The sequence below is a fragment of the Budorcas taxicolor genome, chromosome Y (assembly GCF_023091745.1).
Source record: "Budorcas taxicolor isolate Tak-1 chromosome Y, Takin1.1, whole genome shotgun sequence".
In the NCBI taxonomy this organism is placed as follows: domain Eukaryota; kingdom Metazoa; phylum Chordata; class Mammalia; order Artiodactyla; family Bovidae; genus Budorcas; species Budorcas taxicolor.
In genome coordinates this window covers 774,615-918,793 of record NC_068936.1, presented here as the reverse complement: position 1 = coordinate 918,793, position 144,179 = coordinate 774,615, and the positions used below count along the sequence as shown (strand labels likewise).

Here is a 144,179-nt window from a genome sequence, read left to right as displayed (position 1 = left end):
TCCTGGCCCCAATCCCTTCCAGCATCAGAATCTTTTCCAATGAGTCAACTCTTGGCATGAGGTGGCCAAAGTATTGGTGTTTCAGCTTCAACAGCAGTCCTTCCAATGAACACCCAGGACCGATCTGCTTTAGAATGGACTGGTTGGATCTCCTTGCAGTCCAAAGGGCTCTCAAGAGTCTTCTCCAACACCATAGTTCAAAAGCATCAATCCTTCAACGCTCAGCTTTCTTTAGAGTCCAACTCTCACTTCCATCCATGACCACTGGAAAAACCACAGCCTTGACTAGACACACCTTTGTTGACAAAGTGATGTCTCTGCTTTTTAATATGCTGTCTATCCTGCTTTCTTCCTTAATATGCTTTCTTCCAAGGAGCAAGAGTCTTTTAATTTCATCGGGGAGGGGAATGGGCTAAAGTAAGTTCCCGAGGATTGATCAGGTACTAGGCAGGATTAGGCGGAGAAAGCAATGGCACCCCACTCCAGTACTCTTGCCTGGAAAATCCCATGGATGGAGGAGCCTGATGGGCTGCAGTCCATGGGGTCGTGAAGAGTCGGGCACGACTGAGCGACTTCCCTTTCACTTTTCACTTTCATGCATTGGAGAAGGAAATGGCAACCCATTCCAGTGTTCTTGCTTGGAGAATCCCGGAGACTGTGGAACCTGGTGGGCTGCCGTCTATGGGGTAGCACAGAGTCGGACACGACTGAAGCGATTTAGCAGCAGCAGCAGGCAGGATTAGGAGGCGGAGTCGAGAGGGGGGACTTCGCGGGGGCGGAGCGGAGCGGCGCTGCGTCATATTGGAGGCTCCGACTGGCGCTGAGGCTGGTGGGAGTTTGCGCCGTCTCGGTTGCCGGTGGTTCGGCCGTTTTTTTTTTGGCTTGCTGAATCCGCCATATTGAAGAGAGCCGGGGCAAGCGATTTCTGGAACTCCAGCGGCCTCGTATCCCGCCCTTCAGGGGTTTTGTGGAGCCCAGCCCCTTCAAGCGTCACTCAGCTTCCAGGCCTTTCAGGAGCTTGACTGCTTGTGTTGCCTTCTCCTTTACGGGAGACTGCCGCGTTAGCGGCTCATTTTAGTGTTGGCGTTGGCAGCTAGGACTGAGTCGGAGTGAAGAGACCAGGCCCTAAAAGGTGAAACCGCAGCTGCGGGAGCACTAAGCGGACGTTAAACAGGAGAAACGGTCCACCTGGAGCCCATCTAAGGACAGAGAAACGCCACCGCGAGGAAGAAAAGAGGTAAGAGGGCCGCAACGTGTGGAGTAGGGAGCAGGGCCTTTTCCCCTCAGGCTACAGGCCGGAGCTCGGCAGTGGCAGTTTTTTTCCGGTACTAGGGGTTGAGCTTTGTATTTCCTTTCGCTGTCGCGTAGTTTGTTTTTGAGGTAAAAGGCCCTACATTAAACAGTGAGGAGCCACCCCTCTGCACCTCCTCAGGGATTCAGCGGCTGGAGCTTGTTAAGTATATCTTCCTCCTTTTGTTGGGGTGGGGGCTGTTAGGCCCTCTTTTCTCCACCACCACCCGGGTGGAGTGTCTCTAACCACGCTAATGGGTGCGGATCCGGCGCTCTAGAAAAGTGCCTGTGTTTTGAACTCTAAAGGAAAATGGCTCTTGTCTCTGTCTCCCCGCCCCCCCCCCTTTTTTTTTCCTCCCCCCCCTTCGGGTAAGCTTTTTTTTTTTCCTGTGCCGGGAGGCTAACCGCCCCACCTTCGGGAATTGTGGCACAATCCTCAGAGGAGATTGGTCTCCTCGTTGCACTTAACGGCAAACGCCGTCACTGAGACAGAGCGATTTGAAGTGGAGTTGGGCTCCAGCTCCGCATGTCTGTCAGATTTTGACGTTTGTGCACTTCCCGAATAATACACCAAAGTGATTATGGCTGAGGGTTAATGGAAGGTGTGGTGGTGAAGATATTTATTCCACATTTGCTTTTACCTTTTTCTTTTTTTGCTACAGAAATAGTAGCTTCACTCAGTTTCTTAAGTAATACAATTTCATTTTTGTTGTGTGATCCATTACGTTTCAAATATTTAAAATTTTTCGTTATTGTAAAATATTACAGTTCTGTAGCACATACTTACGAAATTCTGCTAAAATGTTACTTGAATATGCCACTGTGCACATTCTCCTACAGGTGTTTTAAGTAATGTAAGAGCTTTTTAAACCTTATTGAGCTTTAGCTTTTAGATGCGGATTAAATTTGCATTCTGTATTTTTTAAATGATATATGCCCTGTAACATTTTCTTACCAGGGAACGTAGGCATTCGTTCGTTAAAGCTGCATGACATTTGTGTACATAAAAAACAGTTTGGTATGCTCTTAGTAAAGTGTTTTTTTTTTCCTAGTCTTATTAAAGATTATATCCTATAAGTAAGATTATATTCTGACAATAACTTTCGGTGCCTTTCCTAGTCTTATTAAAGATTATATCCTATAAGTAAGATTATATTCTGACAATAAATTTTCGTTCTGCTCATTAGGAAATTAAAGCATGTAGCTTAAGTGTCTTAATATTTAGGAGCTATTTGCCATAAGTATTTCAAAGGACGCCTTTTTTATGTTATATTTCATAAATTTCAAGATACATTACGTAGATTGTAACTATTTTTCTTAGATTTTTCCCATATATAAAAGTTTAAGCTATATCATCTTGATATTTTAAATGTTATTCCTTTTTTTGGTTGGACTTAATCATATTGAATGTTTCTTATGAATTTAGAGAGAATTTCGGTGGCGACTGCATAACAGCAAAACATTAATTACATTTAACATTAAGTTCTTAAGTAATTTTTTTAAGAGTAGATTTTACTGTAAATCATATTAGTGGGTAGAAGTGGGTCTTTTTTCTGGTTACCTTGAAATGCATTTTCAATATTAAAGTAAGATAAAGCAGTTTTCATGGATAATTTTTCTTTGATGCAGCTTACTATGTTTGAAATTGGATATTTTTCAAGCGTTGGTGTGGGAACAATATGGTTTTGGGTTGGCTAATACCTAGGAGCAGAATTACTGGATTGTATTTAAATTTAAGATTAATTTAAACTGTACAATCTTGTTCCCCACAAGATTGCCCCATTTTACATTCTTACCAACAGTTTATGAGATTTCCAGTCCGTTTTGACTAATTTTGATTTTCTGGTTATACTGATTCTAGTGGACTTGTAGTGGTATCTTACTGTGGTTAATTTGCATTTCCTACTGACTAGTCATATTGAGCATAATCTTATCTACTTGTTGGCTGTTTGTATATCTTTACTTGGAGAAATATCTATTTAAACTCTCATTAAAAAATTTTTTTTTCTGTTTATATTGTGTCTTTTTCCTGGTATGTGACTTGCAGTATTACTCTTAATCTGTGTTCTTTATGGTGTTTTTAGAAATGCAGTAGTTTCTAATTGTCATTAAGTTCAGTTTATTAGTGTTTTTCTTTTTATCACTTTTCATGTCTAGCCACAAAATCTTTGCTTAGCTGAAGGTCATAAAGATTCATATTTCTTATGGATTTTACAAAGTATTTATGTTTGTTCTGCTGTTGTTGTTAACTTTTGTGTATTGTGTGATTAAGGGATCCAAATTCATCTTTTGCATGTGGATATCCAGTTGATTCGTGGAAGGTTGTTCAAATATTTTTCTTTCACCCTCCAGTAGTCTTGGCACCTTTGTTGAAAATCATTTGACATATTAAAGAAGGTTTTATAAATAAGGGCTTATTTCTGAACTACACTTGATATGTTGATGTTCTTGTGTATTCTCACAGTAGCATTGCATAAGTTATATTCTAATGACAGTGACAGTTAAGTTGTTAAAAATTGTGGTGGTGATGGTGGTTTAGTTGCTAAGTCATGTCATAAGAGTCATAAAACTCTTTTGTGACCACATGGACTGTATCCCACCAGGTTCTTCTGTCTGTGGGATTCCGCAGGTTTCCTTCTCCAGGGGCTCTTCCCAGTGCAGGAATTGAAGCTGCATTTCCTGCTTGACAGGCAGATTTTTACTCCTGGGCCATCTGAAAATCTCCAGTGGTATTAAGTACAGTTGTTGGGCAGCCATTGTGAGAGTGACACTTTTATATTGCCTTTGCATTTTACTTCTACCTTATGTTTCCTGAATCTTGATGTATTTCCTTGTTTCAGTACTCAAGAAATAAAACTTTAGCTTCCATTTTGCTCTGTTAGAAGTTGTTTCCTTAAAAACATTGATTATCAATGTAGAGTCTGACAGTATTTGGGAAAACTTTAACAAGGTTTTTTTGCTCTACCCTGATACCTTAAAAGCACTTGTGGAGCTTTTAAAATATCCTGGTAATTGTTTTTACACCCTGCTCCCAACTCCCTAGCAACAGCTCCCACTTAATTTGTCAACAGCTTGTTACTGTTTCTAAGCATGCAGTTTTTAATTTTTTAGTGGGTTAGTTACTCAGTGTCTGACTCTTTGCAATCCCATGGACTGTACCTGCCAGGTTCCTCTGTCCGCTGGATTTTCCAGTCAAGAATACTGGAGTGGGTTGCCATTTTCTTCTCTTCTGATCCAGGGATTGAACCTGGCTCTTGTGCATTGCAAGAAGATTCTTTACCATTTGAGGCACAAACCATCATTTTTAAAGTTGTGTTTTGCATTTTAGGGCTTTACTTGTGGCTCAGTTGAAAGAATCCATCTGCAGTACAGGAAACCTGGGTTCGATTCCTGGGTTAGGAACATCCCTTGGGGAAGGAAATGGGTACCCACTCCAGTATTTTGGCCTGGAGAATTCCATGGATTGTATATGGTCCATGGGATCGCAAAGAGTCAGACAGGACTGAGCGACTTTCACTTTTGCATTTTAATTATGTTAGTGCTATTTAGCACTTAGTATGCATCATTTTATTAAGATACTGTTCTTTCCACAGACCTGAAGATTAGTTCTGAGGTCAGCTAGTGGTGATTCCATCTTTTGTACAAATTATTGTCATAGTATTCTATAATCATTGGTTTGTATTTTTCATCTTTAAACATTGAAACGTGACAATCAGAATAGACTCAGGTTTGATTAAAGTTTTTTTGGTAATATTGTTTTAAAGATTATTAAATTATTTTGGTACTGAGAAGTAGCCACAGAGATGTGTATTCAACAGAGTTAAAGTTCTCTTTTCCTGTGGCTCCCAACACATACAGAATATTTTAATTGGTGAGTTTATTTTAAAAAATGTTTGGATAACTTTATTTGTGAAGTCGCTCAGTCGTGGCCAGCTGTTTGCAACCCCATGGATTGTGGCCTACCTGGCTCCTCTGTCAGTGGGATTTTTCAGGCATAATATTGGAGTGGGTTGCCATTTCCTTCTCCAGGAGATCTTCCCGACCCAGGGATTGAACCCAGGTCTCCTGCATTGTAGGCAGACACTTTACTGTCTGAGCCACCAGGGAAGTCCTAATTCATATATATATATATATTAGTATTTTATTTGTATGGCTGTGACAAGCCCTGGTTATGGCATGTGGGATCTAGTTCCCTGACCAGGGACCAAACCCAGGCTCCCTGTATTGAGAGCACAGTTTTAGCCACTGGATCACCAGGGAAGTCCAGAGTATGTTTTTTTATTTATTAATTATTATTTATTTATTTTTTATTTTTTTAAAATTTTTATTTTTTTACTTTACAATACTGTACTGGTTTTGCCATACATTGACATGAATCCACCACAGGTGTACATGAGTTCCCAACCCTGAACCCCCCTCCCACCACCCTCCCCATATCATCTCTCTGGGTCATCCCCGTGCACCAGCCCCAAGCATCCTGTATCCTGTATTGAACCTAGACTAGTGATTTGTTTCTTACACGATAGTATACATGTTTCAATGCCATTCTCCCAGTTCATCCCACCCTCTCTCTCTCCCATAGAGTCCAAAAGTCTGTTCTTTACATCTGTGTTTCTTTTGTTGTCTCGTATCATTACCATCTTTCTAAATTCCATATATATGTGTTAGTATACTGTATTGATGTTTTTCTTTCTGGCTTACTTCACTCTGTATAATTGGCTCCAGTTTCATCCACCTCATTAGAACTGATTCAAATGTATTCTTTTTAATGGCTGAGTAATACTCCATTGTGTATATGTACCACAGCTTCCTTACCCTTTCATCTGCTGATGGACAGATTATGTTTTTATTGTTCAGAAATTTTGTCGTTTTTGATGTAGTTTTTCAGGAACGTAAAATAGTAGTCCTTTGTGTTCCAGGAAATGTATAGGAAAATTTACTTGTAAAAATACATAGTTGTACGCTGTCCTTAGATTTTTAGATGACAGCTCAGTTGTAAAGACTCCGCGGAAGACCCTGGTTTGATTCCTGGGTTGGGAAGATCCTCTGGAGAATGGATAGGCTGCCCACTCCAGTGTTTTTGGTCTTTACTTCTGGCTTAGCTGGTAAAGAATCCCCTTGCAATGTGGAAAACCTGGGTTGGAAAGATACCCTGGAGAAGGGAAAGGCTACCCATTCCAGTATTCTGGCCTGGAGAATTCCACAGTCCATGGAGTCTCAAAGAACTGGACATGACTGAGTGACTCATTTTAGCCTAGAGTGGTACTCTTGAGATTCTGCATTTCTGATAAGTTCTCAGGTGGTGCTGAAGCTTCTGGTCTTAAAGGATACTCAGAGAGCCCTTGGCTTTGAGTATATTTCCAGTGTAGCCAACATTTTATTCTAAACACTTACGCACAATGTGTATATTTGTATCCTAAACACTTACGCACAATGTGTATATTTGGGGTGCATGTGTCTGTTAAATTTATGTTTATTGTTGATGATTGAAAAGTTTTGGACCCCATAAAAGAGACGTAGAAGACAAAACAGTTGTGTGCAAATATTTTATCTCTGATAGCACCATGTAGAAACAATCATATGATTAGGTATTGTTTTGTGTTCACTTTTTAAAAATAAGTGAAAATACTGTAGGTACAAGTTAGTACTTACTTTTCATTTAGAAAGTTATCTGTAAGTAGGATTATTCAGGCCTGTTAATACTCCATTTTATAAATGTTATTGTGATATAGTTAATCTTCCACTTGATGCCCTTTTTAGATTGTCTGCTGTTTTGGTTGCATACACTGTGATCATTTTTGTTTTGGTAAAGACTTGAATATTACCTTGAATCAAAATTTTTGTTAGTTGCTGTGTATTTCAGTTTAATAAAATTTTCCTGTTTTTTCTGTATTTCCTTAAGGTTTTAGTGTTTAGATATATACTGTCTGCTCATTCCACCTGGAAAATTCATAATCCTTGTCTCTATGTCAAATACTGCTGCTGCTTCCTCCCCCAGACTTCTCACTATACTGCTTAAAACACCCATGACGAAGTTAATTTTAACAGAACTTTCTGTTTCCAGCTCTTAAAAGCCTCACACATAACCAAAAAATTCTTTTGTATACTCCATTTATTTTAACTCAGGTGTTTCCTTGTAAACTGGAGGTTCACAATTTTATAACTTCATTCTGTTCTTTTGGGGAGGATTTTTCTTGTTCTTAGACTAGTTATTTTTCATCTTCTGTGGCTGAGGTTTGCGGAATGGTTCACATATAACTAAAATAGCCTTTGATTCTTTCTCTTTTTTTCAATATTCACTTATTTGAGTCTGTTTTTTGTTGCAGCATGCGGAATTTTCAGTTTTGGCATGCCAACTCTCAGTTGTAACATGTAGGATCTATTTCCCTGACTAGGAATCAAACCAAGGATGTGTACATTGGGACCAATGCATCTTAGCCTTTGAACCAGCATGGAAGTCCTCATCTCAGGTTTTTAAAAATATCTCTGTCTCTCCTTAATATTTTATTTCTCTGTCAGGGAGGTTTTCCCATTGTGAATTTAGTATCTGTTTCCACCTTTGATATGAGATTGATTAATTGTATTTGAATGTAGTTTCCTCTTTTTACTTGAGGTAGTTGCCCAGACCTTTCTGTAAATAATCATAATCTCCTATATGCGATTGATATGTTTGTTATCCATAGCATATATAAGAATTGATTGAAACAGGATAAAAATAACTGATTATCTGAATGCTTTATGTAATTTAGGACTTAGTGGCTCAGATGGTAAAGTGTCTGCCTATAATGAGGGAGACCCAGGTTCAACCCCTGGGTCAGGCCGATCTCCTGGAGAAGGAAATGGCAACCCACTCCGGTATTCTTGCCTGGACAATCCCATGGACGGAGAAGCCTGGTAGGCTACAGTCCGTGAGGTCGCAAGAGTCGGACAGGACTGAGCGGCTTCACTTTCACTTTTCACTTTCATATAATTTAGTACAGCAGTAGTTTTCACTTTGGGCTAAGATGTTGAGTAATGTCCAGAAATACTTTAAAAAAATTTTTATTTTATACTTTTTCACTGCCCTGAGTCTTTGTTGTATGTGGACATTCTCTGGTTGTGGTAAGCAGGGGACTACTCTGTAGTTGTGGTGCATGGGCTTTTCATTAAGGTGACTTCTCTTGTGGCGCTTGGGCTTAGTTGCTCAGCAGCTTGTGGGATCTTCCCAGACCAGGGATATAACTACTGTCCCCTGCATTACAAGGTGGATTCTTAACCACCAGGTTAAGACCCCACCTGGGTCACCAGGGAAGTCCTCATAGTACTTTTGACTATAATGATCTGGGTGGTGAGAGGAATTGGCTTGGACTGGTTGGCAAGTTCAGTGGTTAGAGAACAGAGATGTTGCTAAGCATCTTGCAATTCACAAAATATCTCCAACCCCGAGAATTATTTGGTGTTTATAGTACTGAGATGCCTTGGTCTGCAGAGTTGTTTGGAATCATAGTTCTGTTAAGTTTGCATCCCCTTAGCTTGAGGGCTATTGGTGGCTCAGATGGTAAAGCGTCTGCCTGCAATGCGGGAGATCCAGGTTCAGTCCCTGGGTCGGGAATATCCCCTGGAGAAGGAAATGGCAATCCACTCCAGTACTCTTATCTGGAAAATTCCATGGACAGAGGAGCCTTGTAGGCTACAGTTGCAAAGAGTCGGACACGACTGAGTGACTTCGCTCACTCATTCATCTTGTGAGCTGGAGGTAGAGGGGCTCAGTTAGACGAGACTAATGTAGTAGTGTCCACAGGTATATCCATTCCTTGTTAGGAGAGGGTGTTATCTGAGCTGTGGAAACTGCTTTAAATTGAATTGTTGTCGGTAAAGGATTAGTTTAGTAATCCTCAGTGCTGGCTTTGTGGAAATTACATTAGCAGAAAGAGAATCATGGGATGCTTTCCTGGCTTCCTTTCAGCTAATGGTGCTATAGATAGCACCATTCAGTAGAACCCTGTTTTATCTTCCTTCTCTCTCCTTTAACTCATCAAAGTAATATATTGACAGTTTACATTGCCAACAAGGCAAGTAATGGGTTATTGTGACCTCTTACAGAGTTGAGAAAGAAATATTATTTGCTACTAATTAGTTTACTGGTGCCAGGAATAAATTGCCTTTTCCCCCCTTTCTGGGTGTTCAGGCCATTCTGTGTCTTCTTAGGGAATCCAGTAAATGTGTGGTACAGATGCAGACTAGAGAGGAGGGAGGAGGTGGTGACTCATACAACACGGGGAGAATTTTGTGTTTAGAAATTTTCTTTGCTGCCTTTATCGTTCAGTTGCTAAGTTGTATACAATTCTTTGCAATCTTATGAACTGCAGCACACCAGGCTTCCTGTCTTTCACTATCTCCTGCAGTTTGCTTGAACTCATGTCTATTAAGTCAGTGATGCCACCCAGCCATCTCATCCTGTCACCCCCTTCTCCTCTGGCCCTTAATGTTTCCAGCATCGAAGTCTTTTCCAGTCAGTCAGCTGTTTGCATTACTTTTTGCAAAATATTCCAATACTTTGAATTTTAGCATCAGTCCTTCCAGTGGATATTCAGGGCTGATCCCCTTTAGAATTGACAGGTTTGATCTCCTTGCTGTCCTGCCTTAAAAGCAACTTTATTTCTTCAAATTTAAATCCATTTGTAGTAGCTCTTACTTGCTAAATATTATTGAATAACTGAATTTTTACTTAACATTTATACAGTGATTATTTAGACTCCCAGGGATTGTTGTTACATAATCTAAATTACTTTATCACATTGTTAATGAATTATCAATATATTATTGATTTAGTAAAAGTGAAGTCGCTCAGTCGTGTCTGACTCTTTGCGACCCCATGGACTGTAGCCTACCAGGCTCCTCTGTCGATGGGATTTTCCAGGCAGTAGTCCTGAAGTGGATTGCCATTTCCTTCTCCAGGGGATCTTCCCAACCCAGGGATCAAACCCGGGTCTCCCACCTTGTAGACAGATGCTTTACCATCTGAGCCACCAGGGAAGTCCATATTATTGATTTACTGGTTATTAAAGAATCTAAAGAAACAGTGCTATAGTTTATGCCATTCAGAAATTCTTCTGTAATGTCTCTTGAGTGAAGTTCTTGGTGGTCTGGAGTGAAGTTATGTATTTTGAGATCAGCATATGTGACAAGTGGAGGGGGAGTTCGGTAGTTAATACAAGTATCCTTCTGTTTGTTAAGATATCTTGGGTTGCAGTACTAGTGGTTCAACCAGTTTGAGTTATTTAACCTTAAAATTAGAGACTTAAGAGACTTCCCTAGTGGTCCAGTATTTAAGTCTCCGAGCTTCCACTGCAGGGAACATGGGTTTTCGGTTCCTTATCTGGAAACTAAGATCCCAAATGCTTCAAGGTACGGGCAAGTACAATAGACTCACTTTTTGCTATCTTGAAAGTGAAGTGACAGTCAGTCAGTTGTTTCTATCTTTTTGTGACCTCATGGACTGGAGTTCTCCAGGCCAGAATATTGGAATGGGATCTCCAGTAGATCTACCAGGAGATCTTCCCAACCCAGGGAAGTCCAGTAGATTTCCAGGAGATTTTCCCAACCCAAGGATTGAACCCAGGTCTCCTGCATTCCTGGCGATTCTGTACCAACTGAGCTATGACGGTTGCTATCTTATCTTACTATAACTCTCAAGTTGTATTTATTCCTTTAACACTATTGATAGTTCTGGTTCAGGCTATCTCTAGATATTGTACTCCGAGTGTCAGCAATGATAGCAGTCTTCTACCTGAAGGCTTGACAGTTGGACCAATGACTTACTCATAGGACTGACTGTCAGTAGGGGCCATCAAATTCTTGCCTTGAGGATCTCTCTAGTGCTACTTCCTGTTCTGGAGCAAATAAAATGTTGGCTGCCTTGCTGAGAATACCTTTGCTGAGTGTGAAGAATATTAATGGTGCTAAAAAGTAATCTGTTAAGAGAAATCTTAGTTTTTTCTCATTAAAAAGAGTAGAGACATACAGCAATTTGATCTTGTTGTAGATCAGTTCAGTTTAGTTCAGTTGCTCAGTCGTGTCCGACTCTTTGTGGATCATGAATTGCTGCACACCAGGCCTCCCAGTGCATCACCAACTCCCGGAGTTCACTCAGACTCACGTCCATTGAGTCAGTGATGCCATCCAGCCAACTCATCCTCTGTTGTCCCCTTCTCCTCCGGCCCCCAATCCCTCCCAGCATCAGAGTCTTTTCCAGTGAGTCACCTCTTCGCATGAGGTGGACAAAGTACTGGAGTTTCAGCTTTAGCATCAGTCCTTCCAAAGAACATCCAGGACTGATCTCCTTCAGAATGGACTGGTTGGATCTCTTTGCAGTCCAAGGGACTCTCAAGAGTCTTCTCCAACACCACAGTTCAAGTCTTCAGCGCTCAGCTTTCTTCACAGTCCAACTCTCACATCCATACATGACCACTGGAAAAACCATAGCCTTGACTAGACTTACCTTTGTTGGCAAATTAATGTCTCTGCTTTTGAATATGCTATCTAGATTGGTCATAACTTTCCTTCGAAGGAGTAAGTGTCTTTTAATTTCATGGCTGCAGAAACCATCTGCAGTGATTTTGGAGCCCCCAAAAATAAAGCCTGACACTTTGTGTGTAAAATAGTTGTGTGTAAAATTTTATGTTGATTCTTTGTTTTTTTTTTAATCACTAAAAGAGAATTAGCAGAAGCTGCTTATTTTGAATGTTGGATTTCTTAACAGGTTAGCAGTTAACACTTTTTTGGTTTCATGCCCTTAACATTGTAAAAGGTTTTGAGAATCTTAGGAAGTTTTAGTTTCTCTGTGTTATCTCCTAATATTTACCATGTTTTAAAATTTAAGTTGTAGATTAAAATATTTTCAGTGTTCCATTTGAAGCCCAGTTACATGTTGATGAATATTATTGTGAAAGTGGAAATATATTATTTTCAAAGTGGAAAAAATTTTAATAGCTATTTTGTAAGGGAGTATTACCTAGAGCCAGACATCCTGGAATGTGAAGTCAAGTGGGCCTTAGAAAGCATCACTATGAACAAAGCTAGTGGAGGTGATGGAATTCCAGTTGAGCTATTTCAGATCATTAAAGATGATGCTACGAAAATGCTGCACTCAGTATGCCAGCAAATTTGGAAAACTCAGCAGTGGCCACAGGACTGGAAAAGGTCAGTTTACATTCCAATCCCAAAGAAAGGCAATGCCAAAGAATGCTCAAACTACCGGACAATTGTAGTCATCTCACATGCTAATGAAGTAACGCTCAAAATTCTCCAAGCCAGGCTTCAGCAATATGTGAACCGTGAACTTCCAGATGTTCAAGCTGGTTTTAGAAAAGGCAGAGGAACCAGAGATCAAACTGCCAACATCCGCTGGATCATCGAAAAAGCAAGAGAGTTCCAGAAAAACACCCATTTCTGGTTTATTGACCATACCAAAGCCTCTGACTGTGTGGATTGCAATAAACTGGAAAATTCTGAAAGAGATGGAAATACCAGACCACCTGATCTGCCTCTTGAGTAACCTATGTGCAGGTCAGGAAGCAACAGTTAGAACTGTACGTGGAACAACAGACTGGTTCCAAATAAGAAAAGGAGTATGTCAAGGCTGTATATTGTCACCCTTTTTATTTAACTTACATGCAGAATACATCATGAGAAATGCTGGGCCAGAAGAAGCACAGCTGAAATCAAGATTGCCGGGAGAAATATCAGTAACCTCAGATAGGCAGATGACACTGCCCTTATAGCAGAAAGTGAAGAGGAACTAAAAAGCCTCTTGAGGAAAGTGAAAGTGGAAAGCAAAAAAGTTAGCTTAAAGAAAACAAAGATCATGACATCTAGTCCCATCACTTCTTGGGAAATAGGTGGGGAAACAGTGGAAACAGTGTCAGACTTTATTTTGGGGGGGCTTCAAAAATCACTGCAGGTGGTGATTGCAGCCATGAAATTAAAAGACGCTTTACTCCTTCGAAGGAAAGTTATGACCAACCTAGATAGCATATTGAAAAGCAGAGACATTACTTTGCCAACAAAGATCTGTCTAGTCAAGGTTATGGTTTTTCTAGTGGTCATGTATAGACGTGAGAGTTGGACTGTGAAGAAAGCTGAGCGCTGAAGAATTGATGCTTTAGAACTGTGGTGTTGGAGAAGACTCTTGAGAGTCCGTTGGACTGCAAGGAGATCCAACCACTCCATTGTAAATGAGATCAGTCCTGGATGTTTTTTGGAAGGACTGATGCTGAAGCTGAAACTCCAGTACTTCGCCCACCTCATGCTACGAGTTGACTCATTGGAAAAGACTCTGATGCTGGGAAGGATTGTGGGGAGGAGGAGACGGGGACGACAGAGGATGAGATGGCTCGATGGCTTCAACTCGATGGATGTGAGTTTGAGTGAACTCTGGGAGATGGTATGGACAGGGAAGCCTGGCATGCTGCATTTCATGAGGTTGCAAAGAGTTGGACACGACTGAGCGACTGAACTGAACTGAAGGGATTTTTAGGTTTGCAGGAAAATTACCTAGAAAACAGTTCTTATTTGCCCTCTTCTGTTGTTTACAGCTTACTTTAGTATGTTTGTTGCAGTGCATAAATCTGTATTGATACATCATTAACAAGGGGCCATAGTTTATGTAGAGTTCATTCTATATTGTAGAGCTCTATGGGTTAGGACAAATATATCATCATTATATCATATGGGAATGTTCCAGTTCCTTAAAATGTGCTGTTCTCTACTCATTCATTTCTTCTTCCCTCTTGGTAAATACTTAGCAGCCGCTGTCAGTTTTGCTGTCTCTGTAGTATTGCATTTTCCAGAATGTTACTTAGAATGTTCCAGAATGTTGTCTCTTCAAACTGATTAAAGAAACCACTTAGAACAGCGTGGATTTGAGATTTTGCAATGTCTTTTTGTTGGTTAGTGTGCCATTTATCTATGAATAATATTCTACTGTTTTTTGTTGCCTCAGTCGTTAACTTTTTGAAGGACATTTTGGTTGCTTCCAGTTTTTGGCAAATGTGAGTAGAGCTGCTCAAAATGTTTATGTGCAAGTTTTTGTTAGGAGGTAAGTTTTTGTTTGGCTGAATAACCAAGAGTATGATTGCTGGGTTGTATGGCAAACCTGTTTTTACTTTAGTAAGAAACTGTAAAATTGTCTTTTAAAATGAAGGACTATCATTTTTTCATTCTCCCCAGCAGTGTGGGATAAGTACTTCAGTAAGGAGAATAAAGCTATCATTTTGGTATTCTGTGTATGGGGACTAAATAAGGGTAATTGATTTAATGTTCTAGTTTGGTGCCCATTACAGATCCCAAAGTTTCTAGATTTTGAGGGAAGAAATGAGTGAAAAATGAGTCAGAGATTGTTTTTAATTTATATATGAGAATAAGATTCTGGATTTGTGGTGAGAAATTTCTTAGCATCAATTAGTGCATACAGTTGCAAAAGATATACAAAGATTGGGAGTCAGTGATTTTCAGCGTTTCTTTGTGAAATTTTGATAGTGGTTGCTAGATTGGTGGAACATTTGACATAGCTTATAGGCTTCTTGGGGTTCACGCTGAACAAAATAAAGCCACTGTCATCGTTACGTAGTTTGTCCTATCATTTTACAGAGGGATAGTCATATAGATGCTCAAAACAGGAAATGCAGCACAACAGGCTTTGAGAGCTGAATATAACGGGATTTGATGACACTTGTGAAGGATACCTCTCGCAAAGCAACCATTTGAGTTCAAAGGTGGAGAAAGAGAATGAGATGAATTGAGAGAGTAGCATTGCAATATATACACTGTCATTTGTAAAATAGATAAGTGGTGGGAAGCTGCTGTAAACAGGGAGCTCAAGCAGTTGCACTGTGGTGACCTAGAGGAATAGTATGGTGGGAGGGGAGGAAGATTCATGAGGGAGGGGATATATGTATAAAATCACTGACTCAGTGGATATGAATTTAAGCAAACTCCAGAGATAGTGAAGGACAAGGAAGCCTGGCATGCTGTAGTTCATGAGGTTCCAGAGAGTCAGGCATGACTTAGTGGCTGAGCAGCAACATGGCTGATTCACACTGTTGTAACCAGCACAATATTGTAAAAAATAAGTTAAATAAAAGGAGTAAAAAGAATGAGTACAGATTAAAAGTCTCAGAAATAACATCGGGAGTAAAACTTAAACATGATGGGAAAAATGTTACTTAAAAGTTATATTCAAATTCTTTCTACTGAAAATAGGATTCTCATTCATATTTTTGTTTTTATGAGAGGAGGAAAAACTCTTTAAGTTCACTTCTAGGTGGTTAATTAATTGTCCACTGTTACCAGCTAGGCTTATAACCATCTTGAGAAACCATTCATTTGTATGTAATGTTCAATATAAACTTTTTGTAAAGGTTTGCATTTTAGCATTGCATCTTTATGATTATAGACATATGTTAGTAAGCCTGTACATTGTATATGAGGCTTATCATACATGGCAGGAGGAAAAAAACAGTTAACGAATTGCTGCTTTTGTTGACGATCTTCTTCCAGACTATAAGTCTTACAGATAAGCCTTAATCTTATTGAATGTGCTGTAGCAATTCATTTTAATTTTAAATACCCTTATTAAAATTAAATACTAATTTAGAAATAAGTATTTTTGTACTTTCTTTTAATTTGCATAGGGCTTACAATGCCACTGAATTATAATACAGAATAAATATTTTTTATATATGCTTAAACATTTAATTGACTTATGTTTTATATTAATTCAAAATAGTTTATATTAATGCTTACAGTTGCAAAATGTGTGCAAGAGGAGTAAGGTTTAGGTAGCATTATGAAGGATAAATATAGCTTGACCTTTTCTGTTTCATGCTGCTTGCATCTTCTAAGTCCAGATTATGTATCTGCTATTTAAATTAAAATAAAACATGCAGAAGAAAATTTTCCATTTTCCTGTTTCAGTTATGCAGTTTAGTAACATTATACCACAAAGCTACAGTAATCAAGACAGTATGGTACTGACACAAAACTAGAAATACAGATGAATGGTACAGGATGGAAAGCCCAGAGGTAAATCCTCGCACCTCTGCTTACCTAATCTATAACAAGGTGACAAGAATATACAGTGAAGACAAGATAGTCTCTTCAGTAAGTGGTGCTTAGGAAACTGGACAGCTACATGTAAAAGAATGAAATTAGAACGCTCCCCAGCCACACAAAAATAAACTGGATTAAAGACCTAAATGTAAAGTGAAGTTGCTCAGTCGTGTCCGACTCTTTGTGACCCCATGGACTGTAGCCTACCAGGCTCCTCCCTTCATGGGATTCTCCAGGCAAGAGTACTGGAGTGGGTTGCCATTGCCTTCTCCAGGGGACCTTCCTGACCCAGGGATCAAACCCGGGTCTCCTGCATTCCAGGCAGCGGTTTTAACCTGTGAGCCTCTTTGTGACCCCATGGACTGTAGCCTACAAGGCTCCTCCCTTCATGGGATTCTCCAGGCAAGAGTACTGGAGTGGGTTGCCATTGCCTTCTCCAGGGGACCTTCCTGACCCAGGGATCAAACCTGGGTCTCCTGCATTCCAGGCAGCGGTTTTAACCTGTGAGCCACCAGGGAAGCTCCTAAGGCAAACATAGGAAAAACACTCTTTGATACAAACCTCAGTCAGATCTTTTTTGACCCGCTTCCTAGAGTAATGAAGATAAAAACATAAACAAATGGGACCTAATTAAACTTAAAAGCTTCTACACAGAAAAGAAACCATAAACAATGTGAAAAGACAGCCCTCAGAATGAGAAAAAGATCCATTTACAAATACTTGAAAATATGTGCAAACAAAGCAACTGACAAAGGTTTCTTTCTAAAATACAAGCAGCTCATGCAGCTCAATATTAAAACAAACAACCCAATCAAAAAGTGGATGGAAGATCTAAATAGACATTTCTCCAGAGAAGACCTTCAGATAGCCAAGAGACACATGGAAAGATACTCAACATCACCAGTTTTTAGGGAAATGCAAATCTAAAGTACAATGAGGACAGAATAAGTCCATTTACATTGTTATACAACTAACACCATTCATTTCCAGAAGTTTATTCATCCTGTAAAACTGAAATGAAACTCATTAAACATTGCCCTTTTCTCCCAGCTGCTTGCAACTACTTTTCTACTTTCTATCTCTATGAATTTGATTACATAGTTCAAGTGGAATCCTACATTATTCATCCTTCTGTGATTGGCTTATTCCACTTGACATAGTGTCCTCAGGGCTTATCTGTGTTGCCACATATGCCAGAATTTACTTTTTCTTAGGCTGAATAGAATTCCATTGTGTGTAAATCAGTTCAGTTCCTCAGTGATGTTCAGCTCTTTGTGACCCTATGGACTGCAACATGCCAGGATTCCCTGCTTGCTCAAACTCGGGTCCATTGAGTTGGTGATACCATACAACCATCTTATCCTCTGTTGTCTGCCTCCTGCCTTCAGTCTTTCACAGCATTCAAGGTGTTTTCTTTTGAGTCAGTTCTTCCCATCAGGTGACCAAAGTTGGAGTTTCAGCTTCAGCATCTGTCTTTCCAATAAATATCCAGGACTGTTTTCCTTGAGGATTGACTGGTTTGATCTCCTTGCAGTCCAAGGGACTCTCAAGAGTCTTTTCCAACACCACAGTTCAAAAGCATCAATTCTTCCGTTCTCTGCTTTTCTGTAGTCCAGCTCTCACATCTGTGCATGACTACTGGAAAGACCATAGCTTTGTCTAGATGGACCTTTGTTGGCAAAGTAATGTCTCTGCTTTTTAAAATGCTGTCTAGGTTGGCCGTAGCTCTTCTTCTAAGAAGCAGGTGTCTTTTAACTTCATGGCTGCAGTCACCATCTGCATTGATTTTGGAGCCCAAGAAAATAAAGTCTCTCACTGTTTCCATCTGTTTGCCATGAAATGATGAAACCAGATGCCATGATTTTCTTTTTTTGAATATTGAGTTTTAACTCAACGTTTTCACTCTCCTCTTTCCCTTCCATCAAGAGGCTCTTTAGGTCTTCTTTGCTTTCTGCCATATGGGTGGTGTCATCTGCATATATGTTATTGACATTTCTCTTCTTAATTTAAGCTTGTGTTTCATCCACCCGTGCATTTCACATGATGTACTGTGCATGTAAGTTACATAAGCAGGATGAGAATACATGGCCTTGATGTACTCCTTTTCCAGTTAGAACCAGTCTGTTGTTCCATGTCTGGTTCTAACTGTTGCTTCTTACAGATTTCTCAGGAGGCAGGTAAGCTGGTTTGGTATTCCCATCTCTTTAAAAATGTTCCACAGTTTGTCTTGATCCACATAGTCAGAGGCTTTGGTATAGTCAATAAAGCAGAAGTAGGTGTTTTTCTGGAACTCTTGATTTTTGATGATCAGAGGATGTTGGCATTTTGATCTCTGATCCCTCTACCTTTTCTAAATCCCTCTTGAACATCTGGAAGTTCTTGGCTCACATACTGTTGAAGCCTGACTTGAAGAATTTGGAGCATTTCTTTGCTAGCATGAGAGATGAATGCAGTTGTGCGATAGTTTGAACATTCTTTGGCCTTGCTGTTCTTTGGGATTGGAACAAAAACTGACCTTTTCCAGTCCTGTGGCCCTGCTGAGTTTTCAAATTTGCTGGTATACTGAGTGCAGCACTTTTAACAGCATCATCTTTTAGGACCTAAAATAGCTCAACTGGAATTCCATCACCTCCGCTAGCTCTGTTTGTAGTGATGCTTCCTATGGCCCACTTGACTTCACATTCCAGGATGTCTGGCTCTAAGTGAGTGATCATACATACCATCATGGTTATCTGGGTTGTTAAGATATTTTTTGTATAGTTCTCCTGTGTATTTGTGTCATCTGTCTTTAATATCTTCTGCTTCTGTTTAGGTGCATGCTGTTTCTGTCCTTTATTGTTCCCATCTTTGCATGAAATGTTCCTTTGATATCTCTCAGTTTCTTGGAGAAGAAGTCTTTCCCATTCTCTTATTTTTGTCTTATTTCTTTGCACTGATCACTGAAGAAGGCTTTCTGATCTCTCTTTGCTCTGAATGCAGAGTCGGGACTCTGCATTCAGATGGGTATATCTTTCCTTTTCTTCTTTGGCTTTAGCTTCTCTTCTTTCAGCTATTCGTAATGCCTTCTCCGACAAGCATTTTGCATTGTTGCATTTCTTTCTCTTGGGGATAGTCTTGATCACTAACTCCTCTACAGTGTCACGAACCTCAGTCTGTAGTGCTTTGTACACCCTTGAGCTATCAGATCTAATCTGTTGAATCTATTTGTCACTTCCAGTGTATAATCGTAAGGAATTTGACTTAGGTAGGGCATACCTGATTGGTCTACTGAATTTGGTAGTAAGGAGTTCATGATCTGAGCCACAGTCAGCTCCTAGTCTTGTTTTTTCTGACTGTATACAGCATCTTCATCTTCTGCTGCAAAGAATATAATAAATATGATTTTGGTATTGACCATATCGTGATATCCATGTGTAGAGTTTTCTCTTGGTATGTTAGAAGAGGGTGTCAGTGAGTTCTCTTGGCTAACTCTGTTAACCTTTGCCCTGCTTCATTTTGTACTCCAAGGCTAAACATGCCTGTTACTCCAGCTATCTCTTGACTTCCTTTTGTGTTCCAGTCCCATGTGATGAAAAGGACATTTTTTGGGGGGTGTTAGTTCTAGAAGATCTTGGAGGTGTTCCTAGAACTGTTCAGCTTCTTCAGCATTAAGGCTTGGGGCATAGACTTGGATTACTGTGATATTGAATGTGAATTGAATTACATTTAATTTGGAAATGAATAGATATCATTGTTTCATTTTTGAGATTGCACCGTAGTACTGCATTTCAAACTCATTTGTTGGCTATGAAGACTTTTCCATTTCTTCTAAGGAATCCCTGCCCACATAATAGATGTAATGGTCATCTGAATTAAATTTTCCCATTCTGGTCCATTTTAGTTTACTGATTCCTAAATGAGAGGGTCTGGTGGTGTGAAAATCTGGGTCTTCCTCTTGTGGGAGGGCCTTGCTGACTAAAGCCTCAGTCCAGTTATCTACTGATGAGTGAGGTTGCACTCCCTCCCTGCTAGTTGTTTGGCCTGAGGTGACCCAGCCCTGGGTACTCTGGGCTCTGTGGTAGGGTTAATGATGAACTCCAGGTGGGTTTATGCCAAGGGGAAGGTTCCTTCCTCGCCGTCCCTGTGTGAGCCCCTGCTGATCATGCCTTCTCTGGAATTTTTGCAACACTAGCAGGTGGTTTTGGTTCAGTTTCCTGTGGAGTCATTGCTCCTTTTATCTGGGTCTTGGTGCACTCAAGATTTTGTTTGTATCCTCCAAGATTGAAGTTATCTGGTTGCCCCAGTCTTGTGGAAGTCTTTTAATCAAATCCCACCGGCATTAAAGGTCAGATTCCCTGGGAATTCCCAGTCCTTTTGTCAGGTCTCAGGGTGGGAAGCCTGATGTGAGTTCAGAACCTTCATAACAGTGGGAGAACTTTTTTGGTATTATTGCTCTCCAGTTTGTGGGTCACCCGCCTGGTGGGATGATACTTGAATTTACCATTAATGTGCCCTTCCTGCTATCTCACTGTGGGTTCTTTGTCTTTGGACAATTCCTGCTATCTCACTGTGGGTTCTTTGTCTTTGGACATTATCTTTTTGTGGTGGGTTCCAGTGTCCTTCTGTCCATGTTGATAAACAATTCATTGTGATTTTGTTGCTCTTGCAGGAGGAGATGTGTGCACTTGGCTTCTGCTCCACCATCTTGAACCATAAGCCCTGTAGTTTGTTTTGAATCAGGAAGTTTGACACCTTCAGCTTTGTTCTTTTTCAAAATTGTTTTAACTGAGTTGACTTGAGATTACATTTGAATTTTATGATGAATGTTTATGTACAAAAAAGCTATTGGTATATTGATTGGGATTTCATTGATTCTACAGATTGACATCTTCTAAATTTTTAAAACAATTTAAAGTTATTTATTTAGTTGGCTGCATTGGCTCTTAGATGCAGCATATTTTAGTTGTAGCTTGCAAACTCTTTAGTTGGGGCATGTGGGATCTAGCACCCTGACCAGGGAAGGAACCTGGGACCTTGTGTTGGGAACAGAGTCTTGCCACTGGTCCACCAAGGATGTCCCTAGATTGACATTGTTTTTCATTATTTATTTATTTTTGGCTGCGCCGAGTCTCTGTTGCTGCACGCAAGCTTTCTCTAGTTGACTCAGACAGGGCTGCTCTTCACTGTGGTTGTGAGCATCTCACTGTGGTGGCTTTTCTTGTTTTGGAGCATGGGCTGTGGGTGCACAGGCTTTAGTAGTTGCAGCACGAAGACTTTAAAGCACAGACTCAGAAGATATGCACAGGCTTAGTGGCTCCGTAGCTGACATGTGCAGTCTTCCTAGGCCAGGGATCAAACCCATGTCTTGTGCAGTGGGAGGCAGATTCTTATCTGCTGTACCTAGATTTGCTACTTTATTAATAAGTCCTGTAATCTGTAACATGGGTTATCTTTCCATTTATTAATAGTTTCTTTGATTGCTTTCAGAAATGTAGTTTATGGTATGTGTTAAGGTATGTGTAACCTTTTTTCTTTGTTTAAGTTTATTAAGTCTTTTATTCTCTTTTTAATGTTCAAATAGAATTCTTTTCTTAATTTCCTTTCTGGATTCTTTTTTTTATTTTTAGTGAACTGGTTTTTAGGGTGTTGACTTTTGTACCTGAAACTTTACTGAAACCATTAATTCTAATGGTTTTTATATTGTGGAAGCTTTAGTGTTATGCATATGGTTCAGCAGTAGCAACATTTATGTATGAGATTATGTAATTTCTGGCAGGCATAATTTATCTTCTTTTTTTGATTGTGATGCCTTGTGTTTTTTCTTTCCTAAATGCCCTGACTCAGAGTTACAAATCTGTATTAAATAGGAGTGGTGAAATAGCATTGCCTATTCCTAATCTTAGAAAGCTTTCAGTATTATGGTTTTTGCTGTGGATTTTTCGTATTTGGCTTCTTATGTTGGGTTTCCTTCTCTTTATTATTTATCATAAGAGGATGTTCAATTTTGTCTAATCCTTTTTCTCCATCAGTTGAGATGATCATTGGTATTTCTCCCTTTACTCTTATAGTGTAGAGTACTACATTGTTTGATTTGAAAATCCTCCTTGGTTGTAGTGTTTAAACCATAATGTGCTGTTGAATTTGATTTGATAGAGTATTTCGGTGAGGATTTTTGCATCAGTATTCATTAGGAATTTTTGCATCAATATTCTTGTTCCTTGTTGCTAAAATATATTTTAAAAAGATCTTAAATAACAGCCTTACTTGATGAGTTAAGGTACTAGGAAAAGAACTTACCCCACAGTTAGCAAGAAGAAGGAAATAATAAAGATTAGTACAGAGATAAAGAATAGAACTAAAACAGAGAACATCAGTGAAACCAAACTGCTCTTTGAAGAAGTCAGTAAAATTGACAAATGAGAGTGATAATAAACAGAAGACTGAAATTACTGAAACTAGAAATGAAACTGGAAATATAACACTTAAAACACATAGGCCAAAATATGTTGATTTCTAAGAAAATAGTCTACTATTATATACATCACCAAATTAAGTAAACTAGAAGATGCGGAGAAATAGCTAGAAACATTAAAACTGATCAGGATCAAATCATTGCATAGACATAAAACTGCTAAGAAGACTTCACCAGTAATCAGAAATCTTCCAACAAAGAAAAGCACTGAACCCAATGATATTACTTGTGAATTCTTTCAAACATTCAAGTTATATATATTTGAATGTTAAATATTTAAATAATATCTTTATAGCGACATTCTGAAATATTTACACAAATTGAAGAGGAGGAAATGTTTGTTGAGTCCAGCATTAGGCTGCTGCTTCAGCCAAAGACTGAAGAAACCTACAGACTAAAAGACACCTACAGACCAGTATCCCTTGTATACACTGATGCAAAGTAAACAACAAAATGCTAACAAACTGAGTTCAGCAACATATTAGAAGAATTATATACAGTGATTAAGTGAGAGTTATTCCTGGAGTATAGGTGTGGTTCAGTGTACAAAAATTAATCAATGTAAGCAAACTAATAGCAGAAGGAGAAAAAGTACATAATAATCTCAATTTTTGGAGATAAACATTTAATAAAATTCTTCTCAGCATTTTGAGTTACCATTATTCTTGTAGCCTGCAAATTTTTGCTAGGGGAATTTTTAATAATCATATATAGGTGCTAAGTCATGTGACAAGTCATTTTTCTCTTACTCCTTTTGAGATTCTCTTTTAGTCTGACTTCTGATTGTTAGGTATCTAGGCATGAGTGTCTAGTGTGCATTTTGGAGTTCTTTGTTGAAATTCTCTCTGTGTATTTTCTGGTTTTGTTTATCTGTGTTCTCTTTCAGGTCATTCTGCAGTTTTAAGACATTTGAAAAACATTCTACAGGGTTGGTTGTGTATTCCTTTCATAAGGCCTTATTTCCCTATTTTTTGGTATTCTTTATGATTTTTTGTTGTTGAGTTAGGGTTCATTGGTGAAAACAGCCAGAGTTTCAGACTTTACTGATTGCCTTTGTGTAGAGGGAAACCTTCACCAGTCAGGCTACCTAGATGGAGGAGCTCTCAGACCTTAGGCATTTACGTTATTGGCTTTGTGTGCTTTTCTCCTATGCCTCTGTCAGGGTACTTGGAAATCCCTCGGAAAGCCAGAAATCTGGACCTAAGTTCCACTTCATTACTTCTGTCCTGGGAGAGGCATCAGTTGGAGCCAAGAATTGGGTATTATTTCTCTCTTTCACTTTGAGCTACATTGGGTTGGGAAATGAACCAGTGTAAATAAAACTCAGTGTACTCTTAAGCTCCTCACAATTCTCTGTTCTATTAAATAACTCTCCTGAGTCTGGAAGCTCTATATTAACCAGTTTCTAGCTGTATCAGAATTGTGTTTTGATCCACATATTGCTGTTAACTTACTATTTATGTGGGAGAACCAGTGCCTGTAGCTGCCCTCTTGCTGATGTCGCTCTTCTAGTATGGACTTATAACTAAAGTGATACTTTTCTAGTCCTGAAAATATGTTGAAATACTGAAGTTTGAATATGAGGAAAAATGCTGTGATCTAAAGGAAATCTAACATTGCTGAATTCATTTTAAGTGATTTGAATAATTTCTAAATTGCTCTTTAGTATTTTAGGATATAGTGTCTTTGTAGTGCTGAATTGCTGCTTGGACAAAACACTGAGACTTTGCAAGAAATAATAGTTATGATCTGGGAGAAAGGTATTTTATTTGAGGGGAGGGAAATTGCATTGCCGCTTTGTTTCCCTTTGCACTGATTGATTACTCTTTTGTTATCAATGACTTATTGAATGACTTACTCCTTTTGCTAGGTTACTTAAGATGTGTCTCTAGATAGAAGGATATGGGCAGATATAAAATGACAGTAATACAGTTTTAAGATGCTTTAGTTCAAATAACCTCAAATGTCAAAGAAAATACAAAGCAAGGGAAAAGTGTGTGAAGAAAAAAATTTTTTAATTTATTTTTAAAATTTATTTTAATTGGAGGTTAATAATATTGTATTGGTTTTGCCATACATTAACATGAATCACCACAGGTATACATGTGTTCCCCATCCTGAACCCCTCTCCCTCCTCCCTTCCCGAACCATCCCTCTGGGTCATCCCAGTGCACTAGCCCCAAGCATCCAGTATCATGCATTGAACCTGGACTGGCGATTCTTTCATATATGATATTATACATGTTTCAGTGCCATTCTCCTAAATCATCCCACCCTTTCCCTCTCCCACAGAGTCCAAAAGCCTGTTCTATATATCTGTGTCTCTTTTGCTGTCTCGCATACAGGGTTATCATTACCATTTCTAAATGTAGGACCCCCTCCCCATGTCAGGAAATCGTATTGTTTTAAAGAGAAATAGGATTAATTCTAGGATTGTATATTTTATTACCTGTGTTTTACCTGTGCTCTGTTCTTTTCCACGAACTTCTTAGCTGTGCTTTGATTAAATTACTTAATTTCTTAGACCTTTGTGTTTCTTTGGTGTCACAAAGTCTGTGTAACCTGAAGAGTTATGGAAAGCTAAGTGGGGGCTTGGTTCTGGAACAGGTATCTCTATTGTCCTCCCCCAAACACTCACACATAAAATTTTGATTGCAGCTTTACACAAACTGGTTTCTTTTCAGAGCCAGCCACAACACTTCCTTAAGTGTGTAGCCTTAAAAATAATTTTCAACACAGACCACATGAAGAAAAACCAGAATCACACTACATCTTTTCAAGAATTTGTGCAAAAGGACAGATCTTTGTGATTTTCAGGAGGGGAGATTTAAGCATATTTTTGACCAAGAAAAATGGATCCAGAAAGAAATGGAGGAGCTGAATCTTAGATCAAGGCCCTTTTACATGTGGTGCATATTCAGTGGGATCAGAAGTCCACGTAAAGAAGGCTAGAAGAAAGAGAATGTTAGAATTAAACAGCTGTTTAAATGAGAATTCATTTTTTTTGAGATGTAAGAAAAAATTATTTAATTTTTGTTAGCAGTAGTTCTCAAAAGATGATATAATTTCTCCCAAGTTTAAAAAATGATCCATATAGTATAAAATTTGAATGAGAATGTCTGAGTATTGAAAGACATTAGGTGAAAGATTCTGATCTTCCAGTGACCTTGTGGAAATATGTATGTATATGTTTGTTTATGTAATCTCTATGAGTACTTCTGGTGTTTTTTAAATTAATTTTCTTGGTCTACTACCTTTACATTCTCTGTTAACTTGGCTTTTTATTTTATTTACTTAAGAGTAGTATACCTTTAAGTATATATATTTTTGCAGTATGTTTAAGGCAAAAACTGATCATTCTCTAGATTCTTTTGTAAGTAAAAAATATTAACTAAGAACTTTGCATTTTTTCTGGAATATTATATATAAAGCCTTTATATAAATTTATTGAATATTTATAAAAGTTTATGTTTTACTTCTGTCTCTCAATTTTACAGCCATCTGTTATTGATTGTAGAGGTTGGTGATGTTAACAATATATATGTTAAACTTAGAATAGTTCATTATTTATTTTTTAAATATTTTAAACAAATATACCCTTTGTTCCCTCTACTTTTAGGTAGTGAAATGGTCTCTGCAAGAATGGTCTGTCCTTGAATTGGAGATATTTAAGGCTGATATATCCTGGTGCTTCGTCTCCTATAAGTGAACTGTAATTTCTTCTCTTACAACAACTAAATAAACAGACAAAATAGCAAAAATCTTTTCTGTTTTGAGTATGACAGCCACTACTCGTGGCTCTCCGGTAGGAGGGAATGACAGCCAGGGCCAGGCTCCTGATGGACAGTCTCAGCCCCCCTTCCATAATCAGGTAGGACATGAAGGCTGTATTGTTTTGGGTGCTTCGAATTAGTAAACAATGACAGATATTCTGAGTAATTTGTTAAGTAATCATAAAAAACTATTTTCATTTTAAGTTATAGTTAAAGTAAGTCACTGAGGCTTTTAGTAACAGGAAACCTACATATGCTTGAGAATGTACCATTTTAACATAAGGCTTTGTATGATTGTGAGGGCAAAAGTGTAAAATCAGTCATTTCTCCTTTAGTTATCAACATTGACTCAAGTCAGCTGTTTATGTTCATGTCTCATCTTTGTACTCATGTTTACCTTATACCTCTGACTAAGTAATAGAATGTTTAATGTTCAGGTTCCATATTTTTAAAATAACCATAGATGAAATAATATTAGTAAAGAGTTTAATACAGATTTTAGTATCAGAGTTTTGTGCTGGCTGACAAAATCTTTTTTTCCCCTGTTTCTGGAAGAATTTGCATATGATGAATATATTAAAACATTCATTAACAGTAATTCTTTGATTCTGATAACTAATATTGGTAACTTGAATTTATTGTGTTAAGAGGGTAATGCATTTCATTGAAGTTTGCAAAAGAGTTTCGCAAAAGTATTGGCTTTCATTTTTCTCCTCCCATGTATCTGTTTTTAAATTTTCATAGTTATTCCTTTTGCTTTCTTACGGTTTAATTTGTTGTTCATTTTCTAGTTTAGGTAAGTGAACTTTCTAGTTTAGAAAAAGGTGATTGTTCCACTTTTATTTCAGTTTTTCTGTTTTCTAAGACATGTATTTTATCCTATAAATTTTTGCTACACCATATCCCATGACTTTTGATGTCTGTTTGCATTTACGTTATTTAGTTAATGTTTTAAAATTTGTGTGGTGATGTTTGTTTGTAAAGAATACTGCATAAACATGATGCTTCATTTGCAAGCAGTTAGAGATTTTCTGGGTAACTTCTTGTATTGGTTGTAAATTATTCCTTTGTGAGTAGAGAGTCTGTTCTCTGGTGTCTCATATGGAAATTTATTGAGGGTTGAAATGTTGCTAAAGATCCCCTTTAGTAAGAAATAGCACCCATTCCAGTATTCTTGCCTGGAAAATCCCATGGACAGAGGAGCCTGACAGGCTATGGTCTGTGAGGTCACAGAGAGACAGAACAGAGAGAGAGACAAATGAGAGTGAGAGGCACATCCCTGTGGGGCCCTCCACCCCAGCGTGGGCAATTTCAATTTCTGCCTCTTAAAATTCATTGTACATGTCAGTTAAATGCAATTTCCTCAGTATTCGTTTCATATATTCTGTTCAGTATATAATCTTATTTCTTTATATATATATGTAAAATTTTATTTTTGGCCATGTTGGATCTTCATTGGTATGTGGGCTTGTGGGCTTTTCTCAACTTGCAGCAAGTGAAAGCTACCATCTAGTTGTAGTGGGTGGGTTTCTTATTGGGGTGGCTTCTGTTGTTGCAGAGCACAGACTCTAGAGTGCTTCAGTAGTTGCAGCAGTTCAGCAGTTGCATATTCTGGGTCTAAAAAGCAAGGGCTCAGTAGCTGTGATACACAGGCTTAGTTGCTCTGACGCATGTTGGATCTTTCTGGATCAGGTATCAAACCTTGTCTCTTGCATTGACAGGACTCTTTACCACTGAGCCACCAGGAAAGCCCTAACCTTGTTTCATTTAGTTTTAAATCTGCTGGGTTTTTTTTTTTTTTTCACTAGTTGAGACCTCTTGTTTGTCTACCTGGGATTGTGATTTGATCATTCTCCTCTAATGTGTTATATCAGTTTTAGCTAGATGTATGTTGAACCAATAAGATGGATTCACATTGAAAATAGTGACTTGGGATGATAGGGGGTAATTGAGTCATTAATCTTTACATTTAGATCTCTTATGTGTGTAGAGATTTCCTTTTATCTCGAATAATTCTTCTATCTCTAGCTCTCACATATTAATATGGGTGTACCACTTTGCCAGGAGAAAGGAAGATTATTGTTAGGAAGGATATTATATCCTTTTTAAAATAGCAGTCATTGTTTTTGTTATTGTCTTTCATCATTCCCCTGAGTACTACTATTTAAAATTGTTCTCGATTATACTTTTTAATGGGCTTTTAGAGTCAGGGAAGACTTGAGCAGAAATATCTTCATTTATAAAGGTGGTACATTTATTGTAATCAGTGAAACTATATTGATGAATCATTATCACAAACTCTGTAGTTTACATTGTGGTTCACTTGGTCTTTTCTGTATTCTGTCAGTTTTGACAAAGATATCTTCAGTTCAGTCACTCAGTCATGTCCGACTCTTTGCAACCCCGTGAATCGCAGCACGCCAGGACTCCCTGTCCATCACCAACTCTTGGAGTTCACTCACACTCATGTCCATCAAGTCAGTGATGCCATCGAGCCATCTCATCCTCTGTCGTCCCCTTTTCCTCCTGCCCCCAATCCCTCCCAGCATCGGAGTCTTTCCCAGTGAGTCAGCTCTTCGCATGAGGTGGCCAAAGTACTGGAGTTTCAGCTTTAGCATCATTCCTTCCAAAGAACATCCAGGACTGGTCTGCTTTAGAATGGACTGGTTGGATCTCTTTACACTCCAAGGGACTCTCAAGAGTCTTCTCCAACACCACAGTTCAAAGCATCAATTTTTTGGTGCTTAGTTTTCTTCATAGTCCAACTCTCACATCCATACATGACCACAGGAAAAACCATAGCCTTGACTAGACAGACTTTTGTTGGCAAAGTAATGTCTTTGCTTTTTAATATGCTATCTAGCTTGGTCATAACTTTCCTTCCAAGGAGTAAGTGTCTTTTAATTTCATGGCTGTAGTCACCGTCTGCAGTGATTTTGAAGCCCAGAAAAATAAAGTCAGCCACTGTTTCCCCGTCTATTTGCCATGAAGTGATGGGACCGGATGCCATGATCTTCGTTTTCTGAATGTTGAGCTTTAAGCCAACTCTTTCACTGTCCTCTTTCTCTTTCATCAAGAGGTTTTTTAGTTTTCTTTACTTTCTACAGTAAGGGTTGTATTATCTGCATATGTGAGGTTATTGATATTTCTCTCGGCAGTCTTGATTCCAGCTTGTGTTTCTTCCAGCCCAGTGTTTCTCATGATGTACTCTGCATATAAGTGAAATAAGCAGGGTGACATTATACAGGCTTGATGTACTGCTTTTCCCATTTGGAACCAGTCTGTTGTTCATGTCCAGTTCTAACTGTTGCTTCCGGACCTGCATACAGGTTTCTCAAGAGGCAGGTCAGGTGGTCTGGTGTGCCCATCTCTTCAGAATCTTCCACAGTTATTGTAATCCACACAGTCAAAGGCTTTGGCATAGTCAATAAAGCAGAAATAGATGTTTTTCTGGAACTCTCTTGCTTTTCCGATGATCCAGCGGATGTTGGCAATTTGATCTGGTTCCTCTGCCTTTTCTAAAACTAGCTTGAACATCTGGAAGTTCATGGTTCAGGTATTGCTGAAGCCTGGCTTGGAGAATTTTGAGCATCACTTTAGTAGCGTGTGAGATGAGTGCAATTTTGTGGTAGTTTGAGCATGCTTTGGCATTGCTTTTCTATGGAATTGAAATGAAAGCTGACCTTTTCCAGTCCGGTGGCCACTGCTGAGTTTTCCAAAGATACTTAGTATAATATAATAAAACAGTGTCACTGCACTAAAATCTGCTTGGCCTTTTCATCCTTCCCTTCTCTGAATCCCTGGTGACTACTTGGTGTTTTGATGGTGTTTATTTAATTGCTAAGTTATGTCCAACTCTTTGTGATCCTGTGAACTGTAGCCCACCAGGTTCTCTGTCCATGGGATTTTCCAGGCAAGAATACAGGAATGGGTAGACATTCCCTCTCCAGGCAATCGTTCCAACCCAGGGACTGAACCCAAGTCTCCTTTATTGGCAGGAGAATTTTTTTTTTTTTTCTAAATCATTGATCCTCAGGGGAAGCCCACTTGGTCTTTTACTTGCCTCTATAGTTTTGCCCCTTACAGAATGTGATGTAGTTGGAATCATGCAGTGTGTAATCTTTTCAGATTAACTTCTTTCCCTTTAATATGCATTTAAAGTTCTTTATCTTCTCATAGCTTAGTAGCTCTTTTTAACTTTTAATCAGTGCGAAACATTCCATTTTCTGGATGTTCCACAGATTTTGTCTGTTCACTTACTGAGGGACAGCTTGGTTGCTTCCAAGTTTTGGCAGTTACAAATAAAATTATGACTAAACAACAGTGGGATTTTTGTATGGACATTCATTTTTCAGCTTGTTTGAATAAACACTAAGGAGTGTAATTGCTAGATTATATAATAAAAATATGCTAGTTTTGTAAAAAGTAAAACAGTATTTTATAAGAGGCTGTACTAGCATTTGGTTTTGTCACGATTGCAGATATTGGCTATTCAAATGTGTATGTTTTGGTATCTCATTGTTTTAGTGTATAATTCCTTAATGATTTGTGATGTTAAACATCTTTCCAGTGGGTAGTTATTACTTGTTAGTCCTCTTTGATGAGTTGTTTCTTCAGTCTTTTGCCAGTTTTTTGCCTTAAGTTTTTTTCTTACTGTTGAATTTGAGGAGTCCCTGGTGGCTCAGATGATAAAGCGTCTGCCTACAATATGGGACATATAATGTCAACCCACTCCATACTCTTTCCTGGAAAATCGCATGGACGGAGGAGCTGCCTGGTATGCTGTAGGCCGTGGGGCTGCAGAGTCGGACACGACCAAGCGACTTCACTTTCACTTTCTTTCACTTTTAAGCTTTGGATAGCTGTGCTTTATTTTGCAAATATTTTCTCCCAGTCCTGTCCTAGAAACTTGTCTTCTCATTCTCTTGACAGTTTCTTTCACGGAAAAAAATCATTAATTTTAGTGAAGTCTACCTTGTTTAACTGCCTTTGTTATTACATCTGAAGTTAGGATCAAACCCAAGGTCACCTAGATTTTCTGTTATTTTATCTTCTGAGAGGATTACAGTTTTGTGTTATATATTTAAGTCTGATCCATTTTTAGTTAATTGTGAGGGTTACAGTCTAGGCTCTGAATTCTTGTTTTCCCATGTGGCTGTTCATTTGCTACATTATATGTTGTAAGCCTTTCTTTTTACCATTGTTATTATCTTTGTGTCTTTGTCCCTTTGCCAAAGATCACTTGATTCTCTTGCTATGGGTCTGTTTCTGTGTCTTTCTTTTTTCCTTGAACTTTATGTTTGTCTTTGGCAAATGCAGCATAAAGTTGAATTTTCCTTTTAAAAATATTTATTTAGCTGCATTCAGTTCAGTTCAGTCACTCAGTTGTGTCTGATTCTTTGTGACCCCATGAATCGCAGCATGTCAGGCCTCCCTGTCCATCACCATCTCCCAGAGTTCACTCAAACTCACGTCCATTGAGTCGGTGATGCCATCCAGGCATCTCATCCTCTGTCGTCCCCTTCTCCTCCTGCCTCCAATCCCTCCCAGCATCAGAGCCTTTTCCAGTGAGTCAACTCTTCGCATGAGGTGGCCAAAGTACTGGAGTTTCAGCTTTAGCATCATTCCTTCCAAAGAAATCCCAGGGCTCATCTCCTTCAGAATGGACTGGCTGGATCTCCTTATAGTCCAAGGGACTCTCAAGAGTCTTCTCCAACACCACAGTTCAAAAGCATCAATTCTTCGGTGCTCAGCCTTCTTCACAGTCCAACTCTCACATCCATACATGACCACAGGAAAAACCATAGCCTTGACTAGACAGACCTTTGTTAGGTCTTAGTTACAGCACATGGATTGTTTGTTGCATTCTGTGGGATCTTTCTTTGCAGTGCACAGACTCAGTAGTTTTTAGCTCATAGGGTTAATTGCCCTGCAGCATGTGGGGTCTTCATTTCCTGACCAGACATTGAACTTGAGTTCTAGATTCTTAACCACTGGCCCAGCAGGGAAGTTCCTGAATTGCTTTTTGATCCACTCAATCTTTGCCCTTTATTTAGTGTATTTAGACCTTTGAGGTTTAATGTGATTATTGAAATAGTTGGATAAAAACCTTCCACATTTGTTATTATTTTCTATTATTTGCTCTTGTCCTTAGATTTGTGTTCCATGTTGCTTCTACCTGTTGTGGTTTTAATGATTCCCATTTCTCTCCTGTTTTAACATACCATTCATATCTTTTTTTTTGAGCTCTTTTTTTAACTTTTATAGTGGTTGCCTTAGTGTTTGCAGTATACATATGTAACTGACCTGTACATTCACTGTTATATGGGTAGTTTTAAGTTCCTTGTAATAAATTATTCATAACTCGTCTTTGTGGTCCTTTATATCATTGATACTGTTTTTTTCATTTCCCCAAATATCTAATTTTTAAATATGTTATTGCTTATATTGAACAAATTATGAGTTAGTGCAAGTAACAGCTAAGATAATTCTTCAGCACTCAAGCTTTCTTTATTGTCTCACATAATATGTAACTGCTGCTGCTGCTGCTGTTAAGTCGCTTCAGTCATGTCCAACTCTGTGCAACCCCATAGACAGCAGCCCACCAGGTTCTCCGTCCCTGGGATTCTCCAGGCAAGAACACTGGAGTGGGTTGCCATTTCGTTCTCCAGTGCATGAAAGTGAAAAGTGCAAGTGAAGTTACTCAGTTGAGTCCGACTCTTCATGACCCCATTGACTGTAGCCTCCCAGGCTCCTCCATCCATGGGATTTTCCAGGCAAGAGTACCGGAGTGGGTTGCCATTTCCTTTTCCACCATGTGTAACTACTAGAGAAAGTTAAGTTGATTCAGGGGATCTTCTTTCTGACATTGCAGGATGTTCTTTACCTTCTGAGCCACCAGGGAAGCCCAAGAATACTGAAGTTGGGTGTCCTTTCCCCTCTCCAGGGGATCGTCCCAACCCAAGATTAAAACCCAGGTCTCCTGGATTGCAGGTGGATTCTTTACCAGCTGAGCCACAAGGGAAGCCCAAGAATACGGGAGTGGGTAGCCTATCCCTTCTCCAGGGGATCTTCCCAACCTAGAAATTGTACCGAGATCTCCAGCGTTACAGCTGGATTCTTCGCCAGATGAGCTACCAGGGAAGCTGCAAGTTGGTTAGATTCTAATAAAAAAACTAGTAGGTTAGGCAATGGTTCCTGAGGATCAGCCCTATTAAGAATAGAATGCTTGAAGAACATATTTCAGAATGGCTACCTTGTCCATCCTAGTGGGAACACCAGGGAATTTTTTTCCAGTCTTCATTTTGAACACTTGATAAGACTTTCTGGAAGTAAAGCTTAGAAATGTACTGAGTCCCCTTAAGTTTTGACCCCTTGGAGTTTTCAACTCTCAGACCACCATATTGAGCTTCTAGCAATTAAATGATTACAATTTAGGTTTTCTTATCTCAATACAATAGTACCTCCCTCTGCCCCAGGCCACTTTATTCCCAATGAAAAGATTCCAGGACCCTTCAGTGAATGCTTGAAACTTGAAGGTAACATTTCTATGTACATTGATAACTATATTTTTTCTTAAACATTGACACCCGTGATCGAGTTTAGTTTATAAGTTAGACATTAAGAGATTAACAGTAAATGATAATAAAATAGAACTTTGCAGTAATAGTATAATAGTATAAGTAATAGTAATAGTATAAGTCATATGAATGTGCTCTCAAAATATCTTGCACAGTGTGATGCCTTTTCCATCTAAGTACTTATGTACTGTGGATTTAACTTTCAGTTTGAGGTGCAGCAGCAGACTTCCGTTGAACTTCTTTTTCCTTCTTCCCAATTTCACATAAATAGAAAATTTATTCATACCATAGGCCCTAGTAATCTCAGCATATGGTTTTTCTTTTCCTGTTAATTCAAGAACTTAAAACTTTTCACCTAAACCAAGTACTTTGCAGCATTCTTTGACATTTCTGAATTTTCCCAGAATCACTTACCTTGTGCTTGGTTGTCATAATTAAATAAAATAAGGGTTGCTTGAACAGAAGTACTGCATTATAAAAGCAATCTCATAATTGGGAGGGACTCATGATACTCTTGTTGAGGGCGCAGGCAGGTGGGGCAGGGTCAGCATGGTTTGAGATTTCATCTGTTTACTCAGAGTGGCTCACAGTCTAAAACTTCTGATTACTTATTTTTTGAATTTTTGATTTTATTGATTTAGTCTGCAGTTCGCTACAGCTAACTAAAACTTGGAAAATGAAACTGCAGCTAAGGCTATAACTGCTGGTTTGGTTTCCATGGAGGTTTATACTTGTGATTTTCTGCTCTGGCAGTTTTGATTTCCAGTGTTCCCCTAACTCTTTTCTCATTTTGTGTTTGATCATTTTCACTTTGACCTTTAATTCTTTGCTCAATCTGAGAACCGTTGTTGGTTTTCATTTTATTCAGCTCTTTTATTTTTTAAATATTTCCCACTTTTTTGAAGTATAGTAAATCTGCAATAGTGTGTTAGTTTCAAATGTATAGCAGTGTTCAGCTCTTTTAGTTTAAGAAGAAATAACAGCTTACAAACTCCTTACTAGTTGTATCGTAAAGCAAAAGTCTTTTCCTATAATTCTTTCTATTTGGGTTCTTGCTTTTAAGCATCTATATTTTATGTAGCCTTTTGGCTAAGTTCTGTCCTTTCTTTTTTTGTAATTTGGAATAACAAACACCCATTTTGTCATAGTTTTGGTGCATGAAGATTTTGGGAATGAATTAACTAAATGTTTCTGTCATATTATCTTGTGGTTTTGGTCAGTTTTTCACCTTGGATTACATTATTCTGAATATTTGACTGGGTTTGGGGACTTCCTTTCCACGTGGCTTTCTCAGATGTCTCTTGGCTGGAGGCCTCAGTTTCTTAACACAGTCCTTTGCACCTGTGCACAGTGTCTTCAAGATGTGTGATTAAGAGTCTTTAGGACCTGGTATGTAACTTTTAACTGAGAGATTGCTCTAAGAGAGGAGGAGGAGGAAGTCATGATGACGTCTGTCTTGTAGTCTCAGAAGTTTCTGTCTCTTTTCCAGTTTTGTATAAAGATTTGTAATTAAGAAGGCTCAGTGTGATTATACTGTTTGGCAGCAAATGTTACAGAACTTACGTTCTGTAATTCTCATCAAGATAATTCATGTAGTATTATATAGCCATTAATTCACTCTTATTATAAGATTATTAATTATATGGAAAAATTCTCATAGATTGACAGGAAAAGAAAAGCAATGTGATCTTCATTTTATCAAGTATTTACAGATATATATTGACAATTAAAACATATGTATTTTTCATCTAACCTGTGTTGGCATCTGAACTGCTAAATATTGTACACATACTATAAAAATTTTATCTATAATATTTCATTTTAAGACCTCATCACCTGATTCTTCCAATGAGAATTCCCCAGCAACTCCTCCAGATGAACAAGGTCAAGGTGATGCTCCACCTCAACATGAAGATGAGGAACCTGCATTTCCTCATGCTGACCTGGCAAAGTTGGATGACATGATCAACCGGTAAGGTCACTGTTTTGGGGGGGAGTTGCTTTTTGGTTTTTTTTGAGGGTTTTTTGTTTGTTTAGGTTTTTTAAAATTTATTTTATTGAGGCATAATTGATTTACATTGTTGTGTTAATTGCTTCTTTACTGCAAAACAAGTCCATTGTACATACATATTTTTCATCTTCTTTTCCATTATAGTTTTTCACAGGATATTGAATGCAGTTTGCTTGAAAATAGGATCTTCTTGAGACAATTCAAGCATGTTGCATTTATTGGGCAGTTCTATTATTACATTGGAATATATAATGAAATAATTATACAACTCACCATAATACAGTATCAGTGGGAACCCCGAGCTTGTTTTCCTGCAATTACACAGTCCCATCTGGGGATGATGGGAGACGGTGACACCTGAAGTGTCTTGCTTATGTCCAGTTTACTCCATATTTTGTTTGTTTTGGTTGCTCTCGCTGTAGAAAAAGAAAGGCTGTTGGAAATGGAGGCAGGCTTTTTGGTACTTTTGTGAAAATCTCAGTATATTCCACCTTGACTTTAATTCAGAATGTATGGAGATTTGAAGTTGTCTCAAAAATAATTTAAAGGCCGCTGTCATTTGTGATCTCAGGTTGTTGATCTGCCTCTAGCATGACAAAGTTGATTCACCTGGCTTCTTCACAGATGGGTGTTGGTCCATTCCTTCCCAGCTGTGAGTCTTTTGTGGTTGGAAAGTAATACTCAGACTCCTTTGAAAGCTGACGTCAGGCACTGCTGCTGCTGCTGCTGCTAAGTCGCGTCAGTCGTGTCCGACTGTGTGTGACTCCATAGACAGCAGCCCACTGGGCTCCCCCATCCCTGGGATTCTCCAGGCAAGAACACTGGAGTGGGTTGTCATTTCCTTCTCCAGTGCATGAAAGTGAAAAGCGAAAGTGAAATCTCTCTGTTGTGTCCGACTCTTAGCGACCCCTTGGACTGCAGCCTACCAGGCTCTTCCGTCAATGGGATTTTCCAGGCAAGAGTACTGGAGTGGGGTGCCATTGCCTTCTCCAGATCATGCGCTAGCTGGGATAAAGAAGTCCCTGTCTCAGTCTCTTTCAAAATGTCTGCTAATGTTAGAAGTGTGTCAAAACTTCCAGTGTTCACTCGTTGCCATGATTCTAGTCTGTTTTTAACGCAGCTACTTTATCTGCCAACTTGAGCACAGCTGAAGTGACAGAATGAGTTCATTGAGCAGATTCAACATGTCACAGAAGTGAACAGGTTTTATGACCCATTCTATGTCACAAAAATATGCTGCCAGGGGTGACAGTTTTCTAAAAAGAAATCACTGGAGTGGCGCTCATAACTGAAAAACACTGGCTAGTGACCTGCCTTTAGAAAGCAATGTCATGTCTCTGTATAAGACAGGAGATACGTGCTTTGCATTGATCTCCTAACATAGCTGTGTCAACAGGTTTGCGTTAGGGCATGTTCAGTGCAGTTGATTATTTTAATCACATCCTGTGTAACTTTATGTTCAGGTGACATTTTTCAGGTACCCAGCATTTCTCTACGATGACCCTGTGTAGACACAGTCAGAAGTGACCTCTTTGACACAAGTAGTGAAACCAGAAAGCAGACCAGTCATGGCAGCTGCTCTGTCTGTGCATATACCAATACAAAGTGACCCATTACATTTTCCTGATACATAGTCAAAAAAGCTGTACCGTTGGCCGGTAGCAAAAGTGTACACAACATATCCTATTGTCTTGTTGTCAACAAAGGAAGACTTGTCAACCTAGATTGTGTACCATAGTGACTCATTAATCCTATCTGTTGTACCTCAGTATCCTCTGCTATTTCATCAATTTTTCTAGTTATGGTGCTACCCAAGAGAGGAACTTTTGGCACATTTTGAACTGTGTCTTTAGCACCAGGCGGGATCAGCCGCTCACCAACAGTAAAGGGCTTCTAAGCTTTAGCAATGCAGTTAGCCAATAAGAATGATGCTCTCAGTGCAGACACATTCAGTGAAGTGGTGGCCTTCAGTAGTTGCTTTTGTTCTTTGTTCACCTTTTTTTACTTCTGAAAAATTCCAGCAGCTTGTCTTCTAATGCAGGTTGCTTGGTCTCCATCTAGTGAAGATCTCATTACTTTGATGGATAGCTTGTTGCCACATATTATACATAGTGGGCTTGGAGAATGTGAATCACCTGTTGCAATGAACATGTAATTTAAGAAGGACTCTTGCTATTTCCCCTGTGTTTCCCCAGTTTTCTGCTGTCTCATCATTGGGTCTTCACTCCTTTCAAAGAAGCTCTCCAGAGACATTTATTTTTTACTCACTGTGTCTAGGTTAGCTTGTGGTCTTATGAAAAGTGCAACCGAGACAGGTGCATGGTGCACAGGTGTCTCCCGAGAAAGAGGCAGGGCTGGAAGTGGTAGCTAAAATAATGGGAGGTCACATGTGGACTAAAACAAGTGTGGGATTCTAACTTAAAGCCTGCCACCCCATTGTCACTTGCCACTTGCTAATGGGGTTTTGATATGAGTCTGCAAGCAGTTGACGTATCATGGTCTCTGTGCAGTCAGATCTCTCAGCTAATAATTAGTATTTGCAGCCATTCCCCAGCCCACCTCAGCTCAGACTCAGATCATCAGGCATTAGGTTCTCCTAAAGAGCTTGCAACCTTGATCCTTTGAATGTGCAATTCACAGTAGAGTTCAAGTTCCTATGAGAATTTCCTGCCAGTGCTGATATAATAGGAAGTGGAGCTCAGGCAGCAATGTGACTTATAGAGGGGGCCTTAAGTATGAATGAAGCTTCATTCTCACCCACTGCTCACCTCTGTATGTAGCGGAGGGACCCCTGCTTTAGGAGTAGTGAGTTAGTAGTAGATACATTCCTGGATGACTGAGCTTTTTTGATAGTTGAGAAACCTAGCTGGATACGATGGTATTTGCATAATTGCTTTGATGTTGAAGTGTACTTACAGTGTGAAGTCTTGGAGAAGATAAAATTGACATAATCTTCAGGAAGGGTTGATAAATTTTCTGTTGATGTGAATTGAGAAACCAGCCATATTTCTTTCTCATTTCTTTTGCCTCGTTTCTTTTGTTGTGAAGAAGGCACAAAAGAAAAAGATTGTCAGACTGTTTCTTCTTACTAGTAAACCTGAACCACAAAGCAACCCTTTTTCTTATTTACTATAATAATGATTATATAATTAATTAATAAGTATTTTTAGTTTTTGTCATCTGTGAAAGTTATTAAATGAATTCTTTCTTAATGTTATGTCTGAATTTTGATAGTGCTTTAAAAAATTGTATTTGTAGCACTAAGCATGTAACTTGCCAAACTCTTTTAAATTGTATGGTGACTATATAATACAGTCAGAGTTTTAAAACTTTTTGCTAGTAAAGCAGTTGCAGCAGACAAATTAAACTTATTTGTGATTTTAAATATCATTAAAGTTCTTTATGATATTTTATTTGTGCTCAACAACTGGAGCATTTTAAAGTTCTGTATTAATTTTTAGACCTCGTTGGGTGGTTCCAGTTTTGCCGAAAGGGGAATTAGAAGTGCTTTTAGAAGCTGCTATTGATCTTAGTAAAAAAGGTGAGTTTGTATTTTATGGTATTTTTCATTATGCATGCTATTATACATATTTTCACATTGTTTTTGATGGCTTTGCTTTTCTCAGTTATAAAATTCTAGATTACACTAGACTAAACTTTCCAGTAGAACTTATAGCTATTAAAGTTACAGCAATCATTCATGGAAACATTTGGACAAGCTATAAGGACCTTAAGACCTTTAGAATTGAATGCAGAATTTTGTGATTATTCATATTTTTAAAGATAGGATCTTCCCCCCCCCCCCCCCCCCATATTTTTAAAGTGGTTGTCACTCGAAAGTCAGAAACATTTTCTAGCACGTGGGTTTGCTGAGTTGCTCAGTCATGTCCGACTGTTTGCAGCCCTATGGACTGTAGCCCTCCAGGCTCGTTTGTCCATGGGGATTCTCCAGGAAAGAATACTGGAGTGGATTGTATAGCCATGCTATCTTCCAGGGAATCTTCCCAACCCAGGTCTCCCACATTGCAGGTGGATTTTTTACCATCTGAGCCAGCAGGGAATCCCAAAAGTACTGGATTGAGTAGTCTATCCCTTCTCCAGGGGATTTTTCTGATCCAGGAATTGAAGCAGGGTCTCTTGCACTGCAGGCAGATTCTTTACGAGTTTAGCAACCAGGGAAGCCTGTGGAAGAGCATAATGTTATAGTATATTTTATAATTTAAAAGTACTATAAGGCCATGTGACTTCAGTTATTTTTGTGGACTTTGTTTTGTACCTAAGCCATTAATGTTTGAGAAATACATTAAATTTGCAAATAAATTCAGTAAAGTTTATTTTACTTTGCATTTTGAGTCATTTAGTAAAAAAGCCTGTGAAAGCAATGGAAATGCTAATGGTAACCCCATCTGTTATCTTTGTAATAAACTGTCAAGATAATATATTTGACTTTTGTTTAAACACAAAGGTTTTTTCTGAGAAAGAAAAAAGCTCTTGAGAAATAAAGATTGCCTAAGTGTGTATGTGTTTGTTTTAAAGCAATTGGCAAAATCTCTTAACCCAGATACAAAAATTTTCTGTTGCAATTCATTATTTTTCAATGACTTTGCTCAAAAACAATAACTGAGTTCTTGTAGCAGATGAGTTCTTATATATTTTACTTAGTTACAGCCTTTAAGGCTAAAACAAAATATAGTATCATTATGTTTTCTGGGTCATCCAATGAAGATTTGAAATCAACTATTCAGAGATATATTTACGAAGTATGTTTTTAGGCCTATTTTTAACATCTGTGGTACCTTGGGAAATCTTTCTGACTCCATGACAGAAGTGATAATTTTATCTTCACAGCAGCTATCCTAAACATTTAATACATGCTTTTTTGTTTTAAGATTGTACAAACATACTCTAATGTCTGTGAAAACATATTACCGTATAAAAAATGTTTCTCATTTTTTCTCAACAGTGTGGTTAGTTCGCACTGTATTTATTTATTGAAGGGCTTATTTGTTCTAGATCCTAGCAATATTAAATAAATAAAAACTGGAAATGCTATTTTGTTTAATAGCATTCATTTTTTTCTTCTCTTTTTTTCTGGGATCATAGTTACTGTGAAGTGAAGTCTACATTTTTGTGGGAAATCCTGGTTTAGCTGACATTAATTTATCAATAAGTAATCAAACTGCAGTATACTTTATTGTGTTAATTCAGTATTTCTGGGTTGTGAAAAATTACAAGTCTTATTTTGGTGATGGAAGCATGTAAGTTTGTTCTGTTAAATCACATGAAGATGCTTATTTTGGTGATAGAGGCTGTAAGTTTGTTCTGTTAAATCACGTGAAGATGCTTTTGATTTTAGAATGCAAAAGAACTAAATTAGAAGTACAAGACAGGATTCACCTTTTCAATTTGATTATAAACAGATAGTTTACAGCCAAATGAAAATTTTAAATTATTACTGTTTAAAAGTTCTGAGCTATATTTTCAGGAAGTGAATGGAGTGGTTTGTATACCTTATCTCCCTAGTAACTGTTCTTTGTTTTAACAAAGTATAGTATTGTATTTCAGAGCACTTTGATTAATTTGATGTAGTTTTACATTCATTAATTTGATGTAGTTTAATATAGCTCAGTGTTTCTGAAGTTTATTGAGTTTATTAATACTTTTTTTTTTCAGTTGCATGTTTTTAGTGTAAATAAGTTATCTTTTAACCTCTTTCAGTAATTCAGTATCTTATTTCAAAAGCTACAATACTGTTTTTCATTTGAAACTAAAATAGTTTGTAACAGTTTATTTTTAATGATGTATTGGCCGAGAAATTTTTACTTTGTGTCATGCTTAGTTTAATTTTTCACCTTTTCTTAGGTCTCGATGTTAAAAGTGAGGCATGTCAACGTTTTTTCCGAGATGGGCTAACAATATCTTTCACTAAAATTCTTATGGATGAAGCAGTGAGTGGCTGGAAGTTTGAAATTCATGTGAGTCTCATCCTTTACACTGGAGACTGAGGTCTTATTTACATGGTGGTCCTTGTGGGTTTTTCTCTGGAAAACATAACTGAATAATGTATCAGGTCTACTGATAAATTTAATACCCTTAAAGGTCTTTAAGAATGAGCTTGACATATTGAGTTATGAAAACTTGGTTTCGTGTGTTACCTGGAACCCCTGTGCCTGTGACTTTATGCAAGTACTGTATTTCATCAACTCTGTTGGTTGATTGGAAAAGAGTCCTTCAATTTATGTACTAGTAAGAATGAAAAATACTCCAGATGGGGAATATAATAAGAGACCCGCCAGTATACTTGGATAGCAAATGGTGTGTGAGATTTCATTGCATATGTAGCTGATAAACTATAGCAGAAGTGACAGTCATGGTGTCTTGCACAATTTGACCTTTGCACTTAGTAGAGAGAAAGAAAGTCTTCACTGGAAATTTGAATAACTAGTACCCTCTCCAGTATTCTTGCCTGGAGAATCCCAGGGACGGGGGAGCCTGCTGGGCTGCTGTCTGTGGGGTCACACAGAGTCGGACACGACTGAAGTGACTTAGCAGCAGCAGCAGTACTCCTGTAAGTTTGTGATTTGAATTCAAATTCACTTTTAATAAAACAATTCAAAAGAAATTCGAATTATTTTCAGATTGGTCATGTGTTGAAGTGACTGGCATCAGGAAACACAAATTCTTAAGGCAGTATCTTCAGTCTAGAACAAAAGTAATTCCTGCTACTGTTAATTTTAAAGAACTTACCTTTGTATTCCACAGATTTTGAAAGTGTTAAAGGTTTGCATCTTAGTAGAAGCATTGAAGCACTGTGATTATAATTAGTCCAAACCTCTGTGCATTTTTGAAATGGAATTAATCAAAAGTTGTGAAGTAAACATAATTTTTGTGAACTTCAATGTAGAAAGCAGAACTTCGACAATTTTGCAGAAATGATTGTGGCATAATTATAAATCCTTACATTTTCTGATTTGACATGTAAATTTTTAGTTATAGAAGTTACATTTTGGAAATGATCTCTGACTTTTTAATTGAGACTTAGATTACATGTCTTTATATCTGTTAATTTACATGACTTTAAATATTTGGATTTTGGAATTACTGACTATATATAGAGTATGAACTCCAAAAAAAGAAAAGTATAAATTGTTTCCTGTGCACATGCAGCAGAAATAGACAACCTCTGGGGCATTTGTAACCCTTCTGAAATAGCTTTTGAAATGGGTAAAATACAATTATGAAGTAAATAACTATGAATTTATTGTACTGATATGTTAGTTTGATCTCAGTATTTTTAAAATTAACTAAAATTCATATCATCTGTGTAGAAAATGTGAGATCATTAACAAGATTTTAATCTTTCTGATTGAAATTTCTGTTTTCTCTTTGTAAATCAATCCCTCCACACCCGATATAAACAGAGATGCATTATTAACAATACTCATCGCCTAGTGGAACTTTGTGTGGCCAAGTTGTCCCAAGACTGGTTTCCACTTCTAGAACTTCTCGCCATGGCCTTAAATCCTCATTGCAAATTTCATATCTACAACGGTACACGTCCTTGTGAATCAGTTTCCACAAGTGCTCAGTCACCTGAAGATGAATTATTTGCTCATTGCTCAGATCCTCGATCACCAAAAGTGTGTTGGTTTGTTAATTTCAAAATTAAATATTAAAATTTTTCTGTTTTATCTTAGAACTCCAGTGGCATTAATCTCCTCAGTTTTGTTTTATGTAGGTTTCTGATTAAAGACAAATTATTTAATGTGAATTACTGAGTTATTACTGTTGAACTCATGAGCATCGTACTAAATGTAATTTTATGCTTGAACAAAGCTTAATTTGTATTTATTTGTTGATGAAGATGCTCATAGGAATCTAATCTGTTTCCCCTCATAGCAGTGGTTCAGTGCTTTCTGCTTTAGAGAACATAAGTAACTACTATAAATAATGAACATTAACCATTACCTTGTTTGTACTTACTGTACATATTTTGTACCTAATATATTTAGCAATAGAAAAAATTCATGTAAAGACTGTTAACACTGATTTTCTGGGTTGTATTATTTTGCTTTCATACATTTTTTTTTAATGCATTCAGTTGCTTAGAAAATGTTGAGCATTGACTATGCAAAATATTGAGTAGGCTTGTTACCAGTTTTTGAGAGATGAAGAAACTAAATGTTCAAAAACTTTTGGAGCAATTTGTCATTGCTGTGTAGCCTTTTTGATTTATTTGTAAAATAATCTAAGGCAGATTGTAAATACAACATTTACTGCTCTTCAAAGATAGTTGAAAAGTGTTTTCTCTCTTGTATTTTTAGGAACATTTTCTGTATGTGAAAAAAGTAGATTTTCTGCTTTTATGTAATATAGTTTTTAATGAATTTACACTTTTAAGTCAAGTAAATAATTTTTTAATTTGTCCTTATTTTATAGGGAATATATCATTTCCTTTATATTAACCCAAATTATAACCAGTTTCAAGGAGACAGGGTGGGAAAAAACAGGAGTTAATTATATGTCAGTAGAGATAAGAAATGGAGAAGGCAATGGCAGCCCACTCCAGTACTCTTGCCTGGAAAATCCCATGGATGGAGGAGCCTGGTAGGCTGCAGTCCATGGGGTTGCAAAGTTGGGCAAGACTGAGTGACTTCATTTGCACTTTTCACTTTCATGCACTGGAGAAGGAAATGGCAGCCAGCTCCAGTGTTCTTGCCTGGAGATTCCCAGGGACGGGGGAGCCTGGTGGGCTGTGGTCTACGGGGTCTCACAGAGTCAGACACGACTGAAGCGACTTAGCAGCAGCAGCAGCAGAGATAAGAAAAACAGGCAAAAGCACAGAACCAGTAGACCTGGTGAGGGAAGTTGGCTCTTAGGGACTTTTATATATGTCTGTTCTCATGTCTTGGTGGCTAAAGCATTACCTTAATGGCCTTTCACTGTCTCAAAGGCTATTTGACTATATTTATTTTAATTAATGTTTAAATATATGGAAGACATTAGCATTAGAAACTGCAGGACATACCTTTAGTGTGCATATGTACACTGTCATGCTCATTAAAATAGAGTATCAAATTAATGCATAACGGTACAGAATCCCTATAAAATGACATGCAGTCTCTATGTAGAGTTAGTTTCACTGTTTTCTTAGTAACTTTGGATGTCCCTCATTTCTTTTTCTTGCTTAATGTCTATGGCTAGGACTTCAGTGATATGTTGAACAGATTAATGTAAACCAACATCCCTGTTCGTTCCTGAACTTGGAGGAAAAGCTTTCAGTATTTCACCATTGAGTTTCATCTTTACTCTGGGTTTTTATTTGGCCCTTGTTATGCTGAGGCAGTTTCCTTGTGTTTTTATTTTGTTGAGTGTTTTTGTCATGATGAGGTGTTGGATTTTGTCTAATTAACTTTCTGCATGATTGTGGATTTTTTGTTTGCATTGACCTGGTTTGTGTATGTCATACATTTAATATGATGATAAATTTGATTGCTAGTATATCATTGAGGGCAGTTTCCTTACAGTCTTTGCTTAGCTTTGGTGTCACACTAATGTTGGCCTCATACATTTAATATCCTTACTAATTGTAGATTTGATTCTGTTGAGCAAGCGTCTGATAACAGGATTTCTTAAAGTAGTGAGGATCTCTTGTGTGTGAAGAGTTATAGTTTTCTCTTTTCTATCTTCTTTTCTTTGGCTTCAGACAGTTTCATTAGTGTGTTTTGGCAGTCATAATTTCTCTTTATCAGACCTATAGGATGTGAACAAATATCAGCCATGAATTAGGAATTACTTTGTAAATTAAACCCGTGCTGCTTCTGGCTCAAGCTATACACAGAACAGATCTCTGAAATATATCTGTGACTGTTTCACAGAAATATTTCACAGAAATAGTTTGTGTTCTTTTAAAGTACAACTGTGTATTTATTTTATTGAAATGTCCTATTTATGACTTACTTCAAATAAAGCTATTTCTAATAGTAACTTTTAACATTTTTCTTAAATCATTTGTATTGCAGGGTTGGCTTGTGGATCTCATCAATAAATTTGGCATGTTAAATGGGTTCCAGATTTTGCATGATCGTTTTATTAATGGATCAGCATTAAATGTTCAGATAATTGCAGCTCTTATTAAGTAAGTTATTTTGAAAAATTAATATTCATTGTACTGTAGAAATGTAGTTTAGTACCTTGAAAATAATTGTTTCCAAATTCTACTCTGCTTTTTTCTTATTTTGAAATGTTAAAAAATTTAAGTGTTGAAATTAGTTCTGGATTTAAGTTTTTGTAAAAGTCTGTGATATTTCAGAAATAATGTTTTTTTTCTTATTTCAGACCATTTGGACAATGCTATGAGTTTCTCAATCAACATACAGTGAAAAAGTACTTTATTCCAATTATAGAAATAGTTCCACAATTTTTAGAAAATTTAACTGATGAAGAGCTGAAGAAAGAAGCAAAGAATGAAACTAAAAATGATGCCCTTTCAATGATTATTAAGTCTCTGAAGAATTTAGCTTCAAGGATTCCAGACCAAGAAGAAACTGTGAAAAATTTAGAAATTTTTAGGTTGAAAATGATACTCAGGTAAGATACCTTCCTCTGTAAATAATTACTTGCTTAGTTTTGTACAGTGATAGTCAATCCAAATTTTTCTTGTAGATTGTTGCAAATTTCTTCTTTTAATGGGAAGATGAATGCCTTGAATGAAATTAACAAGGTGATTTCTAGTGTATCATATTATACTCATCGGCATGGTAATCCTGAAGAGGAAGAATGGCTGACAGCTGAAAGAATGGCAGTAAGTCCCTTTGCTTCTTTTGTGAATAAGTATCTGCTTATGGAAAATTACCACCTGTTACTGTTAGAAGTAACAACAACAAAATTAACTCTGATATTAGGAGATTGACTTAAATATGGACTATTAAATACTAAAACTTGTTTATAGTAGTAATAGCAAATGATTCATTGTTAGGAGTGGTAGGCTAACTTATGATGCAAGTATATAGTTTGATGTGTTGGTTGAAATGACGTGAATAAAGGTGATCTTTAGAAGGGATTGGTAGATATGGAATCTAGATCTAGTAATGAATTGGTGTGGTGATAATTTGCCAGTTCAATTTAGAAGTTTTAAAAAGCAGATGATAATTAAAAGAATAAAATTTTGACAGGTAGCACGATTTTTATGAACTTTGTTTTTAAAATAGCTATTTCAGCATCATCTTGACATTGATACACCATAGATACTTTGATACGTTTTTGGGTTAAGTGAGTAGGATCTAGTAAGTTGTAATGATAAATTACTCAGTAATATTTTTTGAATGTGTATTCTGTGCCAGCATTGGATGTGTATATGTGTGAAGAATAACCTCTACCTTAACAGAATCTTCATTTTTCTTGTGGAAATAATTAAAATTTGCTAATAGGTAATTTGAAGGCATTTGGTTATATTGAGAAGCGTATATAACCTAGAGCCAGGTTCAAATTCAGTGTTGGGGGTCAGCATTCCTATATGCAATTTGCTTGCCTTGGGATGTTGAGCATTGACTACGCAAAATATTGAGTAGGCTTGTTACCAGTTTTTGAGAAATGAAGAAACTAAGTGTTCAAAAACTTTTGGAGCAATTTGTCATTGCTGTGTAGCCTTTTTGATTTATTTGTAAAATAATCTAAGGCAGATTGTAAATACAACATATATTGCTCTCCGAAGATAGTTGAAAAGTGTTTTCTCTCTTGTATTTTTAGGAACATTTTCTGTATGTGAAAAAAGTAGATATTCTGCTTTTATGTAATATAGTTTTTAATGAATTTATATTAAAATAACAATAAACACATTACATTAATGAGATATAATTGTATATTTAGCACATATCTGGGAATGCTTATGTTTAAAATTGGATCCTGTAGAGTTATTTTAATATTAAATTACTGCTGTCATTTAGTCACTAAGTCATGTCCGACTCTTTCAACCACATGGACTGCAGCACCCCAGGCTCCCCTGTCCTTCACTGTTTTCCTGAGTTTGCTCAAATTCATATCCATTGAGTTGGTGATGCCATCCAGCCATCTTATCCTCGGTTGTCCCCTTCCCTTTTTGCCTTCAATCCTTTCCAGCATCAGTGTCTTTTCTAGTGAGTCAGCTCTTTGCATCAGGTGGCCAGGGTATTGGAGCTTCAGGCTCAGCATCAGTCCTTCCAAAGAGTATTCAGGTTGATTTATTTTAGAATTGACTGGTTTGATCTCTTTGGTGTTCCTAGTGACTCAAATTCTCTTAACACCACAGTTTGAAATCATCAGTTCTTCAGCACTCAGGCTTCTGTATGGTCCCACTCTCATATCTGTACATGACTTGCTTGAAAAACCATAGCTTTGTATGGATCTTTGTTGGCAAAGTGATGTTTCTGCTTTTTCATATGTTGTGTAGGTTTGTCATAGCTTTTCTTCCAAGAAACAAGTGTCTTTTAATTTTGCTGCTGTGGTCTCCATCCACAGTGATTTTTGGAGCCTAAGAAAATAAAGTTGGTCACTGTTTCCATTTTTCCCCCATCTATTTGCTATGAAGTGGGACTGGATACTATGATTGTAGGTTTTTGAATGTTGTTTTAAGCCAGCTTTTCCCCTTTCTATTTCACCTTCATCAAGAGTTTCTTGAGTTACTCTTTACTTTTTGCCATTAGGGTGGTGTCATCTGTATCTGAGGTTGTTGATATTCCTCCCAGCAATCTTGATTTGAACTTGTGTTTCATCCAGCTTGGCATTTCTTATGATGTATTCTGCATATAAGTTAAATAAGCAGGGTGACAGTATACAGCCTTGACCTACTCCTTTACCACTTTTGAATCAATCTGTTGTTTCATGTCTGGTTGTAACTGTTACTTCTTGCCCTGCATACAGGTTTCTCAGGAGATATGCAGGGTGTTCTGGTATTCCCATCTCTAAGAATTTTCCAGTTGTTAGTGTTCCACACAAGCAAAAGATTTAATAAAGTCAGTGAAGCAAAAGTAGATATTTTCTTGGAATTCCCTTGTGTTTTCTGGGATTCAGTGGATGTTAGCAGTTTGATATGTGATTCTTCTTCCTTTTCGAAATCCAGCTTGTAAACCTCGAAGTTCTCAGTTCACATACTGGTGAAGTGTAGCTTGAAGGATTTTGCTCATTACGTTGGTGGTGTTGAATTGAGCGCATTTGTGTGGTAGTGTGTACATTCTTTGGCATTGCCTTTCTTTGGGATTGGCTACTGACCTTTTCCAGCCCTGTGATCACTGCTGAGTTTTCCAAATTTGCTGGTGTATTGTGTGCAGCCCTTTAACAGCATGATCTTACAGGGTTTGAAATAGCTCAGCTGATATTCCATCACTTCCACTAGCTTTGTTCATAGTAATTTCCTGAGGCCCACTTGACTTCACTCTAGGAAGTCTGACTCCAGGTGAATGACCACGTTATTGTGGTTATCTGGGTCATGACGATCTGTTTTGTATAGTTCTTCTGTGTATTCTTGCCACCTCTTTTATTTTTTTTAAAATGGATAACAACTTTATTTGTCTAATCCAGAATCAAGTTACTTAATAGAGAGACATAGGGTGGTGGGAGGCTGGCATACATAGCCCCATTTACACTGGCAGCTTCAGGGTGCAGAACATCACTCCTGTAAGGGTTACTGTACGTTTTCTTAATCTCTTCTGCTTCTGTTAGGTCCTTGCTGTTTCTGTCCTTTAATAATGAACACACTCTTCTGACACATGGCACTGTATGTAAGTTAACTGTATACTGTATAATGACTTTCTTAACATATTATCAAGTGGCTATAACAAATTTAGTTGGCATCCACTGTTGCTTAAAGAAAAGTTTTTTGTCCTTTTGATGAGACATATGATCTGATTTCTTAACTTTAAAGTAAACTCTACAGTGGTGTTAACTCTAGTCATCATCACTGTTGTCCATTATATCCCCAGTAGTTATTTATCTAACAACTGTAAGTTTATACCTTTTGATCACCTTTTCCAATTCTCTTTCCCTATTTCGCTTTTTAAAAAATGCTTCTTCCTGTGTTGAAATAAAATTTTGTATTATATTTAGGAATGGATACAGCAGAACAATATCTTATCCATAGTCTTGCGAGATAGTCTTCATCAACCTCAGTATGTAGAAAAGCTAGAGAAGATTCTTCGTTTTGTGATTAAAGAAAAAGCTCTTACGTTACAAGATCTTGATAATATCTGGGCAGCACAGGTAAGGAATTTAAGATGCTGTATCATTTTTTATAAGCAGAATACTAAAAATTAAGTATTTTGTGGTACTCATTATGTAATGGTATGTGAGTTTCTTGATATAAACAGAAATCTTGCCAAGAATATTTTTATTGAAAATTAAAAGAATTTTTTTAGCCAATAATATTTAAAAAGTAAATTTCTACCATTATGACACCCTCTCATAAAGGGTGTAATTGTACATTATATAACAATTATATATAATGTATAGATTTACAACAATTATATCTTCTGTGAGGTTTATAAGTTACAGATTTCACATTTTTCTCTGAATTATGTAAAGAAAAAAATGTTACAAGAGTAGTATTACTATGTTACTTATAAAAACATGATTATAATAGAACATTAAAACGTTTTCTTTTTTTTTTTTTGGCTGCACTGGGTCTTCTTTGCTGTGCAGACTTTCTCTAGTTTCTGAGATTGGAGGCTATTCTCTTGTTGCTGTGAGTGGGTTTCTCATTGCAGTGGCTTCTCTTCTTGTGGAGCACAGGCTCTAGGCACATGGGCTTCAGTAGTTGCAGCATGTGGTGCCAGTAATTGTGGCCCCACAGGCTTAATTGCCCCGTGGCATTGGGATCTTCCTGAATTAGGAATTGAATCTAAATTGATAAGTGGATTCTTAACCACTGAACCACCAGGAAATTCCTGGAACATTTAAACTTTCCATGAGGATAAATACATTTTTGGTTTCTGAATTATTTCCATGAGATAAATACATTTTTGGTTTCTGAATTATTAATGTATAATTCAGTTACCTCATGACAAGTGTTCTTGATTGGTCATGTGGTAAGTACTAGTAAGCTCTGGATTACAAAGTTTATTTTAAAGAGAACCCAACGAAATGTTCATTTGCAATTGTTGAGCACTTAAGTTTCAATTTTGAAAGACTCCCATTATTTTGCCTTATTTTTTCTTAATTTTATTTTGAAAAATTCTGTCATAAACTTGCCTATGAATTCTGGAGCTTATTACTACCTATATCAAGAAATTGAGTATAAAATTCGTTTATATAAATGGCATCTTTAAAGAGTATTTGGAATTTAATTTATATCTCTAGATTAAGCAGGTAGAAATATTTTACCAACTAATAGAGGTTGACGCAATAGAGGTTATTTCCTGTTTCTGTTCAGATTTGTGTGATATGAGTTTGATTTTATTTATATCATAAATAAATACTGTTATTTTGCTTTTTTCACCAGGCAGGGAAACATGAAGCCATTGTAAAGAATGTACATGACCTTCTGGCAAAGTTGGCTTGGGATTTTTCTCCTGAACAACTTGATCATCTTTTTGATTGCTTTAAGGTAGAGATTCAAATAGTAAAGTTGTACCATTTTCAAATTAGATTTAATTAGTTAGATGTCTTTTATGTTGACTAGTATACTTACTAACAAATTTTATTAAGGAATCTCTGAGAAAGAATTAGTTTGTTATGTGTTCCAGTCAGAATTTAACAGTTTTTATTATTATAACTTTCTTCACAAATACAGAAATAGCTATTTTTCTTTTAGGTTTAGTTTCCTCTGCCAATTATTGATTTTGCCTTTTTTCTTTCAAAAATTTTTAATCTTCATCCACTGTGGGTTTGTTTGTTTGATTGTTGGCTTCACTGAGTCTTTGTTGCTTTGCATGGACTTCTTATTGATGACTTCTCTTGTTGTGGAGCTTGGGCTCCAGGTCCGTAGCCTTCAGGCTTATGGATTCTAGTGTGTGTATTTGGGTAGTTACGGCTTTTGGGTGTGGGGAATCTTCCGACCAAGGATTGAACCCATGTTCCCTGTGTTGGCAGGTAGATTCCCATTCCCTGAGCCTCCACAAAGTCCTGATTTTATTCCAGGTTAATATAAATTACAGAAATGTAGGGAAATATTATCTGTTACAGTGCAAAGTGAAACATGAACCAAATGTGGAGACAAATAAGACACTAAAGCAGTTTTGTTCTGGGCTGATGTATATAGGGAAATAGGAATAAGATTTAGAAAGAAGTTTTAAGAGACTCCTATATCAGCACTGGTATATTTGGGCACTTGAAAATGATGTTTATTTATAGTTGTTAAAATTGAGGATTTATGGGATCAAGAGCTTAAAAATAAAATCATATTTTATCATTCTTGAATAAATATTCTAGTAACCATATCCCTTAGAATTATAGGATTTCTTACTGAAAATAACTGTTGCGTTTAGGTGACACCTTAAGTTGGTACAACATCTTGAGAAAACAATTTGGCATTATCTGTTAAAATGTAGGTTCTTGTGTCCTACAACAGGGCTTTTATATTCATGAATGTAGTCTCTGGAGAAACTAATCATACATATTCCACAATACGTGTTTAATAAGGTCTTTATTAGAATTATTTCTGTTTATTCCAAGTTGGAACTTTCACATGTTGTGAATAGTAAAAAGATAAATCAGATGTGGTCTAACCTAATCGTTGAATGCTACATGTCAGTGAAATTAATACATTCAGAGCTGTTAGTGGATGAATCCACTAATGTGAAGAAATCTTTTGTACATATTTTAAAAAAATCCATTGAAGTGATTCACCATTGAACATAAAATAAGCGTTGGGAAGTTGTAAATACTCTAAAACTTAATTTCAGAGAAAACTTCTGAAATATTTATGTCGGAAATACTAGTCATGATGACATAGAATGGAACGGCATCAGGTCTCCTTTGAATTCAAAGATTTTCAAGATGGTCTGACTATAATTGTAGTAATTCCGTTATGTAGTATTCCATTATTCCATTAATGCACAATTCCAAAGTGCATTGCTACTTTGGCTTTCCAGGTGTTCACTGAACATCTGTTACTAAGTAAGAAGCATTAGTTTTTGAGGGGTTGATAAATAAACTGATAATTCATATAGTGTTGCTTTGGGTTTTTTTTCTTTTTTAATATATTTATTTTAATTGGAGGGAAATTACTTTACAATATTGTATTGGTTTTGCCATACATTGACATGAATCTGCCACAGGTATACATATGTTCCTCATCCTGAGTCTCCCCTCCCACCTCCCTCCCCATCCTATCACTCAGGGTCATCCCAGTGCACCAGCCCCAAGCATCCGGTATCATGCATCAAACCTGGACTGGCGATTCATTTCATATATGATAATATACGTGTTTCAGTGCCATTCTCGCAAATCATCCCACCCTTGCCCTCTCCCACAAAGTCCAGAAGACTGTTCTATACATATTGTCTCTGCTGTCTCGCATACAGGGTCTTAAAGATGTTACTAAAAATGCCTTAAAGGAGGCACGGAGTATGGGTCTGTTAGCAGTTCTTTCAGTTGGTAACTAAATGATCCTGACATATCCTCAGTTAAAATAGTTACTCCTTACTGGAATTCTTAGTTTTTGTTTTCTGTGTGTTTGTACTGATTTACAATCCTGTGGTAACATAATTGGTACTTTTTCACAGTCTCGTAAGTTTGAAATTCTTTCTCATTGAAGCACTAGTCTTCATAATTTTTCTTAGTCAATAATAAGACTGAAGATATTTTTACATGACCTGTTTGCTTTTCCTGTTTGATTGTTTTCCTTTTTTTTTTTTGACTCCTAAGAATTTCTTTGTATATATGATACTTGATTCTTGTCAGTGTTTTAACAGTATTTCTCGGTTTTATTAGCATTTTTTTGCTAACTCAGTAGCCAAACATGTGGACTGTATGGTTACCTCGTATGTCTTTATTATCTTTACCATACTAGTGGAGGTAAGTAATATCCCAGTGGTTCTGATTTGCATGTTTCTTGATGTCTGATGTATTTATGTATTTAGTGGTCATTTTTATATCTTTAAGAAATTCCCTTTTAAATCATATATTTGTCTCTGATTTATGAGTTTCTTGTACATTGTATACAGAGTCCCTTATTATATTATGATTTGCAAATATTTTCTTTTTGATAGTTATTCACTTTCTTGATGTCATTTTTGTGACACAAAGTTACTTTTTTTTTTGTCCTAGTGAATTTTATATTAAATGAAGTGTTCTAAAGACCCATTATAAAGTGTATCATTCAGTGAGATTTTGTGCATTCATGGTGTTGTGCAATCACTGCCTTTGTCAGAATACAGAACATAGTCATCATTCCTATTATTTCTCTTTCTGCCCTTCCTCATCCTGGAGACCAGCAGTCTACTTTCTTTCTCTAAAGATTTACCCATTTATGATAAGAGTTATTAAATTTTGATGAAGTTCAGTTTGTTTATTTATTTATTGGAGGGAGGATTCAAAAAGTGCAAAGGGTCTGTAGTTTTGGTTTCATATTTAAGAAATTATTGTTTTATCTGCAGTCTCAATTTTTGAAAATGTTTTTAGCTTTTATCTTAAGCTTATAATAAGTTTTGAATAATATTTTGTGTGTAGTGTGAGGTGGAGTTCCAGGTTCATTCTTCTACATTATTTATTCTGTTTTCCCAGCATTTGTTTAAAAGGCTTTTTTTTTTTTTTTTAATGGCAGTATCCTGGTTTTTGTTTAAAATCATGTGATCATAGTTGTGAGGATTTATTTTGAGCTTTGTTTTATTTTTTGTGAATGCATATGTTATGCCACGTTGATTAGTGCAACTTTATAGGAAGTTTTTTTCAAACTTCAAAAAATTATAAAGTCATTTTGGCTATTCTCAGGTCTTTTGAAATGATTTAAAATTTAACATTAGTTTGTCAGCTTCCTAAAAGAAATTAGCTAGGATTATGTTAGGCAGTTGTAGTTCAGTTCAGTTCAGTTCATTCGCCTCAGTCGTGTCTGACTCTTAGCTACCCCATGAATTGCAGCACGCCAGGCCTCCCTGTCCATCACCAACTCCCAGAGTTTACCCAAACTCATGTCCATTGAATTGGTGGTGCCATCCAGCCATCTCATCCTCTGTTGTCCCCTTCTCCTCCTGCCCCCAATCCCTCCCAGCATCAGAGACTTCTCCAGTGAGTCAGCACTTCACATGAGATGGCCAGAGTACTGGAGTTTCAGCTTTAGCATGATTCTTTCCAAAGAACACTACAAACAAAGCTAGTAGAGGTGATGGAATTCCAGTTGAGCTATTTCAGATCCTTAAAGATGATGCTGTGAAAGTGCTGCACTCAATATGCCAGCAAATTTGGAAAACTCAGCAGGGGCTACAGGACTGGAAAAGGTCAGTTTACATTCCAATCCCAAAGAAAGGCAATGCCAAAGAATGCTCAAACTACTGAACAATTGCACTCATCTTACACACTAGTAAAGCGATGCTCAAAATTCTCCAAGCCAGGCTTCAGCAATACATGACCCATGAACTTCCAGATGTTCAAGCTGGTTTTAGAAAAGGGAGAGGAACCAGCGATCAAATTGCCAACATCTGCTGGATCATGGAAAAAGCAAGAGAGTTCCAGAAAAACATCTATTTCTGCCTTATTGACTATGCCAAAGCCTTTGAATGTGTGGATCACAATAAACTGGAAAATTCTGAAAGAGATGGAAATACCAGACCACCTGACCTGCCTCTTGAGAAACCTGTATCAGGTCTGGAAGGAACAATTAGAACTGGATATGGAACAACAGATTAGTTCCAAATAGGAAAAGGAGGACATCAATCCTGTATATTGTCACCCTGCTTATTTCACATATATGCAGAGAACATCATGAGAAACGCTGGACTGGAAGAAGCACAGCTGGAATCAAGACTGCCGGGAGAAATATCAATAACCTCAGGTATGCAGATAACACCACCCTTATGGCAGAAAGTGAAGAGGAACTGAAAAGCCTCTTGATGAAAGTGAAAGAGGAGAGTGAAAAAGTTGGCTTAAAGCTCAACATTCAGAAAACTAGGATCATGGCATCTGATCCCATCACTAGATGGGAAATAGATGCGGAAACAGTGAAAACAGTGTCAGACTGTTTTTTTTCTGGGCTCCAAGATCACTGCAGATGGTGAGTGCTGCCATGAAATTAAAAGATGCTTACTCTTTGAAAGGAAAGTTATGAACAACTTAGATAGCATATTCAAAAGCAGAGACATTACTTTGCCAACAAAGCTCCATCTAGCCAAGGCTATGGTTTTTCCTGTGGTCATGTATGGATGTGAGAGTTGCACTGTGAAGAAGGCTGAGTGCCGAAGAATTGGTGCTTTTGAACTGTGGTGTTGGAGAAGACTCTTGAGAGTCCCTTGGACTGCAAGGAGATCCAACCAGTCCATTCTGAAGGAGATCGGTCCTGGGTGTTCTTTGGAAGGAATGATGCTAAAGCTGAAGCTCCAGTCCTTTGGCCACCTCATGCGAAGAGTTGGAAGAGACTCTGATGCTGGAAGAGATGGGGGCAGGAGAAGAAGGGGATGACAGAGGATGAGATGGCTGGATGGCATCAGTGACTCGAGGGACGTGAGTTTGAGTGAACTCTGGAGTTAGTGATGGACAGGGAGGCCTTGGCGTGCTGCAAATCATGGGGTTGCAAAGAGTTGGACCCGACTGACTGACTGAACTGAACTGAACTGAGGATATTTTGATAGCAGAATTTGTTCTAATGAGGTTCGATTGATTTCTTTTTAATGGATCACACTTTCAGCACAGCCAGGTAGTTGTTTACTAGACATAAATCCCAAAGAATTTTTACTGCATTGTGTTTTGTGAAATTTCTGTAATTTTATAGTGAAGTCTAATTCATTTGCTCTAAATTCTGTGAGAGTTAGATGACAGGGATTTTGATTGTTGTGCAGATTCTTTTTGTGTGTTTGTTTTGGTTTTTGGTTCCCTATGTATGTTCAGCTCTTTTACCATACGAGAAAAGCTATCTTTCTTCTTGCCTGCGTTAGATTACTTTTGCATCTTTTGTCAAATATCAATTGGGTATATTTGTAGGGTACTGTTTCTAGGTTCTGTGTTTTGTGTCATTTTCTGTCCCTCTCAATATTACAGCTTTTCTTAGTGTTTACATATCAATTTTGCAGTCAGGGACAGAGATTCCTCTCATTATATTTGTCTTTATTCAAAATTATGTATTCTATTTCCTTTGTCTTTACATGTAAAATATTAGCACAGTTTTTGTCTGATACAGTGAAAATATTTCTGGGATTTGTCAAATATATTAAACCTGTGTATCAATTTAGGGAGACTTAATATTTTTGCTATCTTCAATCTTCTGTTCCATGAAAACCATATTGCTTTTCATTAGAACGCTGAGTTTCTTCTTCTGCTTCTGAACCCTGTAACAATGTTTTACACTTAAGAATATAAATATATTTTCTGAAGCAGTTACAGATGTTCCCAGTATTTCTGATATTCATAAATTGATCACCACTATATAGAAATAATCTGTTGTGTATACTTACATTCTGTGATCTTAAATACAGTAGTCTTTAAATTTTCTCCTCTGAACTTAAGATTTTTTTACATATAAAATCATATGATCTTCATGTTTTTTTCTTCTTTTTTCCTAAATGAATGTTTTATTCTTCCCTTATATCTAGAATTTCTTATCCAGCATTGTCTTCGACAGATGTTAAAGAGAAAAAACATTTGTGTTTCACTAATTATAATGATAACTGTGTTTTTTAAGATGTCTTTCATCAGAGTTGAGAAAGTTCTACTCCGTTTCTGTTTTCTCAGTATTTCTGTCATAATCAGATGTTAAATTTTGTCAGATTTTTTTTCTGTATTTATTAATATGATTGTTTTTCTTTCTTATTGTTAATGTAGTGGGTTACAGTAATTATTTTTCCTATATTGAATCAGCAATCCATCCCTCCCTTGCTGATGGTCATATCCTGTTACTCTATTGTTTCTGAATTCCAGTTTCTGGTATTATGTTGAGGAAATACAAATCTGTATTCATGAGGGGTTGGTCTGTAGTGTGGTGTGTGTGTACATCAAGGTATTCTTCTGTAAAATAAATGGGAAATTGTGTTCCCCTCTTTACTGGAAGAATTTATGTACAGTAAGTGATAAAAGGGCTAGGTAGAAATCTTCCATGAAACTGTCTTGGTCTATTGGTTTGTTTCTGGAAATTTGTAAATTATGAATTTAATTTTTCATTAATTCTGCTACAGTTATTGTATGTTGTATGAGTTGTAGTAATTTGTGGTTTTTCAGTCATGTAGTTCATATCATATAAATTGTCAAGTTTATGTTTGTTGTGTTGTTTCTTATTCCCTATTATCCTTTCTGCAGCCTGGATAGTGATATATTTGTTATATTTTTTATTTTAGTAATCTGTGTATTTTTCTTTTTGCCTTGTTGAAATACTGGAAGTATGTTAGATTCTTCGAGACTGCCAAGTTTTTATTTCACTGTCTTCTCTGTTGTTTTTCTGATATACTATACCCAGAGTAAACAAGAACCACCCATTCTGAGCTGGAAACGACCCTGCTAATTTCATATGTATGATTTTTACTGCTCTAGGTACCTAATCCAAGTGGAATCATATAATACTTGACTTTTAGTATCTGGTGTATTTCGCTGACTGTCATGTCCTCAAGATTCATGCATTTTGTAATACACATCAGTTTTTTTACATTTTAAGTGAATAATTTTTCATAGTATGGATATGCCACATTTGATTATGCATTCTTCCATAGATGGACACTTGGATTGTTTCCACATTTAGCTGTTGTGAATTAAAATGGTGTTGTGACTGTGGGTTTAGAAATGTCAGTTTGAGACCTTGCTTTCAGTTCTTTTGTATACATGCACAGAAGTGGAAGTGCTGGATCATGTGGTAGTTCTATTTTTAATTTTTTGAGAAACTAGTATACTGTTTTCTGTAGCAGCTATACCATTTTACATTTACACCAGCAATACACAAATGTTCCACATTCTTATTGATAGTTGTTATTTTGTATTTCTGAAAACAGCCATGCTTATACATATGAAGTAGTTCCCCATTGTAATTTTGATTTGCATTTCTCTAATCAGTGGTGTTGAGCATCTTTCGTGTGCTCGTGGTACATTTATATCTTCTTTGGAGAAATATCTCTTAAGTTCTTTGCCCATTTTTGAACTAGGGTGTTTTGTTGTTGAGTTTTAGAATCTCTTAATGTATTTTGTATCTTTTTCCTTAATGTATTAGGTATCTTTTTCCATCTTTTTATTATATAATTTAAAAGTCTGCAGTGGTAGAAGTCAAGTATAAACAGAGATTTTGCTGCTTCTGCTGTTTGATCTTTTTGAATACTGTTTCCTCAAATGGGAAGTAAATTGTGTTCTTGGTGTGTATAAATGGGTGTAGTGAATTGACCGTAATTTATTAGAGTCATGTATAAAGCTGTTATGACCTAATAATACATGTCTAAACTGATATTGATGTGATTTTTTTTTTTCCTAGGCAAGTTGGACAAATGCAAGTAAAAAGCAACGTGAAAAGCTGCTAGAGTTGATACGACGTCTTGCAGAAGATGATAAAGATGGTGTGATGGCACACAAAGTGTTGAACCTTCTTTGGAATCTGGCTCATAGTGACGATGTGCCTGTAGACATCATGGACCTAGCTCTCAGTGCCCACATAAAGATACTAGATTATAGTTGTTCCCAGGTATGTGAGTGCTTCTTCGCTCTTTTTTTCTGACTTTTCCCCACAAATAGGATATCTTTGTTACAGAATAATTCCATTATTCAATCGTTCCAAGAGTAATATTTAAGGATTGTCTTAACTTACATTGTCATATAAGTCGTTTCCTCCTCTAACATTTTTCCCAACAAATTCTTACATCATTCACTGAACGTTTTCGCACATTGTTAGAGGGTTTATACAGATGAAACTCATTATAATATTATTAACTCATAAAATAATATTGATGATGCTCAAATGAAATTGTGATTCACTAAAACCAATTATTACTTTGAAAGTAAGGATAATTAGATTTTTTGCTCAAAACAGGTTTTGCTTGTTTTTACAAGTTTGCTCAAAAACAGAGGTTTTTCTTGTTAGCAAGTCGTAACAGCTTCCCTGCATTTATCTTACGAATGTAAGTTTACTAAAGTCATAGATAAAAGGACTAACCCGTAAATTATACCAGATTTTTAGAAACAAACTTACCATACTACATTGTTCAACATTTAAAAGTTTCCTTTCTGTGAAAACACGTGAGTGTTTTCCATTCATGTAATTATTTTCCTCTTCCATTCTGTTTGTGTGTTGATTTCTTTTTATTCTTATGAAAAAGTGGTGTTTGTTGACCTTTTTAGAAAAAAGATACACCAACATTACACGCACATATAGTCATACTTGAGATCGTATGTTTTGCCTTTTATAATTAAGAACTTTATAAATCAGTTAAAATTCAGTGCTCACATATAAGTGTGTGTTTTAAAAGTCAGATTTTTTGTAAATGTTCATGGGCTTAGAATATACCGTATTGCAGATAAATCTGGATCCATGGAACACTGACTCCATAGTAGTTCTTTACAGTTTAGAATTCATGTGATAAGTTCAAATGAAAAACATAGTGAAAGTGTTTTATTTCATTAGATTATTAAAATTACATCATTTTTATGAGGCTTAGCTTAAAAGTTTTTCTGCTTTTTATTCTCAAAGTAATTTGGAGGTAGATTTATTTTGAACATTGGTCTTTAAACCATAATTTTGTGTGTGTATAAGGATCGAGACACACAGAAGATCCAGTGGATAGATCGCTTTATTGAAGAACTTCGCACAAATGACAAATGGGTAATTCCTGCGCTTAAACAAATAAGAGAAATTTGTAGTTTGTTTGGGGAAGCACCTCAGAATTTAAGGTAAGGCTTTTACTTCAGAAAATTATTTTATTTTTATTTACCTTATGTTGAAAACATATCAGTAATAACAGATTTTAACAAAAACAAGAGTGGGAAAACAGTAAGCTTAATGAAGTTAAGATTTCTTGATCGTATTTTCCTTTATATTTAGTGACAATTAATTTATCCAGTTTTATGTAGCAATTAAGTATGAATTAAGATATTGCCTTTGCACTTAGTTCAGAATTATCCCAGTTCCAGCAGATATTCCAGATATTATCATGGGCTGGGCTTTCTTTATCTCCCTTCTTATTTCATCTTACCCTTGTCTGCCAATTCCCCGTTCCTTGGCTTTATACACATTCTTAGTTCCATATGATTGTGTTTCATGCAGTCCTTACTATATTCTTAACTGGTCTACTCTGATATATTCTCAGTACTTTTTAAAAATAAATTTTAAATTTCATACTAGTGAATAGTATTTTCTAAATTGGTGTGGCAGGGTTTTACATTTTCTTGAATTTTTAATAGTTAATTCTCAAAGATAAAACTAAATGAGATATAAATTATAGAAGATGACCAGTCTTTATTTATTTTTTGATCAGTCTTTATTAAAAGATATTTTTTACTCTATTTTGGCTGGATTTTCTTAAATAGCTAATTTTTTGCATTTGTACTTGATGCTAAATTATTATATGATGCTAAGTTATCATATGTGAATATTGATATTAAGTTACTTGATGCAAAGTTATTATAATAATTTATCCTTTTATATTCTTGCAATGTATGTTGAGTTAATGAGAGGAGAGAAGAAGTAGCATGTAGAAAGCTCATTGCAGTGGCAGGAATACTCACAGTACAATCAGAACTCCTGTTAGTGAACTCCAGTGTTGATTGAGTTGTGTGATTACTCCAGCTGTGTGATCTAAGAATGCTTCTCCAACATTTAAAAATATTTTTCCTGTATTGTGATTGCCAAGATCCTTTATAACTGAAGACTTGTGATTATGTATATAAACAGGATTTCTGTTTAAAAGACTTATTTGATGCTGCTTTTATATTTTTCAAGTTGTATTTGTAATCTTTTTTGCCCCCCAATGGTGAAATAATTACATGAAATTAGGAAATTCTATGGAGATAAATAACTGTAGGAAATATTGAAATAGTGTAATAATACTTGTGAGGCTGTATCTTTATTATGTTTGATCTCACATTCATGCATACCTTTTGTCTTTTATCAGACATATCCTTTTTTATATTGCTTATATATGCAGTACTATACTCTGCTGACTTACCATTTGGTCAGTAGATGTATAACGATGTGACAGTTGGTTGATTTTGTTGAAAATGCAAAACCAGAAGGGAACTAGGTATCTTTCTGGTGGTATCCATAGGCAAGTCTGGCTACAAATACAGTGTACTAGAGTGAACCTCCATGGCTAATATCCTTGATAATGTAAATTTGCACCTAACTCCACAGTAGTTGTGCTTTGACATCAGTATCGTGTAAGATTAGTATCTTGGGTGAAATGGAGAATACTGATAGATAGTTTTCAAGTAAAAGCATTAGAATAAATATTTGTTTTGAGGCCATAGGTATTCTCAAATTCCTTAATGTTTTGTACTTATAAAGGAGACTGTTGACTAAGTTTATAACAACTTAGGTTAAATATAATTTAACTTCGATTAAATTATAAAATATTTTAACCTTTTAAAAGTAATAGAAATTAATATCTATAAACTTACAGCAGTGTTCATTTGCCTGATTATACTGTTAAGTTCTTCTCGTTTTAGTCAATCTCAGCGAAGTCCCCATGTATTTTATCGTCATGATTTAATCAGTCAGCTTCAGCACAATCATGCCTTAGTTACTTTGGTAGCAGAAAACCTTGCAACTTACATGGATAGCACACGACTGTATGCTAGAGGTATGTATTACGGACTGAAATTAGTTTTTGGGGTCAACATGGCCTTCTTTATGTTTTGTTTGTCCTCATGTTAATTCAATTAGATATGACAAATTTTTAAAAGGATGAAGAAATGGAAGTGAATAGGTTTACAAGCTTTACAGGGCTCTTTGACAGGTGCTTGTCTGTCTTCCTGCTCATTTTGTTAAATTGATTTCTTTCCTTTTGTACTTTGGAATTTTATCTTGTACTTATAGATAAAGTTGTTAATTTAATAAGTTGTTACCTATAAGTTGTTGTGGTTATTACATTCTGGGTGTACTCCTTTTAAACTTTTTCTTTCTTAACTGCTTTCACTTGTAACTGCTTTACAAGAAAAACTAATTTTCCTATTGCCCATTTTGTCCAAGCCGATTGTTTATATGTATGTTGTTTTTAGTTAAATTGATGTTTTCAGTTCTTTAAACATCTTGATTAAAATGTTACTAGATTAGTGATCTCTATGTTTCACTGGTTCTCATAATAATAACTTATTTAAATTTTCTGTGGATAAAATTTTCTGTGGTTTTCACAAAACTTTTCAGTGTTTGGTCTGTGTGAGGCTGCCTTTTTAATACTTTAGACACTAATTCCACTGTTAATTTGTTACTTCACAATTTATCAGAAACACTCTGCTGGAGCACAGAACACTCTGTTAACTTCTGCCTCTATAGTATAATACCAGATTTTTAGGATAAATAAAACCTCAGCCACATTGTAGATGCACTTTTTTATATTTGAGTATGAAGGAGAAAAACTTGCCCTTGTTCATTGTTGAAGATAGGATTAGCTTAGTGTTGAAATGAAAGTCCTGCTCAATTAACAAGATGCATTAGGGTGTGTAAAATTCAGTCACACATTTAGTTTTTCACACAAAAGTGTGGATATTTGTAATAACTCATCATTGGAGTAGAATGATAGACTGTGTATGTATCTAACTTTAATGCTTGTAGAGTGTAGTGTAGTTAAGTAATTCAGTGTTTGTAGACAAGTGTTGCTAATACATACTCATCCATATAAGGTACATAAACCTGTTGGAAAAATTCAGTCACTCTTGAAATAACCTGAATGATCACACTGAATTATATCATATTTTACTTATCTGTCCATTCTAGCCTTAGTGCTAGAAAAGCAATCAAAGCATCAGGTACTAAAATGGTCCCACTCAATGTATTTATTAGATACCGAACTTAATTATTAGCAGAATGTTAGGATGGGAAAGACGCTGTAGGCATAAAACTATATTGTTCATTTTCTCTAGCAAAAGTACCCCAAATCAGCAACATACATGAGAAATTTGCATGTAGTTCTCTTCACCTATTCTTCAGTTAGAGTCCTCCTACATGCTGCTACTGCTGCTGAGTCACTTCAGTCGTGTCCAACTCTGTGCGACCCTGTAGATGGCAGCCCACCAGGCTCCCTCGTCCCTGGGATTCTTCAGGCAAGAACATTGAAGTGGGTTGCCATTTCCTTCTCTAGTGCATGAAAGTGAAAAGTGAAAGTGAAGTCTCTCAGTTGTGTCCGACTCTTAGAGATCCCATGGACTGCAGCCTACCAGGCTCCTCCGTCCATGGGATTTTCCAGGCAAGAGTACTGGAGTGGGGTGCCATTGCCTTTTCCGATATGCTAGTTAAGACCTTTTCTAAAAGTCCAGTCAGCTATATATTTAACTGGAATTTTTATTCGTTTTTGTGAGAATTACTGTGTTATTTTAATGTCAGTGACATTAATTGAAGCCAGAATTGCTAGTACAGTGAGGTGGAGCAGGTGTGCATTTCAGCCTCACTTGTATTATATATCCTGTTTAGTCACATTACACTTGTGCTCTTGAGTTAACTCACTTTCATGATCTCAAGAATGTCAACATTCTTCTTTAAATCATATTTATATTGCCTCTTTACAAGTTTTATCAACTGACTAGATTTAGAACCTAACATCACTTCATAGCTGTATAACTTGTAAGTTAAGTGGTGAGGATTTATCATATCTGTAAAATGAGGATAACAATAGTTACAATTTAATGGCTATTCTAGAAGTAAGAGTTAATGCTTGTTATTAGATTGGTGCAAATGTAATTTCAGTTTCAGACCATGAATTTTAAGTCATAACTAGGCTCAAACACATCTTTATTAATCAGAATACCAGCCATTATAGTCAGCACATTTTGCCAACAAGAAATAAGTTTATTCCTTCAGCTTAAAAATCTGTACCTCAGGATTTGATACACACTTGAAAAGCATTTTCTACCTACTGTTGTTTGTGGAAGCATTTTCCCTTTAAAAAGTTGTCAAGATGCTTGAAGAATTGGTATTTGGTTGGCAGGGGGTCAGGTGAATATTGCAGATGAAGCAAAACTTTGTTGCCCACTATTGGATGCTGTGGAGAAGAATTGGGTGCTTTCTGTTGCCCATTACCAGCTGCAGCTTTTGCAGCTGTAGGTTCATCTCATCAGTTTGTTGAGCATACTTATCAGATATGATGGTTTTGCCATGATTCAGAAAGCTGAGCAGATCAGACTGACAATAGTAGACCACCAAACATTGACCTTGACCTTTTTTGTGTGTGTGTGCGCAAGTTTGGCTTTGGAAATTGCTCTGGAGCTTCTTGGGCCAACTGCTGAGCTGGTTGTCGTATAGAATCCACTTTTCATCTCATGTCACAGTCCAGTCGAGATATGGTTCTTTATTGTTGCCTGGAGAAAAGATGACACTTCAAAACTGATTTTTTGAATTTTTGGTCAGCTCAGAGACACATGCTTATGGAGCTTTTTCACCTTTCCAGTTTGCCTCAGATGCTGAATGACTATACAGTGGTTGATGTTGAGTTCTTTGGCACTTTGTTCTGTAGCTGTAAGAGGATCAGCTTTGATGATGACTGTCAGTTTGTCATTGTTAACTTCCAGTAGCTAGCCACTGCGTTGCTCATCCTCAAGGCTCTAGGGCCCTTTGCAAAACTTTTGAATCACCTCTGCACTGTATGTTTATTAGCAGTTCCTGGGCCAAATGTATTGTTGACATTACAAGTTTTCTCCACCGCTCTATGACCTATTTTGAACTCCAGTAAGAAAATCACTCATTTGCTTTTTTTTGTCTGACATCATTTCCATAGTCTAAAATAGATATAAAATGAATAGCAAGTAATGTCACTAGCAAAAAACTAAAAGAAGTATGCACTTAAAGAATGTATAACATCCTTTAAACTTGTCAGTGGATTCCAGTATCAAATGACAAAGTTCAGCAATTCAGAACTTTAGTTACTTTTGCACCAAACTATTAGAATTTTGGCTAGCACATAGCAAGCTCTTGAAACTTTGTTGTATTAATGAGTTTCTGTGAGTTAATTGATTATCATTTGCTTCTAACCTTTTCCATCTTAATATACTATTTGTGTTTCTTACTAGTGCTCTTTAGCAATTGATCTTTAACTGTAGGGACAAAATTATTTATTAAGTTCTATGATTATGATGTACAACTAAAAACGTGACAAACCTTTGTGATAGCTTCTGTCTAAGAAGCCTATTGCATGGATCTAAAGCATATGACAATGGTAAGCCACTCCAGTACTCTTGCCTAGAAAATCTCATGGATGGAGGAGCCTGATAGGCTACAGTCCATGGGGTTGCTACTAGTTGGACATGACTGAGCGATTTCACTTTCACGCATTGGAGAAGGAAATGGCAACCCACTCCAGTGTTCTTGCCTGGAAAATCCCAGGGACGGCAGAGCCTAGTGGGCTGCCATCTATGAGGTCGCAGAGTTGGACACGACTGAAGCGACTTAGCAGCAGCAGCAGCAGCAGCAAAGCATATGACAAGATATGCAACAGGATATTGTGAGATTCTTTGCAGTTCATGGATTTTTTTCTGAGTTTCATTCCAAGAGTGGTTTGCATTTGCCATAACTACCACATCTACTAGGGATTTTTGGTTTTGGAAAAATAATTTCTGTTAGGGCATGGTCTTATGACTTTTACATGTGAAAGGTAAAAATGAGCTCTTTTTTAGGTGAAATTATGTACCAGTACAGTTGAAGAAAAATTTCTAATGTTCATCAGCAATATATAATAAAATATCTCATGTAGTTCATTAGAAGAAATATCCTTTGTGTTGATTTGAACTTAATGAGAATTTTATGGGTCATTTTTCCCGTTTCTGAGCAAAGTTTATAGGATTTATACTTAATCATAAGACCAGTGGAATTCAGTTATGCTCTTGTTTTCTAAGGATTGTCTCTTTGCATTACCTCTTTTTTTTTTTTCTTGGTTTTTATCATGATTGGCTATTTTCAAGATCACCTACCAAAAAAAGCAGCCTCTTTATAAGTCATTTCATAACCATGCTTTGATAAAATGTATATTCTATGGTTTTTGATCATTAATGATTCTTACTCGTTTCTACCTCTGGGGCATTAAGTACTGTTAAATATTTGTATGTTCTTACGAAGTTATTTCTTTGGAGAAATAACTGTTTCTAGGACTACCACAGGAAAGAGTAGATATCTCTTCAACAGGATAAGTGTTTTTAGAGAATCATATTGCAGTGTTAAAAATGAGTCCCTTCTCAAATTAAAATAATGATATTGTGGATGATAGCCTGAATTTTCAATATATGAGTCCATTGGTTCACAGTGATATAAATAAATGTCAGATTATAAATGTAGGAAAACATTGTCAATAATTAAATAAGTGAAAGTTTACTGAGGATTAGAATACTGACACAGTATCAAACTATTCTCCCACAAATTATTCATTACAGAGAGAAAAGTTGTAAGTGTTTACTGGAGCAGCTTGGTAGAAACGCCTTAACTTTAAGTTAAATTAATATTATTAATGGTATAAATTGACATGTTGACTTATGTTTAAGGAGATACAGAAAAAGATACTGAACTGGGAAAAGGAAAACAATAAAGAATGTTACTGAGATAGTTAATGAAATTTTAATATATGCAATAGTTAGATAATAGTCTTTAATTATAATCTTAAAATCAGGTAAGTACTATGGCTATGTGCTTGTTATCAGGAAATAAACCTAATTTTAGGGAGTCCCTTTAGATGGTTCAAAAAGTGATTTAAAAGTATAAAAAAAGGAGGTCCTGATAAAACAAGTAGATTATGAACAAGTGGATTATGTGGGCAGAAAATAATTGTATTATTTGACACTTGGAATTATATTTTTAGAAACGCAAAGTTATACCATGCTTTCTACTCCTGTGTGTATTTGTGTGACCCCCTCTGCTTCCTCCTGCCCCAATCCTGCCAAGTAAGCACACACAAAGAAGTTTTCAGACAGAAGTCTCTAAAGGATGAAAAGCAGCTGAAGTGGTGGTATAGAGTTTAGTCACATACTTCAGGATCAGTGCTCTTTGAATACCAAAAAAAACTCATGTATATAATAGAGAATAATTTTTTGCAGTTTTGAAGGCTGGACCCTTGATGTCCCAGCAATTGATGAGTTGATGCGGCTACTAAGATTTTATAACCATTGATAGATGTTCATGTGTCTAGAAGTGCAAAGCAGTCTTTATATGTGGCCTTCTTTCCCAAATCTGGGCTTCCCTGATAGCTTAGTTGGTAAAGAGTACCCCTGCAATGCAGGAGACCCTGGTTCAATTCCTGGTAGGCAAGATCCACTGGAGAAGGGATAGGCTACCCACTCAAGTATTCTTGGGCTTCTCTGGTGGCTTAGCTGGTAAAGAATCCGCCTGCAATGTGGGAGACCTGGGTACGATCCCTGGGTTGTGAAGATCCCCTGGGGGAGAAAGGAAAGGCTACCCACTCCAGTGTTCTGGCCTGGAGAATTCCATGGACTGTGTAGTCCATGGGGTTGCAAAGAGTCAGACACAGCTGAGTGACTTTCACTTCAGTTCCCAAATCTAGTCCTAAATATACCTCTAAACATTCCCTTTGTTCTTCTATAACAAGTCACCATCGTACTTCTGAATCAGGTTTTTCTGATACGTAAAATGTTGATGTTTTGGTGATCTTGGTTGCCTTTTTCAATTCCAGAGTTAGCTCAAACAATTAGAGTTCTTTGCCTTTATTACTGACCATCAGACTTCCCTGGTCCAGTGGTTGAGCACGTGCCTGTCAGTGAGGAGACGCGGGTTTGATCCGTGGTGTGGAAGATCCCACATGCCATGGAGCAGCAAAGCTGGAATGCCACAACTACTGAAGCCTATGCACCCTTGAGTCCGAGGTCTGCAACAGGAGAAGACACCACAATGAGAAACCCACTCATGCAACTAGAGAGTAGCCCCCACTTACCACAACTAGAGAAAGCTTGCATACAGCAGTGAAGACCCAGTGTAGCCAAAAATAAATAAAATTTTTGAAGTGATAATAAGTTCCAAGAGATGCATAATTGAGAAATACCAGTATTTGCGAATTTTAAAATAAGTACCTTTGATTCCTGACTGGTTGACAGCACTGTCTGAGGCATTTATTATTTCCCCTGTCCTTGGTTCCATTCAGACCAGTTAGCTCATTTTCAGGCAGTGGGTTTATTCAGTCTTACTTCATTTGTGATTTTTATTTGGCTTAATACTGGGTTAAACAACCTGATGAGTAGTTCTTAAGACAGGCTTATAAAACTCATGGTTTAGTTGGGTTCTACATTTTTTTGAGGAAGCATCTTACACACAAAAACATTATAGTATTTTTAGAAAAGTGTGTGTTTTGGTTTTTTCCCTTTGATTTTTTATGGACAGATACTAAGAATTTTCCCCATAGTATGTAGTATAAGTACTTAACAGTTCTGTATTTAAGAAACCAAGAATTTTCAGCCTAAACCTTACCAACATACATATTTGTGGCCAGAATGAGAGACTAGATTTATTTTGATTTGTTTTATTTTATCTAATATTCTAGGCATTCATAGTCTGATGATTAAATAATTGTTAACCTTATCAGATGCAATTAACAACTGTTTCTTTGTTTGGTTAATGCTGTTATTGATGTTGTGTATGCTAAAATATGGAGAAGGAAATGGTAACCCACTCCAATACTCTTGCCTGGAAAATTCCATGGATGTGGGAGCCTGGTAGGCTACAGTCCATGGGGTTGCAAAGAATTGGACTCGACTGAGTGACTTCACTTTTTTTCTTTCTATAATTCTTTTGGAGAATGAGATGGCAACCCACTCTAGTGTTCTTGCCTGGAGAATCCCATAAACAGGGGTGCCTGGTAGGCTGCAGTCTGTGAGGTTCCAAAGAGTCAGATGTGAGCAACTAACACATAAACACACACATGATAATTACAGTTGTTATATAACAGAAGGGAAAGTTAAGGGGATAAAATCATTGAATTTTCTCACAGAATTGCTATGAAAAATAGAGGACTACTGTGCTGGAAAATTATTTTTGATATCACATTGAACAGATCACACTTTCCTTTTGGCTATGTAAAAAGCTGCAGTTTATTTTTGTGGGGAAAACAGATACTTTTAAATATATCTGAAACCTATTGCCTATTAACAAGTGATTACTGGATTCTAAACTCTTTTGATTAAAGTCAGCAGTGATACAGACATGCATGTATAATACAAAATTTTTGTTAATTTGCAGACCATGAAGACTATGACCCACAAACTGTGAGGCTTGGAAGTAGATACAGTCATGTTCAAGAAGTTCAAGAACGGCTTAACTTCCTTAGGTTAGTTTTATACGATTAGTGGTGTTTTCTTATAAGGCACATATGAGGAATGCAATGATAGTATTCTTCACAGCTGAGTCTTTTTTTTAGGTAGCTATTTCATTCTCTGAGTATTTTCCCACATAAGAATCATGGCCAGTAATAGGTAATGTAACATTTCCTATGTGTTCTTTACTAAATAACTGTTATTTATTGGCTTAGCTTTAACTTTATCCTTTTATTGGATTTTGAAGAAAATACATTTTAAATTTCAGAGTGGTGCTTATTTATGTTATTAATTAGATTTTATTCTTCATATATTATCGTACTTTAACGTATTGGACAGGAAAACAATCAGCCAGGGAATATTTTCATTAATGCTGTCATGGGTAGTAACAAGAACAGGGTGGTTGGTATATGTGTGTGCTTTATTTATACTAATAGTAACTGATAAAGGTGAAGTAAGCTTGTATATAATAAGATTATTCAAGATGGGAATAAGGAAAAATAGCCTGTTTTTTAAGCCAAGCTAATATTAAATTTGCTCAGTAATGTTTGGCTTTTAATACTATGTATACACAGGTTCTTGGTTTTTCATAAAAGGTTGTATTTTTTATTTTAATATATATTTACTCTTGGTAGTTTTCTCTTTAGATTTATAATGTTATATGCTATATTTCTTTTGCCAAGCCATGTAGTTATTTATGGGAAAATATTTCTATTTGCATACCTACTTTCCAGGTCAGTCTGTAGCTACTGCTGACTGAAAAATTAATCACAATCTGAAAGTAGTTACTTTATTTGGTGGGAAGGTTAAGGACTCTGTAGCTCAAAGTAGGCCTGAGAAAACTGCTCTGAGGAAGCCCATGGGATCAGGCTATATATATGTGTGGGCAGTCTGAACATCAGTGATTATTGCTAAGTAGTAAGGAAAACCAGATATCAATCTATGCAAACCTCTGAACTCATTAAATTCATTCCTTTCATACACACCTCAGCTATCTGGGGCCAAATCCTACTTCTTGTCACATTAAGGGGTGGCAGGTATGGCAGATGGCTGCTTTTGATATATTGTAGACATTATGTTTCCTTTTGGGAACCCTCATTCAAATTTGTTGTTCATTCACTCAGTCATGTCCAAATCTTTGCAACCTCATGGACTGCAGCACACTGGGCTTCCCTGGCCTTCACCGTCTGCCAGAGGTTGCTCAAATTCACGTCTGTTGGTGTTAGTGATGCCATCCAACCATCTCATCTTCTGTTGTCCCTTTTACATCCTGCCTTTACTCTTTCCCAGCATCAAGGTCTTTTCTAGGAAGTTGGCTCAAGGCATCAGGTAGCCAAAATATCGGTTTCAGCTTCAGTTGTCAGTTCTTCCAAGGAATACTAAGGGTTGATTCTCTTAGGATGGACTGGTTGGATCTCCTTGCAGTCCTAGGGACTCTCAAGAGTCTTCAGCACCGCAGTTCCAAAAGCATCAATTCTGCAGCCTCTTTTAGGGTCCAGCACTCAAATCCATGCATCACTGCTGGAAAAGCCATAACTTTGACTGTCTAGATTTCTATTGGCAAAGTGATGTCTCTGCTTTTTAATATGTTCAGTCTCTAGGTTTGTCATAGCTTTTCTTCCAAGGAGCAAGTGTCTTTTAATTTCATGGCTTCAGTTACCATTCACAGTGATTTTGGAGCCCAAGAAGATGAAGTCTTACCACTCTTTCCGGTTTTTTCTCACCTGTTTGCTATGAAGTGATAGGATCAGAGGCCATGGTCTTACTAGTTTTTTGAATGTTGAGTTTTAAGCCAGCCTCTTCATGTTCCTCTTTCACGTTCATCAAGAGTTTCTTTAGTTCCTCTTTGCTTTCTGCTATTACTATGGTGGTATCTGCATATATGAGGTTGTTGATGTTTCTGTCAGCAGTCTCGATTGCAACTTCTGCTTCAACCAGCCTGGCATTTCACATGATATACTCTGTATATAAGTTAATAAACAGGGTGATAAAATATATACTTTTCATACTCCTTTCCCAATTTTGAATTAATCCTTTGTTTCATATCTGGTTCTACCTGTTGCTTCTTAACCTGCATACAGGTTTCTCAGGATGCAGGTAAGGTGCTCTGGTATTCCCATCTCTTTAAGAATTCTCCACAGCTTGTTGTGATCCACAAAGTTAAAGGCTTTAGCGTAGTCACTGAAGCAGAAGTAGATGTTTTTCCGGAGTTCCTTTACTTTTCCTGTCATCCAGTAGATGTTGGTAATTTGATCTCTAGTTCCTCTGTCTTTTCTAAATCAATCTTGTCCATTTGGAAGTTCATGTACTGTTGAAGCCTGGCTTGAAGGATTTTGAGATATCCTTCAAGTTTTTTAATCTCTCATTACTGTTGTCTGAACTCTGAATTCAGTTGAGTATATCTTTTCCTTTTTCCTTTGCCTTTCAATTCTCTTCTTTTTTCAGCTATTTGTAAGGCCTCTTCAAACAACTACTTTGCCTTGTTGCATTTCTCTTTTGGGGGGGATGATATAATCACCAACTCCTATGTGATGTTATGAACCTCTGTCAGTAGTTCTTCAGGCTCTCTGTCTACCAGATCTAACCCCTTGAATCTATTTGTCACCCATACTGTATAATCATAAGAGATTTGATTTAGGTCATACCTGAATGGCCTAGTGGATTTCCCTGCTTTCTTCAGTGTTAGCCTGAATTTTGCAGTAAGGAGCTGATGATCTGAGCCATAGTCAGCTCCAGCTTTTGTTTTTGCTGATTGTGTAAAACTTCCCCATCTTTGACTGCGAAGAATATAATCAGTCTGATTTTGAAATTGACCTTCTGGTGGTGTCCGGTATTTACTATGAGCAGTGCATTCTCTTGAAAAAACTGTTAGCCTTTTCCCAGCTTCATTTTGTACTCAAAGGCCAAACTTGCTTGTTACCTCCAGGTGTCTCTTGACTTCCTGCTTTTGCATTCCAATCCAATATGATGAAAAGGACATCTTTTTTTTCCCTGTTAGTTCTAGGAAGTCGTGAACTTCAGCTTCATCAGCATTGGTAGTTGGGGCATAGACTTGGATTACTATGATGTTGAATGGTTTGCCTTGGAAACAAAGCAAAATCATTGTGGCAATTTTGAGATTGCACCCAAGTACTACATTTCAGACTCTTGATGACTATGAGGGCTATTCCATTCCTTCTAAGGGATTCTTGCCCACAGTAGTAAACCTATGGTTATCTGAACTAAATTCACCCATTCCCATTCATTTTATTTCACTGTTTCCTAAAATGTCAGTCTTCACTGTTGAAATCTCGTTTTTTCACCACATCAAATTCACCTTGATTCATGGAGCTAACAATCTAGGATCCTATACAATATTGTTTTTTACAGCATTGGACTTTACTTTCACCACCAGCTGCACCCACAAGTGAGTCTCATTTTTGCTTTGGTCCAGCCTCTTTCTGGAGCTGTTTCTCAACTCTTGTCCAGTAGCATATTGGAGACCTTTGTTCTTTCTGGAGCTGTTTTTGCACTCTTGTCCAATACCATATTGGAAACCTACCAACCTGGGGGAGTACTCATCTTCCCGTTTCATCTTTTTGCCTTTTCATACTGTTTTTTGGTTCTCAGGGAAAGCATACTGAAATGGTTTGCCATTGTCTTCTTCAGTGGATCACAGTTTTTCAGAACTCTCCATCATGACTCATCTGTCTTGAGTGGTTCTGAATTTGATGAGTCATAGTTAACATTAAGTTACACAAGACTTTTCTTGGTGGCCCAGCTGGTAGATCACTCACCTAGAGCCAGACATCCCATCTAGAATGCAAAGTGAAGTGGGGCAGAGGAAGCATAACTATGAACAAAGCTAATGGAGGTGATAAAATTCCAGTTGAGGTATTTCAAGTTCTAAAAGATGATGCTGTGAAACTTCTGGACTCAATATGCCAGCAAATTTGGAAAACTCAGCAGTGGCCACAGGACTAGAAAAGGTCAGTTTTCATTCCAATCCCAAAGACAGGCAATGCCAGAGAATGCTCAAACACAATTGCATTCATCTCACATGCTAGTAAAGTAATGCTCAGAATTTTCCAAGCCAGGCTTTACAAGTATGTGAACTATGAATTTTCAAATGTTCAAGCTGGTTTTAGAAAAGGCAGAGGAACCAGAGATCAAATTGCCAACATCCGCTGAGTCATCAAAAAAGAGAGAGAGTTCCAGAAAAACATCCGTTTCTGCTATATTGACTATGCCAAAGTCCTTTGACTGTTTGGATCACAGTAAACTGTAAAATTCTGAAAGAGATGGGCATACCAGACTACCTGACCTGCCTCTTGAGAAATCTGTATGCAGATCAGGAAGCAACAGTTAGAACTGGACATGGAACAACAGACTGGTTCCAAATAGGAAAAGGAGTGAGTCAAGGCTGTATATGGTCACCCTGCTTATTTAACTTATATGTAGCGTATATCATGAAAAACGCTGGGCTGGAGGAAGCACAAGCTGGAATCAAGATTGCTGGAAGAAATATCAATAACCTCAGATATGCAGATAACACCACCTTTATGGCAGAAAGTAAAGAAGAACTACAAAGCCTCTTGATGAAAGTGAAAGTGGAGAGTGAAACAGTTGGCTTAAAGCTCAACATTCAGAAAACAATGGGCATCCGGTCCCATCATTTCATGGCAAATAGATGGAGAAACAGTGTCCGACTTTATATTTGGGGGCTCCAAAATCACTGTAGATGGTTTTTGCACCCATTGAATTAAAAGATGCTTACTCCTTGGAAGGAAAGTTATGACCAACCTAGACAGCATATTAAAAAGCAGAGATATTACTTTGTCAACAGAGGTCCATCTTGTCAAGGCTATGGTTTTTCCTGTGGTCATGTATGGATGTGAGAGTTGAACTGTGAAGAAAGCTGAGTGCTGAAGAATTGATGCTTTTGAACTGTGGTGTTGGAGAAGACTCTTGAGAGTCTGTTGGACTGCAAGGAGATCCAACCAGTCCATGCTAAAGGAGGTCGATCCTGAGTGTTCATTGGAAGGACTGATTTCTGAAACTCCAGTACTTTGGCCACCGGATGCAGAGAGCTGACTCATTTGAAAAGACCCTGATGCTGGGGAGGATTGAAGGTGGAACCAGAAGGGGGCGACAGAGGATGACATAGTTGGATGGCATCACCAACTCTATGGATATGAGTTTGAATAAACTCTGGGAGTTGGTGATAGACAGGGGGGCCTGGCTGCCTGCAGTCCATGGGGTTGCAAAGAGTCAGACATAACTGTGACTCAACTGAACTGAACTGAACAGCTGGTAGAGAGACCGCTTGCAATGTGGGGGGGCTTCCACGGTGGCTCAGCTGGTAATGTGGGAGACCTCCTGGGTTGGGAAGATCTGGATCAGGCAAAGGCTACTCACTCCAGTATTCTGGCCTGGAGAATTACATGGACTATATAGTCCATGGAGTTGTAAAGAGTCAGGCATGACTGAGCAACACTCATTTTCTTTCACACAGGACTTTGATCTGTGTGATTCATTTGGTTAGCTTTCTGTTATTATGGTTTTCGTTCTGGAAATGGAGATTTTTATTCTTTATTCTTTTGTCTGTCTGCTGATACATAAGATAAAAAGCTTGTATAAGCTTCCTGATGGGAGGGACTGGTTGTAGCTCAGTAACCAGGAACTGAGTAGCTCAGTAAAAGGTAATCCAGTTTTCTGCTTATGGGTGGGGCTGTGCCGGAGTTTAGCCTGAGACAGTCCAGTCCTAGAGTTTGCAGCTATGGTAGTTGTAAAGGAGGCCTCCTCTCCAAGGACTTAGGCCTACATGCTGCATCTCTGAGGACTCTTGCCTGCTAGTGCCCCTGACCCTGCAGTAAACCACTGTTGAGCTCTGCTTCTGAAGGAGATTCCCTAATGCCGCAGGCAAGTCTGGCTCAGTCTCATGTGGGGGGTCACTGCTCCTTTACCCTGGAGCACAAAGTTTTGTTTGTGTCTTCCAAGAGTTTCTTTTCCCTCAATCCTAAGGAAGTTCTGCTGACCTTCATACTTGGAGACCAAAAATCACTGATGACTCTATATTTCTTGCCTCCCAATGTGGCTGCAAATACTTCATTTCACACTACCTTTAAGAATATTATATAATCTGTTGGATTGAGCTCATCTCCCCAGATGCGAGTGATTACATATTCCATCTTAGGAAAATTGTAGTCATCAGATCTGATAATATTTATTTAAAGTGATTCTCAATCCACTGTCACCCCCACCCCCTGGCAACATCCAAGGAAAAAAATTGCTACTTCATTGAGATTGTCTCCTGTATTGGGCTAAAATTATTGATGTTTGTGTACTGTATCCCTTAGGTTTACTGGAATAGAAAGGTGTTTTAAGAGGGATTAGGTAACATTAAAAATTTATGGAAACCTAGAATTACTGATATTTTGAAGACCTGATTAAGACACAAAAGAAGAAACACCTCAACATTAAAATGAATCACCATGTTGTGTTGAATATGAAGCCATTATAGCCATCATTTGTTAATTAAGAATGACATGTAAACTATTCAGATTAAATTCAGATTTGGTTTTCTTTAACTGTCATTTAGAGAAGTAAGACATAGTAATTAGAGAAGTTCTAAAAGAAACCAAGAGTCTCAAATGACAAGAGACGCTGTCTCTGAGAATTATCAATTTCATTGTCACTTATTGGAAACTAACAGTCACACAACTGAAAAGCATCAGAGGACATCTTGAATTGTCACAAACATGTTAATGATTACTGACCTAGAAGTAAGGTTGAATTATGTAGGTAGTTTTGTTTATTGTGGGCAGATATTGAGTATAATATTTTAAGAAATTAAAAAGCTTCGAGTTTTCTTTTTTATAACATTTAGGGGTCACTAAGAGTCGGACACAACTGAGTCACTTCACTTTCACTTTTCACTTTCATACATTGTAGAAGGAAATGGCAGCCCACTCCAGTGTTCTTGCCTGGAGAATCCCAGAGACAAGGCGCTTGGTGGGCTGCCGTCTATGGCATTGCATAGAGTTGGACACAACTGAGTCACTTCACTTTCACTTTTCACTTCCATGCATTGTAGAAGGCAATGGCAGCCCACTCCAGTGTTCTTGCCTGGAGAATCCCAGAGACAGGGAGCTTGGTGGGCTGCCGTCTGTGGGGTTGCACAGAGTTGGACATGACTGAAGAGGCTTAGCAACAGCAGTTGGGTTAAAGTCCTTATGTGTAATACCTCCTTTTGCACTGAAACCATATAAGAAGCTAAATTAGGATGTGGCTTCAAAGTCTGAGCTTCTTGATAACAAGGAATAAGCTTCTATACTTAGATGAAATCATATAGCGTAGTTCCTGGAGCTTTGTAGTTGGCCAATAAATAGATGTTTCTTAAATAATAACTGCCAGAGATGTGGTTAAAAAATAAGTGTTTTTGAAAAGATGCCTTTTAAAGCTGTAATTAAAATGTGATTATTCTAAATGGATTATTTAAAATATATTGCAATAAACTGTATTTGATTTCTTATATTTTTTCCAAGGTTTTTATTAAAGGATGGCCAGCTGTGGCTTTGTGCGCCTCAGGCAAAACAAATATGGAAATGCTTAGCAGAGAATGCAGTTTATGTTTGTGATCGTGAAGCCTGTTTTAAGTGGTATTCCAAGTTAATGGGCGATGAACCAGACTTAGATCCTGATATTAATAAGGAATTCTTTGAAAGTAATGTACTTCAACTTGATCCTTTCCTGTTAACTGAAAATGGAATGAAATGTTTCGAACGATTCTTCAAAGCTGTTAATTGTCGAGAAGGGAAACTAGTAACAAAAAGAAGAGCCTATATGATGGATGATTTGGAACTAATAGGATTAGACTACCTTTGGAGAGTAAGTAAAGGAGTAGGAAACCCTGTTTACAAACATTGTACATGAGGTGGCTGCTATAAAATATAATTAAGGAATCATAATTTTGCTTTTAATTTCTGTATATTTATCTTCTTTGGTGTTTGTGCTAGGAATTGAGGGGTAGTAGGGAGGTGCTGGGTGGGAGTTGTTCACCCTTAAGTTCTTGTTCTGTCATTTTTATTTGCCAGTATTTTTGAGTTCATATTCCTTCCCCCTTCCCTCTTACTCCCCCTCTCCGCTGTCACCACCAATGCATCTTTGGGTTTGGAATTATTTGAGATGTGTGCAAGTAGAGTAACCATTGCCTACCTGTACATCTTTCACATTCCCTTTGAAAAGGTCATTGGCTACGTTTCTTAATAGTAATATCTTGGGGCTTATTGTACATTTAATGCCAAAAGAAATAAAGGACAGAAAAGAGAACTATTAGTTGGAAGAAGTCATTAGTACCTTTATGATATTGTTTGATTTGTGATATAGTTAAATACTTAGGAGAAAATGCTATGTTGTGCTTAAGGTTTTTCCATTTTGATAATTAAATCTTAATTGCCATCTCAAAATCTAAGCTATTATACGTCAGCTTATATTGTGTTTTGTATGTGGGGTTTTTTTGTTTCGTTTCTCATCCCTGGGCAAAATAAGGTGTTTGGTCTTTCATTAATATTAGTGGTTTTTTTAGAGGGTTAGTCTCCCTTTATTCCTTGCCTTTTGCCTTTCTGAACCTCTCAAAGGGTCAGCCCTGAAACACCCAAATAACCAAAAATTAAACATGTTGTGAAAATCTCTAAGACAGTTAGATAAGTGACAAAGATGTTCAAAAGTTTCTTGAGTTGACAGAATTCTTTTTTGTGATATATGATTTGTCGTGGAAAATTTTTAGCTTCTTTGAATTGCCCCTTGAAAATCTCATAGCCTGGCTGTCAAATTGCAGAATTATATAATATTGATTAAAGTATATACTTTTCATTTTAAAGCAAATTACTTGAGAAAATTTGTTTATATTATTAATATTCTACTTAATTTTGTCACTTAATTTTATTTGGCTTGCATATCAAAAACAATTTAGTCTTAGATTATGCACTGTTACAAAATTATAGCATTTGAATTTAAGTACCAAATGAAAATATATCTTGAACGTTACTAATTGCTTCAATTTTTGGATCTAGGTCGTAATTCAGAGTAATGATGATATTGCCAGCAGAGCTATAGATCTCCTTAAAGAAATATATACAAATCTTGGCCCCAGATTACAGGTCAATCAGGTGAGGATTGAGATGCATAAAAACTTCCATTACAGTTAAATTGAAAAGTAACTTTGTGTTAAGTAGAGTCTTTTAAATGTAAGTACTTAATGCACATTTGTCCCTTACAAAATGCCAACTCTTGATAATTATCTTTAGGTGGCTAGGATAATTTTGACTATGATGATTTATTATTGTTTGCTGAGACAATCAAAATACTTGCTTTGATATTCAATCCACATTTTTTTATAGTTGGTTTATACTTGTTTATTATCTTATAGTTGGTTTATACTTGTTTATTATCAACTTCCTTTTGTGTTTTATTGCTGATTAATACATGATGTGATTAGGAATTACCTAAAGGCTGAAATTTTATTGTCTTTAATTGGATTAATGTCATTTGGTTTTAAATTTTGAAGCAGTTTAACATCTTTATTTGGCTCATTATTTGTAGGTGGTTATCCATGAAGACTTCATTCAGTCTTGCCTTGATCGTTTGAAAGCTTCATATGATACATTGTATGTTTTGGATGGTGACAAAGACAGCATTAACTGTGCAAGACAGGAAGCTGTTAGAATGGTTCGAGTATTGACTGTTTTAAGGGAATACATAAATGAATGTGATAGTGATTATCATGAGGAAAGAACAGTTCTACCTATGTCAAGGTTTGTAAATGGATCTTTTGGTGTTAATTTGAAGTTACGTATTCATTAGCCAGCTAATTGGGAAAGTTATGACACATAGATTAAAAAGACTATAAACAAAAATTTTATTTCTGTTGGTCAGTGTCCTGCCTTTTAAAAACATTATTTGGATCTTATAGACACTTTTTTTTTAAGTAGAAAATTGTAAGTTATATTTTGGAGAGGTGCTGTTTTCCAGGCTATTATCATCTGTTAAGTGTGGCCTTGGTTTTGGCCGCTGATGTTTTTATTTTGATATTATTTATTTATAGTGTTAATAATAAAGTTTTTTAGAGGCATCACTGGCAATCCAGTGGTTAAACCTCTACTTTCAGTGCACAGAGCTCTGTTTCATGCCCTTGTTGGTAAACTAAGATTCTATATTCTGCACAGCCAGACCAAAAAGAAAAATGTTTAAAGCTGCTTTAAATGTAATAAAGAATATTTTTAAATCATCTTTACCAAACTTTCCTAAATTTAGAAACTCATAAAATAATTCACTAAATCATTTCAGTATAATTATGAATAATATATTACAAATTGCAGGATATAAATGATATGTTATAAATTAAATAAACATACAAAATTATTTAATAATGTTTTAAATGGCATTTCTAGTTTTGGGGAAGTTTGTAGGATAAGTATCATTAGATTTTTTTTACAACTGTGAACATTTTTTGAATGAAAAATGTAAAATAGCTACTTTAATGTGATTTTTATTTTTTATCTTACCTGTGGGAAAAGAATGTACTAAAAAATATTTTGGGGGTGAATTTTTAACAATTATAATTTTTTTTAGTGGAAACCTCCATTTTAATGTTTTTGTTTACACTCTCAAGCTGAAGCGTATCTCTTCCACATTTAAAAATATTCCTGGTGAAGTGAGCTTTTATAGCCTAAAATTAACTGATATGTGATTTGTGTCTATATTACATTTTAAGTAGATATCTTCTTCTGCAGCCATAGAGACAAAGGTTAAATAGCAATGAAGGATAGTCACATTGTGCTCTCAAGATTAGTTACAGTGTTAATAATTAAAGAAACATAAAATTGTTGTTTTCTGTATTCTAAAAGCAAAATCAGTCTACCTTCCTCTTAGTAAGGAAATGTTAAATTCTCAAATTTTTGTCTTGACCATCTAAATATTACTGTGTTTTTTTTCCCACAGAGCATTCCGTGGTAAACATCTCTCTCTCATAGTTCGGTTTCCAAACCATGGCAGACAGGTTGATGATTTGGATATATGGTCTCATACAAATGATACTGTTGGTTCAGTACGACGATGTATTCTCAATCGTATTAAGGCAAATGTAGCCCATACAAAAATTGAACTCTTTGTGGGTGGTGAATTAATAGATTCTGAAGATGACAGAAAGCTAATTGGACAGCTAAACATAAAAGACAAATCAGTAAGTACATATAATTTTCAAATACTCTCCCAAAATTAAACATGGAGGCTGTTTTTCACTTGTTTGTAAATATTTATTTAGCATCAAATTGTTGTGTGTAGTCTTCTCTGTTAGGTGTTTGGGTTATAACCTTATGTAAGACGGATGTCTTGACAGTAGTGTTGTAGAGTAGGTAACTACTAAGTATCTATTTTAACTTTTTAATTGTCTAAAGTTGAAGCAGGCAGTATTTTTTAGCTTCATGATATATAGTTTATATTTTGTGCAAGTATTTTCTGTTTTCTTTTGTACTGATACATAAGGTCATTTTTCAGATAATTACGGCCAAACTTACACACGTAAGTTGCAATATGCCTTCCAGCCCTGACAGTTCCTCTGATTCCTCAACTGGATCTCCTGGGAACCATAGTAATCGTTACAGTGATGGCCCTAAACAAGAAGTGGAAGGTTGTTTGCCTGGGGTGGTGAGTAGATATTGTATGCAAAGCATTATATTCTTCTTTGATAATGCAGAGAAATATATAGAATGGCTGCTTTCTTAACATGTTTTTCTTAACATGTTTTTTAGATTGGGCAAATGTCTAATAAATATACAGTTAAATATTTACTTCATGTAGAATTTTTTGGCATTGGATTTTAAAATAAAATTTCCTCATGGATATAGAATTATATTTGGAAAGAATTAATTGATTATAGTTGTATAATACTAAACATATATTCTAGAAAATATTAGCCTTTCCTTTGAATAATTTTTACAGAAACATATAATCTGCTGTTATTTTCAGATTCTTAGTAATATTACATCTGAAGGAATAGCCCTTTCTCATTCTTTGTCTGCCCCTCTTTCATAAGAATTATTCCTAGGATAGCACCACTTCTGTGTAAGAGGAATTTGACTCCTTGCAACATTTAGATTAGGAATTTAGTCTATAGTAGTTACCCCTGAAGGGTGAAGTGTCTTTTCTATAAATAGCTTTGAGAACTGTATAGAATTCAGAGAAGCTTTGAAGACTTATTTAATAAATGACTGCTTTTTCATTATGAAGAATCAGTGGATTTGTAAAATTGAGAAGATAAGGAAGGCCAGCAGTTTCAGATAGTAAAGATGGCATTTGCAAAAGGTGATATTTACCCTAAGTAGAAAATTTATTTAGGAAAAGTTAATTTTAGGTTAATTTTGAATAACAACATTTTTTGACCTAATTTATAGGTATATACTTTTCATATTCTGTATTCCAGATAATGTCACAACATCCCAGGTACATCTCTTTCCTTTGGCAAGTTGCTGACTTAGGTAGCAATCTGAATATACCACCTCTTAGAGATGGAGCCAGAATACTTATGAAACTTATGCCAATGGGTAAGAAAAATGTCTCCCCACTTCTCTCCATACCCTGTTGCTAATGCTGACAAGTAATTAATAAACAATACTGTTCTTTTTCATATATATCTTGTGGTATAGTTCATAGTGTTGATCATGTATCAGTCATACCATTGCTGATGAGGAATTTTCTGTGAACCATTTAAAAATATTTAAGGGTATATAGTTAAAAAATATTTTTTTCAACTCACTCCCTATTTGCTTGATTTTCTCTGCTGTTTATTATTAGATTTATTAAATTTTCCACATTCCCTTCAGTAATTTTTTGAAACAATTTTCAACATGGTTAGATGTCTTGCTTCTTAGTTTTTCTTTTGCTCTAGTCTCTTTCTCTCTGGATATCATTGTTCTCAGACTTCTTTATACAACTTCTGTATAGTAGACCCTCTGGTACACACCTTTGTCTTCACACTTAGTTCTCATTTTGCTGAAGCATAACCTTCTGAAACAAATGAGCAAAAGGTATATGGGAAGCAAATTTTTTAACATAAAAAAATTATTTTTCTCAATTCAACTGAACTCTCGTATATTATAGTGTTTTTGTTTGTTTTACTTGTAATAGTTTGAGCATAGAATTAAAAGTTGAAACTTTGTTCCATAGTTAATTTCATGCAGTATTGACCATCGGGAATACTGAGGCAGTATTATGTCAGTTTTTTTCCTGTGAAGTTTTTATTTCTTTTGCCTTTTAGTTGAGATCTGATGGCTTGTCTTTATATGAATTTTAAAACATTCTGATATTTTATATATTTATATTCAGATTTTTTTATATTTTGATATTTTGTTATTCTCTGAAATGATATTGTGATTTATTTCAAATAAGGACAGTCTGTTGTCTAATAGAAAATTAAAAATGTAAAGCAGAAAATTAACAGCCAGGAAGAGTTGTTTTATTTTCATTGGTGGTGACTGCTTAGTGGACTTGGTCAGTCAGATGATTTAACTACTTACTTCACACATGAGAGATTTGGAAATTTTTAATATTTTTGGCATTGTTTTATTTGTGGTTTTGAAAATGTTTTCTGCATCAGAAGGTCCTGTGGGATTTACTGAATCCATTTTCATGTTTTGACTAATTACAGTTTTCTTTTGAAAGTTAAAGACTGGATAGCAAATATGCTAGGTTTTGTGGACCAAAGGAAAACAAATTATCACAAGTTTTTCTTAGCACAGTTCAAGCTAAAAATCATATAGTGCAGTTGTTATGATATGGGTCTACTAATGAGAGTCATAGAACTTTTTAGGGCATTATAATATTTTGTTGAAGTTCAAAGTCTGTGTTCCGTTTTATCCGATCAGTTGCAAATGTTCATTTGCTTGTCTCTGAAATACATGTGGTTTTATCTTTAGCATGGTTTTCATACAAACAGGTACTACTGGTCATTATTCCATGAGCATATATAAAAGACATTTATATTTCCTTAATTTTTATCTTAATATTCAATTTTTATTATGTCATTGCACTGCAGTTTAGTCATTCAAATTTTAGACTAGATTGGAAGCTTTTCAATTGCATTGTTTGTTGCAATTTGAAATAGTGGAGCTTCCTTTGCACTTATTTCAAGATTTGAAATGCAGCAGGAACTGTAATTTGAGTTGTAATTTAAATCATCTCTACCTTACTTATAATACCTAACAAGCTGTAAATCATTGTTATCTTGTTTTGTTTAGTGAATAATGACAAGAAAAGTTTGTGATTGTTCGTTACAGATAGTAGGTATAACTGCTTAGTAAACAGAGGCAGTAACATAACTAACTGTAAGGTGAGCACAGAGAAAAAGGGAGTGAGCTGGTCATTCAGGCAAAGAAAGATTTATTACAGAAAGAGAGAAACTGACTGGCTTTAGTGAGAAACCAGTGCTTACGCTACAGCCAGCTCTTCTTATACCGTGTGTGTGTGTGTGTGTCCCTGTGTGTGTCCCTTTACAGCCAACCCTTATACTCTGTGTGTGTCACCCTGTACAGCCAACCCTTCTTATACTCTTGTGTGTGTGTGTTTGTGTGTATGTGACCCTTTACAGCCAACCCTTCTTACAGCCAGCTCTTGTATTCTCTGTGTGTGTGTGTCCCTTTACAGCCAACTCTTATACTCTGTGTGTGTGTGTGTGTGTGTGTCTTCCATCGCTTCAGTTGTGTCCGACTCTTTGTGACTTTGTGTGTGTGTGTTTTCCGTTGCTTCAGTAGTGTCTGACCCTTTGTGACCCCATGAACTTTAGCCTGCCATGAGATTTTCCTGGAAGAATACTGGATTGGGTTTCTATTTCCTTCTCCATCCTATACCCTATCAGTGGGAAATTGTGCCCTGAAAGTAGTTTATCCTTCACCCGTTGGAAGTGTCTCATGGTTGGTCATGTAGTCTTGATAAACTGGCACCAGCAGAGAAAAACAGGCTATTGTTTAAGGGAAAAAACAAGGTGCCCACTAGGGCACTGTGGCCACTGTGACTTCATCCATTTTTTGTCAGGTTACCACAATCGGCCATTTTAAAATAATACACAGTGAGCCCCTTTTAGACCCTAGCAATAAACTTTCTTAAACTTATAAATTGCTATTAGTGAGCTAAAAGAAAACTAATTGAATAAAACAGTATTTAAAGCAAAAGTATAGAAAATTTAAGTATAAGAAAATTACAAACTTGTATCCACCATTATGATATAAACATATGCTATGTTAACATTCTCAAAAATTTTTTCTTTTTAAAATCTCTTGTAATGATAATGATGACAGTGTTCATGACAGTACATGCCTGCAGACCTGATGTTGTGGGGAGTAAGGTGTATGACACTGTAGTTAAGGGGTTCAACACCAGGGTAACTCCAAGCACTGATGTATATTAAAGGATCATATAGTGGAAGGACTGGATTCAGATTCTAGACTCTGAGATTTTGAAGAAGATCAGCTACACTATTGTCAGGATCAGCGATAGTTAAAGACTAAGAATCTTTAAGAGTAGAAGGTTGAGGCTTCATAACTATAGATGCTTTAGTTACAAACATTGGCATAAGAAGCTCTTTCTTTTCATCTTTATTTGGGTCATCAAACAAATTATCAGTAGTTGTAAGTCATATTGTTATACTCTGGGTGACACAGAGGCTTCCTTAACCTCTAGGGAAGGATTATATTTGAGGACTGTATTTTTTTAAACAGTTGGTGCCTGAGATTTCCCTTGTGGTCCAGTGCTTAAGACTTTGAACTGTGCAGTGAGTAAAATAAAGCAAGGTAGGATACTGTTGTTGCCTCCTGAAAACCTGCTGCATTTTTCAAGTGTCCAGATGGATATTTCTGTTTCTGCTAAATCTTATGCCTCATTATCATTATCATCTGTAGAAGACGTTAGCAGATTTTTGAGTTCCTTTTTGATAGAAACGAGAGATCTCCAATTAGAAAATTAGAGATACCAAGGGATATTTCATGCAGAGATGAGCACAATAAAGGAGAGTAATGATATGGACCTAATAGAAGCAGAAGATGTTAAGAAGAGGTGGCAAGAATATACAGAACTATAGAAAAAAGATTTTCATGACCCAGATAGTCACGAGGGTGTGATCACTCAGCTAGAACCAGATCATGGAATGCAAAGTCAAGTGAGCTTTAGGAAGCATCACCGTGCACAAAGCTAGTGGAGGTGGTGGAATTCCCTTTGTGCCTTTGAAATACTAAAAGATGACACTGTTAAAGGTGCTACACAGAATATGCTAGCAAATTTAGAAAACTCAGCAGTGGCCACAGGACTGGAAAAGGTTAGTTTTCATTCCAGTTCCAAAGAAAGGCAATGCCAAGGAATGTTCAAACTATTGCACAGTTGCCTTCATCTCACACATTAGCAAAGTAATGCTCAAAATTCTCCAAGCCAGGCTTCAGTAGTATGTGAACCAAGAACTTCCAGAGGTTCAAGCTAGATTCAGAAGACACTGAGAAACCAGAGATAAATTGCCAACATCCTCTGGATCTTCAAAAAAGAGAGTTCCAGAAAAACATCTACTTCTTTATTGATTATACCAAAGCCTTTGACTGTGATCACAACAATCTGTAGAAATAGAAATACCAGACCACCTTACCTGCCTTCTGAGAAATCTGTATGCAGGTCAAAAAGTGACAGCTAGAACCAGACATGGAACAATAGACTGGTTCCAAATTGGGAAAGGAGTACGTTAAGGCTGTGTATTGTCACAGTGCTTGTTTAACTTATATGCAGAGTACATCATGAGAAATGCTGGACTGGATGAAGCACAAGCTGGAATCAAGATTGCTGGGAGAAATATCAATAGCTTCAGATACATCCTTAAGGCAGAAAGCAAAGAGACTCTTGATGAAAGTGAAAGAGGAGAGTGAAAAAGTTGCCTTAAAACTCAGCATTCATACAGTGAAGATACTGGCATCCAGTCCAGTCACTTCATGGCAAGTAGATGGAGAAACAATGGAAACAGTGACAGACTTTTATTTTGGGGGGCTCCAAAATCACTGCAGATGGTGGCTGCAGCCATGAAATTAAGAGATTTTGGAAGAAAAGTTATGCCCAACCTAGATAGCATGTTAAAAAGCAGGGATATTACTTTGCCAACAAAGTTCATCTAGTCAAAGCTATGGTTTTTCTGGTAGTCATGTATGGATGTGAGAGACTTTAAAGAGAGCTGAGTGCTGAAGAATTTGATACTTTTGAGCTGGGGTGTTGGAGAAGACTTTTGAGAATCCCTTGGACTGCAAGACCAGTCCAGTCAATCTTAAAGGAAATCAATCCTAAATATTTATTGGAAGGACTGAAGCTGAAACTCAATACTTTGGACACCTGATGGGAAGAACCTTATTGGAAAAGCCCCTGATGCTGGCGGAGACTGAAGGCGGTATGAGATGTTTAAATGACCATCACTGACTTGATGGATGTGAGTTTGAGTAAGCTCCAAGAGCTGGTGATGGACAGAGAATCCTTCTGGTGTGCTGTAGTCCATGGGGTTGCAAGGAATTGGACAGGACTGAGCAGTTGGCTTATTGGTAGAAATTTGTCTGTGCTCTTTAATCTGTTCCCCAGAGTTATCCCGTGCCATCCTAGAAGAACCTCCCAACTTATTGATACATTGGAACATTCAAGGTATTCTTTATTATTATTGTTATTATTTTCCATTATTATTTATCACGGGATATTGAATAAAGGCCCTTGTGGTATATAGTAGGACTTTGTTGTTGCAAGAAGTTCTTGACTTCTGCATTACAAGTGAGGCAGCCCCTGAAATAATTGACTTTCTTCATCCCGTAATGATTTCTGAGGTCCACTGATTGTGTTGGGCTATAAAGCGTCAATAGCCTGCAACTTAGTAAGCACAGTTGCATCTGCATTTGAAGCTTTTAACATTCATGATGTTGCAGGGAAATTTAGCCTGAAGGGTGGTGTGAATCTCCTGAAGATGTAGTATAAATCGCCTTGATATATTTGATGAATTGCTTAATCTGTTGGTTGCAGCAGTGACATAGAGTTAGGAGTCAGGAACACCATTTTCACATGATGCAGAGAGATTAGATTAGGGGTGGTCGTAAACATTGTCTGTTAGGAGGACCATGAAGGATGGCTCCTCCTTACGATATATTTCTTCACCTTGGTAATGAAGCACTTGTGAAGTCATTTTGAAGACAAGATGGCTAAGCCCCAGGCCCTCTTTTTTTTTTAAACTTTAATTGGAAATGAATTACTTTATAATATTGTGATGGTTTTTGCCATACATTGACATGAATCAGTCAAGGGTGTATATGTGTTCCCCATCCTGAACCCCACTCCGGCCTCCCTCCCCATCCCATCCCTCAGAGTTGTCCCAATGCGCTGAACACCCTGTCACATGCATCAAACCTGGACTGGCGATCTATTTCACATATGGTAATATACATGTTTCAGTGCTGTTCTTCCAGGTCATCCCACCCTTGCCTTCTCCCACAGCGTCCAAGTCTTTTCTTTATATCTGTCTCTTTTGCTGTCTCGCATATAGAATCATTGTTAACCATCTTTCCAGAGTCCATATATATGCGTTAATATACTGTGTTGGTGTTTTTCTTTCTGACTTACTTGATTCTGTATAATAGGCTCTAGTTTCATCCACCTCGTTAGAACTGATTCAAATGCGTTCTTTTTAATAAATGAGTAATATTTCATTGTGTATATGTGTCTTATCCATTCTTCTGGTGATGGACATCTAGGTTGCTTCCATGTCCTAGCTATTGTAAACAGTGCTGCAATGAACATTGGGGTACATGTGTCTCTTTCAGTTCTGGTTTCCTCGGTGTGTATGCCCAGCAGTGGGATTGCTAGCCGTAGACATTCTTGAATTTGTTTTTGAGTGCTGGGTATTGTTTCCTCAAGCAAAGGAAGCTTGGCTTGATCATGTGACCCACTGCATTGCCACACACAAACAAGTAATGTGATCTTTCCAGGCCTTGAACTTTAGCTTGGTATTCTGAGGAACAGAAGTTCAGTTGAAGGTGTTTTTTTGAAACAAAGTTGTTTCATCACAAAAAAACTTGCTCTGAATGTAGCCATTTTCTTCCATGATTTCCTTAACCCTTTCTGCAAATGATGGTACTCTTGTCAGCATCAACCATGCCTGTTATCACATGATGTTTAAGTTCTTGAGGCTGTAGTGCCTTGCATAGATTACCTGATGTTCCTTACTAGCCTTGAACTCTTTCCTCTTGTTCCTCAGAACCTGCTTAGTTCTTCTGGAGTGCTAAATTCTTTTTTGTGTATAGTTTTCTTTGGTCAGGTCTAACATATCTAACCACATGCTTAATGTTTTGCCAGTGGTTGCAAGAAGATAACCATGAAATAGACCAGATTAGCCACTGTAGGTGGAGTGCTAACAGAGATTTCAGCCTCTTTCTGCTTTATTGTGTGAATGCTTAGTTTGTTTGTAACAACTTTATAGCCCTTAGATCAAAAGGGCTAAATTTTTGATTTTGTTGGCAGCACTTTGTGTTCTTAGCCTTTGACAGTTTTCTTGATAAGTTAATTACTTGAGAGCCATTTTTTCACAGAAACAAACTATGCCCAACACAAACAGCAAACAAAGATGTGAGGTGAGATTTGAGGCAGTGTTCAGACAATAGAGACTGAGAGTCTTTGAAGTAGTGGTAGACTATGGAAGACTATGTTTACACAGCACTTAATTTGCTTGGTTTTAGTGTAGTGCTCATTGCATGGTCAATTCACATTTTGCTTTTTGGAACCATATAGGAGAATCCCAGGGACGGGGGAGCCTCATGGGCTGCGGTCTGTGGGGTCACACAGAGTCGGACACGACTGAAGTGACTTAGCAGCAGCAGCAGCAGGGGTTTTTATTTTGCTTGCATTTTTAGCCATGCAGTGTCCATGTTGGATCTTATTAGCTCCTTGACTAGGTATCAACTATAGAAGCTTTAAGTCTTAACAGTGAAGTCTTAGGTTGTTTTTAATTTTGTTTTCTGTTTTTGTGTTGTTGAATCACATTTCTTGAAACACTTGAATGCTAAAACCTACAGGTGTGGAAGGTGAACACATAGTTGGTATCTTAATGACTTTACTGCAATATTTTTAGCAATGTTTTGTAATTGTAGGTTAAATTCATTCAGGTCTGCAGCATAAACTAAATTTCTAAACCAGTCTGTGGTTTTGTTTACAGTATTTGAGAATATTTGTTTGTTCAAAAAATTTTTATTTTTTACCCTGAGCTTTAACAAAATCACTTTACTAGTAAAACAGTAAAAACATTAATATTTTGCTTAAACACTGAACTGCTATATGGTAGGGCAAATTAGAATACCCATATTATGTTTCCAGTAAAAGTTTATAAAGATTGTTAGGCCCATGAAAGTAAATGAAGTTCATCATTGACACTACTGCTTAATTGATACATTCGTGTGTTTTCCACAAACTATTTGCTGACGAGGAATGCAGTGAATGAATGACCTAGGTTTTAAACGTCTTCCATTTTCGCAAGCTGTTTTATTCTTTCCACAAGCTTTTAAAGACTTTTCCTCCTAAATGTTATTCTGTGATTGTTTTATTAGATTTTATTCTGATTGTATTATTAACATATTTTTATTTATAATGCAAACAACCTAATAAGTAGTTTTTTTAATCACTGCAAACTTGACATGGCCTTTCCCTGAACTACTGAGCAGCATTGTTAATATCAACTCATTATATGCCTCCTCCCCAATCACTTATTCAAAATCATTTGCTTAGTTTTGTTTTGGTTTTCTTGTTGTAAAATATGTGATACATGTTCTATTCCCAGAATAAGGTATGAGGGTTCCAATTTGTCCACATTTTCACCAACATGTGAAGGTGGTGTCTTTATGTGAGTCTGATTCTGATTCTGATTTGATGCCTAATAATTTACTTACCAACAGTGGCGTATCTTTGGGGAAATGTCTGTTCACAACCTTTGCTTATTTTTATTTGGATTATTTGTCTTTTTATTATTGTTTCATAAGTGTTTTGATATATTCTGATAAAAGTCTTTATTAAATCATATAACTTAAAGTCTATATTCTTTTCACTGTCTAAATAGTGTCCTTTCATGTAGTCCAGTTTATCTGTTTTTTTCCTCTTGTTGCTTGTCCTAATCTAAGGTCATGCAGATTTGCTGCTAAGCTTTTTTCAAAGAGGGCACTGTCTTTTTAGTGTATCTTTCATTGTGTATATTGTTTTTAAGCTTCACGTCTCTATATATGACAAAAGAAAATGAATAGCTTTTCTTATTGCCGCTTGCATTAGAAAATAATTGTTTCTTTTGCCATTTTCTTTTCAATGTACACCTCCCCTTGAAGCTAAAAGTTTTTGTGTAATGTACTGAGACAAGTAATTTAGACCTTGGTGAGTGGAGCTTGCATTGTTTATATTTCAAGCAGAACTAATTCCTTTTCAGTGTTGTGGTTTTTTGGTTTTTTTTTTCTGTTTCCAATGGATGAAGGAGGAGATGTTCATTTGAGGTCTCTCAATAGCAGGTGTTCACATCATTTATTGAGGTGACAAAGAGCCCTGGTTGATCATTAACCAGTCCAGATCTGGTTATGTCTTGTAACATTTGAACTTACAGTTCAAGTTTGTTGAATTTATAGGTGTTTTAGTTTAATACTCCAGTATATTGAATATGAAATATTAACAGCATAATTATATTTTACTTTAGTCTATATCTGTTTTCTTTACAGATAGCACAACAGTAGAAAAACTAAGAGCTGTTTGTTTGGACCAGGGAAAATTTGGAGAAAATAACCTTGGACCATCTCTTGATTCACTTTTCTTTGGTCCTTCTGCTTCCCGAGTCCTGTATCTAACAGAGGTTGGTTTTATCCTTTTCAAAATTAGAATTTTTCATCATGTAGTGATACCATCATTTGTAATTTTTTGGAATGGTTATGAATTTCTTAGCAATAATAAGGGAAATAGAAATTACAGATTATTTAAAACATATTTAATACAGTTTCTGTCCCTCCCCACCCCTTCTTTTTTTCAGGTCATTTATGCCCTGTTAATGCCTGCTGATACACCTCTGGCAGATGATTCTTGTGACTTTCAGGTTCACTTCTTGAAAAGTGGTGGCTTATCCCTTGTGCTGAGTATGCTAACAAAAAATAACTTCCTGCCAAATACAGATATGGAAACACGAAGGGGCGCATACTTCAGTGGTCTTAAAATAGCCAAACTCTTGTTAACTGCAGTAGGCTATGGCCATGTTAGAGCTGTAGCAGAAGCTTGTCAGCCAATTGTAGATGGTGCAGATCCCGTAACACCGGTAATAATTTTTTGAAATGCTTTGTGTTTAGGATTTAATTTTTAAAATTAGACCCTTCAGTGAGTCTTAAGTACAGAATGCAAGTTCAGTTCAATCAATTGTTTTATTTATACTGAAATGTAAATTTTATTTTGGCTATGAGGTACAAGGTTTGTGATCTTAGTTCCTAGACCAGTGACCAAACCTGTGCCTCCTGCATTGGAGGCATATTTTCTGACCACTGGACTGCCAGGGAAGTCCCAAAATGTGAATGACATGTACCGATTACACCAAAGAGGATATTTCATTACTGTTAAGTATTGTTTTGACTTTTCCTTTGTCTCTTAAAAACTTCACTGATCTTTTGTTACCTTGTACCTGAAAGGCATATACAGACAAGTGGTTATAAAAGAAAAGATTTATTTTGCAAATTGCCCATCTCTCTTCCCACCAACCATCTTAACCACAATGACTGCCAAAGACTTTTAATGCTGGTACCATCCTTAAAGCCAATCAAGACATGAGATTTGATGCAGAGGGTGAAACTGTCAGCCTTTCTCTTGGGTTTATTCACATTACAAGTGATAACTTGATTAAATTGCTCAAGAAAAAGTGGCTTAGAGATAGATTTTTTTCTCTAGAAATGACTTAGTTCTTAACCAGGGAAATTTAAATAATCTCTAGATTTTTGATGTTGAAGTTGTTTTTTATTATTTAGGTGGGATATTAGTATTTTGGGTTTGTTTAAAAGAGGAGTTATTAGGAATTACCTTATTGTCCAGTGGTAAGGACTCAGCCCTTTCATTTCAGGGCTCAGGTTCAGCCCCAGGTTAGGTTTTTCAAACTGCACAGGGCAACTAAAAAAATAATAAGTAATTGAAATAAATGTGAGGTTTTTAAAAAATAGGCATCATATGCTGAGTCATTTCTTTTGAAATAGAATGTCTAGAATTTTCTCAGATAATTCTGGGGTGATGTGGGCAGCAATATTGGCTTTTTATTTATAATTATTGAAGCTGCATAGTTGGTACTTGAAAATTTTTTATATTCTTTGTTTTTATATAATTTTGAAAGTTTCATTTAAAAGGTTAAAATTTGTGTAAGTAAATTAAAAAAAAGTCACAGTGCCATGTTTTCACTGTAAGTTAGATTGCTTTATACTGTTGCTTTTGTATATATTTACATAAAAACTGATAGGTTTTGGTCATGATCCTACTGTGGGGCCTTACTGAAGTAGATAAAAGACATGTCTTGTCTTTTTCCCTAACACTTACTATTTAGAAAATGTTATAAAGATCCACAGGTACATGCGTGCTGCTAAGTCACTTAAGTCACGTCCGATGTTTTGTGGCCCCATGCACTGTAGCCCACCAGGCTCCTCTGTCCATGGCATGCTCCAGGCAGAAATACTGGAGTGGGTTGCCGTGCCCTTCTTCAGTGGATTTTTCTGACCCAGGAGATCTTCCTGACCCAGGGGATCCAGCCCATGTCTCTTATGTCTTCTGCATTGGTAGGCAGGTTCTTTACCACTAGTGCCACTTGGGAAGGTGCATTTCAAGTTTCCCACATTCAGTTAAGGAACTAAGTGAAAAATTAGCATTTAAAAAATGTTTATTATAGGACCACATATAATATAGAAGTGGGTTACAATTTGATGACTACTATAACTGATAAAACTAATTCCACATATTTTTTTCATGGATTTAAGAATTTATACTCTTAAGTAAAACTTCATAGTGTTTTTTTCACATTTATACTTTAAAAATTTTTTGTGTACCTTAATTCTTCAGTGAACAATTTGAGACCTTGTTTTTTTAAAGAGAATATTTAGTTCTGTCAATATGATAAGTGAAAGGAAATAGTTAAACTTGCTTAATCCACATCTCAATTTAATGAGTTGAACTAGAAATCAGCATATCAGTGATGATCTTAATTAACAAGAACAGTTTCAGTGTAAAAGTGTTGTAAGACTGACTTAAACCCTAATAATTAGTAAGATTGAATTAACAGTTTGAAAACATGGTTTTATTCAGTAAGTAAACAATTATGCCTCTGTTATATGTCTTATATAGCTTAAAGTACAGTATGATGAAAGTTAACAGAAGTTTACATGATTCATGTAGGAGTTCAGGCTAGTTTATTTGAAATTTGTAATCATCTAAATATATTGTCTCTTAATGTTAGTCATTATACTTCATCTTATTTAATCAGTATATTTGTTCAGTCTGTTTTCTCTTTTTTTAAATTATTTATTTATTTATTTGTTTTATTTTACTTTACAATACTGTATTGGTTTTGCCATACATTGGCATGAATCTGCCACGGGTGTACCCATGTTCCCCATCATGATGTTTCTGTCTTATTTTAAAGTGAAACAGTCTAAGCAGATAAAGTAGCTTGGCTCTAATATTCAAAATGACCCAAGAGTTTAACTGAAGATGCAGTGGATTCTGAAATTGTACTAAAACTCTGCTCCATGTGATTTTTATTTGAAATCTCATTTAGTAGCACCTAGCAAGTAGATCTTTAAATAATATGTGCATGATAATTATAATAATAATATAACAGTAAGTTAAACAGAAGGTTAAACTTCTTTGATTTGCAATTAATAGGGAAGAGCTGGAAGCTGTAAATTTTCATTGTCTACCTAGAGATTATGGCAACATCTCCACAAACTCTTGGATTTCTTAAATATCTATTTTTGGAAAGATTTGCTTACCAAAACTTAACTGTAGAAGGTTGATACGGAAAACAGGGAAGAAGTTGTGAGGACTTACTCGTGTTTCTTGGGTGATGAAGTTTAAAACACGGAGAGAGAAAATGCTTTTGAACAAAACATAAAAGAAAACATTTTAAAGACTGAAAGGAAAGGAAGTGAGAGAAATGAATTTAGAGTTTAGGTGGTAAAAAATCAAGTCTGTTTATCTGGTACCCTCACTTTTCTTAGTCATATCATTCATGGCAAGTATGGTCATTTGCTGAGTTGGAGGGCTAGCAAAGGATTTAACTGGAGGCAAGTAGATTTGTTCAGAACCCTGTCAGTATGTTATGCAAGTGAAAGAGAATGCAGTTGTAGAAACATTATTGCATTCATATGAAATTGGAGTTTGCAGAGGAAAGTTGTGACTTTAAAAGGCAGCCAACTATTGAAGTCTACTGGTTGACAGTCTGAAATACTTTTTGTACTGAAGACCTTACATTCTACTGTAGATAAGTGAAAGGGTGATAGAGATGATGGGTAAGGAGTGTATGGATGAATTTTTGTGTGTACAAATTTTTGGAGTTTAGTTATATAAAAAAGGGTAATTTTCTTTTTTTTTTTCAGATTAACCAGGTTACTCATGATCAAGCAGTGGTGCTACAAAATGCTCTTCAGAGCATTCCTAACCCATCCTCTGAGTGTATTCTTAGAAATGTATCAATACGTCTTGCTCAACAAATATCTGAAGAGGTTAGTATCAAACTTTGAAAGTTCTGGGATCTTGGATGGCTTACTTTTTTATTGTTCTTGACACAGTTTCTACTTAACTCAAAAATATTACCACAATTTGAGGTTGAATACTCTGAGATTTTTCACGTTAGATTCTCTTACGTTAGCTTAAATTTAGTAAAATTTAATATGTATTATATTAATACTTTAGAAAGTACTCTAAAAAAAACCCTTGAATAGGGTTTTTGAGCTATAATTTGTATTGAATAAACTAGATCAAAATAAAACATATACGGAGTTTTGACATAATGTTTAATTATGCAGTCAAGAAACAGAATATTTTCGTTAGTCCCAACAGTTCTTTCTTAAGAACCTAGACATTTATTGTTGCTTTTTGTCACTGTAAAATTGTCATGTTTTAAAAGTTTACATGAATCATATAATAATACTCTTGTGTCTGGCTTATTTTAATCAGCATGATTGTGAAATTATGTGTCAGTAGTGAATTCATTTTGAGTAAAACCACATTGTATTGTCATTCTATGTGTTCTGCTGATGAACGTTTGTGTTATTCCTAGTTTTCTTTACTATTGAAATGAATGTCACAAGTGCTTCTTGGGCATATGTTTTCTCTTTTCTGGGTAAACGTACAGGATTGGAATGGCTGGGTAATTTGGTTTCTGTATTTGTAAAAGTCTTGTGAACAGTGTTTCAGCTAGATTAGATCTTAACCTGAAGCCTGTATTGTTGCTATAGCTGAGAAGCATATTTTTGCTTCATCAACATGCATACTCAGACTTCATTTGAGGATATGGAAAAATGAGACCAAAACTTTTTTTTTATTTATTCATTTTTTAATTTCTTAAATGTCATTGAAGTATAGTTGATCTACAGTGTTGTGTTAATTTTTGCCATACAGCAAAATGATTCAGTTATGCATGTGTGTATGTGTTTGTGTATCCTTTTTCACATTTCTTTTCTATTATAGTTTATCACACGATATTAAACAATCCTTGTGAATGATTATTCATCTTATATGTAATAATTTGCATCTGCCAGACTTTATCTACTTTGGACCTTAAAGAAAACATAGACTATCAGAAGAAGGAGGCATAGTTACTTTATATAGAGCTTTTTATCCTACTACTTTCACAATAAAGAAATTTTTGTTTTCTGGAGACATATTTTTATTTTCTGATTATTTCACTCTACTGGTGTCAGCACTACCAATTATTTGTTTTCTTTCAGGCTTCAAGATACATGCCTGATATTTGTGTTATTAGAGCTATACAGAAAATCACCTGGGCATCAGGATGTGGGACATTAGAGCTAGTATTTAGCCCAAATGAAGAAATTAGTAAAATTTACGAGATGGTAAGAGTCATTACGGAAATGTATTCCTTTATGTGAATGTTAATTTTGCACATGACTAAATTTTCATCTTGTCTGCCCTCTTTGAAGACAAAGTCACTTGTGTATCTAATGGTTTAAAATAAAATTCTGTAGTTAGGATGAGAATATGAAAATTTTTACTTTGAAAATAAACTACTTATGGATCTCACTGTAAGGTTTCCTAACGTCGCATTGAGTTGAATATAGTTAAGCTGTAAAGAATTTGCTTTTTCCAATTTCGTATAATTATTGTGCTTTCTGTGACTTTGTGGAATCATAACATTCAGATATTTTACTTGATTATTTTATAGGATTCAGGTGTAGCAACAGTTTTTACTGTTTCAGTATTATCCCTCTTCCTCATTTGATAAAACAAATTATTTGCAAAAATGAGGCTGTTTTGCTCCTAGATTTTCTATTTACTTGTCTGAATTAGTCACTTGTATATAGTTCAGAGGAGAGAGTGGATATTAGAATTGTAAGGCTCCTCTTTTTGGATATTTAAATGACTGGTCCATTTTAGGCATATATTATATTGATTTTATTTTTTGATAAGTGGAAACATGTAAAATTATTAACTACAGGCAAATATGGAAAAGGCAATGGCACCCACTCCAGTACTCTTGCCTGGAAAATCCAATGGATGGAGGAGCCTGGTAGGCTGTAGTCCATGGGGTTGCCAAGTCGGGCACTACTGAGCGATTTCACTTTCACTTTTCACTTTCATGCATTGGAGGAGGAAATGGCAACCCACTCCAATATTCTTGCCTGGAGAATCCCAGGGACGGAGGAGTCTGGTGGGGTGTCGTCTATGGGGTCACACAGAGTTGGACATAACTGAAGTGACTTAGCAGCAACAGGCAAATACATTTTACATTAGGAAAGTTTTCTATAGTCTTCCTCAACATTTGTGTAAGCTAATTGCTTCTTTAATAAAATGGCATTGTAGATAAAGCTATAAAATACATCTAATCAACATTTCAAGTACAGTGCCAGAGTTACTCTTTAGAAAGACATCATAATAAGTGCAGAAGTACACCACTAATATCCAGAAGGACAAGGAAGCAGTACTTAGCTTTTATTAAACATGTTCCTTTAATCCATTTTGGGATATATTCTAAAGAGTCTCAAAAGCTACAGACAGGTAAAGAGACTAAAGACAAATGGTCTTTAGTGGGTATACAAATGGTCTTTAGTGGGTATAGTTTTAAATGCTAACTAGAAGAATTTGAAAGTTTTCTTCAGTGTGTCACCAGTAGTTTACTCCTCATCATTTTACAGACCAGCAGTCCAAGCCATAAGCCAGATGTGGAAGATGAACAGGTTTGCTGTGAAGCATTGGAAGTGATGACTTTATGTTTTGCTCTAGTTCCAACAGCCCTGGATGCACTTAATAAAGAAAAAGCTTGGCAGACATTTATCATTGACTTATTATTGCATTGTCCCAGCAAGTAAGTGATTGTTTTTGTTGATTTGAAAGAAGACTGACCTTATTCTTTAAGCACACATGAGTTACTTTGATCAAAATCTCAGAAGTCAAATAAGGAAGCATTTTTCTTGTCTTTGTAGCATTTTGATATTTTGGAAACTTTTTTTATGTATTTCATGTAAGCTGAATATGTTTTCATCTCTGGAAAATGCCCGTGTTGATTTTTTCTTTCATAGTTTTTCAGTTGCAGTCAAGTATTAACATATAGTTACATCTCTGGTAGCTCAGTGGTGAAGATTCTATGGGCAGTGTAGGAGATAAAGGAGATGCAGGTTTGATCCCTGGGTTGGGAAGATCCCGTGGAGGAGAAAATGGCTACCTATTTCAGTGTTCTTACCTGGGAAATCTCATGGACAGAAGAGCCTGGCAGGCTACAACCCATGGGCTTGCAAAGAATTGGACACTATTGAGCTACTGAATACAAACATATAGTTATTTATAACTAAAAATTAGAGATTTTAACAACCTCTATGTGAATAATAATAACATTAAGAGTATTTACAGTGTTGGGCAATTCCTGAATTTTTCACTATCCCAAACATTTTTTAAACAATACTTAACTCCCATTCCCGAATCTCTTTACCCCTGTTTATCTGTAATTTGCATTCTGTCTTTGTATTGACCTGTTGTCAGCACTTCATATAAATGGAATTACATATTATTGATCCTTTTGGGTTTTCACTTGTTTGACTTAGCATAATCTCAAGGTTCAAACATGTAGCATGTTAAGGAATTTTCTTTATTTTTAATGCTGAATAATATTTCATTCTATATATGTATTGTATTTTTGTTTTTGCATTCACCTTTTGGTGAACACTTCAGTTGTTTCTATTTTCGGCTGTTGTGAATAGTGCTGCTGTGACTGTTGTTGTGAAGTAGAAACTGGTTTGAGTTTCCATTTTCAGTTCTTTTCAGTTTGTAATTCGGAGTGGATCTCTTAGGTCATGTAGTAATCCTTTAGCTTCTTTAGGCTCCACCAGGAGTTACAGTGTAGGCTTACCAGGAATGTACAGAGTTTTCAATTTTTTCATGTCCTCTTCTGTACCTATTTTTTTAGTGAGCTTGAGCAGTGCATTGTGAAACACCTTTGAAAATTTGTTAAAAGTATTTAGTCACCTGTGCAGAAAATTGTGAAGAAATCTGTACATGTACAACATTTAAAGTACTATTTGGAAGTTTTTAAACTCCTGTTTCTGTTTTTTGTAAATCAAGGGGACTTTTAAAGGTTCAGAAATTGCCTCAGCTTATATTAAGGCAAGTTTATGTGAATTGAAGTCAGGCCAGTAACCTGACTTCAGATACACTTAATTTGAACCATTTGTTATTTTTCTTTCTCTTCCTCCTCCATTACTTGTTTATATTCCTGTGATAGTGTCAGTGAATGAAACATCATACAACTTTCTAGAGTAATGAAGAGAGGAAGAGGAGAACTGGAGTTTTGGCATTGCTTCTCCTAACACAGTAGTTTTCCAGAGACAAACCAGAGAGTGGTTTCTTCAGGATTATGGTCGGTGTTCGCAGAAGTTTTGCACTTAAATTGTTAAGTAGATTAGTGGGCAGTCCTCTTCCTTGGTGGCTCAGTGGTAAAGTACCCCCCCATCCTGTAGGAAATAAACATATTTCAGAGCTTTAGCAGCTAGCAATTACAGAAATATGGTATTTTTCCACATTATAATGTTCACTCACTAACATCCAACATGTGTTTGGCTCTGTTCTGATGTCAAGACTCGTCAACAAAGCTTGAAAGAACCTGCTTTGGTCAAAATTTAGAGAGATTGCTATTCTATGAAATAACAAAACATAATTGGGTTTATTATTTATGCTAGTAAGGGAAGGCTGTGCCATTTGAACACATTCTCAGAGCAAAACAGACTAGTTTTAAGCATTACCAGTTTTACACAACTGTCTGTGAATTGATGTTATTTGTAGATTTGGATTATTCAGGTAAGTTTGAGTTGTTAATACTTCTCAAATAGATTAATATTGATGTTATACAATATGATGTTTTAATGGTCTTCAAACTTCTATCAGAATCTTTGGGATTGGTATTTAAAGTGTAAATTACTGAGCCTCTTCCAGAATTTGTCATTTAGTAAGACATAGAGTGAAGGTGAAAGTCAGTCACTTGCATCTGACTCTTTGCTACCCCATGGACTATAGTCTGCTAGGCTTGTCTGTATATGGGATTCTCCAGGCAAAAATACTGGAGTGGTTAGCTGTTCCCTTCTCTAAGGGATCTTCCCAACTCCAGAATTGGACTCTGGTATCCTGCATTGCAGGTGGAGAAGCATGGGGTAGGTCCCCATGTTTGTTTCTCTCCACAGTTTGACAATGTTAGTAGTCTCACAATTACCAGGTTGTTTGCCTGAAAGCACTGTTCATTGAAAAGATGTCCATGGCGTCACACAGAGTCAGACATGACTTAGTGACTAAGCTACAGGGAGGGATTTGGGGCAGGAGGAGAAGGGGATGACAGGATGAGATGGCTGGATGGCATCACTGACTCGATGGACGTGAGTTTGAGTAAACTCTGGGAGTTGGTGATGGACAGGAAGACCTGGCGTGCTGCAGTGCATGGGGTCTCAAAGAGTTGGACACTACTGAGAGACTGAACTGAACTGAACATGGCATCTTGTATCTGTTAGGGTAAATGTGTTGTTCCAAGAGTGGTTTGAAAAATATCCTGTAAATTTAGATACATGTTGTTTCATCTATTTGTTCTTCACAAAGATTCTGAAAGTCACATATTAAGCGATATTAGTTATCCATTGTGCAGTACAGCAGAAACTAACAACATTGAAACCAACTGTAGTCTGATAAAAATTAATTTAAAATGTAAAACATGAGAATAATAAAAAATAGAAGTGAAAAAGATAAATTTTAACTCAATAATTTCTAGCCTATTTGGGTGTAATGTGAGGTTTTACTTCATGAAAAATAACTGTTTTTTTTTAGTGCTAATGATGAATTATCTTGTAATTTTACTATTATTTTCCTTGTTAAAGATAAACCAGTGTTGAAATAATTAGTGTCAATTTTATTCATGAGAGCAACACATTAAATAGACTTTTTATTTCAGAATTGTTCGTCAGTTGGCACAGGAACAGTTTTTTTTAATGTGCACCAGGTGTTGCATGGGACACAGACCTCTGCTTTTCCTCATTACTTTGCTCTTTACCATTTTGGGGGTAAGACATTTTTTAATAGACTTAATAGTATGATTTATTCTTTAAGGAACATTAAGGAAATTGTGGTTTTAGATTTTTTTAAAAATTGTGTTTAATAAATCAAATAATCTTCCTTGTTATTTCCTTTACTGGTTATACATTGGTTTTTATTTGCTTTTTATAAATACTTAAGGGGAAAATACTCGATCTTATTTGAAAAATAGAAATCAGAGATCTTTTTTATGCCATTAATACTAGATTTAACTTACAAGTTCTCTGGGCTTTTTAAAAAAGTTACAATTAATTTTGAGCATGGACTTGTTAATTCATGTTGTTTCAATTACTGTATTTCAGAGCACAGCAAGAGAGAGAGGTAAACATTCAGGTGACTATTTCACTCTTCTTCGGCACCTTCTAAATTATGCTTTCAACAATAATATTAATGTGCCCAATGCTGAAGTTCTTCTCAACAATGAAATTGACTGGCTCAAAAGAATTAGGGTAAGTTGTTCCGTTTACTGTTGTTGTTTAGTTGCTAAGTTGTGTCTGACTCTTGGGACCCCATGGACTGTGTAGCCCTCCAGGCTCCTCTGTCCTTGGGATTTCTCAGCCAGAATACTGGATTCAATTGCCATTTTTTCCTCCAGCGGATCTTCCCAACCCAGGGACTGAGTGCACAGCTCATCCATTGCAGGCAGATTCTTTACCACTGAGCCACCTGGGAAGCCTGTTCAGTTTATTACTTACTGTTAAATCTTTTTTCTTTTTAAAGAAGGGTTTATAGTTTTGAGTAATGTTAAGCCAAAAAAAGAGAAAAACCCTGCAAGGTAATAAAACAAAATATGTACTTTCATTGATAAACTAATAACTCATGACTGATAGAAGCAACATACAGATATATTTATATAAATGTTTTACTTCATAGTTGGGGCTTAGAGTGCTGATAATCACCTTCCTCCAATTTGTTATTAAAAATTTTTTTTTCTCCAAATTATCATCATAACTAATAAAAGTTGTTTAAAATTTTTTAAATAAAAAAGGTCTGATTAATACTTATATTTCATCATTTGCTACTTTTTTATCATAGTTAATAAAAGTTAAAAAATTTTAAATAAATGTTAATACTTACATTTCATCATTTCCTACTTTTTATATATACAGAGTTCTATGAGAATATATTTCTGAAATTTGTTAAGTGTTTTTCCTTTAGATTAGCTTTCTCTGAAAACTTTTCTAGCTTCTTCATCTTGGTACCATTAAAATTTTGGATGAAGTATTCTTGTTTTGAGGAGCTGTGTTATGTATTGTAATATAATAAGCAGTATTCCTGGGTTCTAATCAGTAGATAGTTTTTTAGTAATTTCCGTTTCATCCCAGAAAACCAGAAATATCTGAAGACCGTGTCTGTCCTGTTGGGGCAAAATTGCTTTCATTTACTGTTTAAGATACAGTTGTATGGAAGAAATAAATTACTTGAATGAACAGGTTTGGGAGCATTATTATCTGAGATACCACTCTCCTCCAATTCTCTTTTATACTTATCTTTTTTGTCCTTCTTTTATTTAAGTCAGATCTGTTATATTTTTCCTTTGACAGGATAATGTTAAAAGTAGAGGTGAAACAGGTGTTGAAGAGTCTATCTTGGAAGGCCACCTTGGGGTGACAAAAGAGTTATTGGCCTTTCAAACACCTGAGAAAAAGTATCATATTGGTTGTGAAAAAGGAGGTGCTAATCTTGTTAAAGTAAGTTCTAAATTTTAGTAGTAAGTAGTTATCTTGAACTTTTGAATGTTGTTAGCAGATCTGGTGATTTCTACACTGTTTCATCTCTAAGGTATCTTGACCTTTTTTGTTAATTATTTACTTTAGAAAAACTTTTATCTCTGTAAAGGTTATAGTAATTTTTAAGTGTTGAGTCAGCCAAAATATCCTTTTTTAAAAGTAAAAATAAGATGTATTTTTCATTTTCATGAAGAACTTTATCAAACCGTTCTGTTCCACTAACTTCTGCCATTTTTCAGGCACCTCCATAAATCCATCTTCCCCAAACTGTTTTATCTTTTTGAGCAAAGAACTCTTCCAGGGGCCTTTTCCAGTCTTCCAGGGAATTGAAATTTTCTCCATTAAGAGATTTGTAAAGATTGAAATAAATGGAAATCCAAAGATGCAGTATCTGGTGATTACAGTGGATGAATCAGAACTTCCCAGTCAAGCTGTGAAAGTTTTTGCCTGATGATCAAAGAAACATACAGTCTTATATTATTCTGATGAAAGATTATACATTTTCTGTTCACTAATTCAGGACACTTTTCATTGAGTGCTGCTTCCAGTTTGTCTGATTGTAAGCAGTACTTGTTGGAATTAATCATTTGATTTTTTTCTGAAAGGAGCTTATAATAGAAGACTCCTTTCCAATCCCATCATATACACAACATCACCTTTGGTTGAAGACCAGCCTTTGGTGTGATTGGTGGTAATTCATTTCACTTGCTCCACAATCTTTGGTTCCACATTATTGTACTGTATATCCCCTTTTCATCACTGTCACAATTTGTTTTAAAAACAAAATGTTTTTAAGAAACAAATGGAAATGGATCAAGAAGGGATTTTTTTTTTTCTTAACTTATGTGAAATTAAAACATCAAAGCAGTTAACATAACCATACTGGTGCAAATGATTTTCAGCTCTTGATTTGGACATTTTAAGTATGTCGGTTATCTGTTGGGTGATAGGATGTTGTTCCCAGTGTCTTGATTTGATCACTGTCAATTTCACCTGGTTTACCCGATGGTGGAGCATCATCCAGTGAGAAATCTCCACAAAATTTAAGCTCTTTTAACTTGTTTGATGAGTCACAGCATCTTCTCCATACACTGCATGAATCATTTTTTGCAGTTCAGTTGTGTTTTTACCTTTCTTGAAAGAATAAAGCATAATATGATGAAAATGTTTTCCTCCATCTTCAGCATTAATATGAGTACATTAAAAATCACTAATTTGATTTTTTTTTCAATACATGCTTATATGATAGCTGTCACAGTATAGTCTAACAGTTGTTTCAAATGAACTTAAGGACAGCTGAGAGCTATTAGAGCCAGGTTATGGGAAGCAGTGAACAAACTATTTGGTCAACCCAGTAATCTTGAGTTCAGAAAAAGCTCAGATAAAGTGTTTTAGAAAGTTAACAAGCAGTATTAATTGACTGCTATTTAGTAAATCTGAGTTTCCAACTTTGAAAGTGAAACCTTTTATTTTACAAGACTTTATTTTTTACGTCATATTTATTTCATGAATTTTTTCACTTATCCCTTACAATTTAAGGAAAAGAGTGTCATTTGATATATTTCATTTTTTTTCAAAGTGCTCTAATTTCAGTTCATATTTAATTAAAGTAGATTTATTTAGAGTATCTTTTTAATAATCAAGGTTTTTTAAAAAGCTTAATATAAAAAAAAGTGAGTTTATTACACTCTGTTTTTAAAATAGAATTTGATTTTATTTGAAACTCCAAAATTGTATTTGAGATGAGACATTGATTGTATCAAATAATTAGAAGACTCTTTTCCTTCCAGGGGACACTTTTTTATAAAGTAAATATTACAAACAATTTATAATCTGTTTTTTTCCAACCCTTTAGGAATTAATAGATGATTTCATCTTTCCTGCTTCCAAAGTTTACCTGCAGTGTATGAGAAATGGAGAACTACCAGCTGAACAGGCTATCCCGGTCTGTAGTTCACCAGCTACCATCAATGCTGGGTTTGAACTACTTGTAGCATTAGCTGTTGGCTGTGTAAAGAATCTCAAACAGATAGTAGACTGTTTGACTGAAATGTATTACATAGGAACAGCAATAACTAGTAAGTATTTTAACTTCAAAAACTGTTTTGGTTAGTAATATTTCCATGTTTAAAATACTGGGTTTTTTCTTTTAGGAAACATTTAACTTAGGTTTGTGTTTTTAGCGACTTTTAGATTGGTTTAGCTGTCATTTTAGTATAATGATTTCAATAATCATATACAGACCATTATGAGCACAGAGCCTTTATACAGAAAAGTTTCCAAATGTACTTTAGGTGTCTTCTGGTAATTGATCAGGTAACTTGAAAGAATGCTTTCTTTCATCATATATGAAATTAAATCCAAAGGCCAGACTAATAAGCCAGATTTGATGTCCCAGACTTGTACTTAAAACCTAAAATAAATTCATTGGAAAGATTTTTTTTTTAAGCTTCAGTTATTTTGATCTGAGTTTTAAGAAAGTTGCCAGAGGTAAGATTTTATTTTAGTGTATATTATTTTGTTCTCAGTTAATGTGGGTAAAGGAGGACATTTTCTTTAAACCTGTTAAGAACTGAAATTCAAAAAGTGGAGAGTAAGTTAAAATAACAGAAAATATGGTCATAAAATCTAATGTTAAGAAAATCAGTTCAGTTGAGCTGTGTCTGACTCTGTGACACCATGGACTGCAGCATGCCAGGCCTCCCAGTCCATTATCAACTCCCAGAGCCTGCTCAAACTCATACCCATCGAGTTGGTGATGCCATCCAACCATCTCATCTTCTGTCATCCTCGTCTCCTCCTGCCTTCAGTATTTCATAGCATCAGGGAGTCAGTTTGTTGGATCTGATGGCCAAAGTATTGGAGCTTCAGCTTTAACATCAGTCCTTCCAGTGAATTTTAAGGACTGATTTTCTTTAGGGTTGAGTAGTTTGAGCTCCTTTTGGTCCAAAGAACTCTCACTAGTCTTCTCCAACACCATAGTTCAAAATCATCAATTCTTCGGTGCTCAGCTTTCTTTATATTTCAACTCTCACATCCATAAAATGACCACTTGGAAAACCATAGCTTTGACTATATTGACCTTTGTCAGCAAAATAATGTCTCTGCTTTTTAATATGCTGTCTCAGTTGGTCATAACTTTTCTTCCAAGGAGCAAGCGTCTTTTAATTTCATGGCTGCAGTCACCATCTGCAGTGATTTTGGAGTCTAAGAAAATAAAGTCTCTCACTGTTTCCACTTATTCCCCATCTATTTGTCATGAAGTGATGGGACCAGATGCCATGATCTTGGTTTTCTGAATCTTGATTTTTAAGGCAGTGTTTTCACTTTCCTCTTTTCACTTTCATCAAAAGTTTCTTTGTTCTTGAATTAGAGAAAGTCAAGACATGGTGAAGTAATATACAGCATCTCTTAACTGCATCTGAAATTATTTTTCTTATACTTTCTTTCAGAATACAAATAAGTTTTCAGTCACATTTTGGGAGTTTCTTACTGAGCTTATTATGCTGTAGAATCTAAAGAGGTGCTTCTTGAAAACTTACTTAGCTTAAGAATTTAATGACTATATTATTCATTATATGCACTAAACATAAACTTTATACACAATCCTGCTTCAGACATTGTCTGTATATGTAGGTTGTAACTATGGATAGCCTTTTTGTTAATTTGTTTCATTTTGTCATAAAAGTCAATAAATATACTGTACACACATCCTTTGTTTTATTTAAATTTTGCACTTAGTATAATATGCCATATTAAAAGTATATGTAATTCAATTATTGGCCTTATTGTTTGCAGTTAAGTGTAAATTATGTTGAACTGAGAAAAAATGTAAATTGAAAGGCAAAGGAGAAAAGGAAAGATATACCTGTTCTAATGCAGGGTTCCAAAAAATAGCAACAAGGTAGTAAAGCCTATTTAAGTGAACAATGTGAAGTAATGAAGGAAAACAATAGACTGAGAAAGACTAGAGATTTTTTTTTAAGAAAATTAGGCAAACAGCAAAGAGGAACTCAAGAAACTCTTGATGGTGAAAGAGGAGGGTGGAAAAATTGGCTCAAAACTGAATATTCAAAAAACTAACATCATAGCATCTGGTCTCCCATCACTTTCTGGCAAATAGATGGGAGAAAAAAAAGTGACAGACTTTCGTTTTCTTGGGGTCTGAAATCACTGCACATGGTATGAAATTAAAAGACCCACCTGATAAAAAGAGCAGACTCATTTGGAAAAGACCCTGTTTCAGGGAAAGATTGAGGGCAGGAGGAGAAAGGTGCAGCAGAGGATGAGATGGTTAGGTAGCATCACCATATGACTTTGAGCAAACTTTGGGAGATAGTGAAGGATAGAGAAGCTTTGTGTGCTACAGTTCATGGAGTTGCAGAACTGGACACAACTGAGCAGCTGAACAACAACAACAGTACATAAATTACTGTAATCCATCTCCAGGTTACTGATTAATGGTTGTTTTTGGTTATATGAGAAGTGGCAAGGGTTATAAAGTATTTTACATTTCTCACAGACCTTTCAAGTATACTCTTGTTTACTTTTCAAAATAAAACTTGACCGTAGCCAAAGCAATTTTTGCTTCTCCTTCATCACTGTATAAGGAAGGAAACATTCACTTGAAGTTTAAAGTTTTTGTAATGTGGAACTATGACTTGAAATTCAGTTGATCTCAAGTCACTAACATGTAATTAATTTAATTATAAAATAGGGAATTAAAACTGAAAATTTATATATGTATAAAGTCACATGGTTTTTGTTGTTTTGAATGACTTTATTGGGATATAATTTCAATTGCATTGATTTTTTTCATTTATTTTTAGTGTTTTGCAACCATTACCTAATCTAATTTCATGACATTTTCCCATTATCCCCCAAAGAATTTTTATGACCTTCTGTAGTCATTCATCATCTTCAGCTTCTCTGTCCCTCCCACCACAGCCTTAGGTGGTACTAATTGTAATGTAATTGTGACGTGTAGATACTTTTAATCCAGTTTTTGGCTGTTATGAAGAATGCTGATATGAACATCCGTGTGCATATTTTATGTGGATAGGTATTTTCATTTCTTTTGAATAGACAGCTTGGAGTAAAATTACAGAATCATTTGTAACTCCATAGAGAGCTGCCAGACTTTTTGCATGGTGGCTTTCTCATTTTCATTTTAAAGTCCCACCAGGAGTGTTGAAAATTGTAGTACTTTTTATTGTACTATTGTACTATTTTTTTTTAATTTTTGTAATTACTATTCTTGGTATGAAATTGTAATATTTCTCAATTTAAGAACTTGAAGGCAACTCAGCACTGTATAGTGGCACATATTACTAAAATCATGTAGTCTCTTAATATACTTTTGTAACGATGGTAATAGAATTCTTGCTAATTTTAATTTGTAGTGCAACAAAGCTACCAGTGGACAGAATCATTATTGTCATATTATGAGCATCTTTTTTTTTTCTTTTAGCTTGTGAAGCACTTACTGAGTGGGAATATCTACCACCTGTTGGACCCCGCCCACCAAAAGGATTTGTGGGACTCAAAAATGCTGGTGCTACTTGTTATATGAATTCTGTGATCCAGCAGTTATACATGATTCCTTCCATCAGGAATAGTATTCTTGCAATTGAAGGCACAGGTAGTGATATAGATGATGATATGTTTGGTGATGAGAAGCAGGACAGTGAAGTAAGTTTTAATTACAGTTTTTTTCCTTTGTTGTTAACATCTTCATACTAGATACTGTTTTTCTCTCTTAGAATGTTATACCTAGGACTATTTCAAACTTCATTTGATAGAACAAGAATATCTGATCTACTGTCTTTGGCACATTATAGTGCTCATTTATGTAATAGACTTTAAGCTGCAGTTGATAATCTTTATTACACATTTTCTGTTTGTTTTTTTAAAGCAGCAGTTAATGTAATCATGTCTGTGGGCCTTGGTAAGTATAAATTGTAAAGTGATCAATATCTTCATTTAAAATAATGAGATTATGTTTTCATCCTATAACTTTTAAAATATATTATTTCATTTAGTTGATTTCACTTATTCTTAAGATAGTTTAAATATTTTTGTCAGAAAATGGCTTTTTCTCATAAAGAAACAAATTGGTCTGCTAGTTTAAATCAAGCTACGGGTTAGGTAACAGATAATAAGGCTACATATCAAGAGTATCCAGTACAGAATGAAGTAATAGAAAAGTTAGGTTTTAGTGGCTGATCAGAGTAAATGAAACTAAGATACAGCTCATAAGAACAGAAGTAAAGGAGTTTTGATGATATTTATGTAGAAACAGTGGGTTTTTTGTTTTTGTTTTTTAAGTCTTTCACTTTTTCCTTTAAATAAGTTTCTAGAAATAGAATATTCTAAATGTAGTTTAGTGAATGCTCTTTTCCTCATTCCCGTGTTTCTAGCCTTTTCTTGCCAAGAGTAGTTTGGCTCTCAAGTAGTGGTCCATCACATAGAGATATTCTGAAACATATAACTTACGTTACTCTTCTCAGATCTGGCTAATCATTAGGATCTGGTTAGGTTTACATTTCTTAGACTCACCATTTGGGGTGCACAGACCAATACTTGCTTAATAAGCACTCTTTGAAAGAAAATTGGAATTTTCAATATCTAGTTCTATAGCCCATGTTAACTGCTAGGATGCCAAGTTGAGCATAAGAGATAGCTAGTCATGTATCCAAGAAGAACATAAAGCAGAAAAAGCAGTAGAATCTCAAATGAGATATCTACCTTTGCTTCTTGATCCCTGTACTTAATGTGTCTCAGCCTTGCAGAATGGTTAGCTACCTGCTTACTAGTTTCTTTTCCTAGGCTGTGAGCTTTTCAAGGGCAGAAACTGGGTATTTACTTCTGTGTCATAAGCCTCAAACTTGGAGCAAAGAGTATAAAAAAATACTCAGCTCTGTAAAACAACTGAATTCTTTGTAGAATGATAAAGACCTTTAGAACTCCATCTCTGTTTTGGCCAAAGGTACTCTTAATTACTGTATTAAGTATTAATAATTCAAACCATATCACATAATTATCTCATATAATCTGTGAAGAACATAGTATCTCACAAGAAAAAACTGAATCTTAGAAAGACTAAGTAACACATATCCCCAAAGGTTTTTACATAAAGCACTCACAAAATCACCAGTCCAGTCTACTCAGATTTTTGTCTCTTATACTATCTCTGGTGGATATTATGGTTTTTAATGTGTGTTTTTTTTTTTAATGTTAGTCCATCTGTGAGTTTGGGGGGACAAGCACTAATATTACAAAATGAATGTTATGTGCTTTAGATACTCAGTATAAAATAATACAGATCATTACTCATTTATTTGTATTTGTCTCAACTTATTTCACTATACTTTTAAAGTTAAATTAGGTCATCAGTGATATTTTTTGACCTTCAGAGTAATGTTGATCCCCGAGATGATGTATTTGGATACCCTCATCAATTTGAAGACAAACCAGCATTAAATAAAACAGAAGATAGGAAAGAGTACAATATTGGTGTTCTGAGACACCTTCAGGTTATCTTTGGTCATTTAGCTGCTTCCCGGCTACAATACTATGTCCCCAGAGGATTTTGGAAACAGTTCAGGTAAATTATGGGTGAATGATGATTTTAGTTTTATTAAAATCTCAGTATACTAAGAGTAGGGGTGGGGGTTACTATGTGTTGTTTGTTTGTTTTTTTGTTTGTTTGCAGTTAAGAATAAAGAATCTAGGGACTTTGCCCAGTGTGAATTTTATTAATTGCATTTTGGTTCTGACTTTGGTTTGTTGTTTTCTTTTCTTTTTTTAGTTTGTTGTTTTCTTTTCTTTTTTTAGTTTGTTGTTTTCTTTTCTTTTTTTAGTTTTTTTTTTTTCTGCCCCTGTATTTTTTAGATTTCCAGGTCATAATGGTCTGTCACACCTACTCAACTCTACTGTTATAACAAGAAAGCAGCTGTAAACAATACCTAAATGAGTAAGGTGTGGCTCTGTTAAACTTTTTTATGGACACTGAAATCTCAAATTGATATTATTTTCAGTTATGAAATATTATTGATTTTTTTTCCCCAGCCATTTAGTATGTATAAAACCATTCTTCGTTCAGTGATGGTATGTAGGCAATTGAGTTGACTTCACTCATGAGCTATTCTTAACTAGGATTACAAGGCTTCAGCTGATTCAAGTATATTATTCCCTGTTTGTGAATGGACAGTCCTTCTTCAAACATGATTTTATATTCCTGGTGAAGATAGAGACTGTATATGTTTATGATAGGAAAGAATCACTCAGTATAAAGAAAAGTGTCCTTCATCAGTTAAATAACCTTAAAATAATACCTACATCAGAACTGGGACAGATAACAATTTCATTTTTTCTTACATTTATGTTTATAAAGTAATCATGTAGTTTCTTAGCATCCTACTCAAATGACCAATAAAATGTATTCTGCTGCTTTATTTTAAAAGCTCAATTACATTTTGATCTGGTTTCTTTTTCATTAATTTTATCAAGGCTTTGTATCATGCCCAGCTATGGCTGTAACTAAATAGCACTAATATCCAAATAGAGGAAGGCTATAGTCCTTTACAAGTGTTAAGAACTTATTTCAGCACAGGACCTCCTAAGTGGTTGGAGGTGGGTAAGCAGAGGACTCCTATAACTTCTGGGTCACCTTGTGTTTCAGTCAGGACAGTATTTTTTGTATAGGATATAGATTTTTTTTTAAAACTCATGAATTTGTAGTACCCCCATTATTTTTCAGTATAACTTCTATGTATTCTCCTCCAAAAGGAAATCCTCATGCCTATTAAAGAGTCAGATTAAGAGTGTATTCTCCAGATTAAAACTCTCAACCTAGGTCAGAAGAATTATTTGCCTTTGTAATATTTCCTACCAAGTAGGCACATTTCCTCTTTCGGTTCTCTCACCTGGCAAATGTATCTATCTTCTCTTTACATGTTACTGTACAAATTTTTATTAAAATCTTATTCTCTTTGTGATTGAAGATTTTATTAGTATTCTGGTTAACATTTCTGTTCTTATTCTTTTAGATTACTATATATGATGAGTTTTCATCTTAAAATGTTTCATTCCATTATTTGTATATGTGCAGGTATATGTAGTTATAGTTAGATAGCAAAACTGTATTACATGGATGTGTGTATCTGTGTATTTCTACCTATAGGTATAGCTAGATCCATAGATGTGTCAAGTTTTTTTCATTGTAATACAGAATTAAAATGTTTGTACTTTAATGTTCTAAATTGTAATGTGTGTTTAAATATGATGTTTCTGATTTTTGCCTTTACGGTTATTCCCACCATATAATGGTGGAAAGCTTACAATTTAAAAAGCACTTTGTACTACCTACAGTCTAGACACACTATGTTCTCAGTGTGTTTTTTCTTTTCTGGCAAAGTTGATTAACATAAAATTAACCTTCGTAACAACCATTTGAAAGTTCACTGGCACTTAACACATTGAAAATGTACTATCACTAGTGTTATTATTGAGCAGTCTTGTTCCACAATATTCTTATCAACCCAAAAGGAAATCCTCATGCCTGTTAAAGAAGCATTCCTCATTTCCCCTTCTTAAAACCCACCATTGTTTATATGAATTTGCCTGTTTTGAATATATATATTCAATCATAGTATGGCATTTGGGGACTAGTTTCTTTCTAAGCATATTTTAATGTATACCACTGTTTTAGCATGTATTGGAACTGCATTTCATAGCTAAATGATGATCCATTTTTATGAATAATCCATATTCTTTGTTATTCACTCATTAGTGGATGGATCTTTGGATGGTTTCTATCTATTCCCTGTTGTGGACAGTACTTCTGTGAACAGTCATATCCTATAACTTTTTGTATTTACATAAGTTTTTATTTCTTTTAGTATGTATCTAAGATATGTATTTGGTGAATCATGTGGTAATTCTCTGTTTACCCTTTCAAGGAACCATCGGACTCTTCCTCATCCTTTGTACCATTTTATTTTTCCACCATCAGACTGTGAGGAATACACATTTTCAATATTCATACCAATATATGTAGGGAGTTTGTGTTGTTTTGGTTTTCTTGTTTTTAATGATTGCTTCTCTGTGCATGTGAAGTGATATATCATTTATGTTTCACTTTGCATTTCTCTAATTAATAACATTGAGCATCTTAATATTTTTGACAGTTTTTTTTTTTCAGGGTACTTCATATTCTGGTACACACTTTTTGTTGTTCTTTTACAAGAGTTCTTTATATAGTCATCATACTAGGTTTTTAGATAAATTACCTATAAACATTTTCCCCCCCACATTGTCTTTTTCCTTTTTTTAGTAGTGTCTTTGGTGCACAAAAATTTTTAATTTTAATGAAATTCTTTTGACTCTGATTTACTGTTTATTGTGGTAAAATTTGTAAAACATTAATATTTACCATTTTAAATGTCTTCTAGTATATAGTTCAGTGACACCAGTTATATCCGTTCACATTTGTGTACCACTATCCTTTTTCACCTTCCTAAAGTTGAAATTCTATATACGTTAATGATAATTCTTCATACTGATTTTTAGGTAATCATTTTAAGGATTTTAAAACTACTTATGGCTATGTCAGATCTTAGTTACTGCATTTGAGGTCTTTCATTATGGTACACAGGCTTCAGTCTAGTTACGGCATCCAAGCTTCTGTAGTTGTAGCATGTGGACTTTGTTGCCCCATGGCGTGTGTGACCTTAGTTTTCCCACTAAGGTTTGAATTCTCATTGCAAGGTGGAATCTTAACCGCTGGACCACCCAGGAAGTCCCAGTGTTGGTTTCATAATGCTGCAACTTTGCTAAATTAACTTAATTCAACAGATTTTTGGATGAATCTTTTGAATTTTCCAGTCTGAATGTTTTATTTCTTATGCTTGGTTAATTGGTCTGACTAGAACTTCTAGTGCTGTGCATCACAACTGCAGATACTTAAGCACCCTAGAGCTTGGGCTTCAATGAGAGAAGCTGGCACTCTGCAGCTGGAGAGTATCCTCTGCTCTTGGCAACTCAAGAAAGCCTGTGTGCGGCAATGAAGACCCAGTACAGCAAGAGATAAATATTTCAAAATAAACAATGCTGTAAATTAAAAGTAAAGGGATGGGAAGGAATTCCCTGGCCATCTAATGGTTAGGATTTGAGCTCTACTGTTAAGGACCTGGGTTCAGTCCCTGGTTAAGGGACTGAAAACCCCCAAACTGCATGGCACAGCCAAGAAAAGTAAGAGGATGAAGGCATTCTTTGCTGGCTAGGATGCAGAGTCTGGGTTACCTGTTGCTGGTATGAATGTAAATTAGTCAAACAGATAATTCTCCAGTTATCTCAAAGTAAAATTAATTAAAAAACTTAAATGGTAGAAAAAGGTAAACCATAATCACTAATATGAAGAAAGTTAAAAGAAAAAATTCAGGTAACTTCAAAAAATAGTAACTTCATTGGATTCCTGTAAAGCTTTGAAAAGTTGATATCAAAGGAAAAAGAATCCAGAAGTGTGACTACTGACATAGTAGGATTGAGATATTTGGTGTGAGAATTGGTATGGTTTAGGAGATCCAACCAGTCTGTCCTAAAGGAGACCAGTCCTCGGTGTTCATTGGAAGGACTGATGCTGAGGCTGAAATTCCAATACTTTGGCCTCCTGATGCGAAGAGTTGACTCACTGGAAAAGAGTGTGATGCTGGGAGGGATTAGGGGCAGAAGGAGAGGGGGACAACAGAAGATGAGATGGCTGGATGGCATCACCAACTCAATGCACACGAGTTTGAGTGAACTCCGGGAGTTGGTGATGGACAGGGAGGCCTGGCGTGCTGTGATTCATGGGGTTGCACAGTCAGACACAACTGAGCGACTGAACTGACTGACTGAGTATCTTAGTGGTGGTATTAATAATTATGAAACCATTGCCTGTGTTTGGTAAAGATCATATAGTTTGCTCCTAAAAGATCGGATGTTACTGTATATAAATTTAAAATTATTTTAAAATTAGCAGCCAGTTTTTTAAATTCCAAAAGCACACCACACACATAAAATAAACCTACTTTACAGGTTTAATTTTTTGCCTTGTCTTTTGGTAAAAATAAGTATGTTTCTGTTCTTTTACATTTGTGTCAGTATGTGCTAGCTGGTAAAAATTAGTATGTTTCTCTTTTATGTGTGTGTGTGCATGCAAGCTAAGTCACTTTAGTCATGTCTAGCTCTTTGAGACCCTATGGACTATAGCTGACCAGGTTCCTCTGTGTATGTGACTTTTCCAGGCAAGAATATTGGGGTGGGTTGCCATGCCCTTCTCTAGGGGATCTTCCCAACCCAGGTATTGAACCTGCTTCTCTTTCTACTCCTGTGTTGGCAGGTAGGCCTTTACTACAAGCGCCACCTGAGAAGCCCTTTCTTTTATGTAGGTTATTCTTTAAATGTTAAATTAGATGTTTTAGGTTTTCCAGGATAGCTTGGCTTTTCATAACAGGAGTTCTCATTTTGTGTACACACAACTGTTACTTTGTTTTCTCTGAATTGGTTTGCTTAGGTTTTAAATCCATTCATCTTGCAGAAAATGCATTCACTGTAGAATAGAGCAAATCTTTGTCTTTTCATCTAGAACAGTCACTTTAGGAATAAATGGCTATGGACTTTGCAGTATAGCACCTAAAATTTAAGCAGTTTTAAATAACAAAGTAGTCATTACAAATTCCATATAACTTACATTCCACATAAATTCCATATAACATGAGACTTTTCCTTTTCATGTTAATGGTCTTTTGAATTGAGAGTGTATGATTATCCTGTTTCATAAAGCAGATACCATTCTAAGTGCTTGCTGCTGTAAAAATAGTTATAGTATGAGATTCTTTTACATTGCCACCTAATACATAATAATGTACTGGTTTATTCCTACTTCCTATATCAAGGGATGAACCCTCAACTCACATGTCTAATGTCATTGTTATTTTTGCTGTATAGAAAAAGAAAATAACATAGTTTGGAAATAGAGAATACCTTTTGTTTTATTCTATTTTTCTCTTAGACTTTGGGGTGAGCCTGTCAATCTTCGTGAACAACATGATGCCTTAGAGTTTTTTAATTCTTTGGTGGATAGTTTAGATGAAGCTTTAAAAGCTTTAGGACATCCAGCTATGCTAAGTCAAGTCCTGGGAGGGTCCTTTGCTGATCAGAAGATTTGCCAGGGCTGCCCACATAGGTAAGTACTAGTTAACATTTTTAACATGAACTTTATATTGGTCTTTCTTTTTTGAGTAGTATCAATATAAATAAAATTTCCGCCAGTGTTTATGTATAGAAGCAGAGAGTACCAACTAAAATGTTTATGGTATACCCAACTGTTGGGTGGGTACTTTGTTTTCAGGGTTACTCAGTATCATTACCTTTCTCTTAACATTATTTTGTCATATCTGAGGAAATGACATTTTTTCATAAATCTGTAGTTATTGTAAGGATACTTACGTGGTGGTTAATAGTGAAAATAATAATTGAAATACAGTAACTTTAGGCAATTCCCTGGTGGCCCAGTGTAGTGAAGACTTTGCTGCCACTACAGGGGGTTACAGGATGAGTCCCTGTCAGGGAGTTAAGATCCCTCAAGCCACATAGCACAGCAAAAAAAACTTTTAAAAACTGAATTTTTGCAAATGACACGTGGCATATAGTAAACACTCATTAACTATTAGTAGTTAATCTCCAGCATGCATCCCTGGCTGTTTGGAGTTTGTTTAGTTACCCAACAAAACTTTTTAAATAAGTAAGTAATTAAAAATACAGTAAATTTAGAGGTTAATGGTGGATCTAGAGTAGTAGTTCATGTAGCAATTTTAAATTTACTGTTGATTCTTACCATTCTTAAGATATGTTAGATACATTTGCACATCGCATCAGTAGCAGAAATTGACAAGGTATTTTTCCATGTTTTGTAGCAGTTTAGGAGAGATTAACTTACTACAGGTTCCTGATGAAAATAAATAAGTTAATGTTAATTATAATTCAGAAGGTTTAATGATGAACACTCATTTATGCCTGTTGTGGGAGTTTTATTACACATTCGCAAGATACAGATACACAAACAAAATGATAGTATTTCTAAAATTATTATTTTCTATAATTAGGTGTGAGTGAATAAAGCAGATATTTTTGAAACTAAGAAAATAAAGGTAAAATCACATAAATGAGAAATTTTTTTTACAGTGCTAGTCATTGGGAATATGGAGAGAGATTTATTCACCTACCATGGCCAATTTGGATTCTTAAGAAAGATACTTCACATCAGGGGACCAGTAAAAATCTAGCTGTTTGTCACCTATCAGTCCTCAATTTTTTTTTACACATTTTTCAGAATACTTGTAAATTCTTTTTCTCTGACACACGTATCGTGCAAAAGCAGTATACATTTCCGACAAGACTAGTTTTTATATTTTAGATGTTTTAAGAGTATGTAAGCATCCTGAATCTTTCTAGTATTATAGAACATGGGTTTTTTTGAGTGTACCAAACTGTAGATGAAGTCTGTTTATCCTCTAAGACCATTTTTCTCCTCCATGGACAGGTTTCTATCACACTATGAACATGTGTAATAAATACTTCTGTAGTGTACTTCCATTATTTTGTCTTTCTGTACCATAAGCTTCTAAATATGGACTGTCTAAATCATAGTATCCTCTATGCTTTACACACAGTGGGCTTTCTTTGTTTTTTTTTTGCCACACCCATGGCTGGTGGAGTCTATTTCCTGACCAGGGATTAAACCCAGGCCCTTGACAGTGAAAGCACAGGGTCTTAACCACTGGACCAATAGGGAATTCCCAGGCACTCTTGATAGATGCATTGGATCAGTTGATTTATTGGTTGAGAATCTATTTTCAGAATTTATTAGTATATCATCAGAAGTTTCTGAAAGCTGCTCCTTTACAGTGTGGGTTGCTGACTCTTACCACATTACTTAACCCACACTGTAAATTTTTTTTGCAGTTCTGTAGTTGTAAAAGTACGTTGGATAGTTTAACTTGTATCGTACCTTAGGCTGGAACTTGGCCTCTAAGTGCCTTAAACATTAGTTGCTGTTTTACATTACATACATAGAGGAACATTTAAAAATTCAGTTCATAAGTAGCCTTTTCTTCTAAATCTGATGAATATATACCTTTTCCTTTCTGTAAATCAGTACTACTTAACACAGGTAGCAGTATTAAAAAAATGGAAAGAGTGAGGTCAGAAAAACCTGGCTTTAAATCATATTCTACTTAGTAAATTGAACTATGTTCATCTCTTCAGTCTCCTGCTTCACCATCACTACCACCCCCCCACTTCTATATCTGTAAAATAGTGATAGATATGTCTTTAGCAGCTTTTTTCTGAAAGTAAGCAACAGAATAAATCCTTTTAATGTTTCTTAAATGATTTCTTCAGATATGAGTGTGAAGAATCTTTTACAACTCTGAATGTAGATATTAGAAATCACCAAAACCTTCTTGATTCTTTGGAACAGTATATCAAAGGTGATTTATTGGAAGGTGCAAATGCTTATCGTTGTGAAAAATGTGATAAAAAGGTATGTTTTCCTTATTTTTAAGTAAATATGATTACATTTAACATATGGGAGATGGGAAACATCAAAGCTATTTTTAACCTCAAAGTTTACCTATGCTGTGATGTAATAGTAGTCAACATGATAACTGGTTAAGAAAGATTTGTTAGGGAAATGATATTAAAAGAAAGCAATAATAAATTGAGAAAAGTCCTTTAAATTGGGTGAATAATTTTAGAAGTCATGACAAGTTAACATCACTGTTTCTTATAGATTACAAAAACAATTTTTTTCTTGTAGTTTACAAATGTCAGTAACTTTTCATTTCTTTCCTGAATCCCATAAGCATTGAATTCCTCAAACCTGAAGAGTTGCTAACAGAAAATATTTTTCCTCTTTCATACTCAGGCTTATTTTTCAACTTTAGAACAACTGTGTTAATTTTATTTGGTTATATCAGATTTTTAGAATAGCTTGCAGTTTTAAAGATCAGGCCTGATTGTAAAATCCCACCAACTAATTTTATTTGTGGCCACCTAAACAGCCTGTGGGATGGAATTATTACATGTTTTTGAAAATACATACTGTTTTAAAAATAGTTAATGTTTTTCTGGACCACTGTACCCTCTCATCTCCAAGTTACTTGCATTGTTTGAATTTTAGCAGCATTAAAATTGTGGCCTCTAAAGCCACCCCTATTATCTTTGATACGGTTTTTGCTAGGGCAGTTTCTTCTTCCACAAGCTGCTCTTAATCCATGTATTTTAAATAAAGGAATTTGGTAGCAGTTTTCCAGAAGATGATGTGAATTAAATGCAGCATGGTAGTATGTTATCTGGGACTGCACTCTGTATGTATTAGTATATTATTACTTATATTATTTCTCCTGTTTGCTCATAGCAGATTCTACTTATTAACATAAAAGTAAAGTTAAGAAGTGTAACATGATCAGATAGCAGTGACAGTGGGAACCAGGTAGTCATTAGTTTTGTCCGTCACTATTTTTTTTTTTTGGTATCACTTTGCAACAGATGAATGATTATATCTTTTGGTTTGCTGTAAATATTTTGAAAAAGTCAGTGATAGTGAATAATTATGTTTATTATCATCTGTAAATTTAGCTGATCATAAAGTTTTAAATTATACTATTATAAAGTCTTCTGTTTTATTTGTTTTGTAGAAGAACATTCAATTATATTTAAAATTTATTGTAGGTTGATACAGTAAAACGGTTGCTAATTAAAAAATTGCCTCCTGTTCTTGCTATTCAATTGAAACGTTTTGACTATGACTGGGAAAGAGAATGTGCAATTAAATTCAATGATTATTTTGAATTTCCACGAGAGCTGGACATGGAACCTTACACAGTACCAGGTGTTGCAAAGCTGGAAGGAGCTAATGTAAGCCCAGAGAGTCAGTTGATGGAACAGAATGAACAGTCTGGAAGTGACAGAACTGGAAACACGAAATACAGACTTGTGGGGGTGCTTGTACACAGTGGTCAAGCAAGTGGTGGACATTATTACTCCTACATAATTCAGAGGAATGGCAAAGATGGTGAGAGAAATCGCTGGTATAAATTTGATGATGGAGATGTAACAGAGTGTAAAATGGATGATGATGAAGAAATGAAAAATCAGTGTTTTGGTGGAGAGTACATGGGAGAAGTATTTGATCATATGATGAAACGCATGTCGTACAGAAGGCAGAAAAGATGGTGGAATGCTTATATTCTGTTTTATGAACGAATGGACACAATAGACCAAGAAGATGAAATGATAAGATATATATCAGAGCTAACTATCACAAAACCCCATCAGATTATGTCACCAGCCATTGAGAGAAGTGTGCGAAAACAAAATGTGCAATTCATGCATAACCGAATGCAGTACAGTTTAGAATATTTTCAGTTTGTGAAAAAATTGCTTACATGTAATGGTATTTACTTAAGCCCTGCTCCAGGTAAGTTTTTTTCGTAAAATTATTTACACTCATTTCAGTTTAAATGCGTCAGCATATTCAGTGCCAGTTATTTAAGTTACCCATACTTTTGAATAGTGGCAGTCAGTATCTGGAGACAGAAGAACTTGAACTTAGGAGAGTTTTGACTAAGCATTAGTTTGAAACGTAGATTGGTTAAGTGCCAAGATAAGTGCTGAGGATTACTTTTAGCTAGAAAAAGAGCATTTATTTAAGCACTTTTAGGCAAAAATTGTGTGTGATTGTTAATGTGCTTTTTATTGAAGGACAAGATCACTTATTGCCTGAAGCCGAAGAAATTACTATGATTAGCATTCAGCTTGCAGCTAGGTTTCTCTTCACCACTGGATTTCACACAAAGAAAATAGTCCGTGGCCCTGCCAGTGATTGGTACATAGCTTTCATTTTATTTACTTTGTGCTTAGAATTGGTAAAGTTTATGATAAGATTGCTTTATTTTCTGATCAGATTGCTTTATTTTCTCCTGACTATGGGAGTCATTTCAAATTTTAAATGTAAGATAAAAGTCTTGGTAGCAGTGTTGTGAGAAACTATGTATTTAAAATGCTTGTTAAGTCTTTGATATATGGATTCTGGCTTATGTTTAAATAGATAGAGGAGTTTTAAATGATTGTTTATATTTATAAAGGTATGGAAGACACTATAATACCTTGAGATGATAACTGTTCATAGCATCTCAGATTAGAAAATATAAAGGAGATATCACTAGGTCAAAAAGAGATTATCAAATAGATTTGTATTCCCCTGCATACACAGTTCTCATTAAATTCATTTTGTGACTGTGGGAGTAGAAAAGTCAGAGGGCTGGTATTTGTATTAAAACCTACTGTGACTGCGTATTCCTGGAGAGTCCAGTGATTAGGACTCTGTGTTTGCATTGCGAAGTGCCAGGATTCAGTGTCTAGTCAGAGAACTAAAGTCCCATAAGCTGCATGGCATGCCACCCTCTCTCTCCCCAGCCCCCAAAACCCCTAAGATTATTAATTATAGAGATCTTTCCTCTTTATTTGGTTCATAGAAAGCTGTTTATTCTAGTGGTCAGAATGGGGCCCCATGTTGAAAATTCATTTATTTTCCTTTTTCAGGTATGATGCATTGTGCATTCTACTCCGTCACAGCAAGAACGTACGTTTTTGGTTTGCTCATAATGTGCTTTTCAGTGTTTCAAATCGTTTCTCTGAATACCTTCTGGAGTGCCCTAGTGCTGAAGTGAGGGGTGTATTTGCAAAACTTATAGTATTTGTTGCACATTTTTCTTTGCAAGATGGGCCTTGTCCTTCATCTTTCACATCTCCAGGACCTTCTAGTCAGGTAATTGAAAGGTTTGCTTTAATTATGAAATACTTAAGTGTAAATTATATTTTCTTCCAGTTGAAATTAATAAACATGCATTGTTTGTGGTATGTACTGTATATGAAGGTTCATACACATTATTGGGTTTATTAAAATTGTTTCCCAGTAAGGTATGGCTATTGGGCAGTTTAAAATATAAGGAAAATTTCTTTTATTCAGTTATTTGAGGCTCTGTACTAAATTTTCATGTAATGTTAATTTTATAAAGGCTGAGTTTTTTGTTGACTACATTTTTAGCATAAAGCTACATATGGTTTTTATTTTATTATTCTCTAACACTTAAAACAACATATAAAACATCTGATATGAAATCTCTCCAGCTCTTCCTCTCTAAAAAAGCAAATGTATTTAATAAGTTTGTATGTGATACTTCTGTGAACATACCCTTTTAATGCAAATAGAAGTATACTGTTGTGTATCTTGTTGCTGATAAAACAGTAAATTATGCTTCACAGGCATGTGACAATTTAAGTTTGAGTGATCATCTACTAAGAGCAGTGTTAAATCTCCTGAGAAGGGAAGTGTCTGAACATGGTCGTCATTTACAGCAATATTTCAATCTGTTTGTCATGTATGCCAATTTAGGTAAGAATTTCATGATTCTTTTTAATGTGTTATTTTGTATTTACATAGTAAATGATGAAATTATTTATTTCAGTGTTGAGAACTAATCTTATCTAAAATACAAGCAGTATTCTTAAAATCCTTTGCAGATTTTTTTGTATAATTTTTTTCCTTAAGATTTGGTTCTATTTTTCGCTGTACTGGGTTTTCTTTGCTGCATGGCCTTTCTCTAGTTGCTGTGAGCAGAGGCTATTATCTAGTTGTGGTATGCAGGCTTCTCATTGTGGTGGCTTCTGTTGTTGTAGAACAGGGGATCTAGGGTGCACAGGCTTCAGTAGTTTCAGCATATGGGCTCAGTAGTTGTAGTTCCTGGGCTCTAAAGCACAGGTTCAATAGTTTTGGTGTATGGGCTTAGCTGCTCTGTGGAACGTGGGATTCTTCCAGAGCAGAAATTGAACCTGTGTCTCCTGCATTACGGGGAGGACTCTTTACCACTGAACAATCTGGGAAGCCCATGTATAACTTTTTAATGGTATTTCTCAGGTTGTGTTCTAAGGTAATTTATGCACTTATTATTTCACTAGTCTTTAAGGTCGTAGATTATGTTCATGTTTTATCTTAAATCTGGCTTTAAGAAAACTACTCACTCCCAAACCACATCTCATGCTATCTGAATCAGAATTCCTAGGACTAGGAAAAGAAATCTGTATTTTCTGAAGGATTGCAAGCAGTTGTACCTTTCAGGTTTAAGAATTATTTCCCAAAGAAATTGGCCTTTTGTGCATATGTTTTGGTTAAAAGAAATTGAAATCCATGACAGTGTATGTAGTTGTTTACTTAAAAGTTCTTCTGTTTAAATCAATACCAGTTAGTAACTGTCATTTTCAACATATCCTTTTTAGAGTAGCCTACTTTTTTCCTGAATGGTCTAGGGGTTTTCCCTACTTTCTTCAATTTAAGTCTGAATTTGGCAATGAGGAGTTCATGATCTGAGCCATAGTCAGCTCCCAGTCTTGTTTTTGCTGACTGTATAGAGCTTCTTCATCTTTGGCTGCAAAGAATATAATCAATCTGATTTCTGTGTTGACTATCTGGTGCTGTCCATGTGTAGAATCTTCTCGTGTGTTGTTGGAAGAGGGTGTTTGCTATGACGAGTGCGTTCTCTTGGCAGAACTCTTTTAGCCTTTGCCCTGCTTCATTCTGTACTCCCCAATGCCAAACTTGCCTGTTACTCCAGGTGTTTCTTGACTTCCTACTTTTCCATTCCAGTCCCCTATAATGAAAAGGACATCTTTTTGAAAAGGACATCTTTTTGGGGTGTTAATTCTAGAAGGTCTTGTAGGTCTTCATAGAACCGTTCAGCTTCAGCTTCTTCAGCATTACTGGTCAAGGCATAGACTTTGAAAACAGTGGTATTGAATGGTTTGCCTTGGAAATGAACAAAGATCATTCTGTCATTTTTGAGACTTCATCCAAGTGCTGCATTTCGGACTCTTGTTGACTGTGATGGCTACTCCATTTCTTCTAAGGGATTTTTGCCCACAGTAGTAGATACAATGGTCACCTGAGTTAAATTCACCCATTCCAGCCTGTCTTTAGTTTGCTGATTCCTAAAATCTCAACGTTCACTCTTGCCGTCTCCTGTTTGATCTCTTCCAATTTGCCTGGATTCATGGACCTAACATTCCAGGTTCCTATGCAGTATTTCTCTTTACAGCATTGAACCTTGCTTCTGTCACCAGTCACATCCACACCTATGTGTTGTGGCCAAAGTACTGCAGTATTCTTGCCTTGAGAATCCTATGAGTAGTATGAAAATGGCAAAAAGATAGGTCACTGAAAGATGAACTTTTCGAAGATTCATTTGAAAAGACCCTGGTGCTGGGAAAGATAGAATTGAGGGGAGAAGGAAATGACAGAAGATGAGATGGTTGGATGGCATCACTGACTCAGTGGACATGAGTTTGACTAAAACTGTGGGAGCTGGTGATGGACAGTGAGGCCTGGCATGCTGCAGTCCATGGGGTCACAAAGAATCAGGCACTACTGAGCGACTGAACTGAACTGAACTTTTTCCCTAACACTGATTCACTTATTTTCGGTGGTTACAGCATGCTTACCTAAAGAGTGTGGGAGGGAGAGGATATAGATATACATAACAGCTGATTCACATTATTCACAGCAGAAGTTAACAGAACGTTATAATCTATTATATTCCAATAGATTTTCTTATCTGGCTGCCTAGGAGACTGGAAAACTCTTTTGATGGGGACTTTGCCTGGAGAAGGAAATGGCAACCCACTCCAGTATTCTTGTGTGGAGAACCCCATGGAGAGAGGAGCCTGGTAGTCTGCAGTCAAAGGGGTTGCAAAGAGTCGGACAGGACTGAGCTACTTCACTTTCACTTTCACTTTGCATGGCAGCAGTGAATCAGTTTTGAGGATATGTTGAGCCAAGAATACATAAATGTTTTTTGTGACGTTTTCATTATTATTTTAGGTTGTTGTTTATTAGGAAAGAGAACCAATTTTTATTAAAGTATAATTGAGTATAAGTTACAGGCGAGTTACAAGGAGAGTAATCCACTTCTTTTTTTTTTTTTTTACTTTACAATATTAAATTGATTTTTCCATACATTGACATGAATCCACCATGGGTTCCCCATCCTGAAACCCCCTCCTGCCTCCCATCCCATCCCATCCCTCTGGGTTATCCCAGTGTACCACCCTTGAGCACCCTGTATCATACATTGAACCTGGACTGGCAGTCTGTTTCACATATGATAATATACATGTTTCAGTGACATTCTCCTATATCATCCCACTCTCGCCCTCTCCCGCAGAGTCCAAGAGACTGTTCGATACATCTGTGTCTGTTTCGCTGTCTTGCATACAGGGTTATTGTTACCTTCTTTCTAAATTCCATATATATGTGTTAGTATACTGTATTGGTGTTTTTCATTCTGGCCTACTTCACTCTATATAATAGGCTCCAGTTTCATCCACCTCATTAGAACTGATTCAAATGTATTCTTTTTAATGGCTGAGTAATATTCTGTTGTGTATATGTGTACCACAGCTTCCTTATGCATTCATCTGCTGATGGACATCTAGGTTGCTTCCATGTCCTGGCTATTATAAACAGCGCTGCGATGAACATTAGGGTACATGTGTCTCTTTCAATTCTGGTTTCCTCACTGTGTATTCCCCTGCAGTGGGATTGCTGGGTTATAAAGCAGTTCTATTTCCACTTTTTTAAGGAATCTCCACACTGTTCTCCATAGTGGCCATACTAGTTTGCATTCCCACCAACAGTGTAAGAGTGTTCCCTTTTCTACACACTCTCTTCAGCATTTATTGCTTGTAGACTTTTGGATAGCGGCCGTTCTGACTGGCATGAGATGGTACCTCATTGTGGTTTTGATTTGCATTTCTCTGATAATGAGTGATGTTGAGCATCTTTTCATGTGTTTGTTAGCCATCTGTATGTCTTCTTTGGAGAAACGTCTGTCTAGTTCTTTGGCCCTCTTTCTGATTGGGTCTTTTATTTTTCTGGAATTGAGCTGCAGGAGTTGCTTGTATGTTTTTGAGATTAATTCTTTGTCCGTTGCTTCGGTTCCTGTTATTTTCACCCATTCTGAAGGCTGTCTTTTCACCTTGCTTATAGTTTCCTTTGTTGTGAGGAAGCTTTTCATTTTAATTAGGCCCCATTAGTTTTTTTTTGCTTTTATTTCCAGTATTCTGGAAGGTAGGTCATAGAGAATCCTGCTGTGGTTTATGTCGGAGAGTGTTTTGCCTGTATTTTCCTCTGGGAGTTTTATAGTTTCTGGTCTTAAGTTTAGGTCTTTAATCCATTTGAGTTTATTCTTGTTGTTGGTGTTAGAAAGTGTTCTAGTTTCATCCTTTTACAAGTGGTTGACCAGTTTACCAGGGCACCACTTATTCAAGACATTGTCTTTTCTCCATTGTATATTCTTGCCTCCTTTGTCAAAGATAAGGTGTCCATAGGTATTTGGATTGATCTCTGGGCTTTCTATTTTGTTCCATTGATCTATATTTCTGTCTTTGTGCCAGTACCATACTGCCTAGTTGATTGTGGCTTTGTAGTAGAGCCTGAAGTCAAGCGGGTTGATTCCTCCAGTTCCATTCTTCTTTCTCAAGATTGCTTTGGCTATTCGAGGTTTTTTTGTATTTCCATACAAATTGTGAAATTATTTGTTCTAATTCTGTGAAAAATACTGTTGGTAGCTTGATAGGGATTGCATTGAATCTATAGATTGCTTAGGGTGGTACACTTACTTTCACTATATTGATTCTTCCACTCCATGAACAGGATATATTTCTCCATCTATTTGTGTCCTCTCTGATTTCTTCAGTGTTTTTTTAGTTTTCTATATATAGGTCTTTTATTTCTTTAGGTAGATAATTCTTAAGCATTTTATCATTTTCATTGCAATGGTGAATGGAATTGTTTCCTTAATTTCTCTGTTTTCTCATTGTTAACATATAGGAATGCAAGGATTTCTGTGTATTAATTGTATATCCTGCAGCTTCATTATATTCATTGATTAGCTAGCTCTAGTAATTTTCTGATGGTGTCTTTAGGGTTTTCTATGTAGAATATCATGTTGTCTGGAAACAGTGAGAGTTTTACTTCTTCTTTTCCAATCTGGATTGCTTTTATTTCTTTTTCTGCTCTGATTGCTGTGGCTAAAACTTCCAAAACTATGTTGAAGAGTAGTGATGAGAGTTGGCACCCTTGTCTTGTCCCTGACTTTAAGGAAAATGCTTTCAATTTTTCACCATTGAGGAGAATGTTTGCTGTGGTTGTCATATATGGCTTTTATTATTTTGAGGTATGTTCCTTCTGTTCCTGCTTTCTGGAGGTTTTTTATCATAAATGTATGTTGAATTTTGTGAAAGGCTTTCTTTGCATCTATTGAGATAGTCCTATGATTTTTATTTTTCAATTTGTTAATGTGGTATGAGTAATTCACAATTTTTAAAGGTTATACTTCATTTATAGTTAATATAAAATATTGGCTATATTCCCTGTATTGTACAATATATCCTTATACAGTAGGTTATCCTTCTTACTTTCCTAACCCTGTATTGCCCCTCCTTTCCATCTCTGCGGTGATATGCAGAGTTTATTCTTTATATCTGTGAATCAGATTCTTTTTGTTACATTCACTGGTTTCTTTTGGATTCCAAAATGAATGAGATCATACACTATTTGTCTTTCTCTGGCTTATTTCATTTAGCATAATGCTCTCCAAGTTGATATATATATATATTGTTGTAGAAGACATTATTTCATTTTCTTTTATAGCTGAGAAGTGTTCATTGTAGAGATATACCTCGTCTTCTTTATCCATCTATCCATGCACATTTTGGCTGTATCCATGTCCTGGCAACTGTAAATAGTGCTTTAATGAACTTGACCCATCTTTTCCAGTTACACTTTTCTCTGTGTAGATGCCCAGGAGTGGGATTGCTGGATAATATGGTCATTCTGTTCGTCAGAGTTTTTAAGAACCTCCATGGTGTTCTCCATAGTGGCTGCATCACATTACCTCCCCAGTGATAGTACAGGAGGGTTTTATGTATTTATTCTGTTTCACTTAGTTGATTTTTAATTGTGGTATCCTAGTTGTGTCAAATGGGACCTTTCATTGTAGCACACACGGTCTGTAGTTGTAATGAATAGGCTCAGTAGTTGTGTCTCACAGGCTTAGTTGCTCCACAGCATGTGGGAGTCTTAATTCCCCAACCAGGGATGGAACCTGCATTCCCTGCATAGTATGTAGATCCTTAACCACCGAATCACCAGGGACATCCAAGCCCATTTTTTAAGTGGGTTGTGTTTTTTGATATTGAGTTGTATGAACTATGTTGAGTTGTATGAACCCCTTACTGGCCATATCATTTGTAAGTTTTCTCCCATTCAATAGGTTGTCTTTTTGTTTGGTGGATGATTTCCTTTGTTATGTGTTTAATTATGTCCCCTCATTTGTTTTTGCTTTTGTTTCATTTCTTTTAGGAGATGGATCCAAAAACATGGTGGTATGATTTGTGTCGGTTTTCTACCTTTGTATTCCTTTGGTTTTGTAGCATTTGGTCTTATATCTAGGCCTTTAAAATCATTTTGAGTTCATTTTTGTATAATGGTTTTAGAGAATGTTCTGCTATCATGCTTCTACATGTAATTGTCTAGTTTTCACAGCACCTCGATTGAAGAGAGTTTTAAAGAGAGTAAGTTTGTTATTGTTCCAGTTAGAAAACTTTAATGATTTAGACATTGGTGCACCAGCAGCTTAGAATTACAAATTTTTTATTACATTTTTGAGATGTAGTCTGGTTAAAAATTTTATAGTGATAATATATATTCTTGTATATGTTGTTTATGAGGAATTGATTCAAGTAATTAGCAGAGCATTTTGAGTAACTTCTTTTTAACCTCAGTTACCTTCTGTCCCCAAAATAAGTTTTATAACGAGGCTTTCTTCTTTAGTGTTACCTGTTTGGATTTGTTACTCAACTCTTAATTTGTGATCCTTTAATAGGAAGAATATGTTTCTTTTAATTCTCTTTTCTCTTACTATCTTACACAGTTTATTTTAGTTTGCAGTGTCTTATCAGTAACTAAGATTGTTAGATCTTATAGTTGAGAAGGAGGGAAATTACAGCACAAACAAGCATAAATGAAATTCCATTTTCTAGTCCTGTTTTTTAAATGCAAAATACCAGATTTAAGAACTCACTAAAAATCTGTTTTGTTTCCATTTTAGATATTGCTTGTTCAGAAACCACTGATCATTGGTCCATATTGTAGTTGCCATTTTCATTGCCACAAATAAATATATAGGTTGATCATTTCATCTTGATTCAAATGAAATTTTACCAAAAAGATACCATAATACCCAACTTACGAAAAAGCTTTTTTTTTTTTACAGTTTTTTGGTTTTCTGATAAAACACTGTAAACCTTTCTTCACTGTGGTTTAATCCAGCAATGAATAAAGAATGTTAATAGTAAAAGGTGCACATTTGAGCAAGTATCTAATCTACATTTATAGAGTAAGATATGAGTTGCTGGAGAAAATGATACAGAAAATTTGTAAACAGAGTGCAGAGTAAATGCAAACTTTTCGCGTGACATAATGGTTCATTAGACAATATGAAATTTTTTCTCAGGTGTCTTGATACAGTGAAAGACATGAGTAGATACCAGACTTCTATTCTTTTGGCAAGTCTTTTTTAAAAAATTTATTTTAGTTGGAGACTAACTTTACAACGTTGTAGTGGTTTTGCTATACATTGACATAATCGGCCATGGATGTACATATGTCCCACATCCTGAACCCCTTTCCCATCTCCCTCCCCATCCCATCCCTCTGGGTTGTCTCAGTGCACTGGCTTTGAGTGCCCTGTTTCATGCGTCAAGCTTGCACTGCTCATCTATTTCACATATGGTAATATACAGGTTTCAATGCTATTCTCTCATATCATCCCACCCTTGCCTTCTCCCACAGAGTCCAAAAGTTTGTTTTTTGTATCTTTGTCTCTTTTGCTGTCGATGCATACAGGGTTGTTGTTACTGTCTGTCTAAATTCCACATGTATGTATTAATATACTGTATTGGTGTTTTTCTTTCTGTCTTACTTCACTCTGTATAATAGGCTCCAGTTTCATCCACCTATTAGAACTGATCCAAATGTGTTCTTTTTAAAAGCTGAGTAATATTCCATTTGGTATATGTACCACAACTTTCTTATCCATTTGTCTGCCAATAGACATCTAGTTGCTTCATGTCCTAGCTATTGTAAACAGCACTACAGCGAACATTGTGGTACACATATCTTTCAGTTCTGGTTTCCTTGGTGTGTATGCCCAGCAGTAGGATTGCTGAGTCATATGGCAGATTTCTATACAGTTTTTTAAAGAATCTCTACACTGTTCTCCACAGTGGCTGTACTAGTTTGCATTCCCATTAACAGTGTAAGAGGGACACACACTTTTTTCCACACACTGCAGCATTTATTGTTTGTAGACTTTTTGATAGCAGCCATTCTGACTGCCTGTTTGTGGTTTTAATTTGCATTTCTCTGATAATGAGTGATGTTGAGCATCTTTTTATATGTTTGTTAGCCATCTGTATGTCTTCTCTGGAGAAATGTCTGTTAGTTCTTTGGCCCACTTTTTGATTGGGTCATTTATTTTTCTGGTGTTGAACTGCATGAGGTGTTTGTATACTTTTGAGATTAATTGTCAGTTGCTTTGTTTGCTATTATTTTCTCCTATTCCGCAGGCTGTCTTTTCACCTTGCTTATAGTTTCCTTTGTTGTGAGGAAGCTTTTAAGTTTCAATAGGTCCCATTCGTTTATTTTTGCTTTTGTTTCCGTTACTCTGGTAGGTGGGTTATAGAGGACCTTGCTGTGATTTGTGTCAGAGTGTTTTACCTATGTTTTCCTCTAGGAGTTTTATAGTTTCTGGTCTTAATGTTGAGATCTTTAATCCATTTTGAGTTTATTTTTGTGTATGGTGTTAGAAAGTGTTCTAGTTTCATTCTTTTAGAGGTGGTTGACCAGTTTTCCCAGCACCAGTTGTTAAAGAGATTGTTTGTTCATTGTATATTTTGTTTTGGCAGGTCTTGTAACAAGAGTCTGTGAGGGCACTGAGACTCATTATAACATTGTTAATGAGGTTTACTTTAGAAAGATTGTACTGGCTGTAGACTAGAATGGATTGTAATGGTACAAGACTAGAGATTGTAATATAATGATGTGTAGCTAGAAATCATTATTGCCCTTATATTATGGACTTGCAATAGGAAAGATACACTTGGAATATTCAGGAGTTTTTAATGAGGGCAGAGCTTGGTGATTATGTATTTGAGTGAATGGATCCGGGGAAAGACATAAGTGCAAAGTATCTTCAGGAACTAAGAGAACACTGTTGCCATTTACTGAGAGGAAGCCTAGATGGAGGAATTTATCTGAGCTGACAAATTTTAAAGACATGTTGGACACCTTACTGAAGAAGTCCAATAAACATTGAGATACATACATCCAAAATTTGGAATCATCTTTATGTATGCACAGTTATAGATTTAGTTACAAAAAAATAAGTAGTATTAGAAGATAGTGTAGAATGAGAAGAAAACCAGCTTCTAAACCTAGTTGGGGAAAAGAATCCACAATTAATAATAAGAAATAGGGGAGAAAATAAGAAGCAAAAACCATGGAAGGTGAGAGGAAGTAAAAAATGAAGGTGAGACAATCCAGGTAAAAGATTCAAGAACGAAGAAACAGTTGAGTTTGAGAACTGCTTTTTACCTTCAAACCTGAATGAGATTCAAACATAATTCAAACCTGAGTTAGGAGAGAAACTGAATGGAAAAATTAGGGGGAAAAGCAATAGGAAATAGGCCTTTTTCCCCAAAAAAGATTTTTCTAGAATGGGAAAATATAGATTACAAAAGAGATGTTATTTCTCATTTAGCAGTTTCTGTCTTTGTCATCCTACCTTATTGTCATGAGAAATACTACTCAGTCTCTTCTGGTCACTTTAGGTCCTATGAAGTGTACTTTTCTCTAGTTGAGTATAATTGTAATACCAGAGACATGTCACTATATCATAGTAAGGATAGTTGAATTTAAGTAAATCAATGTATTTTCTGTTCCATCTGCATTCTATATGTATTTTTGCAATCTAATCAAAAGAGATGAACTTTAGTCATAAAAATTACAGGCAGCCATATTACATATTTATTTATTAAAGCAGCAGTTGCTATTTTTAGTATTTTTGTTTTTGATAAACATTCTTCTTCTCCCTTTTTAATAGGTATGGCAGAAAAGACACAGCTTCTGAAATTGAGTGTACCGGCTACCTTTATGCTTGTGTCTTTAGATGAAGGACCAGGTCCTCCAATCAAATATCAGTATGCTGAATTAGGCAAGTTGTACTCAGTAGTGTCTCAACTGATCCGGTGTTGCAATGTCTCATCAAGAATGCAGTCTTCAATCAATGGTAAAGTAATATGTCCCATTATTTATAATAGTTTAAAAATAATGGTAGGCTTCTCTAGTACTTAATTAAAATTCTGAAATTAATGAAATCAGATTATTACTTTAGTATATTCATTTATAACTAGCTTTTTTATGAGTTTGAGACCTTTTACAAAATTCACTACCTGCTGTGGTAAAATTAGTAGGCTTGAAATGATTTAAGAATTTTAACTTTTTTTTTTTGCTTCAGTTACAGCATTTATATTTTTGTATCTTATCAGCTTAGTATACCCTACCATTCTGAGTATTTTTGTTTAGAACACTTAATTCACATTTTTAAAATAAAAAAGTTAGTATTATGGTTTTATAAAGGCATCTAATAGGCTGTTCATTGATGACAAATCTGTTCTAGGTAATCCCCCTCTTCCCAATCCTTTTGGTGACCCTAATATATCACAGCCTATAATGCCAATTCAGCAGAATGTGGCAGACATTTTATTTGTGAGAACAAGCTACGTGAAGAAAATTATTGAAGACTGCAGTAACTCAGAGGAAACCATCAAATTACTTCGTTTTTGCTGCTGGGAGAATCCTCAGTTCTCATCTACAGTCCTCAGTGAACTACTCTGGCAGGTTAAAGAAAAATAAACATTCATATGCCTATAATTTGATTAGTCTTTTAAATAAGAAATTCAATATGTCCCATCTGTTTTTAGGTTGCATACTCATACACCTATGAACTTCGGCCATATTTGGATCTACTTCTGCAGATTTTACTGATAGAGGATTCCTGGCAGGCTCACAGGTGGATACACTTTTTGCTACCAAAATAATATTTTTGTAGGTTCTAAAAAACACTGAAATTGTTAGTAACCAAATATATTTTTACTTCTTGAATCTCTTAAAAATACATAGTAGCATAATGCATGAAATATTTCCTCATCATAGTTTTATTTCATTGTTGTTATTTTCTCTTAAAATCAAAAGTTTTATGCTATTACTAGTTTTTTCCTTCCACTTAATGCTTTTTACTGTTTTTTAATAAAGAGTAATTAATTTACTCTTTTCATGAATTTTTAAATTCTGTTAATAATGTAGAAAAATAATCATTTAGAATTACATGTTTTTAAACTCATTACACTAAGTAACATTTAGTTATCTAACAATAATCCTTGCCTGTTGGAAGTTTCATTACTGTATTTGGGGTCAAGAGTAATGTTTGGAACTAATGTTTCCCAAAATTCTGCTATGTTCTTTGAAGTAAAATTGCGCCTACAAATGCTGATACAAAATTAGTTGCCAAACTCTGCCAACTTATCCTCACTTTGCTCTTCACAGGGATTGATTATAGTTGATTTTAGAAATAAGCATGTGTACATATTGCCAGCTATTAGTCATTCTAATGACCAAAAAATTTTTGTGCACTCTGTAACATCTTTGCTCCTTGTAATCTGATTTTCTAATAACTTTGTTGATATAATGTGAATGATTGACAGTTTGAGTTTGTGTTGTATACAATATTAAATTGTGAATTAGTAGGACTTATGATGTAATACTATGTCAGTATTTGAAGATACTGGTACTTGATAATCCTGTCAAGGAAAATTTGGCTCGAGATTTTAAGCTGGGAATTCCCTTGTATAACTTGATAAACAAGTAAATGATTTTTAACATTTTGGTATGTGTGCTAAGAATTGTGTTTGGATTGAAATGTTGGTGTACTGATCCTCAAAGTGACCTATAGAATCTCGATTATGAAAGAAAAACTAAAATTTAGAAGTGAAATGACCTTAGAATGACATAGTTCAGTTCAGTCTCTCAGTTGTGTCCGACTCTTTGCGACCCCATGAATCACAGCACACCAGGCCTCCCTGTCCATCACCAATTCCCAGAGTTTACCCAAACTCATGTCCATTGAATGACTATGACCTGTTTTTGGTGCAGTTTTGCCTTTAGGAAGAGCTTTGGAACTTCTTCTCAGTCCAGCCACTGAGCTGGTCATTGCTGGTTGTCATATAAAACCCACTTTTTGTCTCATGTCAAAATCTCATTGAGAAATGGTTTGTTGTTATTGCTTAAATTAAGAGAATATGACACCTCAAAATGACAGCTTTTTTTGATTTTTGGTCAGCTTCTGAGGCACCCATGTATTGAGGTTTTTCACCTTTCCAGTTTTAAATATCAAATGACCATAGAATGGCCAAGTTGAGTTCTTTGGCAGCTTCTCATGTAGTTAGTTGTATGAGGGTAAGCTTCAATGATGCGCTCATTTGGTCATGGTCAACTTCCAATGGCCAGTCCCTATACTCCTCATCTTCAAAGCTTTCATATCTTTTGCAGAACTTCTTGAATCACTACTGCACTGTACAATCATTAGCATTTCCTAGGCCAAATGTGTTGTTGATGATGTGAGCTCTCTGCTGCTTTATGGTCCATTTTGACCCATTTGGAACTCAAATAAGAAAATTGCCTGAATTTGCTTTTTGTCTGCATCATTTCCTAGTCCCTACTAATAAGTCATTAGGAAAAAACAAAGTGAGAAAGGGCATTTTTTTAAAAGGATGTGTAACATAACCATATTTAGTTATTTTAAAATTTAATTGGAGGCTAATTACAGTATTATGATGATTTTTGCCATCCATCAACATGAATTAGCCACAAAGGCCCATGTGTCCCCCTATCCTGAAACCCTCCTCACCTCCCTCTCTACCTCATCCCTCTGGGTTGTCCCAGAGTACCTTGCTTCATGTATTGAACTCACACTGGTCATCTATTTTACATATGGTATTATACATGTTTCAGTGCTACTCTGTCAAATCATCTGACCTTTCTCTTCTCCCACAGAGTCCATAAGTCTGTTCTTTACATCTGTGTCTCTTTTGCTGCCTTGTATATAAGATCATCATTACCAGCTTTCTAAATCCCATATATATGCATTAATGTACAGATTGGTGTTTGTTTCTGACTTAACTTCACTCTGTATAATAGGCTTCAGTTTTATCCACCTCATGAAAACTGACTCAAATGTGTTTCTTTTTATAACCACATCATAGTCCACTCTGTATGTGTGCTACAACTTCCTCATACATTCATCTGCCAGCAGACATCTAGATTGCTTCCAAGTCCTAGCTATTGTAAACAGTGCTGCCATGAACATTGGGGTACCTGTTTCTCTTTCTCTAGTTTTCTTGGTGTGTACCTGAACCCAGTGGAATTGCTGGGTCATATGCCAGTGCTATTCCCAGTTCTTTAGGGGATCTCCACACTTCTCCATCATGGCTGTACTAGTTTGCATTCCCACCAGCAGTGTAAGAGGGTTGGTTTCCTTTTTTCCACACCCTCTGCAGGATTCACTGAAGAGTTTTTGGTGGCGGCCATTCTGACTGACATGAGATGATACCTTATTGTGGCTTTTACACATAATAACCACATTTATCTATAAATGTATTTCAGTATCAAATAGCAAAATTCAACAGTATAACATAAAGCAGCAATAATTTTTGCACCAAACTAATAGCATAGTTTTGACCCACCATATGTGTTCTAATAATTAGAATTCAGGTTAATTTTGTACTGCTGAAATGTATCACTTATGGAAACTAGACTACACTCTGAAATGCTATCCTGAAGTAGTGATCTAAGTAAGTCTGTTCTCAGCTGAAGCAGTCATGAAGACATACTTCATGGTAATTTTAATGAGTTCAGTTTAGTATTGGTATCTTTAATTGTTTTAGTAATTCATTTAAATTACTGTAAAGCAAAGTCATTTTGGATTAATAATAATTTGGTGGAACTTCAGACTTGAGTCAGACTTAGTCAGCTCCCCATATTGTTAGCTGTGTGACAGTAGTTCGACTTATGTGTTTATTTTTTCATCAGTGAATTGACTTTACTAATGGGACGTTTAAGTACATTGAATATATAAGTACATTGAAAGTATAAGCAGTGGGCTTCAAAATATTAGCTAAGAGACACTATAAATTTGTATATCTGGTTCTTTTTTAGAATTCATAATGCACTTAAAGGAATCCCAGATGATCGAGATGGATTGTTTGATACTATCCAGCGCTCTAAGAATCACTATCAAAAAAGAGCATACCAGTGTATAAAATGTATGGTGGCTCTCTTCAGCAGTTGTCCTGTTGCTTACCAAATATTACAGGTGAGGATTTTTTTTTAATTTTGTGATCTGGATCATAATTAACGGATACTTTCTAAGGAAAGAATCATGAAAATTTGGAATCAGCATTTTAAGTTAACATTTAAAATTTTAATTTATTCTTTTATATAATTATGTTATTTTCTTTCAAAGGGCAATGGAGATCTTAAAAGAAAGTGGACTTGGGCAGTAGAATGGCTTGGAGATGAACTTGAAAGAAGACCATACACTGGCAATCCACAATACACTTATAATAATTGGTCTCCTCCAGTTCAGAGCAATGAAACATCAAATGGTTATTTCTTAGAGAGATCACATAGTGCTAGGATGACACTGGCAAAAGCTTGTGAACTCTGTCCAGAGGAGGTAAAAAAAGTCACCCATGGGCAGCAAATAGAAATGGAAGAAAGAAAAGTAATTTTTTCCTTTATAGGCTGGTGCTTATTGTATAAAAAAAATTGTTGTGCAATTTTATTGTCTTTAATGTATAGTATTAATTTTTCTTAAGTAATCAAGGGAACTTCCTGACACCTTTGTTGAAATTAGTTTGGAGAAATTTCAGTGAAATTGTTCTAAACATGTTTAGGTGAATCAAAACTTTTCTCTGAATTATTTTATTGGCTGTAAATGAAAAACTGTTTTTAAAAAGATGAGCTTTGTGGATTTAAATTTTTTAAAAAGATTAAAAGTGAATTTAAAGTTGCTTTGTGATCACATTATTAATCTTTTTAAACATCTTAATAGGAGCCAGATGACCAAGAAGCCCCAGATGAGCATGAATCATCTCCACAAGAAGATGCTCCATTATATCCTCATTCATCTGGATCTCACTATCAACAGGTAAACATGAGTTTATCTTCATTTTAACCCCCTGATTTCTGTGATTATTTGCTTATTTTTCTTAAATATTTTGTACCTTTTAGTTGTGACTATGAAGTAATAAACTATTTAGAATAACTTTGACAAGATGATCAGAAGAGTGGATGGAGTGGAATGACATTACAGCATATTTTGACCACTCTTACAGTGTTTTCTTTGCCCACTAGGCACTTCTCTTGTATCAAAAACTCCACTTAATCAAGATGTATATTTCACATTAACATGAAAATAGCAATATAAAAATGTCTTGGTTGTTTTGGTGCAATGTTTAGTTGCAGTAGGGATGTCTTTTAAATGATAGTTGGGGTTTAAGCCTCAATTCTGTCAAGTTCCTCTCCAGTGAACAGGAAGGACCTGGGAATATGATCACAGTACTAGTCAAATTACATCCAGCTAACACAGAACATTTTAGTCCATAGTTCATTTTCAAAGAACCACCAGGACTAGAGATTAAAAGTTTCTTATGTTCTTAATTGAATAAAATAGTCAATATTCTCCACTGGAAAAAGTATTCAATAGTGCTATGTTTCTTGATGGACAGTACAGGCCAGTCTGATATATGTGATTGCTGATGTGGAAAAGTAAAAATAAATGTAAATGTCTTCCAAGTTTAAAAAAGATTATAATAATATTGACAATTTTGAACACATGTATCTTCTCTGAAACATCATGAGTGGAAAGACTACAAGAAGACTGAAAATGGCAGAGATCCCAGTTGTTAAGATTCTTGAAACTGTAGACTAATGAGCTTGATGTGTGTGCCCTAGCCAAATTCTGTAGGAATCAGAAAGGAACACACACACACAAAAGCAACAAAAAACATACACACAAGTAATCATAGATACCACTGTAGCTTCATGAAGAAAGCATCATGTTAAATAAATTCCCTTCCTCCTGTTAACATTTGATTCATTTTAATAGATAGTTCATTGCAGGAACCAGAATAACTGATAAAAATTTTATTTGAAGAAACTTTCATTTGTAAACAAGAACTGGGTGAAAAAGTTTCTAGAAAAGTTGTTCTGAATTATAAACTATAAATGTGACTAATTCAGCTATTTAGGCAGTGGTCTTTAATGTTCCTTAAATCATCTAAAGGTTAAAATCATAGGTTGCTGAGGACCACCCCAAGGAAAATGGACTCATTGCTGCCTTTAAACTTGGTAGGCTCAGTTTGCTTAGTCTTGGCCAATTGTTTTACAACACGCTGGATTGTAGTTTTTCAGGCTCCTCTGTGGGACTTTCGAGGCAAGAATACTGGAATGGATTGTCATTTCCTCCTCCAGGAGACCTTCTTGACCCAGGAATCAAACCCTCATCCATTGTTTTGCTGCATTGCAGGCAGATTCTTTATCACTAAGCCACCAGGGAAGCCTTTAGACATACTTTACTGTGTGAGTTTTTAATTTTCATTTGAAAAGTTTGACATGCCAATCTGTTCCACCTTCTCAGAATAATCACATACATGGACAGCCATATACAGGACCAGCAGCACATCACTTGAACAACCATCAGAATACTGCCCAGCAGCAACAAGAAAACTGTGAAGACAATGAAGAAGTATCCTCATCTGAAATAAAGGATCAGTGAAATGTCCATAATTGATTGGTTCTTTAAGACCAGGCTATTAGACCTTACAGTCCAAACTTTTATATACTTGGCTAGTATTTAACAAAAGAGAAATTGTTTAACATGGAGCGGAGAGTTTATTCATTGTCTCATTTGCAGAAGTTTGGTGTTAACAGGTGAGCCACCTGCAGGAGAGTGTATAGTGTTTTGTAATAAATGGGTGATACCGATATGTAAATGGGAAAGTTGTATATAATGTATTGTTTGACGGTTAATTCTTAAGCAACAAAACACTTTTGGTGACTATGAGAAATCTACAAAAAAAAGTTGGTTTTGGGGTTTCTTTTTTGTTATGTCTGCTGCACCTGGCAACCAGTTTTGTCGGCTTCATGGCAATTGGATCAACACCTTTATGAAAAAAAAAAGATGGGGAGAAGAAAGTTAACATTGAAAGAGGCCATTCATATCAGCCAACACCAGTAGCTGCTTACTAACTCTTAGTTACTGGAGCCACTGTAAGGCTTTGAATAACATGGTGATGTTGAAAATTGGTGTGTACACTGTTGATGCAAATTTTTCATTACCTTTTTATTCTGGTAGTACATGATCACTTTAAACCTATAGTAATGCTGTATTGTATTTAGCTTGGCTTCACACTATGTTGGTGTAGCCAGCGAGAACACACACTTTGTATAGCCAGTGAGAACAAAGTTACATGAGTGATAGCAGTTTCCTCAAAGTGACAGATACGTTGCCGAGAGCTTTTATTTCTTATACCAGGAATAAATACAAAATGAGAAATGTGACAAATAAGCAGTTTTTGGTTATATGTATGTTCCTCACATGTAATATTTGACAGTTGAGTCTCTTGATGAGACACAGAAATGTGAAAGTATTGATAATAGAAATATTAAAATATTAAATATGCAAAATTTTGCTGTACCACAATGTGGAGCACATAAGAGGAGACTGTACTTGATGTCCTTGGTTTGTTTTTTTTTTTTAATGGTTTAGTAGATGAAGGCTCTAAAATTTTGCTTCACCTGGAAGCCAGTGAGGTGGACATCATCAGAGTCCCATAGTACTTTGAAATACCATTGCACCAAGATACCTGGCTGATAGTCTAGTCAGTCAGAATTTTACTTGGCAGCAAAACTGTCCCAGGTTCTTTTCCATTCTAAAACTTAATCTGCTGGCGTTTAACTAAAACATAAATTTATGGTTAGTTATTATAATTCTGAAGTACTATTTTAGAATAAGCATTTGTTTCAGGATTTCAGGAAACTTGGGAGTAAATACTATATTTAAAAAATTGGTAACTTTTAAATGTGTGTAATATTTTGAAGCCTGTGTAAAAACCAAATATACCTGCAAACAAATACAGCCCATCTTATACTATTTAAATATTTTGCTGTTTTGTTTTATAGAAATTATTTTGCTGAATTCACAAATAGAGTTTGATTTAAGAAGACTTTGTCGTCTGTTGTTTTTGTTTCCTGTCATTTTTATTTCTTCTTAAAAACTGCATGTACATTGAAATTTATTTGCATAGCATACCTTAACATGACACTGAAGTCAGCATTTCAGACACGTTGGGATTTTACATTTAAAATAATTTACCTTTTGTTCTTTACCATGAGAGAATTACAGAGGAAAAAAAAGAACTTAAAAATTTCCTAACATAACTGATCTTGTCCTTTCTTTTCTTACGAGAAGTCTGTAACTGTAATTGTACTTCATAAAAAAGTATTGTGACTAACAGAGAAGATATGGGTTTCCACTACTTCATATATGGTAGCTATAATACATATAATGAATCTATTCTAGGTTTTCTGTAACATTAAGAAATTTAAAATCAAAGCCAGAGATTCTACTTTTTAACTTTTAATTATGTTTTTTTTATGATTACATTCCTCAACAGTAGTGAACTTAGTAGGTTATAAGGCTACCTCAGAGACATTGCAGGTTTAGTTTTAACCACTGCAGTCAAACAAGTTTCACAGTAAAGTGAGTCACATTAATTTTTGGTATTCTGTTACATAAAAAGTTATATAGTGTGCAGTAACAGAATTGTATATCGAAAAAATACGGTGTTGTTTTTATTTTGGCCATACCATGTAGCATGTGGGATCTAGTTCCCTTGCTGCTGCTGCTGCTAAGTCGCTTCGGTTGTATCCAACTCCGAGCGACCCCATAGACGGCAGACCACCAGGCTCCCCCGTCCTTGGGATTCTCCAGGCAAGGACACTGGAGCGGGTTGCCATTTCCTTCTCCAATGCATGAAAGTGAAAAGTGAAAGTGGAGTCACTCAGTCGTGCCCAACCCCCATGGACTGCAGCCCTCCAGGCTCCTCCATCCATGGGATTTTCCAGTCAAGAGTACTGGAGTGGGGTGCCATCGCCTTCTCCACCTTACAAGGGATCAAACCTTTTCCTTCTCCATTGGAAATGTGCAGTTCTGGACCACCAGGGAAGTCCGTGTCTTAATGTTTGAATGTTTTATTCCTACAGGAAAAAAATGCTAACCATCATCTGAGTCTTCAGTGAGTTGTGATCTCTGCAGGCAGAAGATCTTCCCTTGATAGCAGTATGTTTGCTGAAAGTTAGAGTGGCTGTGGCAGTTTCTTAACAGTGGCATTTGCTGCATTGATTCTTAGACTGCTGTGCCATTTAATAATGTTTTAGTTACAACTTCTTTCAAATTGGAGTTAATCCTCCCAAGCCTTGCTGCTGCTTTATGAACTACATTTATGTAATACTGTAAATCATTTCTTTTGTTTTAATTTCTTTTTTTAATATATGTTTACTTATTTTTATTGGAGGCTAATTACTTGACAATATTGTAGTGGTTTTAAAATACATTGACATGAATCCACCACAGAGGTACATGTGTTCCCCATCCTGAACCCCCCTCCCACCTCCCTCCCCATCCCATCCCACTGGGTCATCCCAGTGCACCAGCCCCAAGCACCCTGTCTCATGGCAAACAACCTGGACTGGCAGTCTGCTTCACATATGATAATACACGTGTTTCAGTGCCGTTATCCCAAGTCATCCCACCCTTGCCCTCTCCCCCCAAGTCCAAAAGACTGTTCGATACATCTGTGTCTCTTTTGCTGTCTTGCATACAGGGTTATCGTTACCGTCTTTCTAAATTCCGTATATATGCCTTCAGTTCAATTCAGTTCAGTTCAGTCACTCAGTTGTGTCCAACTCTTGGCGACCCCATGAATCACAGTACGCCAGGCCTCCCCGTCCATCACCAATTCCAGGAGTTCACTCAGACTCGTGCCCGTCAAGTCAGTGATGCCACCCAGCCATCTCATCCTCTGTCATCCCGTTCTCCTGCCCCCAATCCTTCCCAACATCAAAGTCTTTTCCAATGAGCGAACTCTTTGCATGAGGTGGCCAAAGTACTGGAGTTTCAGCTTCAGCATCATTCCTTCCAAAGAAATCCCAGGGTTGATGATCTTCAGAATGGACTGGTTGGATCTCCCTGCAGTATACTGTATTGGTATTTTTCTTTCTGGCTTACTTCATTCTGTATAATAGACTCCAGTTTCATCACCTTATTAGAACTGACTCAAATATATTCTTTTTAATGGCTGAGTAATACTCCATAGTGTATATCTGTACCACAGGTTTCCTATCCATTTGTCTGCTGATGGAGATCTGGGTTGCTTCCATGTCCTGGCTGTTGTAAATGTGCTGCTATGAACATTGGGGTACACATGTCTCTTTCAATTCTGGTTTCTTCGATAAGTATG

At 36.0% G+C, this 144,179-nt stretch overlaps 1 protein-coding gene across 1 annotated transcript; it reads left to right on the top strand.

Moving 5' to 3' along the window:
* The first annotated feature begins 26,609 nt into the window (after positions 1–26,609).
* On the top strand, positions 26,610–140,443 carry LOC128071012 (probable ubiquitin carboxyl-terminal hydrolase FAF-X). Its single transcript, XM_052664008.1, has 44 exons — positions 26,610–26,702; positions 36,011–36,156; positions 39,657–39,736; positions 42,058–42,170; positions 43,617–43,835; positions 46,218–46,333; positions 46,534–46,785; positions 46,861–46,999; positions 50,275–50,427; positions 51,665–51,769; positions 59,756–59,962; positions 61,028–61,164; positions 62,938–63,071; positions 70,649–70,736; positions 78,249–78,591; positions 79,776–79,871; positions 80,305–80,516; positions 81,703–81,943; positions 82,258–82,407; positions 83,183–83,303; positions 92,496–92,626; positions 92,801–93,079; positions 96,384–96,509; positions 97,737–97,862; positions 99,162–99,331; positions 102,449–102,557; positions 102,891–103,037; positions 104,133–104,279; positions 106,174–106,396; positions 109,789–110,009; positions 111,734–111,924; positions 117,373–117,546; positions 119,763–119,904; positions 121,095–121,842; positions 122,127–122,250; positions 122,967–123,192; positions 123,690–123,819; positions 133,643–133,828; positions 134,219–134,439; positions 134,523–134,611; positions 137,812–137,968; positions 138,119–138,331; positions 138,710–138,805; positions 140,297–140,443. The coding sequence occupies exons 1-44, from the start codon at positions 26,610–26,612 to the stop codon at positions 140,432–140,434; spliced, it is 7,659 nt and encodes a 2,552-aa protein (XP_052519968.1). The 3' UTR covers positions 140,435–140,443.
* Positions 140,444–144,179: the final 3,736 nt, after the last annotated feature.

Coding starts and splice junctions, on each gene's coding strand:
- LOC128071012 (XM_052664008.1), top strand. CDS start 26,610: ATGACAGCCACTACTCGTGGCTCTCCGGTAGGAGGGAATGACAGCCAG. Junction 59,963..61,027: donor TAGATTATAGTTGTTCCCAG/GTATGTGAGTGC, acceptor TGTGTGTATAAG/GATCGAGACACACAGAAGAT. Junction 70,737..78,248: donor GAACGGCTTAACTTCCTTAG/GTTAGTTTTATA, acceptor ATTTTTTCCAAG/GTTTTTATTAAAGGATGGCC.